The following is a 144179-nucleotide window of genomic DNA, read 5'->3' on the forward strand; positions in this document are numbered from 1 at the left end:
TTTTTAATATTTATATTATGGAGTATTACATGTAATTAATACTAATATTATTGAAGCGTTATTTTTCCGATGATATGGGTTTGCTTCAGAAAATAAATATCATTTACTACAAAAATTTATTGAATTTGATTTTGTTATTAAAATTATTAATTACTCTAATAATGAATTGCATATTTATTCACTATACAAATCATGAGCAAACAGTAAGGCACAGTAACAAGACCTCCTCTCATTTCTTATGTAAGGGTTCACAAAATGTTTATAGCGTAAAAAAAAACGACATTAGTGGTGGAAAATTCTTCCATAGCGAAAATATTCAGAGATACATAAAAAAAAAAGATTAAAAATCACTAGTCTGTATCCAAATAAGTTCGGTGATTTCTAGACCTAACAAATGATTATTCCTAAATGGGTACCACTCTACTGCTCTGTCAACCATGTCAATAACAACATTATAATTTAACAATGAAATGGCATCAGAACTTGAATAACCTCTAAAATGGTTGACTGACTGCAGTTCTTGACATTTTGAAAAAAATATCAAAATCTGTATTTACTCAACCAGCTTGTAGATGCAAAAAAGTCTACATGTTGGTCGAGTAATAAAAACGCTGACCTATGAAGATATTGGTATTTAAAAAAAAATAAAATAAAATAATGCAACCCAGGATTTTTTTAAATTAAAACAAAATGGTCCTAGAGACACATGCTGATGACTGACAGAACACATTCCTCTACCAAACTACAAACATCTTACCTAACTCTAGCCAAACTGCCAGTAAATATGTATTTATTTTTACAATGATTTCGTGAACATTTCTTCATACACCAGCATTCACATGATTCATGACTGAGTGCACAGATCTGCTATGTTCTACATCTCGAGGATGTGCCACAAAAGATAGTTTTGTTCATATATGTTAAACACTTGCTTTAAAACTTTGCACAAACACCCCAACTTTTTTTTCAAACTGGTCTCAATTTCACGATAATTCCTTAATAAAAACCCACGCAACCAGTTATTTTCTGTTTCCTCTAAGACTGTACAACATCGGTACATTAAAACTAAACATTACAATTTTAAGCCATTTTCACTTAATTTTTTGTGATGTATATAATAAACTTACTAATTATTACAGATTAAGCTAAGATTTGGGTATCTGAAAAGTAATACTAGTAACGCCAGTGTTTGGTTCAGTTGGGGTTAACTTCGAAGCAACTGTTATGAAGCCAAAGCATTTTATAAGTTATTGTATTATGCTGTACCAATGGCTTGCTTTTGTAAGAAGAAATTTGGAGTCTCATGGGAGGAAATTATTCCACCTCCATATGAGACCAGCTAATTCATCTTCAGCTGAAAATCCCTTATAAAGGTTTTAAAAGTCATAAGTATTAGATACGAATCGAATCAAGTTTTTCTTTTTCTTTTTTTTTCATAAGGGGTGCCATTGTTTCTAACTAAGCCATCAGTCAGTTTTCTTTCTTTAATGATAATAATTATCATTATTATAAGTAAAAGTAATACCATTATGTAAGTTAAAACAAGAATATGATACCTTGGAATTTACCATGATTGAACATTCTAAGATGTTCAATCATGGTAAATTCATCCACATAAAAACATCCACAATTCAAAATTGACACTTAAATTAATACTTAAAAAATTAAAATCCCTCATTAGAGAAAATAATTAATAATTCTACCTTCTTAAACCGTGATTAAAAACACTTGTGAGGGGATGTTAATGCTGAAGTATAGACTGATAAATTGGATATTTTTTTAAAGGCAAAAATCGAACTTCCCCAAAATAAGTGTAACTTAACTTCGAAAATACATTATACTTTGGCTAATATTACTAACGTTTGATACATGCAGTTGGTGTACAACCAGTTTGCCATATATTACTAAAATATTGCTAAGTTTGTTTTATTGGTACATATTTTATTATTATCTAATAATGTAATATCTAGAGTACATATTATCTTAGGTAGATATCTACTGCAGAAATTGTCACAAGAAATAGAATCTGAAAATGTTATCTGAAATTTCATTGCACATTACTACAATTCAGAAAAACATTAGAAAATTATATATAAAAATTCCGAAATCTCAAGCGATTCAATCAAATATTCCCAGTTAGCTTCTATTTTCAAATCCACCGACCGAAATGGAATGGGATTTACTGCACACAATGACCTAACACAAATCTTCCTTATAGCAACCAAAATACAAATAAACCCCTCCCCTCTCGTAACAGTCATGATCTTTACTTAACCATATTCCTTCCGACTCTGTTGTGGCAATTTTGAGCCTCCCAGTTTCCTTCCGACAAAATATATCCTTCCCGAAGCACTTTCAGCCTCTTACCTTTGACACTACAATTATGTCATGTGGAACGACCTCAGCGACTTGGAATCTTTCTTTCAGTGTCATTCTCCTGTTTCCATTCCTCAATCTGAATACTCAGTCCTCTAACCAATGATTTAACAACATCTTACCGAGATAATCAAAAAATAAATAAAATAAAATAAAATAAATAAAAATAAGCATTTCACAATCAACCTAAGAAGTGACTTACTGCTTCACTTTCATCTTACAATGAATAACGTGCAAGCCGAATGAATCACAAGCTACCTGAAATTCTTTAATTATTTTCGATTACTGGACTCACACAGTACCAGGGATATCAATACACTTCACGGCGTACATTTATCAGAGACCTCATCTTCATCGCAAACAATCAAAATGAAATCTTAGTTGTAATCAGCCTTCATGAATAAAAAACATTTACTGCATCACCTACTTAGATCACACACGCACACACACACATCACGCTCTCAGATACAATCAAAATGAAATCATAGTTGTAATCAGCCTTCATGAGTATCAGAATATATGTATATATATATGTATGTATGTATATGTGTATATATACTGTATATATACAAACATCATGGTATTGTATATACAATGCCATAATAAACCCGAAAATCAACTTATCAGCATATGGTAAGAAGCTACCTTTAATAATACTTAACGACAAGAAAATGAAAGTAATTCATAAAGCACAGAAAATACATACAATCTTTCAAGCGGAAAATTAAAAACCGCAAAAACTGCGGTTATGAGCACGCAAGCGAATGTTTAGAACTGACTATTCATTAGTCAAATTAAAGTCACAGATACTCAGGCATCTACCACACCAAAATATTTGATATATTCAGCTGTACACAACTGTACACCTGCTACACACACATGTGCTAACCAGTGTGAAGAATAGAATCTACGTAGAGCATCCCAGATATGCAAAATGGGATTAACATCAGAAGATCTGGATATGTGTGGAGTGATTGATCTTCAGAGAGTTGAAGCCTCCAGAAAAGCATAAAACAGGACTACATGGCGAGGCCTGGTGTGGCGCATAACCGAATATCGGAGTGGTCATACGACATCTGTGGATGCCCAGTGAACATAAGGATGGACCCGGCTGGCCAGTCCATACGTATGATAGCCTCTTCTTGAAGATATTCATTCAAGAGCTTCGTTCGACGAGGACAAACATTATCGTCTTGAAGATTAAATATCTTCCCTACTGCACCCACATACGGACCACCAGGACATCGTTTTGATAGGATGCGTCATTCATGATTCATCTAGGAAGTACATATAATTCGGTGTGTCCATCCAACAAACTGGCTCCCAGACCATAATACTACCTCCACCATAAGTGTCTCTTTCACTGTTATTAGAGGGACGATAATGTTTCCGATTTTCTCTCCAGATCAGAGCGCTCTTAGTATCGCCTTGTTGAGCACACCGGAACTCGTCTGTAAACAATATCGACTTCCATTGGTCTTGGACTTAGTTGATGGAGTCTGGTCAATTTCAAACGTTTTCTCATGTAGCGTGTGGATAGGGACACGCAGACTACAAGTTGCTTAGCATATAGACTCCTCGTGAAATCTTCTGCGCATAGTGGAAGCAAATGCCAATGTTCTTGTAACCGACGCGAGGTAACACTCCTATTTCCCGCATACCCTTCACTTCCAGGAGCTGTTTGGAATTGTTCCCACGGTCTGTGAACCACGGAATGACTTGCATGAAACCACATGACTACCTCCACATGACTTTTGACAGTCTCTAGTCTTTCGATAGCTTGCAACCTAAATTCATCTATTAAATGATGTCTTGCAGCCATATCCAACAAGTTTACTATCCAGCAATTCCTTGTTCGCACGCTATACCTGAAATGAAAAGCCACTTATGTCCTGGATTCTTTGCATATACTGCAAATTGTGACAATCATTTCTATACGATAACCAGACAGCGCCACTTCTCATCTTATCTGTATCTGCCCGTCTGTTTTGGGATGATAAATATGAAGATTTCAAAGTAAAGGACTGATGTGTGTGTGTGTGTGTGTGTGTGTGTGTGTGTGTGTGTGTGTGTGTGTGTGTGTGTGTGTGTGTGTGTGTGTGTGTGTTAACAATGACGTGTTATTAACAACAGTAATAACAAGAAAATAGAAAATCCACACAAAAATTAGGGTAGTATAGCAGACAATGAAATTAGATTAGCAATGGTTGATGACTAAAATCATTTGATATGAATGCCAGTGAGTATTTTACTCGCCTACTTTTATGGTACATAAATCCGAAATAATCTCTCAAGGTAAATAACAAACACCTACGGAAGATGAGATTTTTTCCTGATATGCAAAAATGTATGCGAGTAGGTTAATCGTGCTAGGAGTGAAAACGGGAAGGATATTAGTATATCCTTTCTCTTTTTCACGAAATAAGATTTCCCGTTATCACTTACATACGTGTCGCCATCTGGAGAATATTAACTGTACTACATTTTAAATTAAGTAATAAGCAGTAATAAGATTAATTCCGTAAATATGATCGAATCTTTTTCCAGTTTCAGTCAACTGGTGTTTATTTGTTATGTGTCATAATATTTTATAATGCAAATCACTTTTCTCGAATAAGTATTCCAAACATATCAATTTGCATTTCGCACGTTCCTAAATATAAAATTTAATGCTGCTATACAACTCATTATATTTTATATTCTAGCTTTTTTACTACAATTATACTGCATGGTAATATTTTATGCTGCATCATTTATATTTTATACTGTAATATTTATGCTTTAAGAGGTGTTCTTATACTGTAGCTCAATCATTAGCGACCGCACCCTCTATATGGAAAGACCTTGATTCGGATCCAGTCTAGGACGCGAATAACCTTTATAAGGACTTCTCAAAGAAAAATGAGTTAGTCAGTATCATGCGAAGGTGGTAGGATTTGTACTTTTGGAAACTCATTTGTTCTGTTTGATTGGTTTTTCATTCCAAAAAGCAGACAGACAAACAAACAAACCAGAATATACGTAGATGACAGACATACCAAGCTAATGGAAATAAGAACTAAGACTCCTCTTCTGATGGATTGGTTTCGAAAGTTCAGAGGTATACGATGTAGACCAACGAACAATCGTAAGAGGATGACGATGATGATAATGATTCCGTATGAGAAAGTAAAATGTAGCTACAGTATAAATTATTATTATTATCATCATCATCATAAACTAACTGTAGAGAATCCTCTAAACTACTATAGAGAATATTTCTTCTTTATGGTTAGTCTAATACGAGTCTACTATTTATAGTAGGCACGAGGAAAGAAAATCAGTTACTAGAAAACTGCTAATCCCTCCTGGCATTAAACTTCAGCATGTAACATGAAATCCTCCTTCCATATGCTTAGCTTCATGAATATTCAGATAATATTTACATCTTTTTCTATCTCCCTTCAAGTTATAAACTTTTCAACCATTTTATTTTTACACGCAATTGACGCTAGCATGTTCAGTAATTCTTAATTACATGTACTGATTTTGTTAACGTTTGCGTATGTTATCTGCATATACCGCGTTACAATAAAAAAATTTTTAAAAATACAGGAAATTTACGAATACGAAATGACATAATTTATATTACTACTATGGTAATTTTCAGTATTTTCAGTGGATTTCGTGACTCAGTATTAAATGAATTCTAAACATAGCCAAGCAATGGAAAAATTTGTAGTAGTCTGTACAAAGCACTGCTTTATTCACGGATATTAACCCCGTGCTTTAATTCCTGTGCATACATCTGTAGATGTATTTTCTGGACACAATCTTAAACTTTTACCACACCTGCACTCAACCAGGATTCAAGTTGTTATATAGTGATTTTGAATGCTACAAATGAGAATGTGTATTGGATGACCATTCTTATAAAAAGTTTTGAGTAAAAGAGATAAACAGGATAATTGCAATTTACTGACCAATTACGTCTTGTTATTTCTTTTACGTGAAAGGCTATAAACCGTTTGTAGTACCTGAGTATACCTTGCTTGGCTAAGGATTGGTAAATCCAGAAATCTGCTTTAAGGACCAAACACGGAACTTTGTCAAGCCAGTTGAGGTTTCCAACAGAAGGATGGCGGACTCACAAAATGAAAATATCCAATTTATCTCTAATACTAGGATTTTTTCATTTATTCTCTTTCTTGTGTGATTAAAATGCATGAATTATTTCATATATTACCAGATTAGTGATGAAATTGGCTTCTTCGATGATTAACTGTCTGTTTATTGAATTTATTGACTTGTAATATGAAGAATTAAAGCAGACAGTAAAGTGCAGAAACTGAGAAATATTATTCATATTCATCTCCATCTTCATGTGGTCAATCAGTTAATGTGTCTGTTCAGAAAAGTCAAATTTTCTGAAGCTAAGTCTGAATTCATTAGCAAAGCAATTTATTTACTTAATTATTTATTTCTTTTATTTATCTATTTAATTAATTAAATATATTTAATCATTTTTTAAAGTGCAGTTAAATTGCAGATGCTCTTCCCATACATAATTCTTCACGTTTGCATATTATTCCAGCAAATCCTAAGGTGAATTTTATTATTATTGTTAAGGATTAATTATGAGATCATATGCATATAATCATTTTAATAATTCCAAGCATTAAAGAAAAGCATTCGATAGCTAACTTACTTAATGACACCGCAAAAAGAGTAATCTGCCATCGAGGGCACATGGTACATGAATAAATGTGTAATCCGTTATACTACGTTACTTCAGATTGTATGATATATTGGGAATATGATAATGCTTACTGATTTCCGATCAATAGTTTTTGCAAAAAAAAAAAAAAAAAATAGTAATAATACATAAGCAGAAGGAGGAGATTTAAAAAAATCTTTAAATAGACTTGATACACTCAATTTTTCGATAAGGCATTGTTCAGGAGAGAAATTGAATTATCCTGTTATAATTTAATTACACAAATAGTCATTTTAATGTAGTGAACAAAAAAAACTGAACATATAATATAGTTCAGTTCACATTTTGGGAAAATTCATTACAATAGTAATCCTTAACGCAAAACAAAACCTTCTGTAAATAATCCTTTCCAAGTTCAGCCAGTAAACAGTTTGGCCACACAACGGTTTACCTGGTATAATAAACATTTCTGAAAAATGAAGAAATGTTAGAGGTGAGTAGGATTAAATTAGTAAATGAACAAATGCATTTAATCGTCATATTTTTAGTAATGTTCAATTAACGTAAAATTAATTTAGTTTAATTTTACGTTCAATTATATCTAGATGTATCCTTAATAATCGGATACTATCAAATGCATAATTTTATTACTAACATTGAGAGGTAATCAAAAATTTCAATCAAAAGAATGTGAGCATGTTAAGAGCGTGTATCTTTTCTAACTGAACACACACACACACATAGTTCCATAAAAGTTTATGTAAAGTGTAACTGAATCGAACAGGTTTAGTTTCAAATGGTTTGATAATTTATTACTTTTCCATATATTATGTAATTGAATCATCAATGACCGCCATCTCGTGGTCCCTAATCCTAACAATATATATATTTATTTTCTCTGAGGTAATGTGGACTGGGTTCCAGGGTCGATTTTCTTGAGTTTACGGGACGAAAAAGAGATCCACTAACTCGGGAACAAATCGAAAAAAAAGCTCAGAAAATATTCCTCTAATAGGCGACTAGATATGAACCTAGGTCTTCTTTCGTCTTGGAATGCAAAAGCCACTTCCACTGAGCTACAAGCTTATTTATATTTTTGTATTTTTATTTATTTTCGCATAAACTCTGCTCTGATGAGCAAATATGGAAAATTTTGAAGCCATTTCAAGGTAAACAATCGTCTCACACCAAACAAGAAAATTTATCTCCTGCCTAAGACAAATCATAAACACCAATGCACTATGTGGGATTGGGCCCCCTCAGTCTGTTCAGTTGAGATTGGATACGCTAATCACTCGACCAAGAAGGCCAACAAATCAATACGCTATCGAGTGATAGAGCAAGTTCCTTGCTCTTTTACTTGATGCCAGGCTAAAAACTGCTCCAAAAATGTTAATATGAATTTATTACTTGTAGCGTAAGTGATGCAAAAAAGAGTGAAAAAGTATTAAAGATTTAAGGGTATATGGTTGACCGAGTGGTTAGCATATCCGCTCTTCAGCCTGTGGGTTCGAATCCCGCCGTGGGCATGGATGTTTGCGATTGTCTGTGAAAATACTAGTGGTGGTGGTGGTCGGCGGTAGATGGCGTTGGTGCATATGACAGAGAGCTGGTGGAGACAGGAGTTGTAGAGTAGGTGTCCTCCTTCGATGAGTCTTTGGACTCCCTGGAGGTATTATGTAATAATATCAGGGGCGAATATTCCGGTTGTGCTAGGTGTGCGGTGCTCATTCACGAAATATCAGTATCACCCATATTATATTTTTGCATTTATTCCCGTTAAAAACTCCCCCAGTTGTTCGCAGAATTAAAATTGAACACAATATATTAATGCTTCGTTGTCCTCTTCAGGAGGGTAAATAAAGCATTAGTGCTTCATGAAGAGGTCACTTTTCGCCAGGGAAACATTGCGTCACATTCGCGTTAATAGCCCGGGTGCGCTTTCGAAATGCATACACCTTTGCGTCCTTTGAAAATATGTAAAGAGGGCGCAGCGGGTCAAATTCTTAGCGATGTAGTATTTTTAAACCGCTGAGAAGGCGAGACCTGGGTGAGCTAACATTTTGAGTGCACTCAGCACCTAGCGTATGTGATTGGTTATTGTGTCAACCAATCCAATTGAACTTTGTCACTTGTTGAGTTGAGCGCTTTTCGTATCGGATGTATATTACAAACAGTTGTTACGCATGTATTCTGGAATGAAAATTTGAAAGTGGATGTTAGGAGAAAAACGCAAATGTTTTTCCTTTTGCTTGTGCAATATAGCATCTGTTGAGGTTGCAAAGTTTTTTAACGGTATAGAGACATTTTTATTCTAGTCTTCGGAAACAACAGACAGTAAAAAAATATCTATTCCTGAATAAAAATGAATATTCTGTGTATTAAAGACTTTGTTGAGCTACAACAAAATATCCGCATATGTGAGACTGATGAGACAGAAGAACCGCTGAAACTAAAAAAAAAAAAAAAAAACTAATCAATTTAGGATTACCGAAATTGTGGGTAATTCCGATAACGATCGGATGTTATGTATACTGGGTCTCAGTAAACAAAAAAATTCTTGAAAAACGGAGCGAAATATACACAAACCAGAGAAATACACATAACATGGGCAACAAATGTTAGGAGATGATTTGCTGCTCCATCAAACCATATTTATTCCTGCAATACTCTCTCTCATAAGTTTTTTTATTTTTTAATTATGCCATCATAAATTCATGTTTAGAATTTATGGGATCGTGCTATTCGCTCCACCCAGCAACTTATAGCAGACACATATCACAAATGATAATTATTAATTATTCTTTACCATTAATGAAAGGTTTCTTTTCACACTTATTCTTTCCAATTCTAACATGTCTTATAAATGATGGTTCACATATTTTCATCTTTGAGTATTTCAAATATACCATTCTCCTTCATTGTTGTTTTCTAATCAATCCTAAAACAGGTTGTTCCCCCACTCTACGCAGAAGTATTCAAAGTTATCCTGCAATTAATTGTATTGGACCAATTAAGATGAGCGCTGATGCGCTATGCCCTCTCAAAACTTTCGTACATCGTTAAAATGCAATCACACGGTCATGGGCGTCCGCAGGTGGGGAAGGGACTTACCCCCGGGATCGATTAAAAAATTCCACAAATTATAATCGTAAAATTGATTGAGATATGTAATCTTACACCCTCCACCCTGGGAACGCTTTGTCTGTCTTAAAATTTTATTATGGGTTGGCCTATTTTGGCCCACGGGGGGGATAGCCATAGAACACGTTTTTATTGCAGCAATAAAAGAAGTTTTTATTGCTGCAATAAAAACTTCTTTTATTGCAGCAATAAAAGAAGTGTTTCTGTTTTTGGTTCATCTTTTTCTGATTTGTGAACAGTGACCAGTTAGTTTGTCCTCTGTGTGTAGTGAGTTACTGAGGGAAGTATGAATTGTAAATTCACAGCGAAACAAATTTAAACAGAAAAATACATTTTTAAAAGATCAGTGTATGTAATTTAATATTATTTTACTTGTTAGTTTTATATATATATAAAATATGCCAGTCAATTTCTTATATATGAAATTGTGCTTAAAACTATTGATTCTGAATACCTTTTTTTTTTTTCCCCAAGAATTAAAGCTCATTTTTAATGAGTTTTAATTCTTGTATATATCGATTTTATCGATGCAAAATGAAAATAATGTATTTATAGTTTACATCGACAAATAATTACATTAAAAAAAAGCTAAAAGACGTTATTGATGTAATTATTTAATTAAATCAATAATTATAAAAAATTATTGATGTAATTATTTGTCTCCAAGCTTCCCCCCCCCCCCCCCCACACACACACCTCCTGGAAAATTTTTTGCGGGCGCACGCCCATGCATACGGTCAAATTGACGTGAAATTTGTAGCGCTGGTTGCATAACCTACACAACGACAGCACACCCAACCGAAATGAGCACGCGACCCCACTGATATATATATAAACAAAGAAAGTGAAACCATTTATTTTTATAGTAAATATTTTATAAGAATATTAACGAACTTTAAATTATGTGGAATTGTATATAAGGTGTTACCAAACTCCGAGACTGTCCTTAAGAAACTGTTAAATGTTTGCACAGCTTTTATATGAATGTATTTAAATACGACGTAAATTATTTGTTCTATGATTATCGAATTGATAAGGAAGATCAAATAGTTTGCATCGAATTTGATTTAAAATTAGGTAAAATCCTGAGAAGCCAACTTTGAAATGCTCAAAAAATATTTGGAGATGAGGCACTGGGACTGACACAGACCTTCGAGTAGTTTCCTAAGTTAAATAGTCAATGAATGTCAGTTGAGAATTCGCTCCGATCTCTCGTCTTCGAGTTGGTCTAGCAAGAATGCGAAAATATGTAGAATTAATCATGAATATGGGCAAGAAACAGTGGACAAGTTAGGTCTGGTTTTATTCAACATACTAACATATATTACTTCTTCACAATAATGCCTTGGAACCAACTAAGTTGTCTACACGACGGTTTCAAGACAAAAATCAAAGCAATAGTCCTATGCTACCTACTCCAGAGATTCGGTTCGCGGTTACTTCTTTTTGTTATTCAAGATGAAATCATGGTTTATAATGCGAAGATCTGATGATGTCTCAGAGATACAGATAGTGCTAAGGGCGATCTAAAAGGTTTCTCAATGCAGTGTTTCAATCAGTGGCAGAAATACTGGGCTCAGTGCGAAAATTCGTAAAGAGATAACAGTGCACTACAACTAAGTTCAACCTAAACTTTGTTTAAATTTAAATTTAAATTTTAAAAAAAAAACAAGCATCACTTGAATGATATGCCACAGAGAAAATTTTGCCAGTCGTTGCTGGAAAAAAGTAACTACAAGAAATGCATTTCTTGATTTAACTCTTTGTATTAACTTAATTTCCCTGTAAACCCTTGATTATCTGCATGCCTAAAATTGAACTAAATTTCATTCAGGACATACATAAACAAGCAAAAGGTATCGCATAGGCTTACCTGATAAAGCACTTTAATTCTAAGAGAAGAGACAGTTAATTGTTTTCATTCAAATCATTCAATATTTAGCTTTACTCTTTAAATAAAATTCAGTTTCAAAATTAAAACTTACTCTGCATGCCACATACTTTGTGGTGCTGTCACCATTTCTCTGAAATAATGAGTAACATGTAATTTATCAATTTACAACCTTAGAAACATTTTGCGTGAATATCACTTGTAGAAGAGAAAATAAAATATCAAAAGTATTAGCAGACTGTAACAGTAATACATTGATGTATTACAATTATTGAAATGTGATATCAAAGGCAGTCTTATGTTATTAAAATGATAGAAAAATAGTTTACTAACTAAACTAAATATTTAGACTATTCATATGTGTTCTTTATATACTTAAATAAACATATAAACTTATTCTGATTGTAAGACCATCGGTTTAATACACATATGTACAAGAACGTCGACTAGTTTCACTAGCATACTGTCCGCGCGGTTAGCCTAGTGGCTATGCGCTTCGCAACCATATGCCTGGGGAAGGAGTGTCCTGGGTTCGATTCCCGTCGCCGAGGTGAGGAGCTTATGGATCTTCCTCAGCCATAGTCAAGTTAGCCGGTCTTAGGCGTGGACAGCAGGGTTTTCCCCCAGTTTATCTATGGTTTTTCATCTCGCAAGCAAAGCCACCCAGTGAACACATGGATCTACAGCCATAAATACTTAACCCCCAGTGAGGGGGCTCAACTCGCCCCAATAGGGACGGGGGAGAAAAGGGGAGGAAACTCCATATGAATAAATAAATAAATAAACCTGTCTGATGGTTGCTTTGTGTGCACTTGTCAGTGAACACATGGATCTACAGCCATAAATACTTAACCCCCAGTGAGGGGGCTCAACTCGCCCCAATAGGGACGGGGGAGAAAAGGGGAGGAAACTCCATATGAATAAATAAATAAATAAACCTGTCTGATGGTTGCAGTCAGTCTAAACACAACTCTAATGTTGTGAGGCTTCAACAACTCAAGAACATTATCAAAAACAGACATAATACCCAGTCTGGATGTGGTCTCCTTATTCAAGAACGTTCATATTGAGGAGGTCATAGACATTATAAAAGATCTCTTTCCTAGGGATATCACACAACTTTTCAAACACTGCCTGAATTCCAATTTCTTTAAAGTCAACAACATCGTTTATCGACAAGTGGAAGTTCTAGCCATGGGCAGTCCCCTGTCACCACCATGTGCGGACCTGTTCATGGAAAAATTAGAAAAGGAAATTCTAACCAACATTGTTCCAAAACCATCAGTCTGATTGAGATACGTAGATGATGTTTTTATCATTTGGAAAGAAAAAGTAGAAAGCTTTCAAAAGTAAGCTTTCTACTTTTTCCTAAATAAAATCAACTCGGTTCATAACAAAATCAAATTCACTTTAGAATTGGAAAACAATCAACAACTTCCTTTTTTAGATATACTGGTCAAAAGACAAGAGAATGATGATATTAAACTTACTATATATAGAAAACTAACAGATACTGGACGGTATCTGCATTTTACTTCCAATGATTATCGTACACAAAAATACAACATCATCCATATGTTACGAAATAGAGCCCAAAACATAGTCACAGACGAATAAGATATATGTATAGAACTTTCTCAAATATCGAAATCGCTTTCTCAAAATGGGTACCCACTAAAAATAATCAACAAATTGCTTTATAAAAATAACCTCCATCAACAAAGGATAGCAACTCAGTACGTTTCATCCGTTGTCATCCCCTATGTTGGTTCGGTATCCACTAAAATTGCTAGAATGTTGAACCCTTACAACATCAGAGTTGTTTTTAGACCGACTGCAACCATCAGACAGTTTTTAAGATCCCCTAAAGACAGCGTTCCTTTTTTTCAAATATGCAGGAGTTTATAGAATAGCATGCACTTGTGGACTTTCCTACATAGGCCAAACTTCAAGAAGCCTGGAAATTAGACAGAAAGAACATGTTGGAGATGTAAATCACAACAGGTCAGATACCTCAGGTTTAGCGCATCACTTCTCAACTTCTCAACTTCAACCACGCAGACTGGGAAACCAGCTCAATGCTATATATAGAAGACGATTACAGATGCCGAATTTTCAAAGAAGCAGCAATGGTCCTACGAACAGGTAATAACCTGAACAGAAATCAAGGAGCAGTATTGAAAGATACATGGAAAAATCTGATTAATTCATTAAGTATAGCAGAACTACAGTACGCCAAAAATTAAGTAACGTATATTCACAATAATGACGGAAGCATCTCGCTTCATGCATACTTTGTCACGAGAGTTGTCAAATTTGGTTGCCTAACCGTTGTTAACGGTTTACTGTATTCTTTCGTTTTTTTTGTATTTATTATTTTCATTCACCTTTTTAGTCTTGACAAAGCTAGACAGTATGCTAGTGAAACTAGTCGACGTTCTTGTGCATATGTGTATTAAACCGATGGTCTTACAATCAGAATAAGTTTTTAAGTTTATTTAAACTAAATATTCATACGCTAACATTTCGAGAGATGTCTCTATTATCTACACACCTGAAAGAAATACACACTAATAAAAGCAAATATAGAAAAGACCAATTAATTACACAAAGTAAGTCATCAGTTGATCACAGAGTTAAGTTCCTCATCAGAATCTTTTTTGATTATTGCTTTTGGATTGATGGGGAAATAAAGCAGCGAGAACTGACAGAAAAAGTTCCTTTATTCGTTGACTGGAATCGAACTTATAAGGGTCTTTCTAGTGTTATAGAACCATAAGCAAAAGAAATCACTTGTCAGAGGCACCCACCCATATATTTTCAAGTAGTCACTTTCCCGTGTACTGACTTGGTATTAACTTCGGTTTGCAAATGAGAATAACATTTTCAAACTGAACTGCCATTCAAAAAAAATCTGATATGGACAACCAAAACGTCGATTATCAAACTACGTTATGTTTGTAGTTAGCGTACGATGATTCAACATCCGTAAGACCAGGGACAGGTACGGCACCATCTTATGAAACCAATATGAAGGTGTTGTCTATTGCCTGTGTTTTCCTGGGTCGATTTCCTTGTTTCCAGATAGACAAACAAACTCGAGTTCGTGGGAGGAAAAACCCTTTGGCCTCCTTATGAGACCGGATAACTCACCTTCAAATGAAAAAATCTTGATAAATGTTCTTCACGTACTACACGGAATTAGAACCAGGTCTATCTAATGAAAGGACATCGTCAAAACCGACTAAGCTGCGGGGAGCTATGTGTGTGTGTAGTGTATATCTTTAACATGCCTAAGTGGTGTTAACTGTTAACCTCAGCTCGCAAATATTTAATTTAGTTTTTATTTCTTAGACTACTTGTCTTTACATTTAGTAAACTTAGGAGTGTGATTTTAAATTCTGGAAGTGATCCGATTGAGTATGAGATTGATAACCCACCACAACTTGCAAAACTGTGAGGATGGAAAGATTATATCTGCTCCTTTCTTCCTTTCCAGTTTCCTAAATGCTTGAATAAATGTTTATATTTGCGCAACTATACGGACATCTCAGTGTTTTACCTCGAATCCTCCTTGGTTTCATCTTTGGCTCCAAACTTCCTTAACAGACAAATCTGTCACTTTCATCTGCTGTCCTTAGCGCTCCTCAAATCCCAATACTACTTCCACCTCTTCAGCTATTTCTCTATAAAGCTTAAATTTTTTGCAACTCAAATTAGCGTCCCTTCTCTAGTTTCACTGATCAGAAAAGAAAAATGCTGAGGTATTTTCCATTAGTAACGACCTATCACAGATTGTTAATCTCCCTACCAGAATATCTGACAACCCCGTAAAACACACTTCGTCGCTTCTTAAAATACTTCTCTGTTATACTATGGATGTTAGTTCTCCTTTGTAGCTCGGATTACAACTTTATAAAAGTCTCCTTAACCATGAAACAACCTTCACCCAACAGCACCCAGTCTCGTTTCCTTTGGCATCACAAGGATGCAAAATACGAGGATCGCCTTGGCTTTTACTCCTCCTTCTGACAGTCCGTCTTCTGCTTCGATTCTCCAGATTCAAACACTTGCTAAGACCGACTAACAGAAATAATTCTCAAATGAACGCCTTCATCCCTCATTCTACCAAAAATCTTTCTCCATCATCCAAGCATTAATTCTCGATAACTATGCAACGTAGTAGAAGAAAACACTCGGCATACCATGAGTGGTCCAAAACAAAACTCCATCTGTTCACTCTACCTACATTGACGCTAGCAAAAGCTGTGAAAGATCCATCAATAAATACAAATCAGATTTTGAAAGGGTCAAATACTGCAAACTCGCCTCTTGTACAAATAGCAGCTGAGCCTTTTGATCCCTTGGTGTAACTTTCTTCCACCCATGTTTCCTCCACTCTCATATCCAGATAAAACCACCTCACCCAAAGACAAAACCGACTTACTGACATTACTCTTCTCTTTCAATTCCTTCACTGTCGAGTAGGGCAAAGTCTTCTCCCCCTACATTTGTGCCCCAGATCTAACACCTATTCTGTATCGCCTCTTCAATCTGTTCTATTCAACTGGCATCTACACTATAGCATTGAAAGAGATCATCCAGCCCACTCCAAAGAAAGGGGATAAAATTCAACTAACAACCTACTGCTCAAATGCTCTCTAAAATTATGGAGATGTCATTAACAGCCGACCTTTGCACCACCTGGAAACTTACAATATAATCAGTGACCAGCAATATGGATTCGGCCACTCTCCAGTTCGGCATCCCTCTACCTCTGGATTCAAGCAATGGAAAAATTTGAAAAACCTCAAGTAGCCCCTTTCGACATCTCGAAAGCATTTGATCAGGTTTAACATGGGAGCCTACTTATAAACTGTCATTCTATAGTATGCCTTCCCTCCTCTGCAATTGAATCACCAAATTTCTTACTGGTTACTCACTACGAGTTATGGTGTCCTCTACTCAGATTTCCCCACCCATGCTGTAATACTAGAGAGATCCTGTATTTTCAGGCACCCTCTTCCTCCTGTATATAAAAGACCTGCTCTCACAGACTTCAAATCCTATCCTTAGCTTCACAGACACTACACTCTATTCCTCCTTTTCATTTGACAAACCTTGCAATGCCCAATTGTTAAAACCTCCCAAGATCCAACATGATCAATGTCATAAACTGTGATCTCCTAGCTATATTTCAATGGGCTAAGGACAATCCTGTAGACTTCAGTGCCTACAAAACTTAGTCCTGGTCGATCTCTCGCAAGAAATGGCTCGCAATCTTTCCCAGTAACTTTCAATAACAAACTGATATCCAGATTTACCCTCCTTGGATTGATCTACATCTGCAACTTTTCCTGGCACAATCACATTTCGACCATGGCTCCTGCAGCTATTAAACACCTGTGTACGTTTTGGCTCAAGACACTACTTCTCACCTTTACAACTAACTCTATACAAATCCAAATTCCCCTATCCATGGAATATTGCTCATATATTTGGGATATTGCACCAAACTCCTCTCTATGATTGTCCGATGCTGTCCAGTAAAAGGCAGTCCGATGAATTAATGATCCCTCTCTCAATGATTCACTTCGATCCCTCTCTCTCTCTCTCTCTCTCTCTCTCTCTCTCTCTCTCTCTCTCTCTCCAGTTTTTTGTGATCTTTACACATTTCCATTACCTCTGTTATGAAACATAAATCCCACTGGGCTTATGTTAAATCATCAGTAATTACGCAACTATCGGTTGTGAATCCTGCGAACAATGCATCTGTTCAGTTGGAAAGTTCTCTTCAGAGAAAATTATTGGTGATTGAATTTGATGCCCCGATGTTATTAGTTTCTTATTGATTTCATGCCATTGGACAAAAGGCATTATTTAAGCGAATCCCGTATAGCACACGTGTATGATTACCGATTGCCATTCATGACTGAAACCAAATAATTCAACTATAACTGGTAATTAGTTTATGGAATTAACAACGCATATAAAGTATATTAATTAAAGGTAACTTTAATGAATAACTTCTATATTTCGGAAATGCCACATTGCCATCTTCGGGAACATAAAGATATGGTATGTGCACTCAGGAACTAAAACAAAACAAATGAGGAAGAAAGCAAGAAACTAATATTATTCCTAAAGTCCTAATGGTGCCCTCTTGCGGGCTAATTTGGTAGTCTTCGCAGTTGGGCTGAAGTTCTCATAATGAAAGTCTCCCAAATTTGGGGCAGTTTCATGCACCCAAATTTGTTGAGGTTAGGAACGTTTTTTTAGAGCTGCTGAAGATTCTTTGAATAATCTTTCGTATTTAAACTTGCTGCGATGGATTATTTTTGTTTTCTTCCAACGATTTTTTTTGTTGGGTATCTAAGGCATGGTCTGCCAGCCCAGAGCGGCTGTACTGGTGAAACCGGATGTAGTCTTGGTGTTCTGAAATCCTGATATTTGTTGTTCTGCCTGTTTGGCCAAAGTAGGACAATTTGCAGCTGCAAGGGACCTGGTATACACCAGGTAGGTCTAGGGGAAGTGGTTGGTCTTTGGTAGAGCGGATAAGGGATGCCAACTTTTTATATGGTCTGTAACAGGAAGTAAGGTCATATTTTTTGAGGATATTGGTTATTTTTTCAGAGGTGCCCTGGATGTAGGGGATGGTGATAGACTTGGTGTAATCTTTATTGTGGAGGGGGGAGGGGGGTTGTGGTTTACAGGTTTTAGTATTTTTTGGATTTTTTTGGGGCTATAGCCATTGGCTAAGAAAGTGTTGAGGATGTGGTTTAGTTCAATAGTCAGGGCCTTGTTATCTGAGCAGATTAATTTTGCCCTGTTATATAGTGTTTTTATCACCCCATATTGTTGTGAGGGGGGGGGGGGATTGCTGGTGAATGTATCTGCCAGTGTGGGTGGGTTTTCTGTAAACAGAGAAAACCAAAGATCCATCAAGCTGGCGGGTGATTAAAGTGTCTAGGAAGGGGAGGGTGTTGTTTTCCTCTTTTTCTAAGGTGAACTGGACTCTGGGATGTTGGTTGTTTAAGTGTGTTAGGAAGGAGTGGAGTGTGTCTGAGCCATGTGGCCAAATAGCAAACACATCATTCACATAACGAAGCCAAATAGTGGGTTTTTGTGGAGCGGAGTTTAAGGCTTTCTCTTCAAATGTCTCCATAAAGAAATTGGCCAAGGGTGGGGAAAGTGGTGAACCCATGGCTGTCCCCAACAAACTTAAACCTTATAACTCTAGACCCCCCCGATTATATGGACTCAGAAAAATACATAAACAAAATGTGCCATTGCGTCCTATAGTGGATGGCATTGATTCCCCCACATATAAATTAGCCAAACATTTAGCCAAAACGCTCACGCACTACACTGGCAACACACCATCACACATAAAAAACTCGGCTCACTTTAAAGCCAGTATAGAAAACCTCACACTCCAACACACTGACATAATGGTTTTTGACCAATTTCTTTATGGAGACACAATATGTCTCCATAAAGAAATTGGCCAAGGGTGGGGAAAGTGGTGAACCCATGGCTGTTCCCTCTATCTGTTTGTAGAACTTTCCTTGCCAAACGAAATAGCCTGAGTTCATTGTGAACTGAAATAGGGCTGAGATATCGGGAGGAAACTTGGCTTGGATGAGCTCAAGGGTTTCTTTGAGTGGGACATTAGTGAATAGAGAGGAGACGTCAAAACTGACCATTATGTCAGTGTGTTGGAGTGTGAGGTTTTCTATACTGGCTTTAAAGTGGTCCGAGTTTTTTATGTGGGATGGTGTGTTGCCAGTGTAGTGCGTGAGCGTTTTGGCTAAATGTTTGGCTAATTTATATGTGGGGGAATCAATGCCATCCACTATGGGACGCAATGGTACATTTTGTTTATGTATTTTTGGGAGTCCATATAATCGGGGGGGGGGGGTCTAGAGTTATAAGGTTTAAGTTTGTTGGGGACAGCCATGGGTTCACCACTTTCCCCACCCTTGGCCAATTTCTTTATGGAGACATTTGAAGAGAAAGCCTTAAACTTCGCCCCACAAAAACCCACTATTTGGCTTCGTTATGTGGATGATGTGTTTGCTATTTGGCCACATGGCTCAGACACACTCCACTCCTTCCTAACACACTTAAACAACCAACATCCCAGAGTCCAGTTCACCTTAGAAAAAGAGGAAAACAACACCCTCCCCTTCCTAGACACTTTAATCACCCGCTAGCTTGATGGATCTTTGGTTTTCTCTGTTTACAGAAAACCCACCCACACTGGCAGATACATTCACCAGCAATCCCCCCCTCACAACAATATGGGGTGATAAAAACACTATATAACAGGGCAAAATTAATCTGCTCAGATGACAAGGCCCTGACTATTGAACTAAACCACATCCTCAACACTTTCTTAGCCAATGGCTATAACCCCAAAAAAATCCAAAAAATACTAAAACCTGTAAACCACAACCCCCCCTCCCCCCCTCCACAATAAAGATTACACCAAGTCTATCACCATCCCCTACATCCAGGGCACCTCTGAAAAAATAACCAATATCCTCAAAAAATATGACCTTACTTCCTGTTACAGACCATATAAAACGTTGGCATCCCTTATCAGCTTTACCAAAGACCAACCACTTCCCCTAGACCTTCCTGGTGTATACCAGGTTCCTTGCAGCTGCAAATTGTCCTACTTTGGCCAAACAGGCAGAACAACAAATATCAGGATTTCAGAACACCAAGACTACATCCGGTTTCACCAGTACAGCCGCTCTGGGCTGGCAGACCATGCCTTAGATACCCACCATAAAATTCGTTGGAAGAAAACAAAAATAATCCATCGCAGCAAGTTTAAATACGAAAGATTATTCAAAGAATCTTCAGCAGCTCTAAAAAACGTTCCTAACCTCAACAAATTTGGGTGCATGAAACTGCCCCAAATTTGGGAGACTTTCATTATGAGAATTTCAGCCCAACTGCGAAGACTACCAAATTAGCCCGCAAGAGGGCACCATTAGGACTTTAGGAATAATATTAGTTTCTTGCTTTCTTCCTCATTTGCTTTGTGTTAGTTCCTGAGTGCACATACCATATCTTTATGTTCCCGAAGATGGCAATATGACATTGCCGAAATATAGAAGTTATTCATTAAAGTTACCTTTAATTAATATACTTTATATGCGTTGTTAATTCGGTGGATGATGTGTTTGCTAACCAACGTATAAGTTTTACTACTAGAATTAATTCAACTATCTTGTTACCATGAAGGATATAAATAATCTGACATGTAAAGAACATGAATATGATATAATATAATGAACACCCGCTATCTTAATGAGGAAAATAAAATTAAAGAAGGTATACTCACTTTCATTTTGTTAGCTTGTTCATAATAGCACTTCAGTATCTAAAACAGAAATATATACCTGTATAATACAAAACACACACACACACACACACACACACACACACACACACACACACACACACACACACACACACACACACACACACACACAATGTTGAAAACGTTAGTGACACCTAAGTACAGTAATGCATTTCCAAACCTTAATACAACGTTGATCAGCCTTTCTGTTAAACGGTGATAAAATGGACTCAAGTATTTTGGCATATTTCTGTATCAAAATATCTCTTAATTCCAGTAGTTAAGTTGAAAGCTTGCGAAACCCTACCCCAATTGTGGTTCTAACCATTCACTGGAAGCTGTTCTTTAGAGACCACTTTGAGATTCTTAACCAGTCTATGCTTCGAGTTCCGATTTCCTCAAACCTCATCTCCACACAGCTTGCAGTATAATATGGTGTTACCTTGCTGATATAACATTGAATCGTTTGCTAGAACTGCTAAAGTGTAGGTGTCATCACAGAACTGTGAATACATTAAATAAACTGTGGTGTTCATGTTTCATTTCATTTCAAAGGGACTGTAGTTCAACTGGACTGCAATATCAGTTAGAATACGTGATTGGACAGCAATCTTCTGTTTATTTACGGCGCTCTCTGCTGAGTATATCAAAGACCAAAAGAGTTTACAACGATATTTAAGCTATACAAGCAGCAGTCCTTCAAAGGAAATATACAACTATACGGATGTATTGTTCAAACACATTTACACAGCGGTGGTAAATCTGAACCTCTGCTTGAGATAATCCAGCAATACACAATGAGAGGAATGACCACCGTTTTCTTTATTCTCCTGTCTTTTTTTGTCAATTTGTCTGCCTGACTGGCCTTTTCTCCGTCCTATTTTGGACGGAGAAAAGGCCATCACTCCATCACTTTCAATGACGTCAGCTACAGTATGAAGTGATTAAAACGACTTTTGAGTTAAAAGTAAAGGTCTTTATTTTGACTCCATTTTTTTCAGTACGCAATATGAGTGCGTTAGGTATAATGATAAACACCAAACATTTTCTCTTTGAGGGTATACCTTCAAAACGGTTATTCCCCTAAGGCAGGCCTGGTTGACCAATTAGTTAACGTATCTGCTCTTCAACCAATGAGACGTAGAGGAATATAGAAAACATAAATGGGAAGCAGGTGAAGATTAATAAAGAAGATTCAATAGCATTTTTGAAGAGTTATAGATTGTTGTTGTTATTGGGGGAGGAGGAAAAATTTGCGTGGAAGGTTACTCCAGATAATAGAGTGGAATAAATGAGGAGGAGAAGCAGGTTGGGAGTGTTTGCAGTTGTACTGAAAAGGAATGTCAGGCAGGTGCTGCACTTGAAAGAAGAGAGAAGTTGATCTTTTAATGACATCACTTCCGAAACCTGCCAGATTAACATCACAAATACATGTGGTCGTAGTCCCAACTTCATCATCTCATCTGCAAAACAACACCTATTTTCAAACAGAAAAGATTTCAGCTTCTTCAATCATTAATCATCTCACCTTATTTTAGTATCAAATGTAGCATTTCGCTCTGATATACCACGTCAAAGAAGTTCAAATTAGAATTCTACCTTTGGATCATCTTTAGCTAAATAATATCTTTGTCGTATTCTATAAAAATTCATTCGTTTTCCGCTACCCAATCTGGACTTCTGAACTTTCTAATTTCCATTCTTTAACGGTTGACCTTCTCAATTACAACTTTCGTAATGGTGAAATCATCACCCTTGGATATTTTCATGTTCAAAAATCCGTCTAGCTTTTCTTTCCAACTGCACTATCCCAAGAAATATCGACGTTGAGGTATTTGACATCAACAATGAACTTACTCAAAGTTATCACGAACCTACCATAATACCAGGTAACTAATCACTTTCCAAACACTCTACATCACTTCCTCACTATTAATCATTCAAAGTACATTATGGATATTTTTTGTCCGGTATGCAATTCAGACATCAATCTAGAGTCGATTTCTTTTGTTATAAGAAAACACACAGTCACTCTCATCCATGTGTTGTCTGGCATTATAAGAATGCCAAGTGGGATGATCTTCAAAACATATATGATTCATTTCTTTGATTGGACTATTGTTTCAAGTTTATTAATATAAGTATTTCTTATTAAAGCGTCCCGTAAATAATTCTTATTGATGTGATAGCCTTATTTGTGATGCATGTGAATGTGCGTACAATGTTCGCAAATTATGTATTTAGATAATACTATTTGATTACTCATATTCAGATAAAAATATGAACATCAAAATTAAAAGTAGTATGCTAACGAATTAAAACAATTATCCAATACCTTCTTGGCGCATTTCCTTTCCAAATGTTCTGGAGTACATATATTATTCCAAATATCTTTTAATAAATGGCTTTTAGCATCTTCCATATGGATCCTTGAACAGTTTTGAATTAAATTAACATCCTGAAAGAGACTAAAGCTGGTCATCATGATTTATCTAAGCATTTGCGATTGCTTTGATTAGAAACATGGAAAAGTAATTTAAAGATTGCTTCATGATATTATATGATAATAGCAGATGTTTGTCTCATGAATTATAATGGGAGCCAATGAAAAGCGTGCTTTGATATAATTAAACAGATGTAAATAAATACAAATAAAACTATCGACCGTAGAACCCACATTATTTCAGACATTAAATACGAGTGTTACGGTTGGGAGCAAGAGATGGCGTAACTTGTTGAGCCGTTTCTCTTCACTGCGTACCGCTTAATTAGTGATAGCTTTGGGCCATCTGTCTCTGATTGGGTACCAGTGGAGATTGAACTGCCCACTCAGTCTCCAAAAGTTAGATAGGGCTAAATAGCCTCGCCTACTCCCGTATACGGGAATAAAAAGGCGTTAGCTGATTTTTTTTTTTTTTTTAATTTATGTATATGACAGAAATACACAAGCACTATGCAATATACAAGGTAGCTCAAGGGTTTAAGAAATGAATAGACGGATATTAACAAAAATGTGGAAGGATCAGGATTTGGCAAGAACTTGCAAAACACGGATTCTTGGATCCGGACACATCAGACTGCTAAAACTCCGAAACAATGCTGATGATAACAAGCACATTTACAATTACCAACCAACAGTCAGCGGTGCATTGAGCATGGATGTTTATGATTATCTTCAGACAGAAGATGAAAATCATCAACCTGTATGAGACCACCGTCCCACTGATTTCTGGCCTAAAGTAACTTTAAAAAAAAGTTCCATGTTTGGACTCTAGAGCCGGAGCGTTACCACTTTACGCTTGAACTCAGTCAATAATCTGCATAATGGCATCCCGGTTCCTAATTCTATCAATACATAATGCTATGTTCATATGATAACTTTGTACAGCATAGATATTTACCTTTAGACTTCGACTGAGTTGTTTTGAATTAATGCCAAAAGCAGCTAAAGGCTATGAAGCCAGTGCCTTAAGTCTACGAAATATATTCGTCCGGATTATTTTCTCGAAAAAATTCTTTGCTTTCTGATCATTCCAAAAGAGCATCGTCCAGTGAGCTACAGAAGTTCATCTTTAGACAAATATTGGTAACTTTAATAATGTACTGAATGTAGTGAATTTGAAAAAGTTAAATAATTGATATTCGCATTAGTTACTTACAATTTCCTTAAGAAAATGTTTTTGTTAAGTGGATGCTAGCAGCGTAAGTTACATAGAACCGGTTCAAGGTGAAGGGTATGCAGATGCGTAAGCATTTTTTAACATATCATGTGACATGGAAACATGAAGCTATCATACCATGATATATTTCCTCGTACATATATATATGTGATCGCACTACCATGAAAAGCGAGAACAGGCCAGAAAAATGCACAGCTGTGAACACTATGTATGGTTCCGGTCTGTGATTACCTATTTGCTTTCTCTTAACAGTTTTGTGGATTGAAAATGACAGTGAAATGTCAGACCGTGCGATTTTGATATTCTGGCCTGAAGTGCTCACGATGACTTGTAAAATTAATCTGTACTGTATAAACAGTGCAGATTAATTCTACTCTGTGCGAGGAGGTGCAAAGTAACAGGGCGAAAAAATCATTCATTCCTCTGATAGAGGTGTCACATAATAATAATAATAATAATAATAATAATAATAATAATAATAATAATAATAATAATAATAGTAAAATACGTGTGTATTTTAAGTGTAAAGCAATACAGATCTGGTCTCCTCGCATATTATGTTGTACTAGATTTCAATTTACTATTTAATTAATAGTTAACAGCTTTTACTATTTCAGTATGTAAAGTGAAGAGACCCTAGAGACCATGAAAGTGAATGTCATTTCTGTTTTTTTAATATTTTTTTTAAATTTTGGTCTCCTCCTTCTTCTCTAAAACGGAAATTGAAGAATGTTTAAAACATAGAATTTAAAACACGGAGTTTAAACACACATCTGCAAACACATAATAAAATATCTAGATTATTATCCATCATGAGACCAGTGCCTCATTATATCATCCTTTCTTACTAAGCTACCGGAAGTAAAGGCTAAATGAAATCAACTGCAGTACTAATAAACCTAAAAGTACATCATAATATTCTCGTTATCAGAATCCGGGTTTTCAACTACTACTTATGCAAGCATACGGCTAATCTGATAACCCAAGCAAACATGAATGATCTTGTAATAGATCTGTATCTTACCAAAACTTTGCAGTGTAGACAATAAATATTAATGCCCAGACTGCAAGGATAGAATCTCGCAATGAGCAGGAAAAGATGCTAGAAAAAATGCCTGTTTCCAATATTGAATAGTGCTTGTTTATATAATTTCTGTGGCGCAGTTGGAAGACAGAAGTGTCACAGTGCCTTTCGATTAGAAAAGACCTAACGAGAGGTTCTTTCGATTAGAAAAGACCTAATCATAGTCCATCGTTATATGGACTTTCTCAGTTAAAGATGATTTAACTAATCAGGAATATCGGGGTTTCCCTCCAGAAAACCAAGTAAATCGACTAGAGAACACACGTAATTACCGAAAATCCTAGTAGTGAGCAGTAGATGGAGTAGTGGGAAGTGTGCATTGTGCAGTTTGCAGATGGTGGATTAAGTAATGTAGGTAGTAGTTTGTTTGATGTAGAGTGCTCTACTGTGATGAGTCCATGGAATCCATGGAGGTGTTATGTAAAATAAAATAATAATAATAATAATAATAATAATAATAATGCCACCAAAAATTTAGATCGAAGGTCGAAGGCATATATTATCCACTCAAATCAGTCCAATAAGCATATATAGATTTGCATCTTAAATTCATTAAATACGATGAAAAGAGGTAGGCGTTTGTTGTGACCTCAGAATGAAAGCTCTTTTAATGAGCGTGTACTATGAAATGCTGAGAAAAAATCCTGTTCAGAGAAGTACGACAATCAGGCTAAAGACTGTCGTACTTCTCTGAACGACAATCAGGCTAAAGATTGCCTTTATGAGATTAAATAGTGGCCTGGTCAGCCGAATGTTCACCCATCGGGCTGCGTGTTCGAGTTCGAATTCCGCTGTAGGCATGGGTGTCTGCGATTGTCTTTAGGTGAAGATGAAGCAATTCCCTGGTGTGAGACCACCTCAACGCTTACTGAAGGCCTGATTAGCATGAAAAAGTTTGATGTTTGGTCTCTAGAGAAGAATTTCCAGACTATTTGAAAAATAAGTCAATAAAATATATTTAAAAAATCCTTTAGCCTGTCCACGGTACGAATGTATTATAAGTTTACAAACAAACCTTTCGTGAGTGGGAAACACATAAAAAGAAATTTAAAAATAAGGAGGGGGATTTTATAGAGTTCAAGGGCAGGTAAGAAAACCGTTTCATATCCTATCCTTGTAAAGCTATAAAATGTTATCTTGACCGCAGTCAGATGAAACTTTCGTTTAGCCTTTATTTTTATCTATTCATTTTTATCAATCCCACGAATAACGTTGTAAATCTATGGTACATTAATACTGACATTAATATCATTAGTACATTAATAGTGAGTTTTCGGATTAGTTAATCCAGAAACTCACTTCAAGAAACCAAAAATGTAACATTTTCGAGCCACTTCAGGCTCCAATAAGCAGCATGCTGGTCTCATACAGGAAGATCAAGTTCAGCTCACGTAAACCCATTCACAAACATTCATGCTCACAGTAAAAGTTGAACTTATTGCTTGTTGACTGAAGAGCGGATACGCTATCATCTCAACGAACTGGATCGATAAGTAAGACCGGTATTGATTTTTGATAGGAAAAATTCCCAAGAGTAAGCGATGTTAAAATTACAGGACAGCATTTTTATTAGTCCACATATTCGTACAATGGAAGAGCGATTCTTTCGATCTTAAATGATTCTGAAGAAATAGCATGGAAGATCTATTACTGCCAATTTATTAAGGTCTTTCAAATGCAACAACTGCAGAGATCATGTAGAAGTCATGCTACAGTCATTCATATTTAACACAGCAATGCTGTGCTTCTAGTTGAAATGTGGAGAAGACGTCATCGATCTCCCTGGTGCAGGCTTTTAGATTGGATGATGCGAAACAGCTTTCTTATTTCACACAATCCATTCCATCAAAAAAAAAAAAACATTCCCATTGAAAATTGAAAACGAAGGATAACAATATTTCTGAATGTACCCAACTTAAAAATTTCTGAAATTAGCTTCACATTAGATGTGGACCGCCAGCTCACTATACATTACCGCCGTTCCTCAACTTCACACCACCGCTCAGAAAAATTAGGAATCATTCATAGTCTTAAAATAGTCTTAAAAGTCTAAAAATCATGAAACGAAATATGGAGAACTGCAACTCCACTTCTCCAACTAGCTCTTAACGGATATCCTAGAAAGCTCCAATATACTATTCTGTGCGTAGTCGAATCCATGCGATATATGCACTATAGAGACTCAGTTTCAATCTATTACATCGTAGGTTTTCAAAAACCTATTCTTGCATACGTAATTTCCTCTGCTCTCCCAAAAACGCTAACACTCCTGCAAACATCCCGGAATTTACGGAATTCCTTGTTCCTGCCTTTCTTGCATAAGGCGACGTTTTCTAGAAGATTCGAGATAAGAAACTTCGCTGTTAATGGAAAAGAAAGATCAGGTTTAGCTCAACACTCTTCCCGTACACATCATGACATCGATTGCAACAAGAACTCTTCAACGATTTCCTCTCTCTTGAGATAAAGAAAACAATTCTGGTCATTTTTGTTCTCGCAGTTCTCAATGAGAACCAATGACTCACTCCACATTTCAACTAATCATCTCTGAAAACAATGCTGGAAAGTGGATAACTCGTGGAACCTTGCACTGTTTCAACGTGTTTCTATAAGCCCACCGAAACCTTAGAAAACTTTATGTAGATATACATAAACGTCACTTACGCAGAGTATACGCAAAATAACTTGCTCAACTATTTAAGAATACTGCCGGTCAATAATCGTCAATAGTGCTGATCACAATGGGAAAAACAAAGGATCTTTCGAAGTTCGAAATAATTAGGGCTTACTGTGGGTGTGAGTCTGGCTGAAGTCACAATTTTGAAAACAGCAGCGCTCACTGGTTTCTCAAAAGATGAGATCTCATGGTGTTCAATAAGTGGAAAAATAACACACATTTCTTGTCTAAGAGGCGTAATTGTTGTCCTGAGACAGTCTGTCAGGAACGAGATCTCAGTCGTTTGAGAAAGCTTTTATGGACAAACAGAAATTTTGGTGTGCAGTTGTTGACCGAAGCATTCCATGAAGACCGTTCCTGACCCATGTCTCATCGAACTATGTGCAGGAAATTGAAGAGAATCGGTATTGGCAGTCGCATTGTACACGGTATTAAATAAAAGTTTCTAATTCGGTGACTGGTATATATAGAACCGTTCCTGGAAGCTTTTCTTGTTCAATTATAGTTTACAATTGCTAGTCATTCATTTATGTTTATTTTAACTCTAAAGAAGTCACATGTTATTTGTAGTTAAACTAGTCGCTTTATTTTATCTTTGTTTCATAATGCATCTAATAGAAACCTTTTTTTTTCGGTAATGGAATTTTCATATATCAGATGAATTTCATCTCTTATTCCGTGTTTATTCTTCATGAATAAATGAGACCAAAAAGTTATCCTTCTTAATCTTAAAAAAAAAAAAAAAAAAAAAAAAAAGATTAGGAAGAATAACGAGAAAAACTCAAGCCTTTTCTAGAGGGCTGAAGATATTTAGACAGGTAGAATTTTATCATCCTTGAAGATTATTGCCAGTTTGATAAATAAATGAAAATTAAAAACAGTGATGCCAGTCAATTGTATATAGTGAAATGGAATTAAATTAATATGCGAACACATAATTTTGCTTCCTAAAAAATGAAAGGGTGGTAGGACAAATGTGAACTATTACTAAAATTTAGCAGGTAGAAGTCAATGAGAAATTAATTATTATTAAACTTTTGCTTCAAGTCAAAATAAAATTTAGAATATATTGAACCATTTTGATTTCTTGTCAGCAGTATAAGCGTCTTCTATTTTCTGAAAAAAATATTGTATTCTATAAATAAAATTCGGATCTCAAAATACAGTCATACCCCTACTTACGCGAATCCGGAGTTATGCGGTGTCTTATATGTACGTATTCCCGTCCCGCTTCACGTCTCACTACTAGTCGTATCTTACAAGCGGTGGCCGCATTCGCCAGTGTTGCACATGCTGTGAACAAACACTGACGTGTTTCGCGCGGTCTCCATTAATACACGATTTTTATAGTCTACAAACCTTGCGATTGTTTAATGTGATGTTCTTGATAAAAATTTTATCACATAAAAATAATAATGTCATCCAAAAGAAGCAAGTCCGATTCTTCTACTGCTAGCAAGAAAAGAAAAACATTGACTTTGGAAACAAAACTCAACATTATTAAAGATTTTGAAGGCGGAATGAAAATTTGTGAGCTAGCAAAGAAGTTCGATCTACAGGAATCCACAGTAAGAACAATCATAAAAGAAAGGTTTGCAGATTTTGGAGGACATAGATTCTAACGAGGAACGAATTGTAGCCACAAGGCAAGGAATAAAAAAATCATTAGCTTGCTATGAAGAAATTTTGCGTGACAAGAAAAAGACATTATGCCATCAGACGAATCTATTAGATTTTATGAAACCATCGACATCGAAATAACTTTCTTTTTTTATGTACGAAAAACTACAATTATGATTATATTTCTTAAAAAATATAGGTGTTTTTGTAACACTTTGGTCCCAATTGTATGTTTGTATATATAAATTCCATGCAAATTTATACTCCGAGTTACGCGAATTCGATTTACGCACTTTTTGTTGGTCCCACCTACCGCGTAACTTTGGGGTTTTACTGTATTACCTTAATTGGATAGACAGCTAGTCAATTATCAGCTATCTAGTCAGTGTTTCCGAATCGATTATGCCAAAACAATTGTCATCTTAAATTAAGGGGATAAAAATCCCTTATTGTTTTTCAGCCAGTATGCGAAACTCTAAGATCGAAAACTTCGATTTAAGCGTTTCATGCCGACGAACTATCGGCGAATCCAAGCGTAAGTGACCACTTGGTAGTACCACACCAAGGCAACTCGATGCAAAGGTGGAGCAAGCTCCCTCACTAATCTTGATATTTTCTCATAATGTAAAAGCACACACCCCCCCCCCTTAGGAGATGTAGTACTGCTTTACATTATGAGGAGAGGTCACTACCCAGACCGGTTTCAACCTTTTTTGAGGTCTCATCAGTGAGTAGCTAGACCTAGATGATATCAAAGTTTAAGTGAAAAGAACTTACATACCTTCGCTATACGAATGCCAGAAGGTCTCGCCAGAAAGGTTTTGATCTTAGAGTTTCGCATGCTTGCTGAAAAACAATAAGGGATTTTTATCCCCTTAATTTATTAACTTCGCCAGAAAAAAATAGCCGTTTGGCTTTTCATCTTAATTGAAAATTTGCCAAAAAATTTCGGCAAATTGAAAATTTTCCGCAAAATGTCCCTGCGTTCCTCCAAATGCCGTATGGAAGCGCTGATTTTTCACTATTTAATTGACACAAATATAAACTAAAATCAGTTGTAATAATGATTAATATCATAACTGAAAAAAAATGATTCAAATTAAATGAAATGAAATTATTATCATCTTACTTCGCTAGGTAGTTTCTGTACGCATCCTGTAATTTGTTTGTGATCTGTAAAATAAACAATGAATCCATAAATATATTGCCAATTTTATAAGCAAGTTTGCTATAAAAAATAAGAAGAGGTACTCTACCCAATTATTTTCTGGCAAATACTGAAATTGCAACACATTGTGTACATCGCGATAAGATTCGGAAATCTCCTATCCGATATGATATCTGAAAATCATAAGCCCTTTAATCGGATAGGAAATTTCCTAATCTTAATGCGTAATGGATGTTTGTAAATATCGTTAAAGGGCTTATGATTTTCAGTGTTCAGTGCGTGACTATCACTCTACTTATCGCACTGGAGACCTGAAGTGGGTTAAAAAAGTTCTCTTTAGTCTTTAGAGCATTTATAGATTAGATCTTACTTAATGTATGATATCTATAAATTTTTGGATGGCATTGACAATAAAAAAAAAGGGAATTATATGAACAGACATATTTAACCGTCATTATCCAGCATAGTTATCCCTGGAAGAAAACACATGCTTTTCTTTCATGTAATAACACATTAGATTACAGCAATCTGATGTTTCTCTACTGTGATCTCTATTTTAATATGCACAATACGTGTATGTCTCTAAAACAGCATACAAAACAAAACAGTTACTTTAGAAATGGTTGTGTATTCTTAACAAATCATATTCAGCTCTGAGAATAAGAGTTGAATAAGATTTGACGAGGATGAGAAAACAAAAGGTTTTCAGTTTGTTTCTACAATGTACTAATTACTTTTCAAAATAATTGCACGTACCTTTTGGATTCGTACAAATTTTATCAACGATGCAATCGCATATAGAATCTTTAACTTCTTCTTCTTCAGTTATAACGGTTAAAATTAGCAAAATGAAGCAGTAATACAATTTCATGTTGGATAACGAAAGCTTTTCGTTCAGAATCAGAACGTTGCTACGTTTTATTCCAGTCTTATATAAGAATTTTAGTTTGTGCAACATTGGTGCTTTAAGAGTGATTTTTTTTTATTACATTACCATTGCATTGATCTACAGCAAATGAGCAATCGGAACGTCAGACCTACGTATACGGCATGGATTTGTTTCTTTAAGTTAAGATGTTTTATATTATATAGATATTCTTTTTTTTTTTTTAAAAAAAAGTGAATAACAAAAGGGTACATGACAAACTATTTGCAGCTGTGTCTACAAACGAAAGTTTTTTGCATATGGCTTATGTTACAATCACTTTGGCGCAGTACATCTATTTCAAAACGCATTGGAATGTCTGGAATATTGATCGAGTCCATACAACACAAAGTAGAAAACTCGATCAATCATTATATGGAGCAATTTTCAAAATTTATCGTTTTTCATATGCAATCTCTGCTCACATTTAACCACCCCTGGCAAATTGACAATGCTTAAGCACACAGACACACACGTGGTCTACAAATTTACTTTTACGTGTAATAAAATCCATAGTTATTTGAAACATTCGCGATATAACACATTATTCAAAAAAAAAGTTTAAAAATCGTTTTGAAATTAACTGAAATTCAGAGATTTAACTGGAATTTTATTTATGACAAATAAATAAATCCTCTAACTGGGAATAGGCAGAACTCTTTAATTACTAACTTTTATTTTTTTCGAAATCGGTAAAGAGCCGGTTTATGTCCCTCGCCAGATTGAATTATGTTGTTCGAAAGCACCAGATCGGGGAGGCGGAAGCTTTATTAAGAAATTATATAACTGCTATTTTAATGAATGAAACATTTCAGAATTGCTGTATGCACAGATACACATATTGTTCGTGAAGACGTCATGAAATCTGAAACATTCGCAATTAGCAAAGCGGTAATCCAAGCTACTATTAAGAAAGTATCTCTAATAAACATTATTTTCGTATTATGTGATAGATTTAATGGTTAGATTTCTAAGAAAACAAGCTTAATTAATGCTATGATAAGCCGGATAATGCTTCTTATAAGTATGGTATCTCCCAATTTTTTGTGTTATGAGGCTAGTTTGTCTGTTTATTCGGTACGACATTTATACAACCTTCATATGAGATTAGCTAACTCATTCATTGAAAAGCCATTATAAAAGTTCTTACCGTAGACTGGATACGAACTCAGGTCTTTCCAACCAAAAGGATTCGTACTTTGGCAAATAAGCTACAGAGGTAAGTACTAAACACAAAGTATTTGCATTAGCAATGTTGCGACTGCTTTGAACTAATTTCAAATTTAAAGTAAACGGTCATCGTTGTTATTTTATCATACTTTTGCCCACAAAATAATTACACATTTAATTAACTTAATTAATTAATTTCTACTTGAGGTGGAGGTTATCTGTATCCATATTTAAAGGAAAACACACATCACGCAAAGCAGTTCTCAAAATGTAGAGAAAAGTACACCATATAATCAAACTTTATAAAGCGAACGAAATCTTTCAAATCTCAACAAAGCATATCAAACATGATCCTAAATCCGAAATACACTAATTGATCAAAAATATCCAGACAATCCCTCTCGTAGCACTAGATATATGGCTATATACATCACAACCATAACTTCATACAGGTATAAAACGAAGCAAGCGGTCTTGCATCTTTATAGAAAAACATTAACAGTAAAATGGGCCGTTCTGAACACCTTAGTGACTTCCGATGTTACATACCTTTGCAACATATCTCTCTCTCTCTCTCTCTCTCTCTCTCTCTCTCTCTCTCTCTCTCTCTCTCTCTCTCTCTCTCTCTCTCTTTCTCTCTCTATGTTCACTGGGCATCTATACATGCCGTATGATCACGCCGATGTTCGGTGATATGCCACACCAGGCCTCGCCATGTAGTCCTGTTGTTGCTTTTCTGGCGACCTCAACTCTCTGAAGATCAGTCACTCCACACACCCCATTCATCCATCTCATTGATGGTCTACCCCTTCCTCTTTTCCCAGGAACTTTACTTTCTATTACTGTTCTGAGAAATCCCCCTTCCATTCTTTCTGTGTGTCCAAAATATTTTAACTTTCTTCTGTCAATATCCTTAAGGAGCCTTAAAGTTCTACTGATCTTTTCTAACACCCATTCATTTGTACTCCTTTCAGTATATGATATCCACAAAGGTATGTAACATCGGAAGTCACTAAGGTGTTCAGAACGGCCCATTTTACTGTTAATGTTTGTCTATAAAGATGCAAGACCGCTTGCTTCGTTTTATACCTGTATGAGGTTATGGTTGTGATGTATATAGCCATATATCTAGTGCTACGAGAGGGATTGTCTGGATATTTTTGATCAATTAGTGTATTTCGGATTTAGGATCATGTTTGATATGCTTTGTTGAGATTTGAAAGATTTCGTTTGCTTTACACCACATCTCAAAAGCAGATATACGTTTCTTATCTGACTTCTTTAAGTTCCAAGTCTCACATCCATAAGTCGCTCTTGGAAAAACAACTGCATTCAAAATCTTCAACTTTGTTCCCATGGAGATAGATCCATCCTTCCAGATTGTAGACAAGTCTCTGACTGTTGCTTTAGCCATTCCTAACCTTTTTCTTACGTCTTCTGAACAGCAATTCTTCACATCAATAATGCATCCCAGGTACTCAAACTTGCTGACTTCCTCAATTCTTTCTCCATTAAGGTACACTTGTTTCTCAAGAGCTTCTCTGTTTGTATTTCCTTTTAAAACCCATAATCTTTGTCTTGCTAGGATTGAGTTGAAGTCTTCTGTTATTACTGATTTCTGTTATTACTGCAACAACTCAGTTCGGGAAATTTCTGCCCTGCTACAGCTTTCCCGATTAATTGTAAGAGATATTATTGTGAAGTGGAAATGCTTGGAGCAGCATAGCACAACCGCAACCTTGTAAGCTACATAAAATCACAGAGCAAGACGGCCGAGTGCCGAAGTGCGTAGGTCGAAAATAATGCCTGCTGTCGTTTGAAACACTCGCAACCAAGTTGAGAAATGCCTCTTCAAGCAATGCCAACATCATAACTGTTTGTTGGGAGCTGAAAAATATGGATTTTCCTTCATGGCAACAGTTCGGTGAATGTCCCTTTCATGTATCCACACACAACAATGTCCCGTCAGCAAATCGAGATCTCTGCAAGAATAGTTGGATAAGATGAGTGTTGAAGAACTTTACTGACCTTGAGACCCCTAATCTCAACCATAGTGAAAACCTCTGGTGTGAATTGGAACGCCAATTGCGATCTAGGCCGAATCGCTCGAAAACAGTGGTAGACCTCACTAATGCTCTTCTGGAAGAATGGAAGTAGGAAGTAAATTACAGCAGCAGCAGCATGCCAAAATCTAGTAGAAAGTCTTCACAGAAGATTGAAGGACATTATAGAAACAAAGTGTGTACCACCTCAATATTAATGCATTTCATATTACAGTGAAACTTGGAATAAGCAGGCGTCCAGATAGTTTTGATCAGATAGTGTAATAATTTCCAGAATAGTCGCGAAACTAAATATTTCGTGAGAAATAAAATGGAAGCATCCTTATAAAGTTGTCAGTCATAGTGTTCAGATATTCGCCTGGTGACTTGTTATTTAGATGTAGAGAACTGGGTGCATGTTAGTATTACACATTTATAACAAACACAGCTGGCAAGTTAAATTGAGGCAAGTTAGTGCGTAATTTATTTAACAATTATCAACGTTCTATAAAATTAATTCATAGTAACAAAATTATCCCAATTATCAAATGCAATGTGAAGTAAGGTACCTTTGTATACTCGTAACAACGTTTCGAATTCCATAATGCCAGAGTAGAAAAAAAAGATTATAGGTTCGATTCTAGTCACCAAATAGAGTAAATTTTTCTAGTCCTTGAAGCAATTATTTTCCGATTTATTCACTCATTTATGCAAGCAACTGGGATTTTTCACTAAGGAAACTTCGGTTTGCTAAGCATATAACTTATGAAGAAATGGCTACACAAATCATATTATTTCAGACAATAATAACGATTATGGTTTAGGAACAGGTGACAGCGAACTTTGTATGATATACTCGCCGACGTCTTCAAAATTTTCGGCAGCCAGGAACATGTCTATCAGTGAAAATTAAGGGGGGTGATCGGCTGCCAATCGATTTTCAAAAGTTACCTTAGGTCTAAAAAGAGTTCTGACTACTAGCTTTGAGGAGTAAAAGAACATTTAGAGGATTTGTTTTCATTTTATGATGTGAAGTATGATATGCAATTATTATTTGTGTGAGTATTGTTACTTCGGAATAAATATGAAATTCATTAATTGAGATTTTTAATTAAAAAAAAGAAAAATATAATGATTTTGGTTTGGATTTACTGCAAATATATTTTAAGAAAATATCAATAAATCTGACTAACAAAATTCATTATATTTTTCTTTTCTTTTTTATTAAACATCTCAGTTAATGAATGTCATATTTATCCCCAAGTGCTTTGAAAGTCATGTGAAAATAAACAGACTGGTTGGTAACAAACACGGTACATCTCAGTTCCTATTTAATGGTTTACAAACGGTGTATAGCGTAGAGAAAACAATATCAGCAGTGAAATATTCTTTCACTTAGAGAAAATATTCAAGGTATCAACAAAGATTGAATTTATCGAAATAAGGTAATCCCTAGGACTTACATAAGGAGGCTTCGAAATGGGCACCACTCTAAAATAGACAACTTCGAAATGGACAACTATGTCAGTAGCAACAGAACCATTTAATAATAAAAATAGCAATTTACTCAACTGTAAGAACTCAATAACTGCAATTTACAAGCTTATTTTATAAAATTTATAGAAGTAATGTTGTTCAATTCATGTCTACTGCAGAAAAGCTGACTGCTTATTCATTCACGTATTCATTCTTATTTGTCTGTTAAGTAAATATTTATTAATGAATGATCTTGTAACTTATTTGCTAATCTCCTACAGAATAAAAACGCTGGCTTTAGACGAAACGGGCGTTTTTTTTCCGAAAACCTTGGATTTTCCTCTAGAAAAAAAAAATAAAAAAGGTTAGATGGCCTTAACAGACAGGCCACTGACTGACAGACCAATTGACCATATTGACCTCATAACAATTGTAAACAAAGCCTCTTATCCTAACTCTGGTCCAGCTATCTGTAAATGTTTTCTTATTTTTATGACGATTCCATAGACATTTCCTGTCATACACTAGCAGTCCCATGATTCGGGATAACAATTCATGCCTGAAAGCACAGATCTGCTGTATTCGATATGTCGAGAATGCGCTACAAAAGATAGATTTGTTCATATATGTTAAATACACCTGCTTGGAACATTGTACAAACATCCGCAACTTGATTTTTCAAATTGGTCTCGATAGCATGATAGTTCTTTCATCAAAAATCACGCAACCAGTTTTTTTTTCCTCCAGGATTGTGCAACATTTGTAAATTACATCTACGAACAACTCTCAGAATAGAGAGCTCTTCTTAGATAGATAAAGTTTTAGAATAAAAACTTTAACGCAAAAAGAACTCAAATACCAGTATTAAACCATTTTTTATCATCCGAAACGTGACTGCTTGAAACACATATTGAAAAGTAGTTTTTTTTGTATTGAATAATAAATCTACGAATTATTATAAAATTTCCTGAGATAATGATTGTTTCCAAATAGTAATACTAATATCCATAGTGTTTGGTTTGGTTAGGGTTTTACGGCCAAAGCATATGACACCAGTTAACCACTGTCAGATTAAAATCCCTTCTAAAGGTTTTTCACGTCATAGATGGGATTCATTTGGAAAGTATCCAGATGAAGGATACCGTCGTTACCAACTGAGCCACCGGGAAGCTTTTCATGGGGGGGGGGGGGGTTATGCTCAAAATGAAGCATAATCAATTTAGGAAGAGTCTCATAAGATTCTTAGTGGTGATCCTGTGCAGATTATTATTATTATTGTTATTATTTTGACTTTGACCAAATTTTGAAGTGTTCAAAAGAGAACAGAGAGGACCGCGGTCAACAACGAGCGAAGAACAAAGGACTTCGCCATCTTTACAATCACGCTACAATTGCTCAAGGGAAGAAAGTTGAGTTATGAAGTGTATCAAATGCCTGGAGGATTTACGGTCCGATGGAAATCAAATAACCGTACGAAATGCAGTAGGATTCTACACTTAAAATGTGCTGGCTTTTCAGAAACAACCTGGCAATCTGGCAACGTAAACCCAATGCAACACGCGAGGAATGGGAATGCCAACTCTGCAGGAAGAACAAAGAAACACCTATGGCAGCCAGCCACCTACGACGCAGACGATTATACCGGAGGCAAAATCAGACGACGAACTGAACAGACAAAAAAATTCGGGTGAGTCCTATAATTTCAACTCTATAAATATACTAATAGAAAATGGTCTATAGACCATAAAAGCCAGCTTAGTAGATCTTGTGCAAGAACTTTTTGACAAACATAACGAACAAATAACAAACAAATCTAGCGAATATGAAGATTTGGTCAAACATAATAATTTAGCAGTGATAGAAGTGTTGCAAACGGTAAAAGACATCAAAATCAGCATTAATGCACTAAATGACAGGCAACACAATTTGATGAAAGAAACATCCGAACTCCGTCAAGAACTTCATTCTAAAACTAGAATATGAACGTTTAAATCAGCAACAACATAAAGAAGATCTTATCATAAACAGTCTTCCTGAAACAGCACCTACAGAAAACCTCAGAGACGTAGTTTTAAAATTAGGCCATACAATTGACATCCCTTACAGCTTAACGACATTCAGACTGTAAATCGAATTCCTAGGAGGAGCAAAAAACAAGGCTTGCCACGACCTGCACCAGTTCATAGTTCATGTTACAAGCAAGTCCATAAGCGACAATCTCATAAAAGCCAGCAGACAGAAAAAAATAGTTGCCAAGGACTTGATCGCACAGCAAGACGATACACCAATCTTCCTCTCCGAATATTTAACACCATTCAACCAGAATCTGTTGTACCAATCAAGAAAAGCAAAAACAGAAAAAAATTACCAATTTTTGTGGATCAGAGATGCCAAGATATTCTTGAGGAAGTCACAAACTTCAAAGCCGATACAAATTAAAATCTCAGAAGACATAGAAAGGCTGCCACAGTGAAAAAAAAAAGTCTTCTAATAAGTTCAAAAAAGAAGACCACTATAAAAATGAATGTGAGCCATCAAGGCAGATGCAGAAACACCAGAATATATCGGCAATATCACTTTGATCAAACCTTTCAGATCATATTTTACCTCCAAAACCTTAGCCTACTTCCAACAACATATATATATATATATATATATATATATATATATATATATATATATATATATATATATATATATATATATATATATATATATATATATATATTAATTATTTAATATTAAATATATATTATATATTAAATATTAAATATATATTATATATTAAATATTAATATATTAAATATATTAATTAATCCCTAATCCTTTAATGTAAAGACTTCTTAGAATAATAATAATATATAATAAAATCGATACAAAATGAATAACGGAAAAAACTCACGTACAAAGATTATAATTATAATTATAATTATAATTTAATTATAATTTAATATACTATTAAATAATCTTTGTACGTAAGTTTTTTCCATTATTAATTTTGTATCGATATGTCTACTCACGGTATACCTCTTTTAAAACTTATATAATAAAATATATAGGAAATTAAAGAGTAAAAAAATTATTATAAAAATATATTAAAAGCAAAAATTGTAAAACATAACATATTGTTATACTATAAATGCTGTTAAGAATGTGTAATCTCAATTGCAGACTATAAATTACCATCTATAGTAACTATTATTAACAGTATATAAAAAAAGGAAAATTTATATGAAATTCATTGTTAAAAAAAATAGTATCATCATTATTATTATTATTATTATTAGATGCATGCAAAAGTAAAACTATTTCATATAGTTTGAAAAGAATACAAGACCTTGGAATTTATCACAATGTACATCTGAACTGAATACTCTAGTACAGATCTTCAAAATGGACAGATAAAATCTATAGAACAAATTAAAATCTGTGATTAAAGAAAATAATTATAGAGCTAGAGAATAAAAACGTGTTAAAGGGAGATGTTATCGCTGTTGTATAGATTGATAAATTGGATATACTACAAACCTGTCAACAAAACCTCCAAATAGGAATTGACCAAGATCCAGAATCGAGCCAAACCAAGATCATGGAATTGCATTTTAAACCCAATGTCACTTGAAAGCTCAATTAACTGTTCTTTTTTTTCGATAATGAAAGGTCGTCTCGTGACTATAAGCCTGAAACAGATCTTGAACCCATAGAAATTTCTTATAAACGTTATTCGGAAATTATGTTTCAAAATTCTGTTTCAGAGTTTTGAGGTGGTCATAAACCATTTCCAGAAACTCAGAATCAAAAAGAGATCATTTTCCACTAAAAAGGATTCCAATATTGGAAACGTGCAAAATATCTGTTTTTACATGACTAATCACAACACCAGTTGTTTGTTTTTCTCGAATGCCTTTATTTTGTCGTAGGCATCAAGAACAGTTAAAGAATTTCGCTGAAGGAAGAGATTTAGTTCATTTAATTTCGAAAAAAATGTCTGAAAGATAGGATAGTGTTGATAACCATGCTTCGTCAATAAGGAGTGATGCAAAATTAGAATTACGTTCATTTAGAAACAATAAAATTCTGTGCCTTAATTGAAATAAGCTTCTTAGTACTTTTCCCCCGGAAATGCAGCGAATTTCAGAATGAAGCAAAAGGTTGTATATATTCGCTGTCCATTTCATCGCAGAGTACTGAAAATAACCTGTTATTTAATGGTCGATCCTTAATAAAATTACCTAGATTTATAGCGTTGTATAGCACAATTTTAAATTCTGGTGGCATTCCTTTGGAGGCCAACCTTTCCCTATATATGAAACAATATACCCGATTCATATCCGGAGCCACTTCCTTGACCAGAAACAACCACCAACTATGCCTGCCTGTAAGGGTGCGAGCTCCATCCGAACAGAAACCCATGCATTTTTCCCACTGGATCCCTTTGTATATTTTGTAATTATTGAGAGCGTGAAATATTTCTTCTCCAGTTGTTCGGGATGACAAAGTTCAATAAAACAGAATATCGTCATGAATGTTGTTATCATGCGCATATCTTATATAGCATATTAACTGCGCATCATCTGTAACATCAGTAGTCTCGTCTATTTGTAACGCATAATAAGGGCTCTTTTTAATTATAGTATTTCTTTTTAATTATATAATATTGTAGAATCTCAGTTAATCTCTTTCGATTAACTGAGATTCTACATCAACTGTCATATCATTAATTCTGCGGCCTACAGTGTCATTGAAAGAGGAGTCAAATCAACATCTTTTAGTAACTTGTTGCCAAATATAGCTGGAAGTAGCAAATTTTCCCCGATAGAATAAGGTTTCCCTGTTTCGCTATGCGCAAACTTAAGAGATAGGATGCTTCCAATGCCTTGCTATTAATCGAACCCATGGCAGAAACTACATCTTTCCCATGATTTAACATCGCTAAGTATCACTGAAACCGGCTTTTTTTTTTTCAATTTGCTTATTTTTCGCATCACAATGTTTAGTTCCTAAATGTCGTCGGAGTTTCGCAGGTTTCATGCACTCGTTCGACAACACTTCATAACACAAAACACATTGAGGTTTCTGTTCACTTTCATCTCCACACCAAGTAAACCCGAATTCCAAATATGAACTGTTGTATTTCCTACTGTATTTTTCTTTGAACTGCTTGTTTCTTCTACTTTAATAGTATCAGATTTACTTATGGTTACAACACCTGTGTCAAAATTAGGAGTAGCATCACCTGTTTAATTTGCTCTTCTTTTCAAAGTCCTAGTTCTAAGCCACATTTCCATTATTAAAAAACGTTTCCGAAAAATATATAAGTACTGGAGTTAACTCATGACACACTTTATCCAACTATCATTTAGCACTTTTGAGCCTTGGTTGAAGGAGGGAAACCATCAGTAATAAAAATCAATGGACAACAAGCAATTGGTTGAAATGTGGATAACACGTGTTCACTTCAAATCTGACAAAACAGCAAGGGAAGGCGGGAGCAATAAAATTAGATTGTTGTTCACTTCACCCCTCTTTTATTATTGGTCATTCTGCCTCTAAATTTGCAGTGACAGAATGACGAATAATAATAGAGTGGTGAAGTGAACAACAATCTAGTTTTATTGCTCCCGCTTTTGAACATTCTGACGCTATTTGTTGTTTTTTTTAAGTCTCCATTTGATTTCAATAATTTTTACTTACTTATTCAATTTTAATTTGTTTGGATAATTAAAAATATATGTATTTATTTATTACTATTATTACGGGAAACTCCAGGGAGTCATTAGACTCATCGAGGGAGGCCCCAAATCATATTCATCACAACTATCTGACATTCATACAGTATCTATCATACCTCGCCTTAAACTCATTCACTGTCACAGCATCCACTACAGACTCAGGGAGCGCATTCCACTCATTCACTACTCTAAAAGTAAAGAACCCAGCTCTAACACCTTTACTAACCACACTTTTGCCCAGTTTCCATGGATGTCCCCTAGTCCTCCCACAACCAGCCCTGTTCTCAAAAATATCTTCTGAATTAATTTTATAGAAACCCTTCAGTAATTTGAATGTCTCAATCATATCTCCCCTCCTCCGCCTATCAACCAATTTTTGCAACCCACAAATCCTCAACCTGTTCTCATACGGTTCATTCCACAGACCTGCTATCATCTTGGTCACTCGCCTCTGGATCCTCTCCACATCCTCCCCATCAAGAAGAAACCTAGGTGACCAAATCTGAGCACAGTAGTCTAGATGGGGTCTTATCAAGGCTCGATAGAGAGGAACAATAACCTGCTTGTCTCTGCTTGTCAACGTATTCTTCAGCAACCAAGTGATTTGATGAGCTGTTTTGGTCACTTTTGCAATGTGTCCCCTAAATTTCAATTTCTTATCCACCAACACTCCTAAATCTCGTGCCTCATCAATTTCCTGGAGCAGGGTTCCACCAATGCAGTAAACTGCATAACCTTACATTTTGCCACATTAAACTGACATCCATTCTCCTTAGCCCAGACCTCCAATCTATCCAAATCATCCTGCAAAATTTTGACGTCATCTGCATTCACTATTGCCCTACCCAACTTCGCATCATCCGCAAACAAATGAACTGTTTCTCTCAGATCATTTCCTATATCATTTATGAACAAATTAAACAGCAGTGGTCCAAGAACAGATCCTTGTGGCACACCACTAGTCACAGGCCGTCTTGTGGACTCTACTCCCGAGTAAACCACTCTCTGATATCTCTCCGTCAACCACCTTCCTATCCATCTCACCAACCCTATGTCCATTCCCATATGCTGCAATTTACTGATTAGAATTCCATGTGGAATCCTGTCAAAGGCCTTGGCAAGGTCCAGTAGAATCACCGTAAACCCATTACCCTTATCCAGTTCAGCCGTCACTGTGTTATAATACGTGAGCAAGTTACTGAGGCATGACCTACCCCTTCACAAAACCATGCTGTCCCCGATACAGTATCCCATTTTCTTCAATCCAATCTTGTATTTTCCTTTTGACTATTTTCTCTAAGACCTTGACAATGATTCCTGATATGCTAATCGGTCGGTAATTTACAACAGCAGTCTTGGAACCACCTTTATGCAGTGGAACTATTTTCCCCTCTTTCCACCCGCTCGGGACTAACCCAGACCCGAGACTCAAATTAAACAAAATGGTCAAGGGTACTGACAATTCTTTAGCTGCTTCTCGTACAACACGAGCTGGTATACCATCCAATCCCACAGATGTATTGACATTGAGGTTATGCAATAGACTACTCACCTCCACTTCATTAACCACAATTCCCGTATAATCTACTGGTTTATTCGTTTCTGCAATGTCACCACCTGGATGATATACTTTTGCAAAGTGCTCACTCAGTAACTCAACTATCTCAACTGATTCAGTTACCTCCCTACCATCGGCATTCTTTAAAATCAATCTGCCATGTACATTTTTCCTTTTACTTGCTACATATCTAAAAAACTGTTTAGGATTCTCTTTAGCCTGCTTGGCCAATGTTCTTTCGTAATCCTTTTTTGCTTTTCTTACCACGCTCGTCACCCTTCTGGCCTGCGCTTTATACCGTTCATGTGCCTGCCGGTCACCCTTCTCCTTAAATTCCCTCCATAGTTGTTTCTTTTTTTGCAACTCAAGCTTAATGGTGTTATTCATCCATTTAACCCCTACTTGATTTATTATTCGGACTCTAGGTATACAGTCAGCCATTGCTTCATGCAAGCACTTATTAACTACCTCCCATGCACTATCAACTTCTAGTCCTTGCAGTTGTACATGCCATGGCACTGAACCAATCAAACTCCTAAGCTTGTCATACTTTCCCGCCCGATAATTCCACATGTACCCTGTCTTAATTGAAAATTCTACACCTTTAGCCACCTCCCAAGTTAAGACCCTATGATCACTCTCACCGATTGGTGGCAATGTGATCATATTTGTTACAGCCAAATCCTCAGATGTAATTACTAGGTCAAGCACTCTCTGACCCCTAGTATTTTCCATTACATGCTGTCGCAGATAGTTATCCCTTAATAACCGCATAAAATCCAGTTCCTTCCTCCCGTGTGTCCTCTCCTCACTCCAATCAATGCGACCATAGTTGAAATCTCCCATAATAATCACCCTCCTTCCACCCATTTCTTCTATTTGCTTGTGCATACTGTCACCACCATCTTTTCCATCACCTGGTCTATAGCAGCACCCAATTGTATATTTAGTTCTGCTAGCCACAATCTCACACCAAATGGTCTCAAATGTGCTCTTTTCTCTATCCTGCAATTCAACTTCTATTCTCCTTGGCTGGAGCTCATCAGCTATCATCAACAATACTCCTCCCCCCATTTTATTCTCTCTGTCATTCCTGAACACACTATACCCATCACATTCAATCCCACTAGTTATATCATCTACAGTCAGCCATGTTTCACTAATACCTATAACCTGTGGTCTGGAAGTGCCAACCATGGCCAAAAACTCTTCCTTCTTGTTCCTAATACTCCTAGTATTAGTGTACATGAATTTAAGACCCCCATTAGCCCCAACCCTACCTTGATGCCTTATATTAACTATCCCACTCTGATTTGTTGTCCTTATTTGCTCTGGCATATTATATTCAATCTTACATTCAACTGCCTCCATAAGGACTGTATCTCTACCCCCCCCCTAACAAATCTAGTTTCCCTGAATTTGCACATCCACTACATTCAGCAACACTTTCTCAAGTCTTCTTACACCGTAACCATTCAAATGCAAGCCATCCATCTTATATAGATCCTTTCGCCCATCAAACTCACTCCACACATCCACAAATTCCACACCACTCGTCATACATAACCCACTTGGAAGCTTGTTATAGTTACCTGTAGTTCTGAATATACCCCTTTTTAAGAGAAAAATCCACAAATTTTGCAACCTCCCAAGTCAATACTACATGATCACTCTCACCATTTGGAGGTAACGAGGACACCTTTCTTATGCATATGCCCTCTGAACCTATAACCAGATTCAACACCCTCACAACATGAGTCCCTTCAGTTATGTGCTGTGCTGTTTCAAGTAATTATTTCTTAGAAGGTGTATGAATTATAATTCCTTTTGCAACGTGATAATTCCTCTTTCCAATCGATATCACCATAATTAAAATCCCCATAATAATCACTAATTTCCCTGCACTCATTACACTAGTTTGCTGATGCATGAATTCAACATCACCCCCTTGCCTATAGCAGCAAACCAACTTTCTATTTGATTGCGTTGGTCACTATTTCACACCAGACCGCCTCAAATGAACTATCATTCAAACGGCTGTCATCTTGATATACTACTTTTCTTGGCTGCAACTCATCAACTATCATCAACAATACTACTCCCCAGTTCTATCTTCTCTGTCCTCCCTGAAAATACTGTACCCATCACATTCAATTCCAGTAAACACATCTTCTACTGACAGCCAAGTTTCACTAATGCCTACAACTTTTGGTGAGATTGCTGACTAATGCCAAACATTCCTCTTTTTTATTTCATATTCTTCTTGAATTAGTGTACAAAAATTTCAGATTCCCTTTACTTCTTATACCAGCTTTAGAACTGTTATTCATTCTACTAATTTTGGTATTCACAATAGCCCCATGCCGATTCTTATCCACTCTATTTTTAAAATTATTCCATGAAAAAGGATCAACAAACACACATTCACTGCATAAGTTTCTCTGTCTTACACTCAACCTTTTCAAATCTAGTTTCCCAGCCCAATCACTTCTACTTGCTCACAAAACAGTAACTTCCTCAAACGCTTATGACCCTCAAATAGCTAACGAAATAGGCATGAAATTAGCTCCTTAATTTCAAATAGTGTAATATGCAAGTATATGTCTTTCCACGATTTACTAATATCGAAAAAAAAGTAACTCGAAAATCAAGCCCAAAAAAACAGGATAGTAAAGCAACAGATCAAATCAGAGCGACAGTAGTTGATGAATAAAACCAGCATATGATATGAATACCACCGAATATATTATTCGCTTCTTTGTGTAGTAAATCCGGAGTAATCTCTGTAGGTTAATAACAAACATCCATGGAAGATAGGTCTCTCTCTCTCTCTCTCTCTCTCTCTCTCTCTCTCTCTCTCTCTCTCTCTCTCTCTCTCTGTAGTATGCCAAAATTTGCTGATGGGTTAATTGTGCTTGAAGGGAAAGTGAAGGAATATTAGCTATGAATAGGAGATGTTTTCTTTGTATTATCCCATCTGTCTATTCCCTACACAAGTGTCGCCATCTCGAGAATGCTAAGCGTACTACATTTAAAAATTGATTATGCGTCTTCGGGAATTCATAAACACGACATAATGTTACTACTGATTGAAGTCAACTTTAATTGTTTACTTGTTAAACGATTTTGATAATTATTCATTTTGAAATCTATAAACATAAAATAATTCCAAAATTGCATATTAATTTGCATTTTGCAATTATTGTCAAAATAAAAAATAAAAATATGTTGTAGCTCATTATAGGTTTATAATATAGCTTTTATACTGCATTTTTAGACTGTAGCTTTTTATACTTTATTTATGTTTTTTAGATTTTTATAGATTTTTAGCTTTTTATACTTTATTTATGTTTTTTAGATTTTTGAATCTTATTTATATAGTAGTGTATTTTTACACTGCATATTTTATAATATATTCTTATAATCAATAAGTATTCTTATCAACCTTTGGGTGGAAAGACCTTGATTCGAATCTTGTCTAGAACGCAAATAACCTTTTAAGGGTCTCTGAATGGCATGGGAATTGGCTGGTCTAGTATTAGATTGGCAGTACTTTTCTCGGGAAACACGTTTGTTTGTCTGTCTTAAGTTTTTTTTATCCAGACAAACCAACAAGCTGCCCAGAGAATAGACGAAATTAACTGGGTTCGAAAGTCAGTAGGTATGATGTGGGCCTCACTGCAGTCGTAAATGGATGATAATAATGATGATAATAATCAAAATTAAGTGGATATTGAATACCACATTATTTCTTAGCCGAATAAGAAACTCAAAGATAGGAAACCTAATCTAAGCGTTTCATACCGAATATAGAAAACTATATAAAGTTCGGTGAGTCCAAGCGCAAGCCAACACCTGGTAGTGCAATGCTAGAGCAATTCGTAGAAGGTGGAGTAAGCTTCGATCACTGTCTTTAGTATTTACCAATAATGTAAAAAAACAGCTCCTAAGAGATGTGTTACTGTTTTACATTATGAGAGAAGGTCACTACCCAGACCAGTTTCGACCTTTGTATAGGTGAAGCCGGCTCTAAAAATTAGGCGATCCAGAAAGATCACCCATCTCAGTGTTGTTCCACTCGGTGACGGGCTCACCCCCACCATTAAGCAGAGCCATAATATCAGCGGTGACCCCACTCAGAGACAGGAAAAAACCTACCCCCATGCGGAGCCTCTAAAAGCCAACCCTCACCGGTTTCAACCTTTGTATAGGTGAGGCGGGCTCTAAAAATTAGGCGATCCCGAACGATCGCCCATCTCAGCGTTGTTCCACTCAGTGACGGGCTCACCCCCACCACTAAGCAGAGCCATAATCTCAGCGGTGGCCCCACTCAGAGACAAGCAAAAACCTATCCCCAAACAGAGCCTCTCAGAACCCAAGCCTAACCTGCACCAGTTTCAACCCTCTTTGGGGTCTCATCAGTAAGTAGGGAGACCTGGATGTAATACTAAAGTTTCAGTAGTCAGAGCTTATTTCTTTACTGTATGATTTTCCAAAAGGTACACAAATACAATTACTGAAATAAGAGCCAATAGGCTTCACTTCGGCGAAGTAAAATATTCAAAATTAAGGTGGATATTGAATACCGCATTATTTCTTAGCCGAATAAGAAACTCAAAGATAGGAAATCTAATCTAAGAGTTTCATGCCGAATATAGAAAACTATATAAAGTTCGGTGAGTCCAAGCGTAAGCCAACACCTGGTAGTGCAATGCTAGGGCAACTCGTAGTAAAGGCGGTGTAAGGAGTGATAATAATACTATATTAATATGTAGATACAGTATAAATTTATTTATTTGTTTGTTTGTTTGTTTGTTTGTTTGTTTGTTTATTATAGGTTTCTTTTGTACTTGATAGCTAACTATAAAGCAAATTTCTTCTTAATGGTCTAATATGAGTCTGATACTTCCCAATCATGTAGGAAGAAACATCAGTCAGTACAGAAAGCAAGGAATTTGGTAATCACTATTGGCGCTAAACTATCGCATGTAACGTGAAATCCTCTCCCACCCCTTATAGTTTGGTTTGTGAATATTTAGATACGTACTTTACTTTTTCTGTCTCTATTCTCATTCCCTTTTTATTCCCTTCTTCTTTAGTTTATCTTCATGCACAAATCAATGTCAGCATGTTTAATAATGTGAGCACTTATTTCATTCTTATTTTTCGATATTATTTGCACATACAATACGCTACAAAAATCATTAGTTTAGCGTGTTGGCAACCATTAAGAAGTCTGAAACAATCTACTGGTGTGTTTTTTTCTTTTTTGTTAAAAAAATCCTGTAGGTTGTCTTCCTCCAGGAATGCTCTTCCGGATGACAAAGATAAATGGGATGAGAGAAGAGAACGAACAATTCGCGGTGTTTTAGATCTGAATTCTACATGCTGACTAGCTGTTGATCACGATTTCTGGACTAATGGTGTACCATCCAACAGTACTCATGAAAATACCTGCAAAAAGGTATAAATAATAAGGAGAGCGTCAATGAGATAGGGAGCAAAGAAGTCAAAAATAGTCTCAATTCACGAGTCTATCGTTTGTTTGATTGTTTAGATAGCATCAAGAAATTTGAAGAAATTTTTAAATACAAATTCCAAATATGGGAACAGTGTTCTAAGTCTAGGAAAATTTTGAGATTGTTATAGGATTAGTAACTGCGCAAGTGCAAGGTCTTCAGCGAAAACGAACTGCCAAGTTGTTGGAGGTAAATGCAAACTATAGATGTGATGTGTTTCTGCCAAGATAGGTGTATGTCATCCACAAGTATTCTGCCTAAAAATTTGAGAATTGTAAAATATAAGGAGAGGCGCAGTGGGAGGAAGAGAAGGATTATCAGTATCATTAAGAGAAAGAAGATTGGAATGTTTTCGTGACACTGAAACTGATAAGGTTACCTAACTTTACTGCTGAATGGCAATAAAAATATCACACTAAATATAATCTTCTTAAAGATTGCAATGGCTCAAAGGAGGAAGAGGAGCAATTTTGTATACTCTCATTAGTAATAGCACTACCAATGAGAGTAAATGTAGACTGGCAAAGGAATTTACTGTTGACGACCTTCATCATATTTGAGAGAAGGGAGATGAGAGTGGTGGGAAGATAATTTGATAATGACAGACTTCTTTTTTTCCCCTTTTTTTTTAAATGAACTGAATGTAGACTTGCCTCTATGCTACTGTAAGGTAGATGGTGTTACATAAGCATGAACTATTGTACAAACAATAAAAGTTAGTTATTGGTTCTGTGGCGCAGATTGGGGAGATTGCAATGTGGCCTGAAGACTTGTTGATATTTAAGCTGGCTAGGTTTATTCTGATGCCTTTCGCCAGTCTTGAAAAAACAAGGAAGAATGTGATGAAGTGTTCTCAATATAGCAATAGGAGATTCACCTGATCTATGCGGAACTTAGAAGAGGAGAATAATATTCGGAATTCATTTTTTTTTCGTTGAATGAGTGATGTCACAATCTAATAAGTTGGAGGGGAAGAAACAGGTTCTATCTTTCCCATCCAAAGAAACTGTATCCAGTAGCCTTAGCGAGGGATCAAAATACTCATTTCTTTAAGCAAGGCATATACGTGTTTGCATTTCGCCCTTTGAAAGTCGGATTTATTTATTCATTTTTTGCAGTTGTTGCATGATACAGTGTTCAGGCTGAGTAAACCTAGAATTAAGTATTTGCAATAACCCACTCGTGGTATCTTCCTTGCACTTCATTGCCAGACTTGTTGGAAGAAAACAAAGGATTGGACAGTAGATAGGTATTTTGAATGAAATGTGAACGAAAGTATTCTTTCATCCAAGAATTAGTTCCATTGGTTAAAGTTTAGAACACTATCAAAATTAAAACATTCATTGGAGTACGTTTTTTCTTTAAGAGTCGGCATTGCATAGCATATTCAAATACCATAACCTATTACGTGTTCAACCTAAGCATATCAAACATCATGATTTGATATCAAACATAACAATAAAATAAAAAAACATGCCCGTATTCCAATCACGTTTCTTTAGAAGTGCGTGATAACCAAGTGATGACTTTCCATGTTAGTTTTGTATTTCTTGAAGTATAAATAATATTTTAAAAAATAGACTAATTAAATCCATAGTCTATTTTTCAATAGACTATGGATTTAAATCCTACGTAGTATGCATGTTAGCAAATGTATTCATGTAGAAGATCGATTCATCATCCAAAACGAGATCAGCACTCTATTTATTGGAAGCGTAAAGTGGCTTAAATTTTCAATGTTCGATTTTTCAATAGTAGGATTATAAAACCCTCAGCTCGTCCGTGGCACTGCAGTGCTCTGGATTTATTCACCTTTCGCGGATAAGGATTCATTAAAATAAAATAAAATAAACTCGTCTAGGACAAGAAAAACTTTATGAGGGCTTTTCAACTGCAAGTGAGTTGGATAGTCTCATATAGCATCAATGAACTGCAAAGCAAACAATCAAACTAGCCACAACACTCGAAATTAACAGACATAATACATAATACATAGCTTTAGCTGCCTCGTCCGTAATTTCAATAATAACAATAACACATCTTTTTCCTGTGTCTTCACTACACAACTGAGTAGCAACCTGAACTACAAACTGAACGCTGTGGATTTTCAAACGCTATGCAAATAACCATATCATATCGCACTCCAACTTAGAATCTGCCAATAAGACCAATGTCTCCCTCTTGAGATGTTCCAACACCTGCACCATCGTCAACACAAGATAAAGCAGGAACGATGGAGAATGAAACTTTGGCTTCAGACAGGGAATCGCCATCATCAGATGAAAGCATTTATGAAGTCATCTATAAACTCCATATGAGTGAACAGAAAGAATTAAACAATGTTGTTAGAGTTATGAATTTATTTATACCACAGTTTGAATCACTTCCATTTAGTCATTAACAACGGTTGGTCAGCTGATTGGTTTTTTTTTTTTTTACATTTTATAACTGATTAGATCCAAGAATGAAAACGAATTCCCACCTCATATTTTGAGACAAATAATGCAAGTTGTCATTGTAGTACCATAAAGAAAAGGTCATTTTCGGGAAATGGATGAGGCTCATAAACCAAAAGATCGAAAGAGAAGTTAGAAAATACGTCCAAATTAATGGAAATAAAAAATTATTATGAAAGGAATTTTGCAGAGATTTAAAAAGTAATTACATTATTGATGGGACATTAGGAGAAGGATGAAATGTTGCAACAAAAGATTATTATCTTTCTACACCAGAAAGAAAGAATATAAATTAAAAACCTCTCGTTGATCCCAAGGAAATATATCTGCTACAATCACATATTTCATTGGATCTAATGAAAAACCTTCTTCAAATAGTGGAAAAAAGTGAATCTGTATTACTTACCAAAATGTAAGATTTCCAAAAAAAAAATTCAGAAGCCAAACTTAAGGAAAGTATAATTGTTTGACAGCAAGTTATGGATGTACTAAAACATGAAGATTTCTAAAAGACGGTCACTAAATAGAATTAGATACCTGTAAAATACCACAAGATATGGGTGAGATTTACCATTTAAGATTTATTTCTTCATTCACAGTCACCTGGACTTTCCTGGCGCAGCGAATGTGACGAGCAACAGGGAGAACAGCTCCACCAGGGCATCATGGTAATAAGGTGGTGTTACCAGGAAAATTTAATTTTATGTTAATTATTCTTAAATAGTAATTTCATAGTTTCATGTAATTTCATCTGATGTTAGTTCTGATGGGAAGCTTCTGTTGGTTTCTTTAGAAAGAGTGACACCTAAAGCTTAAGGGTGCCTAAAGGTGCTTTTGAGGAAAAGTTCTTCTTCTTCTCATCCGTCTAAGACGGGTTGAGTCTTCTCTTGAGCAGGATCTTCCAGTCCTCTATTCCTTGCTGTTCGAAAAAGTTCCTTATATGTTCTGCATCCCGAGATGTTCTTTATTAATTTCAGCCAGGTAATTCTTGGTCTTTCAGATCTTCTTTTTTCAGTTGGAAAAGTGTTGATTAGGACGTTAGGAAGTCTGTCTGCATCCATGCGTACACTGTGTCCAAACCATCTCAGTTGTTGTTTTCTAATTTTTTCTATTATTGTCTTTTTATACAATAGTTCTTGTCTGACTGTGATGTTTGTTTTCTTTTCTATCAAACTTGTTCTATTTATTTTTCTTAAGCATTTCGTTTCAAATGAAAGCAGTTTTTTCTCCTCTCTTTTTTTAACTGCCCACGCTTCTGCTCCATAGATGACTGTGGGTATAATTATTGCTTCATATAATTTGATTTTGGCTTGTTTAGCTTGTTTGTTTTACAGATTTTCTGTAATTTTCCCATGATGGTCCATCCTATCGCTATTCTGTGTTTGATTGTTTTGAGTTCATCTATTGTTTCTGTTAGTTTTGATCCAAGGTATATGAAGTCTACTTGTTCTATTTGTTCTCCGTTTAGGGTGGATGAGATGGTAGTTCTGTTCCTCCCTATTTTCATCACTTTTGTCTTTTGTATATTTATTGTCATGTCATATGTTTTACAGGTTTCATTTAGCTTGTTGATCAACTTTTGTAGTTAATTTGGGGTTCTTGCAAGAAGGACGAGATCATTCGCATATTTGATATTATTTATGTTTAAACCGTTGACATTGATTCCAGGCTCATTGTCTATTGCTTTCTTTACAACTTCTCCTTGATGTATTTTGAATAGGCATGGGAATAATGGGCATCCTTGCATTACTCCTTTTTGGATCTCTATGGGTTCTGCTGTGAGTGTGTCCTTTTTAATTATTGCATTTGTCTTAGAGTAATATTTTATCAGAAGCTGTATTATATATTTGTCTATTGCTTTTTTTATGAGAATTTTAAGAAGGATTTCTCTGTTGATGTTATCGAAAGTTTGTTTAAAGTCCACAAAACAACAATATAGTTCTTTATGGTCTTCCCAGCTGAGCTCTGCTAGTTGGTGAAATGTGAAAATTTGGTCTATTGTTGAATAGTTTCCTCGGAAACCAGCTTGTTCTATGCCTATCATTTCTTCATAGGTGTTTTTTAATATATTTTGTATAATTCTTATGAATATTTTATAGGTGTGAGGGAGTAAATTGATTGGTCTGTAATTTCTGCAGTCTCTTTTGTCTCCTTTCTTGTATATTGGGATGATCTTTCCAGTTCTCCAGTCATCTGGGATCTCTTCTGTTTGTAGTATTTTATTGAATAGGGTTGTTAAATATTCTATTGATATGCTGCCTCCATATGACCACAGTTCAGTAGGGATAGAATCAATGCCTGGTGCTTTATTGTTTTTCATCTGTTTTATTGCGTGTCTAACTTCTTCTTGTAAAATTTTTGGGTGATCATTATTTTCTTCTATTGTTGGAATTGTAGTTTTGTTTCCTTGGTGGAAGATAGTCTTAAAATGGTTTGACCAGATTTTTCTTATATATTCAATATTCCCGGTTTCAGTCATCTTGTTGTTTATCATTGTTACTGCTTTTGCTGAGAATTCCTTTGTAATTTCTCATATAGTATCATGGAAGAATTTTAGGTTGTTTTGTTGGTGTGCTTCTTGGCATTTCTTAGCTTTTTCTTCTAACCATTTTTCTTTGACTTTTTTGCATAGGTTATCAACTTTATTTTTTAGTGCTCTGTATTTTCCTCTATTCTCTTCATTGTTTTGTTGGTTTACGAGTATCTTGGCCTCTCTTTACTCTTCTATGGTAGCTATGATTTCTTGGGTTATCCACTGTTTGTTTATTTTGGGTTTGGAACCTAGAGTGGCTTTTGCAATTGATAACACTGTTTCTTTTCCTTCTTCCCAGTATTTTCCGCTGTTCTGTAAGATGGAGGGTTTTAATTTCAAGCACATGTGTTCTAAAAATCGACTTCTGCTGGAGCTATCTTTTAGTTTTGATAGGTTGATGTTTTCTTCTTTTCTGATATTATTTTTCCTGTTGAATTTTATCTTCACTTTGGCAGTTAATATTTCGTGGTTCAGTGTTCAAAATCAAACTTCTTAATGTTCGTACATTATTTACTGATCTTTTCCATTGTTTGTTTATGATGATATAGTCTATGCAGTTCTTTATATTACCATCTGGGGATGTCCATGTATATTTATTAATAGGGCGTTGATAGCACAATGTGTTTGTAATCATTAGATCGTTTGCTTTACAGAAGTGAAGTAATTGTTCTCCTCTGTCGTTAAGCTCTCCGTATCCAAATTTCCCCATCACATCTTTTTTGTCTGCTGTGAACTGTCCTATTTTAGCATTAAAATCTCCCATCACTATCATGAGTTCTCTATTTTTGGGATTATCTATTTCCTGTTGTAGTTCTTCATAGAAATTTTCTATTTCTTCCTCTGAATGGTTACTGTCTGGTGCATATATTTAGATTATTTTAATTGTTTGACCTCTTTCTTTTGCTTGAAGTTTAGCTGTTATTATTCTAGGAGACACTGGGTTTATTTCAATTACTGAGTGTGTAAGTTTCTTTTCAATTAGTAATGCAACTCCTCTGTGTATGTTATCTTTTCTTCCTGAGAAGTACAGTCTTCCTTCTGGTAAATCCATGAATCCATCTCCGCACCAATGTGTCTCTGATAAACCTAAAACACTCCATTTCAGTCTTTTTAAATTTTCCTGGACTAATTGTAATTTTCCAGGTCGGTATAGTGATCTTATGTTGAGGATGGTTACATGTTTCACATCCTTGGCTGACCACATTGCTGATTTCTCACCTACTCTATGTGGTCTTTGAGTAGGCGCGTCGGTTGTCCCGTACGCAGTAGCATTATCTCGGTTTGTAGACTTTCTCCAGCTCATGAAAGTTACTGGCATAATAATGTAGCCAGCTTGCCATGCCTCTGCTACATCCTTTGGTCCACGGCTCTTTATTCTTTATTCAGAGCAACCCATTTGGGTTTCCCCCATCCGCCACACGGGGGACGCGCCTGGTAGGAGTGTGGTCTCCCCCAAGAGTACTTAATTAAGATGGTGTTGTAACAAGCAAAAGAACATGTGAAGGATCCGATTGTTTTGATTTTAGTTATAAAATTCTTCTTGATTTATTTTATTAGCATTACATGTAATCAGGTAACATTCTGCAAGACACAGAGTTTTGTTGAGAACTTCCTCTCTTTGTGGCATGTAAAAGAGCCTGTTATATGCTACAAAGTTTTGTTCGGGTCGTCTGACATAAGCAAAGCTTTTACTAATTAAATAAATGCTGTCACATAAATACAGTTATATTGGCAAAGGATATTAAATGAGAATTGAAACCACCACACTTGGTTTATGTGCATCCGAAGCACTGAATATGGAATTCTTCCTAAATGCTAGTATTAAGGGAGTCATATTGTTGTATTATCCATGTAAAAGAAAACAGGTGGAGTTGTTCGATCACAAAGTATTATAACTGTCACAACCATTATTCATTTTATTTCTCCAACCCAATATTTCGGATCATTGGTTGTATTTCTCACGATCAAAGCACCGGTGGGAGACTTTCCGATACTTCCAAAATGAAAGTGGTTCTTTGAACTTCATTTGTATTTGTGGCAATTACTTACATCAATGCCACCTGCCAGGATTCTCTGATCTCACCCAATAGGTATTGTTCTATTTCTAGCAATTTTCGGTATAATAAGTTCTATTAGCGTGTGATAACGTAAGCATCGCTAGGGGACCTTTTTTGGGCCTACATATCGAATATTATTCGGAAGGAGGATAACATTTTCAGCTTCATTTCTGCTAATGCATCGGTAACATCCCCACACCATCTGCTACTGATGGCTGAAATAAAAGTTCATTGTGTGGTACTGTTTCCCCAAAAAATTACTTTCTCGGGTCAAATTGTTGTGAGTCGTTTCAGCGGAACGGCCTTACATACGCCTGCTGACAATGGCTTTATAAAAATACAGGTCAAACGCACTTGAAAGAGAAGCAGGGTTTGAACGTCCCTGGGAAAACTACATGCTGTTTCTTATAATGTATTGCCTTTGTACGACTCAGAAACACTGCAGCTCTCCCGGTACCGCACTCAAGGTTCATCTTCGAAGTATCACACTAATGTAAATGTGGTTCCATCTTCTGACGTCAACGCAAGCCTACATACAAACAATACTCGCAGTGTCCATCAACATCACGCGCCAAAAACATGCACTTATGATCACAATGATGTTTTGTATTTGCATCTCAGTCATTTAGCCATTCTTAAGAATTTGTAGGAGAAATGAAAATGATGTGAGAGAAATAGATGTAATAAAGAAATATAACCAGGATCATATAAAATAATAAATATAGGAATTTGCATTGAAATGCAAGGCACTCAGCGAATGTGATACGTAAATAGAAGTATATTACCATTAGACGGTGAGACAAAGAATTTTTTCTTGTTGGCTGAAGAAAAATCGAGTTCATTATGTATGTATGTGTGTGTGTGTGTGTGTGTGTGTGTGTGTGTGTGACTCGAAAATTTCTTAGATTAATTTTTATTTTTCTTTATTAAAATTTATGTCAACAAATCAAGTTTCTGTATGTATACAGTATATCATCATATTCTTATTGTTAAGGTAAGGTTAAGGACATTCAATTAACAATAAAAAAAGTCATGATATCATCAAATGCCATTCTTTAATTTTATACACTTCGTAGTCATCACGGTACAGTAATCCCTCGATTAATGCTCCCCCGATTAGTGCGTCATTTTTTTCCGATACCCAGATTCGATTAGTGCGCCTATATACATCTTAAAAATAAATGTTACAGATTTCAAAATTTTTCGATCTATACATTTTTATGGCTAACTATTTTAAAAAATCACTCACCAGAATGAATAATTTAGTTACCTATTTAAAACATTTTACAAAGTTATTTTTAATGACATACTACGTTACTTCAATGTACACTATGTATACTATGTTCCAAAATTTTACCGCCAAAATTATGTCGTCTGCTATGGTACGCCCACAGATTCGAGACCCTTCGACACTCCTGCGCATGTCACAAAAAGGAGAATCCATTCCGATAGGATAATCAAGCCGTCTTCTGGATGAGTTGTTTATTATTACACGTCGGAAAATTAACTTCTCTTTTATGAGCACTGTAGTTTTTAAAGTGGTAACTATTTTGCTTGTATAACAGTTGGGAAATTTTATCTATAAAGCACGTGATTTGGCGTGTTAGCGACGATTCGTACGTCCTTCATTTCTTTCTTTCTCCCCCTTCAATGATAACGTCCAAGAGTTAATTAAATCTCATTCTGAAGAATGGAATGATTCCGACCTGCTAAATTTAGATGCAGCGGGAAGATCCCAAAGATATAAAGAAGAAAATTTAACACTGATAGTCAGCCAAAAGAGATTTCACAGAAACAATTTGAAAATATTTTTCGTACAATTGAATTTTTAAGCAGCAATGCTTAGTGGCTGACCCTGATGAAGAGAAAAGCAGTAAAATTTGCAGAAGAGTAGAAGAGGCAATAGGGCCATACCGTCGGTTGTATGAAAAAATAAATAAAATGCACGCCAAACTACGTTAGCTCAATTCTTTGTTAAGAAGTAGAAAAATAAAATTTATATTGTGAATATGTTTTATTGTCTTTCAGCTTCATGGTTTTCCTTTAACTAGGCCTTGAGACATACTTTAATTCTTTTATAAAAAAATTAAGGTTTAAAAAAGAAATTTGAGGAACAAATTATACTTTTTCCCATAGGTTATTATATTCGATTAGTGCGTTTTCGATTAATGCGCCTGTTTTAAAGAACGCATTAGGCGCACTAATCGAGGGATTGCTGTAAATCGAAAAATGTGCGAAAATGAGAAAAAAAGTTACTATTTATATGAGAAATATTAAAAAATAAAATAGAGGAACATCAATGTCATTCTCCCATGCTACTATTTCAAAGAGTTTAAGGATATTTTTATTTTTATTATTATTATTCACATCATTTATACACAGTCAAAATAAGATATCATATAAATAAAACTTTGACTGGTGATACATAACAATTCAGATTCTACCCAAGAATCTAAGAATAGTCCGTCAGGTAGTGTCGTAAAATATGGATTGTTGCAAGTAATGCTGTTTTTTTTTTCGGTCATATAGGGTCACTTCATTGATGTTTAATTGCTGTAAATAGTTGGATAGCTTCTTTGAAGTTGCACCAAGTGCACCGATAACTATTGGGATGACTTCGGTGTGAGTAGAAGCAGTGCCGGCGGAAGCGGGCATGCGGGGTCCGCTACGAAGGGGCCGCCGCCGCCGGGGCACGGTTCATAAGTTCATTTTTAAGAAATACAATTTTTATCATAAAAACAAAAAATTCTTAGAATGCTCAATATTAAAATAAATAAGGCCGGATATACCGAATAAAAATTTTAAAAAATTGTATATTGCGCCTCTTTGATCAGCCAGCTGTTTATAATTTTGCAGCGAGAGTAGGCTAAATGCTTGCCTGCAGAATGTTGTGTCTACTGCAGTCTATCTAAAGTGAAACGGTGAACGGTTTTTATGCGCAGAAACGAATTTTCGTACAAAACATTTGTTGCTAGTTAACTAGTCATATGATACGCATCTCAGTAGGCTACTCACAGTAGTAGCGCAGTGCGGACTGTTATTTCGTCTCTGTGTCGTGTTCTGTAATAATTTCTTGTGGGTATAATATAGAAATGGACTCAAAAATTAAAAAAAAAATTATCCGGTGTACAAAATCGTAAGCGTCATGCTGCGAAAGAAGCAGATATTAAGAAACAAACTGGAGCTCTTATAAAAATGGAAAACGGGGAGCTCGTGCGAAGAACATGTCTCATTTATTCCGAAACTTTAAATTCTGTTTTTTTGCTTTTGTTGCAAACTTTTCGCACCTACTGAATCAAGTCTATAGTCTTGTAGAAGGTTATAACGACTGGAGAAATATAAATACAACTTTGCATAGATATGAGACTAGTTTAACTCACATGAAAAATTTCTTAAAATGAAGGAACTTGATAAAAAATTAAAAAACAAAACTACTATTGATTACCAGACTCAAAGCATGTATGAAATGGAAAAGAAACATTGGACGAGTGTTTTAGAACGCTTGATTGAAATTATAAAATTCCTTGGGGCCAAAATTTAGCTTTTCGCGGATCATCTGATAAATTATATGAAAGGAATAACGGCAATTTTTTAAAATTAGTCGAACTGTTTGCAAAGTTTGATCCCGTTATGGAAAATCATGTTGAAAGGGCCCTACAACGAAACAAGAGTATACTATTTGAGAAAAGACAGTCAAAATGAAATATTGGAAACTTTAAGTAAAGCAATCAGCGATACAATTTTATTATCAATTCTAAAATCTAAATATTATTCCATAATTTTAGACTGCACACCTGATGCAAGTAAAACAGAACAAATGACCATTATTATTTGCTCTGTTTCCTGTGACAATGTGGAATTGAGAACTTTTTTAGGTTTTGCAGATGTATCAGATTCCACAGGACGTGGTTTATGTGCAACAATAATAGAACAACTGGAAAAATGGAACATTCCCATTGAAGACATGCGAGGTCAAGGGTATGACAATGGGGTAAATATGAAAGGGAAAAAATATGGGCTCCAAAATTTGCTTTTGAACAAAAATCCTCGAACTTTTTACGTGCCATGTGCTGCTCATCTAAATTTAATCATTAACGATACAGCGAAAGTGAATGCAGATACAATTAGTTTCTTTGCAATTATCCAAGAAATATACAATTTCTTTTCATTCCCTTACAAACGTTGGACAGTCGATCCTTTTAAAGTTTGCAAAAAATTTAACATTGAAACAGCCATCAGAAACGCGATGGGAAAGTTAAATTAATGCAATCTGCCCTCTACGATTATCAGTTAGGGGAAATTTACGATGCATGTTTTGAAATTTTAAATAATGAAAATTTTAATAAAGAAACTCAGCAAGAAGCACAAATATTATGTGCTAAAATAAAGGATTATATTTGCATATATTTGCTCTCTTATAACTTAGCATGATTTATTTAACATAATAAACCTTGTGAGTAAAGTGCTTCAAGACAAAACTATGAACATTACACTTGCTTTAGAATCTATCAAAAACTTAAAAATATTCTTACAAGAGCATCGATCAGATACAAATTTTAAAGAAGTTCTAAAAACGGCAAAAAAACTGAGTGAAGAGGTGGATGGAGAACAAGAATTTAAAACTGAAAACGAAACTTAAAACTGACGACGAAAGAAGACACGACAATTTGACTACAAGCATCATCACGAAACGGCACAATCGCCAGAAGATAAATTTAGAGTGAATGTGTTTTATACACTTCCAGACGTTGCAATGTGTTCGTTAATAGAACGTTTTGAACAACTAAAAACAGATTATGATAATTTCAATTTCTTCTATAGATTACTACAAATTAATAACGAAAATTTACTAAAAAATTGTGACGATTTAGAGATTCTCTTGAAGGACGGCGACAATAAAGTTCTAAATGCAATAGAACTAAAGTGTGTCCCAAAATTCACGCAAGATTTAAATTTAGCGCCATTTGTGCGGTAAAGTGTTGCAAACGAGAAAAAAAAAGACAGCGTGATAGCTGACAGTTCAGGGTTATTAAAAATGGAGCGCTACACTAAAGAACAACGCACTTTCATTGTTGAGTAATATTTTAAAAATAATGAAGGTTTAGCAGCTACAGTTCGCAATTTTCGTACAAAATATGGTCGGAATAGTGATTTAACTTCATCAACTGTGAAAAGATTAATTAAAAAATTCAAGGAAACTGGATCAATTAGTGATCTTATACACTCTGCCCGTCCTTCAATAAGTCGTTCAACAGAAAACATCGAAGCAGTTCGTGAGAGAGTGTTGCTGAGATTCCAGGAACATCAATTCGGCACCGTGGTCTTGAATTAGGCATTTCGAGAAGCTCTCTACAGCGAATTCTCATTGACCTTTGTAAGCATAAAGATTTGCATCTTTATGCTTACAAAGTTCAATTGACTCAAGAACTGAAGCCAACTGACCACACACACACACAGTGAAGAGAGTTCGTTGAATGGATTATGGAACAACAACAAGTGGATGCTTATTTTTCGAACAAAATCATCTTCAGCGATGAGGCTCATTTTAATCTTGATGGCTTCGTTAATCGACAAAATTGTCGTATTTGGAGTTCAGAAAATCCACGAGTGATTGTTGAGAAACAAATGCATCCACAACGTGTCACTGTTTGGTGCGAAGTTTGGGCTGGAGGCATCATCGGTCCATTCTTCTTCGAAAATGCGGCTGGTAAGGCAATAACAGTTAATGGCGCTCGCTATCGCGACATGATAATCCAGTTTTTTTGTGCCTAAATTGCAAGATATGGATGTGGACGACATGTGGTTTCAACAAGACGGTGCCACATTCCATACAGCCCAAGAAACAATTCAATTACTGCATGAGTCATTTCCTGGTCGTGTAATTTCCCGTTTTGTTGATCAGAATTGGCCGCTCAGATCATGTGACTTAACGCCGTTGGACTTTTTTCTTTGGAGTTTTTTAAAGTCTAAGGTTTATGCCAACAAGCCCACGACCACCCACGCCTTGAAGGAGGAAATTGAGTGCTGTATCAACGAAATTCAGCCACATTTATGCAAAACGGTCATGGAAAATTTCGACAAAAGAGTGCAGCGTATGTGCCAGCAAAGCCGTGGAGGCCATTTACCCGATATGCTATTCCATGCATAACCCTATACTGTATGCTTTATGAATCAATAAGAAATTACAATTTTTAATTAAAAACCTGTGTTTTCTATCAAAATTACTTCTTGCATGAATTTTGGAACACCCTGTATATGATGAGTTATGTGCTTTCAAGGATATAATTTCGGAAGGAAAATATTCGATATTCTTCATTTTATTGTGTCCAATAATTTATCTTTCCTTAACTTTTCAATTGCTTTAAGAATACCATTAACCTTTCCTGTTGTGTAGCGAGCGGTGAATGTTCCTTTTCCAAGCTGAAATTGATTAAAACCTACTTAAGAACAAGTATGTCAAAAAAAAGGGTTGTTAGTTTGGCGTTAATAGCTATTGAAAATGATATATGTGCGGAATTAGACGTTAAGACCATTATTTCTAATTTTGTGAATATGAAATCAAAAATCCTAAAATTTTAATAAAGAAAATTTCAAGTATATATATGTAATTTAATTTATTTTCTGTTATTCTGTAAAGATGTTATTTTTTGAATACTTATATTAAATGTTCTAATTATTTCTGAATTATTTTCTTATTTTCTCATCTATCTTGAATTTCTTTTATTTTCTAAAAGATAGTTCCACTTATAAAAATTATTAACATTTTTTTACAAGTTACTAAGAATTTAGTAACGTGGAAAATGCAAGAATTTTTTAAACTTTAGTTCAAATAAATTTTAACTTTAATTATAATTCATTTTAATTTTGTTAGCGATTTGGATCGGTGAGAAGGCTATAATCCCTGTATCATTATATTCAACGATTAAAGTGAAGTGGCTTTATCAAAATTTGCTTTAACTTTTGAGAATTTAAGAAATTTCAAATAATATAAATTTTTATAATCGTAAAATAACCACACACGCTCGGATCGTTACAGGGGCACTTAGATAGAAATTGCATGCGGGCAACAAAGACCTTAGCGCCGGTTCTGAGTAGAAGGGTAACCACTTCTGACAAGATCAAGATCAAGATAAAATAAGGAATCGTGACGTGATTGGTTGTTGAGATGATGATGTCATTGTGTGTGTGTGTGACGTCATGAGTTTGGAATGTTAGGAATTTTTCTTGGGGACCATCTGTGTGTGTGACGTTTGTTTTGTTCACGTATGGAATTATGGGTGATGATTACAGATAAGTTTCGTGTCGTGATTGGTGGGACACTTTGAACGAGATCAAGATAAGATAAGGGATCGTGTTGTGAATGTTTGTTATTATCAGATGTAGATAAGTAACGTCATTTGTTAGTTGTAAATAAGTGACGTAATTTTTATTTGTAAATAAGTGACGTTATTGTTTTGAATGGAAAAGGAAGATATTAGGGGATAAGGATTCGTGTCGTGATTGGTGGGATACTATGAACAAAATAGGGGTATGGTGAATGGGGGAAGCAACGTCAGTGTCTTGGATGTGTATTGTTATGAGTTGTAGATAAGTAAATGTTTTGCGTATGGCATTATGGGTTATGGATAATGATAAGATAAATTTTGGAATGTTTCGAATTTCGTTTCCCCCACCCCCCTTCTGTCAGGGACATCACATGGTGTGTTGGGTTCGTGTAAGCGTTGTGGGTGATATTTAGAGATAAGAAATTGTGACGTTATGTGTTTAGAAATTTCTGGGGAACATATGTCTCTCTGTGATATCACATGGGGAAGGCTTGGTATGAGAATGTTAAGAACTCAGACCCAGGGAGTGTTGTCATTTGTAGTTGCCTTTGTCCTCATTTGTAGTTGCCTACAGTAGGATAAAGTTATATGAAGTCAAGGAACCTTTGCAAAGATGGCTTTTATACACAGATACCGATTCTGTCATTTTCAGTGAAAAACCTGGTGATCACTCACCGTCCACTGGGGAGCTAGGCAATGAACTCGACGGTGACTTTGTAGTTGAGTTTGTTACCACAGGCCTCAAATCTTATTCCTACAGAACGTGGGGAGTAAGATTGTGACCAAATGCAAAGGCATAACTTTAAATTCTCACGCTGCCACCGATATTAATCTGGAATCTATGATAGCAGCAGTAAGGGTTGAGCCACAAAACATCCAAATTCCTGTACCATTTTCTGTCCATAGAGACAAATGGAGCTGCCAAATCAAAACAACCTCCGTAACAAAAAGATTTGAATACACCTTTGCGAAGCGCATAGTGTCAACAGACACATGTACTTTTCCCCTATGGGTAATTTAAAGGATAATTCCTTACACACACACACACACATATCCCATAAGCAAAAGATGCCATCTATGCGACAGAAAACTAAACAACATTCTACCTGGTAGGTAAAAATCCATGATTGTTTCCCAACACGATAATTTGCAGTGTCGCCCTTCTCTTGTGCAGCTTCCACATCACTGTTATTGTTACTATTATTCCACAATAGCTTTTTTTTTCTTAGAATTTAAAAAGAAAAAAATTCGTCTTGGTATGATTAAATGGTGACTGTGATAAAAAAAAATCTTGATGGGGAGAATTTTTTGATATTAAAACAAGTATCTATCTGTTTTTACATGATCTCTGATTATATAAATAATCACAATCTAATTAAATTAAGGGGATATTAGATCCCACATTGTTTTAAAACCGAATAAGAAACTCAAAGATTGGAATCAGAGAGTTTCATGACGAATGTGGGATCTAATATCCCCTTAATTTAATTAATGTTTATATCGCCGAAATGAAGCCTGTTGGCTCTTTATATTTAAGTAATCACAATCTATTGTGTTATCATTTTCACTATGTTCATACATCTACTTACATGCATTATTTCCGGGGCTACATAATCAGGAAAAACAACATTCGTGTTGTCTCTCATAGAACATTGTAATCAACTAATCAAACCACCACCGGAACGAATCGTTTACTGTTACAATGAAAATCAGGATAAATTTAAAAAATTTACCAACATGGAATTCGTGAATGGTTTGAAGTTACCTGAATTTAATTCAAATGTGAGAAATTTACTCATAATCGATTATTTGGTTCACCAGGCTAAGGACAGCACGGAAATAGCTGATGTTTTCATAAAAGGTTCACATCACCGTAACCTCAGTGTCATTCTACTGACACAAAATTTATTCTGTAAAGGAATACATTTTCAGACAATTTCTCTCAATAGCCATTATGTTATTGCTTTTAAAAATCCCCGAGACTCTTTACAGTTTTCTCATTTAGCTTCCCACGTATTTCCAGGACAAACGAATAATAGTTCAGATTTATAAAGATGCAACACGGGAACCCCACTCATATTTCGTTTTAGACTTCGGACAGGAAACACCTGATATTTTACGCTTAAGGTCACGGATTTTGCCAGGAGAAGAACCCAATACAGTGTTTATCCCTGAATGGCTGATAGATTCAAACGCTATGAATATCTCACCAAGTACTTATCTCATTCCTCTCCCAAACAAGCAAATGATGCTTTAAAACACTGCACTTCCAGCCAAATCACCACACTCTGTGAAATCTGCAAAAATGTTTTATCTGGAAATATTTCACTTAAACATAACTAGAAGTCACGCCTACGAAGAAAAAAAAAATTATAAGATCACTAAGTAACAAATCGCTTCCCTTCATTACTAGACGAAAACTGGTTTTACAGCACGTGAGATCACTGTTCCCATTATTAGGCAGTATCATTGTTCCTTTATTGAGTTCACTTATTAGGAAATGAATCATATGTTTAAAACATTTACACTCCTCCGATCACCTGAGGAGTGTAAACTGTACACACTAGATGATGAAATGAGTGCCATTTTAAAAATAAGAAATGAACATGCAGATGAAGAAGTAAATGCATATTTAAATGTTCTGCAAAAGTATTTAGGTTTGAAAAACCAATGGTCTCACACAGAAGGAGAGCAACAGGAACATAGACTGTCACATCCAGAACGTACACTGAACAAACCGAATACCCAGAACCATTCCCGTCAATCATCAACATCAGCCAGTCCCAGTGAGGAAAATGCTTCCAGTCCACTCCCTGTCTGCAGGAGAGCTCGAAGAACCAATAGCAACTTCATCTTTTTATCTCCCTGAAAGCTGCGGGAATAAGAAACTGGTGTGAAAAAAATAGTAAGTGAAAAAAAAATGTAATTATTTTTTATTCTCAGTAAATGATCTGTAACAGATTAAGTTACTACAATATCATTTAACCACAAATCCTTAGAATAACATTCGCTAATAATATTTTGCATAGAAAGACCACGATATCTCAATATTAAAAAATATACACAATGCAAACCACATGCGACAGAATCATTAGCTTGTACAGGCACACTATTATAATGCCATATATTAGTGTTGATATTCAGAAAGTTAACAATATCGCTTTGTTAACTTCGCTCGGTGGACGACCGAAGTTATCGAAAAAAATCACCGTTTTTGTCTTTGATATAGATAGCTTGCCAATGTTGTTCTGCCACCCAAGTCGGATCTGTGTTCACAACGAACATCGACTGTCGTTGTCTGATCGGATGTTCTGGCAATTCATCACGAGCACAAACTCCTAAACCCACTTTTCTTGTGGTGGGTTCTAACTCTAGTATGCTTACCAATTGTTCAGTGTTCATAGTCCAGTAACACAGAACGATCCTTTGTTGCGGATAACGTACACTCAAATTCTGCATGAAGAACCAGTGTGATGTTTTCAGGAAGAGGTTGAACAAATTTAACTTCGAGTCGTACACTTTCTCTTCTTAACAGGCTGACATGGGGGGCAACTGCATTTTGATCTGGCGATAAGTCAAATCCATAGAGAACGTTTCCCTTTATGTATTCCTCATAAGAAATGTAATTACCACGGTCTCTGTTCCATTTGCCTAGTGATGTGAACAGAGACATGTGACATCTACTGTAATGCCTTTCTTTGAAGTTGGGAGTAAAAGCTCGCGAGTGATACTGAATACCGTCAGCTGTCACTACAAGAAAATTCAGATTGAAATGATAAAAATTAAATGGATTTCTGTTGAAAGTGCCATTAAATCCATCACTAGCAACCAATCCAATAATTAATCTAGATGGTATTTCATCTAGATACAGACTGTCTCGTGTGGCATCTGACATACCCTTGGGAATCGAAAAATAAGACACTTGCACTCGGTTGATGGGATATATCATGTTTGACTTGTCTAACACAGACAGGTGAGCCAGTTGAATCTTTGGGTTTATTTTGACTTTGCAGACAAAAGGTATAGCCTCTTCAATTGGCACTTTAGCCTTAGCATCAGCATTTGCAGGCAGTAAACAAAATTCGGGAGAACTGCGAACCATACGAATGTGTATTCGCCCAAGCATCTCGTTCACTTTTCAATTGGTTAATTCGAGCTTGTCGTCTATGCATCCCACATTCAGTTTTGGTAAACATATCACTAACATTAGCCACATCATCTTTAACAAATAGTTCATTTCTCAGTTGACTGTTAGAATGAAAAAAATTATTCACAGCACCAACTGAAGAATCTTCTATAGATTTACCATCACTGTCAGTGATGCGCACACGAACGCGTAGGTATGGTTTTCCCAAATCCAAGTATTCTTCAGATGTATCTGGTATGTAAAATTCCACAGGACCTCCACTGTCAGCACTGGATATTGGTTGGTAGGTGACATAAGAACTTCTTTCCACACACATGTTGACACGAAGGTGGGAAAAAAGATCTAACTCTGACATCATATCCTCAGTAAAAGATGTCATCTTGCTTGCGCTTTTTAGTATTCGTTTTTTTCTTCTTGCTTCCTTGACCTCTCGGAAGTAATGGGCTCTGAGCATTTTCAGCAATGGTTTTCCCAGCTTCTGATGCTCTGTTTATAAAGGCTCGACGTGCAGGTACCCCTTCCAATACATCTCCTATCATATGCTGACCGGCTTTTAAGGCTTGACGACCGACAAATTGATCTGCAGGTTTTAAAAGTGGACTTAGAAAGGAGAAGGCACTTCTGAAAATGCTACCTAATCCGTACCCACGCTGTATTGGGGGTCCCGTAAACATTTGAGTCCCACCTGCCTGCAGTGTGTAATATCTGAGATAATCAGTCATCTTTCACTTGTCGGAAGTGTAATTTAACTATTTTCTTACCACCACGAAAGTGGAACAACTCGCCGCTGTCAGAACGAATTTCAATGCTAATTGACTGAAATGTTTGTTTTCGTAACGGATAATAATCAGGGTGAGCAAAAACGAAGGAACACTTGGTGCTACACAGAACAACTCGTAACAATGGTGCACATGTATCACCAACTATCTGTTCTTGGATTAAATCAGAATAAACAAAATATGCGGCTACACCCCTCTTTATATCAACTGGATATTTCCCTGTTATTGTACCTTTCAGTTTAACACCAATCTGGTTAAAACCCAGTAGAAGCCCCAACCCTGGGGCCTCCTTGGGAAACAACAGGTTGTAATCTTTTCGGACTGTCAGAGAAATGGTGTTGTTTGGATTCTTTTTTGCAGTAATCACAGAACTCACATCAAACACTGCTTGAAGCAGTTCAGAGGGTGAATTGTAACTGCCATGGGGAATCTTGTACACTTTTGTAAAATCCTTCTTTTAGACTTTTCGAAAACTTTATTTCCTGTCATGTTGTTGTTGTCGATAGTGTTGACACCTCCTCCTCCTCCAACTGCACGTATCATATGAAACTCATCGTAACCAGAATCGATGTTATTAAATTCTCCCGGAAGATGAATTTCAGCAAGAGCAACTTCCCATTTACCTTTAAGTCTGATCTCATCTGGTAATTCCACTTGAAATTTCGTTTGCGTGTTAGTAGGAAACATTTTTTTTAATTTCGTTACTGAGAAGGGTTAGGTAAAACATCTTCGCTACGAATCCAAGAATTATACAATGAGGAATAACCGAGCCACTTAACAAAATACTGAAGCTTTCCTTTCTGTTTGCGTTGTTTAAGTACTTGTTCGATTAGATACACATCTTCCGGAAGTTCATTTGGTATATTAGCCTTTTGCAGTTGAGGTTCATAGAAAGTTCCCTCCACTATCTCTCCGTCCCGAACGGGAACTCTATATACTACAGGGTTTCTATTAATAACCTGAGCAATAGTGAACAATTCTAGTGTCCATTTACCCCAAAACCCTTTTCTAAATTTGTGGGTATCATCACTTAAAACCACACTATCACCTACTTGAAATTTTGGTTTGGTAGTCTCCTCTTGGGTTCCGTAGAAATATTTCCAAACACGATTCTCGTTGTGAAGGTTAACTTCCGAAGGAGCGGTGTGGTGTGAGGTTATAAGTATGTACAAGGGTCGGCAAAACATTCGTATAATTTTTACTTTTAGTATACGTCATCCATTTGTAGATCTTTGTTTTCAATGTTCTGATAAATCTTTCTGCAATGGGTGCTTTCATTTCGCTCCTGGTCGCGTAGAAATGAATATTATGGTTCTTAAACAATGCACCAACTTTCTGGTTGCAAAACTCTTTTCCTTGATCAGTATTTATGTAACATGGCACTTCTTCTTTAAAAATAGACTCAAAAGCATTAACAACATCGTCTGCTGATTTATTCTTCAGTGTTCGAACTCACTCAAATCGGGAAAAACAATCAATGCATATAAGGAGGAAACACCTCCCCCCCCCATTCTCTTTTGAATGGGATGACACATCAGCCAAATCACATTGAAAAGTGTGTAAAAGTGTCGGGACTTTGATTTGATTGCGTTTAAACTTTCTTCTAATGGGTTTGTCTCACATAAGTAGGCTGTGTTGCTAACCAACTTTTCACGGTTTCATGTGGCAAATTTGTATGTTTCTGTAACGCTTTGATACTTCCAAAACTAACTACTGTATTAGGATTATAGTAATCTGCTAACTTTTCCATTATTAACAATAAGTTTTTTTTTTTCTTTGCAGGTGAAAATCAAGAACCATCGCAAAAGTGGCAGATACTTGCTTTTATAGCGGTGATGCTAATATTAGTGTATGTAGAAATTGCCATACTCATCTGGGAAGCAGTATCAAAATCACCCAATCGTACATGTCTCATCAAAGAAATGTTACGAATTTGTTGTTTTAAGGATACTTGCGACATAAGACTGAATGATATAATCACGTAATCACAAGAAAGATATTTATTTAACCAAATATTTCGGTCTGGAAATAGCAGACCATCGTCGGCAGTATTCTAGCTTGTATATTTTTTTAAACTGTTCTTGTAATACCACCGACGATGGTCTGCTATTTCCAGACCGAAATATTTGGTTAAATAAATATCTTTCTTGTGATTACGTGATTATATCATTCAAAGAAATGTTACGACAAGATAAACACCACTTGCATTGGTGATATCTGTAAATTCCTATTTCTGCATATTACAATGTAAATAATATCTGTGAAATAAAATGTGTAAACTTAAATGAACAAACTGTTTCGTTGATGTGTTATGCATATTTAAGTAAGATCACTTTTGATATCACAGTAAATTCACACACAATTTATTTATTTATTTACTGACGTTTATGATCTTAAATTTACACAAATCAGAATATTAGGATGAATTACGAATAAAATACGAATTCGAATATGAATATAGAATAAAATATGGATCAGCTATGAAAAAACAAAAGTGTGTGTTTGAGTGACACCAGCATATAATTAAATTATTCAGAAAAGCCTAATCACTACCGCCACTAGACTCTACTACTGTGGGAATTCTTAGACTCTACTCTAAGAATTCCTGTAGTCTTTAACAGGAAAGAAATACCCCAATCTGTATTGGAAAATTAGTATAGCCATCTATAGACAACCAAAGACAAAACATAACGACAATGTCGGATGTGTGTCATCACCCTGGGAAAATTCCAAGATATCTTACCTCAAAAACATCGACAACAATTCCATAGGCAAACCAAAACACCATGTGATATCACAGAGAGACATATGTTCCCCAGAAATTTCCAAACACATAACGTCACGATTTCTTATCTCTAAATATCACCCACAATGCTAAGGAGAACCCAACACACCACGTGATATTCCTGACAGAAAGGGGGCCCCCAGCGAAATTCCAAACATTCCAAAATTTATCTTATCATTATCCATAACCCATAATGCCATACGCAAACCATTTACTTATCTATAACTCATAACAATACACATCCAAGACAGTGACGTTGCTTCCCCCATTCACCATACCTCTATTTTGTTCATAGTATCCCACCAATCACGACACGAATCCTTATCCCCTAATATCTTCCTTTTCCATTCAAAACAATAACGTCACTTATTTACAACTAACAAATGACGTCACTTATCTACATCTGATAATAACAAACATTCACGACACGATCCCTTATCTTATCTTGATCTCGTTCAAAGTGCCCCACCAATCACGACACGAATCTTATCTCTAATCATCGCCCATAATTCCATACGCGAAGAAAACGAACAACGTGACGTCACACACACACAGATGGTCCCCAGAAAATTTCCTAACATTCCAAACTCATGACGTCATCATCTCAACAACCAATCACGTCACGATTCCTTATCTTATCTTATCTTGATCTTGTCAGAAGTGGCTACCCTTCTACTGGTGTGTTTAAGCCACAGTCGGCCAGCTTCGATTGCCAGATCTGGATATTTAGTTATTTTGTCCAGTTCTTTGTTGCTAATGTTGTTATCACTGGGTACTGCGATATCGATAATCCAAACCTGTCGATGTTCGATAATTGTGATGTCAGGTCTATTGTGTTTCAAATGCCGATCAGTTTGTATTCGAAAGTCCAAGAGAATTTTTGCTGTTTCGTTTTCCAGTACAGTCTCTATTTTATGCTGTCACCAGTTATCAGAAGTTTGGAAAGCCATATTTTTTGCATACATGCCAACATGCCATACATTATTATTATTATTTTGTTGATGTTGCTAACAGATTTTTTTTTTCCTGACTCAGAATTCATCTGAAATGTCTAACAAATTTCATCAAAAAACAACAAAGAAAGAAAAGAAAAAATACTGTTTCTGTGCATGTCAGATGACTGACTGCTGCATTACAGTGATGTTCCAGGACTAAAGTGCTAGAGTGTCGTTATTGGCATACAGAGACCTCTCGTCATTCGAAGCTACACATAGTATGACATGCAAGTTTACCACAAAAATGGCCAATTTATTATTAAAGCACTGTAAGCCTCCAGACTAAATAACATCGAATTCACGAGGTTCCGAAAGCACTCCACCACAGATATGGTATCTCAGACAGACATGATGAATTCTTAAGGTTTCGTTAGATTAGTTTGTAGTGGGTCTCTTTCTAAAACATTTCATTCCACAGCATCCAAGATCTAATGGTTTGGGGGACTAATCAATTCAAGCACCCTGAATAACATGTGCCAGTAACCATGAATTTCATTAGATAAAATCTCAATGGTATCCTACCAGAAATATCCATCACTTTCAATGTTAATGATTCATATGACTGTGCATACTTAGTTCGCAACAGTACTCACACCGCATGATTTAGTTAGTCCTTGTTCTTCTTGCATCAAGGAGACCAAGAAAACCTGTTCAAGTATGCCCCAGACCATCACTCTAACGCCATCTTTTACATTAGTGTGATCAAGCATAATTAGTCCATATGTGCTGTTGTTACTATTATCCTTCGGCAACATGAAACCTCGATTTATCACTCCATGTTGCCTTTCTCTGGTGTCGAGTACCGATGTTTCTTTATTCCCATTGTCCTAACTGTTTTTGTTGGATAGACATGGTACCTTTCAGTGGCGTCGTGTGATCATTTTGGTTGGGTGTGCTGTCGTGCTTTCCAGGAGGGGGAATTCTTGGGAAAAAAAAGTATTCAGAATTAATAGTTTTTAGCACAATTTCATATATAAAAAATTGAACAGCATATTTTATTAAAAATCAACTAATTAATTAATCCCAAATTAAATTATTTCAGTTTAAAAGCAAAATATCATAAAACTAACAAGTAAAATAATATTAAATTAGATACACTTACCTTTTAAAAATGTTTTTTTTTTTTGTTGTTGTTGTTTAAATTTGTTTCACTATAAATTTACAATTCACACTTCACTCTGTAACTTACTAGAAAGAGGGCAAACTAATCACTGTTCACAAATCAGAAAAAGATGAATCAAAAACAGGAACACGTGTTTTATTACTGCAATAAAAATGTGTTCTATGGCTACCCCGCAACTCATAGGCCAACCCATAATAAACTTTTGAGACAGACAAAGCGTTCCCAGGGTCGAGGGTGTAAGATTACATATCTCAATCAATTTTACGATTATAATTTGTGGAATTTTTTAATCCCCCCACCCCACCTGCGGACGCCCATGACCGTGTGATTGCATTTTATCGATGTACGAAAGTTTTGAGAGGGCATAGCGCATCAACGCTCATCTTAATTGGTCCAATGCAATTGATTGCAGGATAACTTTGAATACTTCTGCGTAGAGTGTGGGAACAATTTTAGGATTGATTAGAAAACAACAATGAAGGAGAAGGCTATATTTGGTTGGTATATTTGAAATACTCAAAGATGAAAATATGTGAACCATCATTTATAAGACATGCGAGAATAGGAAAGAATAAGTGTGAGTAGAAACACTTTCATTAATGGTAAACGAATAATTAATAATTATCATTTGTGATATGTGTGTCCTATAAGTTGCTGGGTAGAGCGAATAGCACGATCCTATAAAGTCTAGACATGAATAAGTGAATTTTTGATGGCATAATTAAAAAATAAAAAAACTTATGAGTGAGAGTATTGCAGGAATAAATATGGTTCGATGGAGCATCAAATCATCTCGTAAAATTTGTTGTCCATCTTATGTGTATTTCTCTGGTTTGTGTATATTTCGCTCCGTTTTCCAAGAACTGTATATTGTTTACTGAGACGCAGTATACATAACATCCGTCATTATCGGAATCATCCACACTTTCTGGAATTCCTAAATTCATTAGTTTATTTATTTATTTATTTAGTATCAGCGGTTCTGCTGTCTTATCAATCTCACATATGCTGTATTTTGTTGTAGATCAACAACGTCTTATAATACACAGAATATTCATTTTTATTGAGGAATGGATATTTTTTACTCTCTGTTGTTTCCGAAGACTACAATAATTTTGTCTCTATACCGTTAAAAAAAACTTTGCAACCTCAACAGATGCTATACTGCACAAGCAAAAGAAAAAACAATTAGCATTTTTCTCCTAACATTCACTTTCAAATTTTCAATTCCAGAAAACATGTGTAACAGCTGTTTGTAATATAGCCATCGGATATAGTAATCTCTCAACTCATGACAACATTCAATTGGATTGGTTGAAATAATAACCAATCACAGCCGCTAGGTGCAGAGGGAGCTCAAAATTTAAACTCACCTAGTCACGCCTTCTCAGCGGTTTAAAGATAATACAACACTAAGAATTTGATATGCTGCGCCCTTTTTACATCTTTTCGAATGGCTCAAAGGTGTATGCATTTTGAAAGCACACTGGGGCTATTAACGCGAATGTGACGCAATGTTTACGCCGCGAAAAGCGCCTTCTTCATGAAGCACTAATACTTTATTAACCTCGTGAACAGGACAATGAAGCATTAGTAGAGTATAGTGTGTTCAATTTTAGGAATCGCGCGCGAAGTCTGCAAACAACTGGCTGAGTCTTTAACGGGAATAAATGCAAAAATATAATATCGGTGATACTGATATTTTGTGGATGAGCATCGCACACCTACCACACCCGGAATATTCGCCCCTGGTACTTTTAATACTGACTGCTGTTATACTTCTTACACCCTATTTGAAACAGTATTCGCGGTATACATAGTATGCTTAGATATAGTCTCTCGAGGGCACTATTGCATTGCCACACAATCATTTGTCCAACTTTAGCACGTTTAATGTGCTTTACGATTTGATTAATCTTTCATCTGCCGTTTTGCATCGATCAGATATTTTTGATCTTGTGTCTGACATTTCCTAAAACAGCTTTTCTTTCATGGTCAATAGCCTTTTACGGCCAAGTAACTTGGCGTCTTAGAAAACCTGCTAACTGCTTATGACAAGGCGATTAATCATATCTACACTGTATGCTATGTCTATAAATTGCATGCGTTCATTTGGCCGGTTTGCTGTTTACGGGATGAAAAACCCACGTTTCCGGGAAGGGAAACCTTGCTACTCGTATCTCCTTATGAGACCGGCTAAATCACTTTCAGTTGAAAAGTCTTATAAAAGTTCCTAGACGGGATTCGAACCTAGGTTTTTCAGACTGAAGAGCATCTTCAATACCAACTGAGCTACGGAGGATCTTTTTGCCTGATGCTGACGACGTTTCTACTTATCACATCATTCTGCACAGGAGATAAGCATATCGCCCTACTTTAATCCCATTATCACATCATCATGCTTCGACCTTTGCTTTTATCGCGCGCGCGCACACACGCACACACACACACACACGCACGCACGCACGCGCACACACAGTGTCTGCCACATATCGTTAGTCATATGCGACCAGTAAATTCCAATTAACGTAGGGATGATGCTGATATTCACCAGCATATCAGAATTCTCTCTATGCTATTAGTGTATAAAGCTTATTTCTATCTACAATTGCTATGGACAAAAAAAAAAAAAAAACTTTTGTGGAATAATAATCGGACTTCATATATTATATGAAGTCCGATTATTATATGAAGTCCGATTATTAATAATATATTATATTATTAAAGTCACAGTATATATGTATATGCAAACAAAAAATGTTAAATGCCAGAAAATAATAACATGTATTCCATCCTTTGGCGTAATAAATGCTTCTTTATGTTGTGAAAAACTATTTGCTAATTTTAAGTGGAACGTTCCCGATATACTCTACACCACTTCTCCTTTAAACAACAGTAAGTTCCATTAACGAAGACGTATCAATTTTGTTTCTTCTCGCAGATCCTGTATCGGATTTGAGTCGAAGCACCGTGCCAGCCATAACGTAACGAAGTGATTCTCTTTAAAACCACATGTTTACAATTATTGTTTTGTGACATGGAGCATTGTCGTGTTTAGATGTTAAAACTATTGATTTAAAACTCTCTATACAAATCTTGGTATTAAAAAAAAAAAATGAAATGAAAATCACTTTGAATGAAATTGTTTTCAGTTGATCAGGAAATAATATTTCACAATTAGCTGATTGCAAAGAAAAGGAAGGATCACCTACATATTTTTGTGATACGCCTGACTTCACAACAACTAGAGAGAGAGAGAGAGAGAGAGAGAGAGAGAGAGAGATTAAACAAACTTAGGAGAAAATTAGAACAGAGAAAAATAGATGGTTCTTGGAATTAAAATTCAGTATATATAAGACATTACTTGACACCCTATTGTAGAAACGTACTGAATCTTGCTAGGAAGCTATGTTTTAGTTTTGTGAGATGAAACACTAGTGTTTAAAAATTCAAAAATATTTCCAAAAAAAATAGACATATTGCGTATTTCTAAAAAAAATTCTAATATTTCTAAAAATGTCTATTTTTTTTAGAAATATTTCTAAAAAAATAGACATATGGCAACATATGTCTATTTTTTTAGAAATATAAAAATCATCTGAAAAGCTGTGAAAATATTTTTTCTTCTCATGTTCAGTATAGCATTACTAATCTGATATTTGAATAATGATTTTACTTATATCTCAGAAGATCAAATGAACATCACTCAGTTTAATTCATTTGAAAACTAGAAAATTAAATGCATGCATGCAAATAATTACACTATACTAAATATATTAATATTTACAGTAGCTTACTAAATACAGGTAGTTCTTGACTTCACGAGGTAATTCGTTCCTCGCTTGTAAAGCGAGAATTTATTTCCCATAGACGTAATGTTAAAAACAGGGGTCACGTTCTTAAAATGGAATTTGACAAAGTAACCGTAAATAAAGGTCAAGAAAACAATAGTTGAATAGTTTAAAGTATTAAACTATTGCTAACTGTTTAAATAAAGTAACATTTAAAGTATAGTTTGAATATGTACAATAGTACATACACACAAGTGAAGTGCTTCAATAATATCTCGTACAAAGAAAGATCTTTAGCAGTTAATTCCTACACATAATAGTACTAGTAAACTTTAACATTAATCAAACTACAATTTCAGTGGAAGATATTAAGCTCTAAATACCAAATCTATACAGTCTCGCATTAGATAACATTTATGATACAGGAAACATATTTACTTCAGCAACTATTTTCAGCAACTACTACCTTACGCAATGGGAAAAAAAAACAACTACACATACAGCAACAAAATATCATACCTCATATTGCCTAAAGTGATCAAAATTATGCCCTTTCCCAACAATGAACAAAATAACAGACTACAGAGGGTTTAGGCTTGCTAGTTGACTACAATACTGTATGTGATGCCACACTCGCGTTAATTGTACACAAAAAACTGTACACATTATTCTTTAAAAATCATCTACAAATCATACTCTGATATGGTATATATTACTATAGCTCTCCGCCACAACAGGCAGGTAGGATATACAACAAACGACTAAGCTAAATCATATGCTAAAACAAGTAGGTACTTCTATTACCCAGAACTATCGAACAAATTTCCATACGATATGAACCACTTGACCTCGTTTGAGAAGACACTAAAGCATGCCTTTTCATCCCTGCTAAGTAGCTGGTAATAATACTGGGTAGCTAGGTCGTCAATGAGGTTGTCCTTTGGTTGGAAAGACCATGGTTCGAAATCTCATCTGAGACACAAAGAATCTTTATATGAGCTTTAAACTAAAGTTGAGTTAGCTGGTCTAATAAGGAGATAGATGAAAATGTTATTCTTCCTAGAAATTTGTGTTTTGCTTTCATCCCAAAAAACAGACAAAACAGCCAGAGAATTCACGCAATTCTGATAAAATTACATTACAATTAATAGCAATATATTGGTTCAATAATATAGCGTCTCATCTATGCGTATAGGACTCAAGGCCGTGTATCATCAGTCACTGAAGAAATACTGAATACATAAATAATAGCTGATGATAATAATAATAATGTCCCATTTTATTAAATTAACCATATAATACAAAGACTGTTTTCATGTACATTAAGCGTCTTCATTGATTTTCAAAAAATAGTGTATCAAGAGGCAAAATCAAAAAATGAAACTTAATTAAAAAAAAAATATATATATATATATATATAATGTTGAAATACTGAATTGCGTATAACTTATTTGTAATTAAATGGGTATTGATTCTAAAAACATCCGCTGAAAATTGTACATAGCAACACCGCATTCGCCAAATGTGAAACCATCAATTATAAACTACTACTACTATTCAAATTTGTAACCATTATTAATGATAATTGCATTTCAACATTTATATTGAAATGCATGTTACCCTTATATAAACTAAACATACAGGCAAATGGGTCAGATAACACACAAAATTAACAGACAGAAATACTATTAGTGGATGAGAGACAGCGTCGTGTGCAATAAAACAGTGAATTCGAAAAATACATGCCGTATATAACTCATATTAACTACTTGGATTGTTAAATACAGCAACAGTAAACATAAATAAAATTAAATATATGTGTAAACATGAATGTATTTTTGTGTCTGAATTTTATCAACAAGGAATGATATTATTTAATTGTACACATGCAAATACCTTACATGGGAATAAATCATCGTCACTTATAGTTCCGTTTATTTTTTATGCGAATCCCACCCACAGGTTGGAAACCTATAGCACACTAGAATTAGTATTCCAAATGATATAACTCAGAGACCCTCAAAAGGTGTACCCCTAAGTTTTGGATGCTATGTTACTGTAGATAAAAGAAAATTTATATAATTTTTCAATATAAACTGTGTTTACCCAGCATGTATAATAGTCCCGAAAATATCGTCCTCTGTATATATTGTTTATTTTGCACTTTGTGCTCTCTCAAAAATGAATGGAGAAGTCCGGGCTACACTAATATTTTTGTCTTTCATTTATTTTTCTCTACTAATTATGCAGAGAGTTTTATGTAAAGACGTAATTGTTTGTTTCTTCTACCATGAAGGGGGGAAAAATAACGAGATTAATCATACGGTGGGGATAAATTTTTCACCCTTCCATATGATTAATCTCGATATCATGTTTGAAACGATGATGAAACAAACAAAAAAAAGCCAACGACGTATGATAACAAGAATAATGTCACTGAATTTAATATGAATGAAAATATGCTAAATATTACAGATCATCAAGCTAAGAATTTTAGTTACCAAAAAATCTTTAATGAGGAAGAATAAAATGTTTTTTTTTTATATATATAAGTTTTCTTAAATCGTGATAAAATGAATAATTAGAAGTATTTTGATAATAAATAAATATCAGAATTACTGAAAATAAGAGCCAACAGGCTTTAATTTTGAATAAATATCAGAATATATTTCATGTTGGAAGAATTAAAGTTTGTGCGATATGTCATATCTGTAGTGAGGATGAAATGTAAAGAATTGCATCTTTAAATTCTTCTCTCCCATTCCCGCAACACCACAGGTCCTCACGTACTGCAAAATCCTTTTTGAATGTTAACAATGGTATCAAATGTTAAATCGCAGCGTTCTGTTGCTCTTCTACAATAAAAGGCTTGTGCGCAATCTTCACACAAGTGCTGGCTTCCCTGGAATGTTTTCCTGCTGTCCTAGATATTAGTCAGCTGGTTTGAACACCGAACAACATTTCCGTATGACACCTGCAGACATCAGTGGATGTCACTGTTTTACTCGGCAATGAACAGAGCACAGTGCATTCCGGATACCAGCGCAAGCAGAGAGAGAGAGAGAGAGAGAGAATTTGTACATCATCTCAGTGTTGTTCACGAGACAGTGAACGTGATCGGCCTTATGGCCCTCCTGGAAATGTTCGGTGACATTTACAGAAGGAGTGGCTTATGACGTTTCTTGGACGTGAGCCGAAGTCCACTGCAATCTACAGCAGCTGGTGTTTTCCTACACGTGCGTAGTCTCAAGGACAGCCATGAACACTAAGATATGGATAAACAAGTCAAGGCCAATGATTGTTAGTTTCCAAGACCTAGTTAACGTCTCAGTCATATTCAATGAAAAAAAAAAAAAATTATCAGCGCATAAGGCGTAATCACCGCATAACACTCGGTTAAGCGTAAAAAACACTCAGTTACGAAATTTTATTAAAAAAATCTACACTCTCAAAGAGACTCAAAGAAGTTGCCCATCCTACTTACTGATCAAAAGTTTGGAGACTCTTCCCTATAGGGAGAGTGTTGCCCTACTTTTTTTTTTCAAACATTAGGGAAAGGAACACCAACTAAACCTTATCAAGGCTGTGCAAAAATTTCAGAACAGTTTTGGCAAAAGGTGGAGGGGAGCCGTACTTACACATTTCCCGAGGCGCTAGAGTGCTCAGGGCGTTGTTTGGGGTCCTTAAATTGGCCCTAAGTTTTCGGGGACCCCAAGCTAGAGCCTCGTGTGCCTGTGCCTAAGTACGGCCCTAAGGGAGAGAAAACACTCTTGGATTCATTATTTTTTTTATTGAAAGATGATCTACTATTTCTCAATTAAAGGTGATTATTATTGCTGATATCGGTCTCATATGAGTAAACTTTACTCGCAAATATGTGACAACAATGAGATAAGCATCAGTTAAATTAGAAGAAATCAATAACCAATGAGTTTTGTTTAACATTCGTTCGAGTGTTGAATCATCACACACTTTTCATAGCTACTACGTTTTTCATCTTTTTCACTTCATATAAATAGATATTTTAAACCGACTTCTCGGTATATTATCGAGCGTTACATAAAAATCGTTAGCGAGTTGTAGAATGACATCCCTCTTATCTTGATTCGCAAGACTAATCGCTGAAATCCCCAAAATTGTTCAGATTAAAGGAAATTTACTGAACTTATAAAAAAAAATCGCCATAAGGAACCATACTAGAAATTCTTTAGCAACTGTAGATTTATAGATTTTTCTTAATCATAAATAAACCTTTTAGAATTCTTCTACTACAATTGATAAACATGGATGGCATGAAAATTACAGAGAGAGAGAGAGGGGGGGGGGGACTAACTGTCCGCCGTTTAGCACACCGATCTATGATTAGTATAAAATAACGAAAAAATGGACGGTACTTACCAGAACATTGAAATTTTGGATAAATCGAGAAGTGGAATGTCCAATATGGGAGTAGCAAACATTTACAATGTGAACGAATCAACCTTTGAGTGCATACGGAAGAAGGAAAAAACAATTCTTGATACTTATGATACGTGATACGTGTTTCTTGATTCCTTATGATTCTTGATACGTGTTTCTGAGTTTCGGCTACCTTTTCCCTTTTCTAGGAATCAAAACATTTTTTCACATGTTCCAGGAATTCTTGGGACTATATAATTTCGCTAATGGAAATGATTTTTAATTATATTTGTTATTGGGCATTAGCGCGTGTGCCGTTATAGCAATATTTTCTTTAATTATTCCAAATTTCTGCATTTCTGAGTTCACATTATTTTGAACATCATTTGACCAAAATTTTCATGAGTATGCGAAGTAATCCTATTTTAGTTTATTTTATTCTATTCTATTTTTTTTCTTTTTTTTTTCTTTTTTTTTTTGCGTTATCTGAATGAACAATAATAATGAAATATCTTTTATTTCCAATATCCAAAAAGGACAGCAGCACTAGGGAAAAAAAAAAAAAAAAAAAAACGGCGATCCGATTCTATTGAATATTAGGGAATCTACAAAACCTCTACCACAATAAAAGCTGTTATAGAGAACACTCAAAAATGAACTGAAAAAGTTAAACACAGCTACTACCATCGATGATGTTAATGAAATCTTAACAAAACCTCTATTGAATTGTGCACTGAAATAGGAGGTATAAAAAGGCCAAAGAGAGGAAAAACTAAGACACGAAACCTTAGATCTGATGAAGAAAAGAAGAGATATGAAAAGAGATTTGAATGACACCAATAAAATAGAATATTCGGAAATTTGTAAAACTATACGCAAAAGGATGAAAAATGAAATTAGATCCTATAATACTAGGAAAATGAAAGAAACAATAGAAAACAATAGTAATATGATGGTCCTAAGACGAACATTATCGGTGGGAACAAAGGAAATAGCTGCTGTAAGAGGAAAAATTTTGAACTTATAAGAAATAGAGATGCAATAATCAAAAGAATTCAAGAATTTTATGCTGAACTCAATGAAGACAAGGACCGAGACATCTAAGAATCAACTATGGATAAAAACTCGTGGGGAACAGTGGTGGCCGGTGAAAATTTTAAGTGTGGGCGCTGCATATACAAAAAAAAAAAAAAAAAAAAACTTTTTTTCCCTAATCAGTAACGAATTTATTAATAAATAAATTTACATATTAAAAATTGCTTCATTAAAAATATTTCATCCTGACCACGAACAAACACCAACAATAATAAAAGTTTCGTATCAATAGCAATGACAAGCGCAAACGAATATCGGCGTTAGATCGCAGTGCATTTGTTTCGTGTAACGATAATTGAAAAACTATAATTCTTTTCATATTTTCAACAGTGACACTCGTCATAATTCAGCCTTGTATCTATAATAAATAAATAATTATATGTTATTTTAACAAAATAAAATAAGATTTACAAAAAAAAGTTCACCACGAACACGCACCCATAATAAACGTTTCATATCTCACAGAAATAAGGCGCGTAAGCATACTAAAATTACACTGCCGTTTGAGCAGCGTGGGAATGACGTAACGTGCAATGACAAGCGCAAACGAATATCGACGTTAGATGGCGGTGCATTTGTTTTTTTATTAATCTAAAACGTTAATCGAACAATTCCAATTATTAACTATTCGGTCAATGTCAAAACATAAGCTCTAACCTTTAGCATGTTGTACTGCATTTATATAATGTTGTAAGCATTGTTATTATTCATAAACACAAACAATTTTTTTTTTCATTTTTTCCTTGGGGGAGCTACAGTGTCGCAATGCTTATGTATGGGATGCCACTCGTGAGGAAGAATACGATGCCCCCTGAGATCTTACAAGGTGAAGTGGAAATGGCATTGCGGGAAATGAAGAATGGAAAGCCCCCAGAAGAAAATGGAATTATGGTAGACTTCTTAAAAGTGGGAGAAAGCCCTGTCATCAAACAGCTGACTAAACTCTTTAATAAATGCCTAAAACCGAGAAAAATTTCGAAAAAATTGGAACAATTCACTTCTAATATTAATTTTTAAAAAGGGCAAAAGACAAGAAACCTTACATCTGATGAAGAAAAGAAGAGATATGATAAGAGATTTGAATGAGACCAATAAAATATTAAAAATTACAAACCTATAAGCCTACTCCCCACCATATATAAAGTCTTCACATAAATTATAAATAATAGAATAAAATCTAAACTTGAGGGAATGCAATCCTGTGAATAAGCTGGATTTAGGAAGAATTGCAGTACTTTGGATATTCACACATTAAGACAGTTCATTGAAAAATGAACTGAATACAATAAACTCTTGTCTGGCCTATATAGACTACGAAAAAGCATTTGATTCAGTTAAAACATCTGCAATACAAAAAGCTCTTGAAATCCAGGAAACTGAGAAACCACATATTGAAACACTAAAATATATTTACAATAATGCAACTTCAGTAATTAAATTATATAAAAACAGTGAAAAGTTTCCAATTCAAAAAGGCATCCAGCTAAATGATAATGTATCTCCCAAACTATTTACAGCTGCATTAGAAGAAGCCTTGATTGGGAAACAAAAAGAATAAACATAAATCGAGAAAGGCTGCATCATCTGAAATTTGCAGATGATGTTGTCCTAATAACAGATAATCTTGAAGATCTGGAAGAAAGGCCAAATCAGCTAAATGAAGCCTCCAGAGTAATTGGATTAAAAATAAATAGAGAAAAAACAAAAATAATGATGAATAAATACATAAACCAAAGAACTCTCAAAGTTGAAAAACCATGAAACAGAACAAGTTACCTCATATGTATATTTGGGCCAATTGTTATCCTTTGAGGATTGCTAAAGAAAAGAGATCGAACAAAGAATTCACCTTGGATGGATGGCTTATGGGAAAATGAGGGACATATTCAGAAGTGACATCCCTACTGAGTCTAAAAGGGAAAGCTTTCAACCAGTGCATACTTCCTGTCCTAGCATAAGGGGGAGAAACATGGACTTTAACAGAAGCCCTAAACAAAAAGTTGAGAACAACACAACATCGCAGACAGAGAAGTATGATAAAAAATATCATTAAGAGATAGGAAGACAAATACCTGGATAAGATCACAAACAGGTGTCACGGATATTCCATATTGCCTGATGCAATGACGAGAGATGGACTAGAAAAACAACAGAGTTGAGGCCAATGGATGGAACTAGACAAAGAGGAAGACCGAGAAGAAGGTAGAGGGATGAACTGGAACAATTTGCAGGAGTGATATGGATGGGAGAGGCAGAAAACCGAGTGGTTTGGAAAACCATGGGGAGACCTTCGTCCAGCGGTGGACAGAACCAAACGATCGAAGAAGAAGAATGGTCCATTTATCCAAAAGGACAGAAGCACTAGAAAAAAAAACGCTGATCCCATTCTATTAAATACCTCAATTATTGATATTTTCTCTTTTTTTTATGTTCGAAGAAATCAAAACTTAACTCTTTGGTAATACATGATTCTGCTCTGAAATTGATTTGCATATAAAATAACAATTGGCAGTTGTTTGACTTGAGATTCCATCTTCTGAGAGCTAATCTAGGTACAGAATCAAGTGTTCGATCCCTTACACAAAATTTGCTTTAGACAATCATTGCACTGAGTCGCTTCCTCATTTCTACAATTCTTAGGTGTAGAACTTCGGATTGATTTAGTTTCATTTTGAAGCTGAAACGATACTCGATTTCAAGTATCACTATATATATAATTAACCTTCTATTGCCCATTGTAACTCTGAAATTACAAACCAGTTTTGTCATTATTTTATTGCTATTATAGATGTTATTCCTCTGTGACCAATGTGACTTGTAAGTTCTAGTATGGCCTACTTGATGCATGTGTGGCAATACTAAAAAGCACATATTTATACCACCAGAGGTCTGTATGTACAGGACTGCTGCCACATTGCTCCAGTTGTTTAGTCTTTGTTTTATACTATTTTACAGCTTTATTTTTCATGTTTGTAACAAATAAAATATATAAAATCAACTGTAAGTATAATTCTTGAATATGACATGAATATTGTTTTAGGAAAGTTATTATTACTGTTTTATGAATGAAATTATGTTTGTGACTTTCAAGTATCACTGGGCACTAACAGAACCATAACCATACTTTATGCTACAGAGTCATAAAGTCATACTTTCCATCCAATGTAGAATGTCACGAGCCTACATAAGGTTCCCCGTACAAAAAAATAATAATTTTCTTGTTCGGAAACTCCGAATTTTCTTTCCACCGAGTTAGTAGACGGCAGACAGAGGGATGATGGGACATATTTACTAGATGAGTGTTGGAAAGATTTTCTGAAAAGCAGAAAGGGGAAAAGGGACAAGAACATGAAGCCGATCTATGGAAGCTGTGCAATGGAATGATAAGCAGGGGTGTTAAGTAACTGTTTTGCTTGAAAAGGGATGGGTGATTGGAATTGAAAACAATGCACTGCATGAGAATGTGGCGAGATTGCAGCAGTTAGCTATTTCTGTAACATAGAGCAAACTTGATGAGACTTTTGTACCATGGCGATTTCAAGAATAATAATAATAATAATAATAATAATAATAATAATAATAATAATAATAATAATAATAATAATAATAATAATCACAAACTGGCCTACTCGGGTTTTTAAATCGCCCAGGAAAACACACCCAGCTGACTGGCAAAAAATGCAATATAACCAATAACTTCATATTGGTTTCATAAAACGGTGCCGTACCAGACCGTATGGGCCTCAGAGCAGTTGTGTTGTCATACGCTAACTATTGTAATTTATTTTTTGTTTAGTTTCCTTATTATCATGAAAAAGTATATTGTGACTAATTCAGAATATTAATATTTTATTATTTTAATAAAAAAAAGGAGCACTCCTAAACGAAAGTAGGCTATATTAGCCATTAAAATAGTAGTTTCTTTGAGGAGTAACATGGGAATTTTTCCAGAAATAATACCTTAATATTTTATAACTTATAAAAAAACTGATTTGCTAAAATTCTTAAAAACTGACTCATGACTGATATTGTGCATGTATAGTAACCTCTTCATTCAATGACCAGCTCTGTGCGGAATATTTCTGGAGATCTTAGAAGTGTACGGATAGAATAGTGTGTGGTCTGTGTGATCTATGCGCTTACAAAGTATAAACCGGTTTAAGAAACAGGGCTCTCTGAGATAATTTTAAGCATCTTAAGTCAAGTGCGAAACATGTCAACTGTCACAAAAGAGAACTAAAGCTAAAATGTGCTATTATGAATGTGCATGAGCTTGGTGATGAATATGCATATTGTTGTTGTTGTTGTTGTTGTTGTTGTTGTTGTATTCGTTTAACATAGTTAACTGAATATAATAATATTCAGTCAGATAATGAAAACTAGCAAATAAGTCTGGAGTTGAGGTGGTCTTATATCTGAGAAGTTCAACTTTTTCAGATGTTTCATAAATGTTTTTGGTATTGTCTCTAATGCTCCTATGATAACTGAAACTGGTGTTGTTGCTTTCTTGTTCCCAAGTCGTTGAATTTTAATCTCCATAATTTTAAAGTCCTATAATATCTTGGCATTTTCTTTTCAATACCTTTTTCAACTGTGTGTGTATGCCCAAGGATTTGTCAAGTTCGAAAAACATATTTCCTACCAAAAATTCAGTGTACAGCTTTTACTGCCATATCATGCCTTTGTTTCTAGTCTATATGTGCAATCTCGCTGCAAAAACTAATTAGATGATCCACTGTCTCTTCTTTATCTCTGCACAGTCGGCATTTGCTATCATTACAGATCTTTTAATCTTTACCTTTATTGCATTCGTTTGTAGTGCTTGTTCTTGAGCAGCAAGTATCAGATCTTCTGTCTCTTTTTTGACGTGGCCTTGCTCAATATTTGAAAGATATTGATCATGGAGTGCTTTATTTTCCCAACCTTCTGATGTTTTTGCCATTTTTTTCTCCTTGTACTGCTTACTTTTTTAATCTACTACATTCACTACTTTTTACTTCCGTTAGTATCTAGCATCCTTTCTGTACTTTCCTTGATTAATCATTCAATGCTCACTTTTCTTCTTTTGTTGATTGCTTGACTTGTACAAGGCCACGCCCTTCACTTTTTTTGGTTATGTATAACTATCCACATTACTGGTGGATGCAAAACACGACGATTCACTGTCATTAATTTTCATGTTTTACGATGAGTGCATCCAAAATGGCTTGTGTCCAGTCAATTATTCCAGCCGTTATCTGATTACAGAGATGGCCCATGTTGTACTGAATGCTGTTACAGTTTTCTCCATTCAGTGTTTCAAATGTAAAACTTCCCTATTTTAAGATATTCAGATATTATTATTATTATTATTATTAGGTTATTCATATAATGGATACACAGTCAAAACATGATATCATCCAAACAATAATTTGACTGGTGATATAGAGCAATTCAGATTCTACCCAAGAATCTAAGAATAGTCTGTCAGATAGCATCGTAAATTCTGGACTGTTCCAAGTAATGCTTTTTTTTCTTTTTCTTTTTTTTTTTTTTGTTGTTATTGTTGTTGTAGATCATATAGGAGTCACTTCTTTGATGTTTAATTGCTGTAAATAGTTCGATAGCTTTTTTTGAAATTGCACCAAGTGCACCGATAACTATTGGAATGACTTTTGTGTGTTTAAGCCACAGCCGGCCAACTTCTATTGCCAGATCTCGATATTTAATATTTTTATCAATTATTTGTTGTTAATGTTGTTATCACTGGGTAAAACGATGTCAATAATTGTGAAGTCAGATCCATTGTGTCACAAATGCCGATCAGTTTGTATTCGAAACTCCCAGAGAATTTTTGCTGTTTCGTTTTCCAGTACTGTCTCTATTTTATGCTGTTATCAGTTATCAGAAGTAGGAAAGCCATATTTTTTGTATACAATTTTTTTGCGTGCCAGTGAATTATTCTGGCCACTTGATCATGACTGTATTTATAATCAGTTTGAGCTATCTTCCTGCTGAGATGAGACTGTAGAACATCTAGTCTTTCTGATCGCATAATCTGCATTTGCTGTTATTATTGATGTTCAAAATTTTTACTTTGATTGCATTTGTTTGTACCGTCTGTTTTGAGCGAGTAGAAGAAATCCTGATTCTTTTTTAATATATTCATATTGTAGTCATTGCCATGTCTTCGTCACATCAATTTTTTCCTCAGGATCTCGAAATAAGTCTGGACGGGGTCTGCTGGATTTGTAATCGGATTTGTTTCTTATTGTTTCTAGAAGGCCTTCTAGTGAAATTGATTGAAGCATTTGCTCAGTGCTATTGTCGATGTAGTAATCTTTTCAAACTAATTTCCTCTTCTTCCACAGTCTTTCTCACTTGCAGCAGACCCCGTCCACCTATTCTTCTTGGTAGGTACAACCGTTCAACATCACTTCGTGGATGTAATACATGATGCATAGTCATTAATTTTCTAGTTTTGCGATCCAATTTGTCCAGGTCGTTTTTTGTCCAATCTATTATGCCAGCTGTGTATTTGGATCACTGGTATGGCCCATGAGTTCATTGCTCTAATTGTGTTCAATCCATTAATTTTTTTTTTCAGAATATTCTTGACTCTTTTGGTGTATTCCGCGGCTGCCTGTTGTTCATCTTTCGAGTGGAGAACATCACTGGCTTCTAGTATTTCTAGGTATTTATAGTGTCTTTAGCTGAAATTACTTTTATATATTTCTCCTAATCAAAATTAAAATTGCTAGCGTTATTAATTTTTCCTCGTTTAATGGATAAAATTGCACATTTATCCAAAACACATTCCATTTTGATGTCCTGACTGAAATTGCGAACCGTATTCAGTAATGAGTCTATTTGTTGTGCCAATTGAATCTAATTTTATGGTGATGTTATTAAAATACTCTTCGCAAATAATAATGTTATTTTACTTTTCGAAAATCCTTTACCCTATTGGTAATTAGGATTAGGAACAACATTTGTTTGTAGTATACCTTTCGTCTTTTCTCTATCAAACTGCAGACACAGCATTCCGCTTTCGAGATGATAAATGGTTGAGATCGAGTAGTTTCGGATTTCCAAACAGTTCAAACCTGAAAGAACGCTGCCTTTTCAGTAGTACTTCGTTTTTCCGAAATCCAAGAGATCCAGTCTGTCTGCAGTAGACCAGATGCAGTCTCAACAAACTTATGTGTACGTGTCAATTTTTTGCATCGTCTTCACCAATCTTGTACATTGCTTTGAACTGAACTGCCCATTTGCTTGTTATCAACTTCACTTCAAAATCCCTTGCTTCCTCTACCAATGGGGTATAACTAACTATCCAAATCTACAATGTCATGGTTCTCCAACTAACGGACTGTGTGTTTAGATCTCACAGCAGGTGGATGTTTGTGAATGTCGTCTGATAAAACAGATGATTTTCATCAGCCGGTATAAGACTACCACCCAGTTTATTAGAGACTTCAAGTCACTTGAAAATGTTCCATATTTGGGAACTAGAAGGAATTCATTTTCAATACTTATCTCTAATACAGTACTTAATGTGCTAGAGATTACTGACCTTTCGTAGAAGTGACACTAAAAAATTAAATAAACAAAAATAAAAATAAAAATGACTCCGGTATGGTTCCTGAATATAGAACACAGTCTTATACTATACGTTCCTAAAATGAGAAGCCTTATATTAAGAAATATTCCGCATTTGTCCTTAATGTGGGATTATTCATGTCATCCCGAGAAGCTACGGTTAGCATCATTGATTCTCGATAAAAAGTTCAATATCTATAGCTCCATCCATATACTCTATCATTAACATGTATATTAAATGATAATAGTCCGAAGACAGATGCTTGTGTAATCCCACTCGTCATCTTTTACTCTTGGACAGATTCTCAGTCAACTCTTCATCTATCAGAGAGCTCTTCTATATAATCCAGTAATCGATTCCAACTCTATTTGCCGTAATTTACATGTTAATTTCCCATATGACTGCTGCCAGTCAAATGCCTTTGCAATATATGCATTTCACTGTCCACCTCCTTCGTCACTATATAAAATGTAATTGGATTACCACAAACCATAAGTCGGTGCTTTGCTTATAGAAAATTACTTTCGTCTACCAGATCCACTCTTATTTCTAACCCTTTCTCCATAACCTTAACTACCACTCGGTAACGTAAACTAGTCTGTAATTTGATGCTTCTGCTTTGTTTCCACTCTTGTCACGGTGCTACCTTACTCCCTTTCCACTCCTTTGAATTCATTCTGGCTGCATTCCGCTATTTAAATAGCAAACTTAACAGCATTGCTAATTCGTTAATATATTCCTTTAAATTTCGAGGTGATATTTCATCTATTCAAAGCTCGTTATTCACCTCGAGAAGGCTTGTTATTCCAAACACCTATAGTTGATTAAACATCACTCTTTCAATTCATCTTCAAAATATTAGAAAAACAAAATTTAAAAATTTTGGTAAGTAAGAATATCATCACTAAGATAAACTACAAAGAAAAAGTTCAGTATGGATTGAAGATATTCAGGTAGGAATAAATCCCAAATCTCCCAAGTTAAAAAAAATGCTACTGCTCATCATGATTATTAGTTTGTTCTTTATTATTAAGTTATAAGTGATTTTTATACATTTATCTACATCCGTGCTTCATATCCAGTTATCTATCGTCAGCATGGATCATTTCAAATTTAGATTTTATATTTATTTACGATTATGACATAATCAATCAAATAAAACATTTCTTGTGTTATTCATATAACTTGAGGATAAAGCTTAATCAACAAGCTACTTGCTTTTTTAAACCCTCTTTGTTTATTTTTCATCCTGGATCAGCCTATTGCTAGACGAAGGTCCCCCTCCCACCCACCAAAAAAATTCACTTTTCAGCTTTTCTCAGCCGCTGAACTCCAGCAATCTACATCTTGCCATCCCTCCATCAGTCATCTTTTTTTTCCTATGGAGACCTATTACACAGTGATTCTAGGACAGGCTGTGGTTCAAATGGAATCAAATGCTTTTTTTTTTTAAAGTCTACTAAGAACAAATAGAAAGAGATTTATGATATTCATTTGTCTTTTCTATAATTTGCTCCTGCAATTTCCTACACTCGAGCTGATTCATTATTCTGACATTTATGTCTTTTGTAAATGTTATTGTACACCACTGCATGTAGTAAACTGACAGCTGTATAATTTTTGATATAATCCTTTTCACTTTTCTCTTTTTAAAGCAAATCATGAAGAGCTTTGCCAGGTAATCAACCATTATCTTTCCGTTAAATTTCAACAATTTTACTTGAATCCCATATTCCCCAGGAGTTCCATGCTTCGCTGTTTTCAAAGACTGCCTAAACCTCTTCTTTCGTGACAATTTGGCTCATCCAATTCTCTACTTTTCTTCTTCAATGTGTTTGCCTCTAAATTCTAAAGTTTGTCACTGTAATATCTTTCATAAGACATTGTCTGTCTATTATTTCATTTCTATCTTTAATTATTTTATCATACTTTCCGTTTAGATGGAAAAGCTCCTGTGGTAACTTTCATATTTTATAATTTTCAATAATTTATTTTATAATGCTAGTAAAAGAACTGATTATTTCATGGATCATTCTCTTGTTTTTATTGTTTTATATGCTTTTGGGTATTCTTCTGAATTTTTATAGTAGTATCGTTTAATGCATTTTCTTAATAACTCCAAAATTTCTTTTTTTTTCTTAATAAGTTTTAAAGTTTCTTTTTTTTTTATTAATGAGTTTTAAGGATTTTTTTCACTTCTTGCATAAGAAGTAATCATTTCATTTAAGTTTTTCTCCCTCTTTTGTCTCTCATTTTCAAAGCAACTTTATATCCGCTTTGAAAACCAGAGACAATTAGTTTTATTTCTTTCCCATATTCATTAATCATAATTGTAGAGCTCTTCATTCCACGATCACATCCCTGTATTAAAATTGTTTAAATCTGTTACTTCATTTACCATATATCTTCTGTTTGTTATTATAATATCTATTTCATTAGTCTGGCATTAGTCTGGTCATTTCTTTTTTGTTAAAGAATAAATCAGTAACAAAGATTCTGTTCTCTTTAGTAAATTTCAGCAATCTTTCTTCTCTCTCGAATTCTTATTCCCCATTGAACCTTTCTATTGAATTTAGCTCATTATTGTTTACTCCTGTTTTACAATTATAACATCATTTACAGCTAATTAGAATCACAATTATGATAAAACAATACTTTATTTTATGTTTAACTAATTAATTAATTTACGGAATATATTACTACGCCCAACATCAAAGCAAACTGATAATATTTTTATTCGCGGATAGATTTTTATCGATAGAAATAATGTGGCCTTTCTGTGGCTATACTCTAGATTAGGGGTTCTCAACCTGTGGTAAAAAATTTTAGTTGATTAAATTGATTAATTTCTGAGAACTGAGTGACGAAGCGCGGCGCTGTAGTCCATGTCTATATACGTTTGTTAAATTGTTTTTGTCACTCTTTGTGTTTATCGTAATTTATGAATACAAAATTTAATATGTATATACATATATTTTAGTTTATTCCCATTGTTATACTATAACTATAGCCTCATCTATCTGTACAAGGGGTACGCCAGTGATATACACAAATCCAGGGGGTATTTGAAGCATAAAAGGTGTTGAGAACCAACCACTGCTAGATTATCATATCGCTATATCCATTATTTATGTACTAGTTATTTAATTTTTTTTTCACGCAAACCAGTAGCATGTATTTTGAACTAGATCCCAACCGTTTTATGAAGGGGGGGGGCATTATTTATCCCTAACAACGATGGATAGAAAGAATCAGAGAATAGTGGTACGGATACTATCAGTACTAATGCTAAATGTGTTAAATCACAAAAACCTAAAATGAAAACGGTCGAAGTGAAGTGTCTAACTTCTACCAGTGTACAATATATTAACTTATTCGGAGGGAGGGAAATGCGTTCCTTCTTCCCTGGATTGAAATGTTTAACTTTTCTATATTGGAAATCTGGAGACTCTCTGCCAACAGTAAAAACTTAACTAATACAAATAATAATAATGAATATTTAAAATATAGAAGCTGATCATTGTGTTATAATTTCAATCTATATAACAAATGTGCTGGTCTTTTTTTTTTTTTTTTAAACTGTAAACAATTTTATTATTATTATTATTATTATTATTATTATTATTATTATTATTTTGAAAATCATTTCTAGATTAATTTTACTTTAAATGTAGGAAAACGTGAACGGATCAAGCTTTAGTTTAAATCCCCCCCCACACACACACACACAAAAATAAAAAATAAATAAATAAAAGCCATATGCCACAGTAAATGGCGTAACTGGAGATTTTAGGAGGGTAAGGGAAAGGAAATGAGATTCTAGAGAGGACTGAGAAATGCTTATTACAATTTTAAAACATTTCTTGTTAAAATCTATATGCAATTCAAAAATTTTATTTGTATTGCATATAAATCGGTTTAATATTTGCTATTTACTTACATATTCACGATGTTCACTCTGATTCCTTGCGAAGAGGTCATTCCTACTGCTAACCTCATCTGGAAATCTCCTTGGCTGGAGAAAAACACCTGTTTAGTTATTATTAATTTCAATATAATTTCCTAGTGCAGATTTGCTTAAAAGTTAGAATTCGCTTTACGTCATCTCTTCTGAAAGCCGCAACTGATTTGTAATCTAGATATTAGATTTTTCAAATAAAGTTATTCTATTCCCTCGATGAGTCTTTGGACTCCCTGGAGGTGTCGAATAATAATAATAATAATTATTATTATTATTATATATTAGCACCATTTCTAAACACCACTGAATTCAATCACGGAAGTGGAGATCATGATTGCATAATATGCATAAAGTAGAAAAAAAAATTCTCTAAACGTTTCTCAGACACTCCTCCAACACATGCCACAAGTCGCGTGTCTGTAACCTCCAAACGTTTGACGTCATCGGCCGCCACGTGAGCTTCAACTTAGTACGCGTGAGAGCACGTTCTCAAGCAAGCTGATTGAGAGTTAACGGACAGTTGGCCTAACGGACAGCAACAAGTAAGTGTTAGCCCTATGAGACGAACACTATGATCGCGAAAGTTATGTTCAAAACTTTGTGAAAGTAAAACGGAATTTAAGACAGTTAATAAACAAAGAAGATCAGAACTTTTCTTAACTTTGTAGTTAGAAAGCTTTTATCGTCATGAAAATGGATAATAACTGGGAAGAGGCGCTTCCTCAAAAGCTCAAAATAGAAAGGTATTTCAGTTTGTCATTTTATTAAAAGTGTAAGGTTTTCAGAAGTGAACAGGATTTTGGATTTTTAATGCTTACTATGATAAGATATGTATATATCCGAAGTAGGGTTGTCGCTTTTTCTGATTATCATCTTGACAATTTTGGATGAATAGATAAATAATAATAAAAGGGAATAAAATATTTCACTGAAATACAGGTAATGCAATATACACAATTAATTCAAAGTTCTATGTCTTTTGGTTGTTGAATTTAGAAAGCGTTAGTTTTTACCGTCATAATAAGAAGCTATTCTTATTACTAATTATATAATAATGATATTATTATTAATATAATTATATTAATAATAATTAAAGTGTATAATGAAATCTGCTAAATGATTTCGCTCATCTTTTCAAATGCTGACCATCTCCTAAAATACTTTGGTTTTCTAGCGGGAAAAAAGTTCACTTTCATATTTGCACAATATGTAGGAGGCAATAAAATGATTATACTGGAAAAGCATTGAATAAAAAATAGTAACATTTTAAAACTACGAAATATCTTCACTATGATTTTTTATCATCGTACTATTGCTTCAAATAGCAAATAAGCATTCTAAATATGGCAGTGACAAACACAGTTGAATAAGGAAAGGAATTTTAACTTCTTTTCTACTCTTTTTTTTATTTTTTATTTTTAATCTTCCACTTTCCCTTTCCATGGAGAAATTCGGATTCGAAAGCAATTTTTTAAAAAGATATAAATCATTATTTAATTTGCATTCTTTATTAATAATAAAATAATTTCAACGACTGAAGGGTTTGTAATTTAATGCGAAGTGCGAAGACAATTCTGAAACCGAAGAGAAGCAACTCTAATATTAGGACTCAAGTATTTAGGTATATTATGGTTACTTTTATTTTTAAACGTTTTTTAAATCTTTAGCTAATTCAAAAAAGTTTCTTTTTTATTCTTTTCTTTTCAAAATTTTTCTTTCAAAAATTAACTTTTCAAAAAAAGTTTCTTTTTTATCGGAAAAGAAACTCTAAGAGTTTCTTTTCCGATAAAAAAGAAAAGAAAAAAAAAGAAAGAAAAACCGAAGAAGAACATTAATATACTATCGTACGCGATATATAATGCGATAGATTATTTATTAATCCCAGTTTGTCTCCAAAATCATGAGATCAGACTAAACTAAAAGTTATCCAGATATTTATAGAGCTTTCAATCAGTATAATATAATATTCACTTAGCGTGCGTATTCAGGAAACAAATAATGATCCAATTAATCACTGAAGCATAATTAACAACACGCAGGCGACAGAAAATTTTTCATTTGCATATATCATAAGCTAGCTCATTTGTCTTCAGAATAAAATTCAACGTTCGGCCTTTTCAAAAGATTTGAAATATGTTTAATTTCTGATGTTATGGTTTAATTAAATGAAAACAGCACAAAATAAAAGAATTAAACGGAGGCTTAATGGTTCGAATATTTCATCTCTGTGACAGAGACATCATCCAGGATAGAGTAGGGAAATTGTAATGACGCGCGCACCACACACACACACACTAAGCTTAAAATCCTAAAATCGACACGCACTGTAGGCGCTGGTAGGTAGCTATGGCTGTTGGGAGGGGCTCTAAGAGTTGTTTTCCCCAAATATTGGGAAATGTCATACACTATAGTTTGTGAATGTATATGGTTGTGTGAAATTTCCCAAGATCTGAGAAACAGTAAGGCGCACAGCCTTGGTTATTGGGAGAATTATTACTATCTAAAATCTTCCACATATTTTTGTATATTCTTTTTGTGTTCTACAATTCTTATATTGTATCCCAAATGATGTCTCTGATGTCTGACAAAGATGAAATATTCAAACCATTAAACCTGGAGGTAATTCTAATGTGTTCTTTTCATTCCACTAAATCCCACATTCCACATAAGCTTCAAACAGCACATAATCCTAAATACATATTCAGTTTCCTTGAACACTTGGTGACAAATTTTAACAAATGGAATGCAATGTATTATTAATCATCCAAGCACAGTCTTCTTCTGTTTTCTATGTAACTGGCAAGGTTCATTTTTCAAAGATAGAATCTATTTTTACAAAGTAGTCTCATCTCAGCCATGTTCATCTTTCATGGCGATAGGCTTTCAAATTTTCTACTTTTGACATCTTCTCATACACTGGTCACATACTCATTTTTTTTTTCTTTTTCTTTATCATAGTAATTATGTTTCCTTCTTCCAATAGCGTCATTTTCCTTATAAAAATGCCACGCACAACAGATTTCGGAATCTGGAGAGAATTGGTATTGCTGATATGCCGATTTCTTTTTTCTAAGGCATCCTCTGCGATCACAGAGGACGCCTTAGAAAACACTCAAATTTCACCGTTTTATGTGACTTCCTAGGTATTTAAATTCACACAGTTCATGATTAAAATACCACCGGATATAATTCTTAAATTACCTTTTTGATTAATTAATGTAGGGTGCAGCTATCTGAAGACTTCAAATATATGTATAGTCGCCGCGATCAGAAATGACCGTTTCCATTTATACGTTTTAAATGTTTCAACAAGAAAATTATTGATTTAAAGGTTCCTCGCGTTCATAGACATACTTCGAATCAAGGACATTACAGCCGAAAGGTAAATGTCGCGACCGTACTAAGCTTTTTAACAAAATGCTCTCAATTTTATCTTGTCTCTTCTTTTGCAATCGCATTAGTTTTCATATAACATATGCGGTTTCTAATAAATGAATTGTGAACAACATGAATCAGGCCTTAGTCCTCTACATTCCCAAATGAATCGAGCGAAATAAATTCACCAAAGACATGCTTATTAGAAAGACAAGCACAATCCATTTACCATAACCACTCAAGAGATTTATACCCGAATGAAACAGTTATTACAGTCGATAAATCAAACCTTTGATCATTTTACAAAACTGTTAAAACTGTTGTCACAGATAACAACAGATTTACATTAAAATTTGATCTCGTTTTTTGATATTTTATTCGATCTCTATGGGTTTTATTTTCAGTTTTTCTAAGAAAGCTCATTTCTGTGACTTGGAATTAATTGTGTTGTTTCGTAGAAAGAGACCATGATTTTCACTGTAAATGAAAGAACGTTTATTAATACAGACAGACAGAGCTGCTTGTTTATTTTAACACTTCTTTCTTTGAATCTCTTACCTCGGTTCTAGTCATTCTGGAAAAGTTTCCCGTAGAGGCGATGCGTTCGTTGAGTTTCTGACCTTTTTTCTTTCACTAATGACTTTTCCAAGGACCAAGAACCAATTGTAGACCAAATGATGTCTAATGTCCCAGGCAGAAAAATCTCGAGCGTCCCATCTATGCCTGTGGCTCAAGCTCTGTGTTTGTGGTTGCATTTGCTGTTCTGAATTCTTTTGATTCTGAATTGGCCGTTTGAACATACTTCGTGCATATTTTATAAAATCTTCGAATGCTGCATTTGGGATAAAATCTATATTGTGCTTAATCTAGTTGTCACAGTTCAATTTAATTCTTTTTTTTTTATCGAGGACTAATCTTTTTATTTTATCTTATTATTATTTTTCATTATTTTATTTTAAAATCTTATTTTTATTAGTGTTGTTATTATTATTAACTTGAATCATTTTATAAGTTGTTTTGGCTACCACATCTAGAATCATTACTAGTTCTCAGTCTCTTATTGGAAAGTAAGTGAAACTGACCTCACTATAAAGATAAACAAAACTCGATAAGAATGCCTAACGATGGTCTTTATTGTTTCATATACAGGCACACTCGAGAAACTTGAAGAGGTTAGCTATCGAAATTTAACTGCTTTGTTATAATCTAAACCAACCACGAACCAATCTCCACACTCCTAGCGCATAAAAAAATAATACTAAAATAAAAATGAAAATCTTTTGAGTATATATCAGTAACTACAATCAGTAAGTTTGCCCATTTCTACATCCTTAACTCCAGGGTAAAAGTTTTAAAATAAAACAAAGAAGTAAAAAGAATTCTTCTCAGTCAAATATTTAGCCTCAATATGAATTCAGATACAACAACAACGGTAGTTTGTTAAAACTTGAAATATTAAATATCCATTAGTTTTTGTAATGTACGGTAGTGCATTTCATCACTGCAATAGAGATGATATATCTTCGTGTAGTCTAGAACATTACCTTCAATTTTTTTATATTTAAAGGGTTCTCACTTTCGAATGTCTAAACAGTCGAAAATCTGCACTGTAATTATTATCATCTGTATGATTTTATTTTACTTCTGCACAACCATGTACAATGTATAATGCTTCACTTTGGCGTGATAATAAAAGTTCTCAGATATGAGATCAGCTTATTCTGTAGGTTGAGCTTATATGCATAACTGATAATTGGTTACTCTGTTAAAATTTATAACAGAATCAGATGAAGAAACGCGCTTGGCTGGCATTCAATACGCTCTGGGACCTCTATGCAGTATTTTCAAACAAAAATAGTAAAAAAGCACCCTGCATAAAGTTATTATAGAGAGTCATTTATCTTAAATAGAAACTACGTATGGTAGCTAATAAAAATGACTGGTGGCTAATGAATAATGTATAGTGACTAAGGAATAATGAAAAATTAAATATTATTTGCTTTTTATTAGGAACCTCAATTTCTCAACTGCTCCAAATGATGATGATGAACTCGGTTATTCAAGGAAAAAAACATTACGGGTAAGTTTCCTTAACAACAGCAAAACTAAATTTCCATCAACTTAAAAGTTTTCTTACATTTTTTCAGACTTTAGGTTTCACCATAAACTCATGATGATATGAAGGAAATTTGGATTACGCTATCATTAGATTTTAGAAGATGGGTAGTGGCTATAAAACAAACTGAGGTGGAGCTGATAAGGTGAGACCCAGTTTTTTGTTTAGACAATAAACTGAATATGTGACTGAGCCTGCCCGATCTGGAATTGGAAACATTTATTGTTACTGTTTTACTTGAAGCCTGTAGATATGAATGGCATTCTCAATCACTCTGAGACAGAGGGCTAGGGAATTTTTCCCTTATAAATTAAACAGGTGATGATGTTGTTGGAATACGTTGTTGTGGGTCTTTCAAGTTTCTTTTGCTGTGTCACTATAGTTTGTACACCTTTATCATTTACGTGGCTTTGATGACTACAGTAATAGTTCTATGCGTTCAATATATTTGATGGTGTGAACTTCAGGAATAAGCTTTATATACCATTCAGTGTATTCTTGATATTTTAAAATAAAGTGAATTGTATTATCGAAAGTTAAAGAATCGAGAGAGAGAGAGAGAGAGAGAGAGATTATCCAGAGAGAGAGAGAGAGAGAGAGATTATCCAGAGAGAGAGAGAGAGAGAGAGAGAGAGAGATTATCCAGGGAGAGAGAGAGAGAGAGATTGACAATTAACTTCTGTCTTAGAAAATGGAGAGCTTATACGTGGAATCGATGCTTCTTCATAGCATCGATTTATCTACTGTAATTATTATTCATCAGAAATTTCTATTATTTTTTCGGGTATGCAATTTCATCTTAATTTCAAAAATTGGGTATATTTATTATAATCACATTAAAGAAAAGAACAGAACAAAATATATACAGGATGATCGCATTATGTTCCTGTTACCCAAAATAATTAATTCAGCTTTTCTATCTGAATTCTTATGGGTAATAGTGCATATGCCATATTATTAACCTTTTAAAGAGCACATACCAAGTAATCCGCCAAACTTCAGAAGTTGATTTTGTAAGTAAGCAAAAAAGGCTAACATCAAAGTGGGTTCTATTCTAATTGAGCAAAAAAATCCAGTTGCTAGCCTGGTTGGCGCAGTATAACGTCTATGCTCTTCAATCCACAATCCGTAGAATCCAGCCATTGTGGTATGAATGTATGTGAGTCCTTACATGGTACACAGTGTTTGTTGTCCTTTTTGGGAATAATATCCAGCTTATCGGAGGCCTAAAGTGACTGGTAAGAGTACTATGTTTAGCTGCCACAGGGTTCCCGAATGACCTCCTCATTAGTACACCCACGGTACTATTTCTATCTTATATGAAAGAAATTTGTAAATCTATCGTATCTTTAGTACAATGAGTGGGCTAAGGATTACATTATCCCGGAACCCTACTCTAGCGGCTAAACATAGTATTTTTACCAGTCACTTCAGGCCTCCAGTAAGCAGGATATTATTCCCAAACCAGCAACAAACACTATAACCACGTAAGGACTTTCACAAACATGCATGCCACAATGGCTCGATTTTCCAAGGATTGTGAATTGAAGAACGTAGACGTTATCTACTGGACCAACCAGACCGGCAACTGGATTACTTTAGACAATATAAATAAATTATGCATTTCTTTAATTAAGGAAAAAAATATTTCAGTACTGTTTTTTTTTCTTTATATATATAATGGAAACAGAAGACAGGCAATGGATTAGGTTCATCATAGTGATATACTTTTTATTTATAAACCATCTTAATATCTTTGCAACAAGTGTACACTTTTTGTTTCTTAAAACCTTTACCTAATATAATATATCGATCGTGTTCAGTGGTCATACTTGAAGCATATATATATATATATATATATATATATATATAAAGCAAGAATGGGGAAAAAGCGACCAGCCTAAACGCTTGAAAACAGCATTTCCGGATTCTTGTACTCATTCTATGGTCCTTCAAGGAAGTTTCATTTGCAGACGTCCTCGAAGCCGTCTGGAGTACATCGCAAGGCCAGGAGTCACGTTCTTTAACTAACACGTGACTTTCTCTGTAAGAGGACACGTTATCTAGATTTCAGCTTTTCAGATAATCCAGCTCTCCCATTTCGTCGGTTATTGCGCAATGGCAATCACGCCAACACTAGTTTTGCCTACTGGCTAGTACATGTTTTTACAAATTCTTGAACACTTGGAATAAGAAGAGGGCTATTCAAGAAACTGGCCTCTATCCAAACACATGAGGGTACTTTAATAATAGAGCGATGACAATTTTAGAATCTAGTGGCGTATTTTCTGGAAGGTATGCGCACATGTTGTTCTAAACAAAAGAAAATGAAACGTTAACATGTTACAAAAATTATGCACACATCGACAGAATTGTATTGTAATAATGAACTCTTCACTGACACATGTTAGTGTGTTTGTCGGTAACTTCTCGGATTAACTAAGATTTAGTAAGCAAGTGGGGAAGAACGGAAGACAGATATTTGTAATAGTTCCGTATAAACATCATTTGTAAATGTCCCATCCATGACCGATGTGCATTTCTGTAATCTGTGCAGATTTATATAAGCAAAAGCTTTCACCTTTGCATAAAAAAAAAGGTGTCAGTACAGAAAGTATCACACCATGGTCCCAGTTTGACAGCGGATTTGGAATATGATAAAGATAATTATAATCTTCCATATTTATTTATTTATGGTGAATATGATTGATCTCTCCTTGCCAAATCGCATCTTACAAATACATTCGATGTGAAGAATTTACACACACACAGTAATTTGACACAGAGTCAAAGATAGTAATCAGTTTTAGATCAGTTTTAACCTTTTAAAACTGATGCAAAACTCGAAGACATTGAAATAAGTACCACATAGAAAGCTCCCAACAATTGTGAAGACTGCTATTGGAAAATTTGGAAAGTTTTCATTTAATGTTAATAAAATAATGATATTTAAATCTCAATATGCTATGAATTAATTATGCATTGTCATCAGCTATTCATTGATGGAAAAAGAAAACCAATGTAATGTAATTTATATGCATTATCTGTTATAACACGATTAGTTTAAAAAAAAAGCTAAACTTAAAAAAAGCAGATATTTTGATAATGGAGCCGTCAAAATAAGATTTAAATTAAATGAGATTTATTATGTTAAAAAGGATTATTAATTTGATATATTTGCACGTGTATCTTTTTGAAGGTAATGATGATTTCGTACTTGATAGAGGACTTGCTTGAACGGAAATGATATATAATTTGGAGAAGTGTTTGAAGATGAATAAAAACCAAGAACCGAGCTTATATATCATTCTCAAACAGCCACAAAAAAAAGTGAATAAAAACAATAACGAAAAAAATGAATTAAGCAAACCACGAATTTAAAATTTTAAATAACTGAAAATTACAGAATATAAAAGGAACCAACAATCTTTAGTATATCATGATGTGTCTTAAGTTTACGGTGAATTGAGATGGCTTCGGCTGGCGTTATTATCCGTTCATTTTCTCTAAATAGTTGTTGTTTATAAAATTAAATAGGTGAACAATGTGTTAACTTTTATAGCGCCAAAACATTGGTTATCTCCTACATTATGCTATGTCAAGTAACTATAGCTATGAGGTGAGTAATATATTATATCTGTTCTCTAGAATGTGTTCTCTGGTCGATTTGCTTGTTTTGAAGAAAGAAAAATCCCTATTACCTCTGAATGAAATCAGCTAGATCGCCTTTAGTGGAAAAATCGTCATGGATAGTTCTCGCATCTTAAATGGAATTCGAACCCCCGCCCCTACCCCAATCTTTAAAATCAAAGGACGTGTCGTTTCTCCGACTGTGCTATGGACATGCCTGGGATGCTGCAATCCAGCAGTGTAGTATACATACCACAAATTAGTCTGTGTGGAGGAAGGGATTAATGTGGAGGGAGAGGGGGGGGGGGAGAAGGAAAGCTAGGATGTCGTCTTACTCACTATTGCAGAAATGTAATAAAATAGGATAAAGGATTCAGCAATGGGAAAAAGAATGAATAATCATATTTGATGGCCTTAAAATTGTAAGAGATAGTCCTTTCTTGTATGCATTTTTGATATATATCTCAGTTATTAGTTTTAACATCAATACCTTGCTAGACATAAGGATTATTCTAATTTTAATAATTAGTAGAATGTCGTCCGAATTATCAGTACAGATATGATATTTTCAATGGTATTTTTTTCCCTTGGTTCAGAACGATAAGTGAATATTAAATAATTGAAGTAACTTTACCATATATTAAACACACAGACATTATGCACACTGCCTCTCCGGAGCAATGCGTATTCTGATGAAATGAGGATCACCAAAACGGTTACGTGTTTCCTTTGAAGTCTTAGGTATAGCATAAGAAAAATGAACTCTTTTATAAAGGGTTTATTGCTGGGCCAAGAAGCGAAGCTAATAACAGCATCCTGCAAGAATTATAAAAAACTCAGTAAATCAAAGAACTTTCATAAAAGTGAAAGTTGTTTGAAGAGCAGATTAGAAGAACAGACATCTACTTCTGTTAGGATTTAAAAGCTGGGGCAGAGATAAAATATACAGGAGAAACTCATAAAACTTTCTTAGAGCAATTCATTGATCCATTCAGTTCGAGACTGAGATTTACGCGAAGGAAAGTATGAAATGCACGATTCTATAGTTGTTATCCCATTCATAAACCCATTTACTTAAAGAGGAGATAGTAACAACGATTCTAGATCTCAGCAGCAAAAACATGAGTGGCCTGTTGAGAGTTGGTGACAAAAGCACCATGGTCAGTTCAGTCCACATTTATACTTTTCTTTTTCACATTGAGATCTAGGTTTGGAGATAACCAGCCAACCAAAGTTTGGAGATAACCTTCATGCCCTAGAGTTCAGTGGATTGAGTCCAGTCATATTTCTGGGCTGAAAACAAACTGTGCATTGCACATAAACACTATTTCGTATCGGGCACTTCATATAAATTACATTTACATCCTGGTACTTCGGCTTTCCAGATCCAGTAGTATCTATCCATATCTTGAGCCACTAATGCACCACTGCATTCCTTCAGTGGAAAATGCAGCTAACCGCTGCATTTGTCAAGCAATTAACAAACCTGTTTGTCTGTTAATGGCTGCAATCACTATACATACATACCGGCCACTGAATGAAAACTTCTGTTTAATACAGTAGTTTCCACATAGGTATGCGACTGTCAATACCGATCCCCCCCCTTCAATTCTCTGAGCATAATTTGGTAAGATATGGATCGGGAACAGCCTTTATTGAACGCTTCGGTCAGTTGCTGTACACAAGAATGTTCTGTTTGTCCACACATGCCTTAGACGACGGCAATCTTGTTCCTAACAGACTGTCTTAGGATCACAGTTACACCTCTTAGAAAATCGATGTACGTTAATTTTCCACTGATTACACACCTGGGATGTCTCATCTTTTGAGAAAACAGTCAGCTCTGCCGTTTTCAAAATCGTGGCTCCAGCCAGACGGACACACACACACACACACACACACACACACACACACACACACACACACACACACACACACACACAATAAGCCCTTTTTCGAACTCCGAAAGATCCTTTGTGTTTTTTCATTGTGATCAATTCTGTTGACGATTACTGACAAGCAACATTATTAAATAGTTGCCTAGCACACGTGATGACGTACGTGACCCAGTATTTTGGATATACACTGCGTAAGTGACGTTTACGTACATCTGCATAACGGTTTCTAATTCGTGGCCTGTATGTGTGTATATATATCAAAGGTACTGTACTTAGCCACCCTCTCAGAGCTATAGTTTTCTGATAGCGAGAGCCCATCTAGCTCTCACTATCATCTCCTGTTCGAAATCACTCCATCACAAACCTCTCCCCTTACCACTCATATTTGAGTGATAATATATATACTGTCTCCTTCGGCTAGAATAGTACATTCTGTAGCTTACGTCTTGGTAGTTTTTTGAAATGTCTCTAATATTTTGGCCACTGAGTATATTATTGAAATCGGCAGCACTGAATAAATAATCGATGTCTATAAAATAAACGAAATTCCACAACGATGTCTCCCCTCTACTAAGTAATCCGCTTGTTATTTTACTCATACACAAATAATAGAATTTTTTTTCCTCCCGAAATTCGTGTTGTTTCATCCCGCAGAACAACCAAACCGTTTGTGAATACGCATAATTAATACACATTACATTGGATTCGTAGCCTTAGTTGCTTCAATCGTAGTTCCAGCCAAACCAATCCATAGACAGTTTCACTTGGTTTTTTAACGAAAAGTACAGAGGAATGATTTTTCTAAGTCCTAATCAGAAGATTACATGAACATATTAAATAGAAATATATATTTTAAAAAAATCATTTAATAACATCTTTTAATTTCCCAAAGCAATTAGCCGAAAATATTTTAGTCCTAACCTTTTTTTTTTTTTAAATCGGTATGCAACCGGTCTCGATTGCTGACCATGGCGTGTAGATAACAAGTGATGTTTCCTAATCCTAATTTGACTTATTTGTATGTGTTAGTGTATTTTTATGTTGTTCGCTGTGCTGTTTTATACACTAAGGTTCCTCCTGGAGAAAAACTCGACTTATCTGGGTTAGAGATCAATTACCTCTGAGATCTGCTGAAAAACACCTAGAAAAGAAAAAAAAAACTGTTCTCCTAGGCGATAACTGGAATCGAACCTACAATGGATCTTCTTCTTTCGCAAACTTATTATCGGAAGTTACCCAATGGCTGCTCAAGCCCATACTGTAGTGGATGCCTACAGTGTATACCTACCTAGTGGATACCTACCTACAGTGGACACTACTTATTGCCAGTTTCCACTGGATAAGTAGTATCCACTGTAGGTAAAAAACTTATTGCCAGTGTCCACTGGCGATAAGTTTTCTTATTGCCAGTGGACAATAAGTAGAAACACTGGCAATAAGTTTTCTCCCCTCATTGCACACATCTGTTTTCATCAAAGTGTTAAAATTTTCAAGGCAACAAATATTCTCTCTTTCTTCTTCTGTTTAATAAAGTTGTAGAGTAGGTGCCCTCCTCCAGGGAGTCTAAGGGCTCATCAAAGGAGGGCGCCTACTCTACAACTCGGTCTCCACCACTCACAATCCACCAACTGACTACACCAACGCCATCTACCGCCGACCACTACCACTTCCACAAACATCCATGCCCACAGCAGGATTCGAGCCCGCAGCCTTTTGGCTGGAGAGCCAAACTGGCCGTTAACCACTCGGCCAGTCAGGCTGGCAGTAATATGGCAATTATTATTGCCATAAATATTAATATAGCCAAAGAAGTGCATTATTATATTTGACTTGTATGCGTTTTAACTTATTTTTGCATGAAGGAGGTTGCGCATGCGAAACAGTTCAAGATTATCAAAAGATAATCTTGAACTGTTTCGCATGCAAAATATATTTTCCAGGATGTCGTGAGTTATCATAAAATCATTTTATCAATTATCATCTCCCAGTTAACGTGAATACTTCATGAATCGTCCATTTTATGCTAAACCTGCAAAAAATAGTAAACCAACCTTTGTATTCTCACTATTTAAGGATTGCATGGACCTCAACTCCAAATTACGAGCTAATGCATCGGAAAACGTCTTGAACAAACACGTGTTTCCAGTCTTCACGCCATTTTCGAAAAATATTTAAAATTTCTTTTTGAAACCGACATACTATGTCTGCTTTTTTTATTAGTAGTAGTATTCGACACGATGACCACATTTTGTATTCTCCAATTCACGGAGAGTTCACTAAAGTTGACTGAGCACTAAGATGAACAGTAAACTTGAATGGTAAAGAATGCGAAACACTATTTTTTTGTAAACAGCTCTGTTTAGCTGTTTGTGCAGAAAAGCAGTGATTGCTTTAAATATGTGGTAAAAACTATTATCCCCGCTCTGTATCTCGATTTATTTTAGCTGTATATCTTTCCATAAATTCTACAGCAAGTCTGTTTAGAAATTTCTATTTAGAAACGTTAGTTTAGAAGTTATTCTTGAAAATGAATTTGTAATATACAATTTCATGTCATAATATAACTAATAATAATAATAACCACACACTTCACAATGGATCTGTGAGTCCTCACAAAGGGGTCGTAATGTCTCAAAAATTTCTGTGGGAAATTTTCCGATAACAGAATGATCTCCTGTTTCTCGAAGAGTGTTTTTTTGATGAAACTGTAATTGCAAAGCACACAGCATGCAATTGGCAATTTTTGTAAGATAATTCCTAGTCCACACGCACACACATAAGAGGAAAACCTGTAATACATCACTGCCGTGTGTACGCATATCAGGGTTCCCTTTTTTCTTAACGACATGGGAACATCAGTGTCGTTTGGGAAAGAAGGAACATTGATACTTTTTAACCAATTGAAGATCGTTCTTAGGAACAATTGTGGAACAGACTATTTCAAATTATATAGGTAACTGATATGAAAGAGAGGTTGGTGTTCGTCATGATTGAAGCTGGAGAGAACAGGCATTGACTAGTTGTTTATATGTTTAGAGTGTCAAGTGGAGAAATGACAGCATTCAGTTAAGTTAAACCGCTGGCGTGAAAATACTATGGAAAAGGCACAAAGTGAAACAGTATGTCTATGAAAAGTAACCGGAGTGAGTCTCTCTCTCTCTCTCTCTTTAATTAACCAGAGTGCCTCTTATAGCATCAGGCATTTTTAGGAAGATTTTTGGTGCATCCCCCCAGATATTGGAACATATACTAAAAGAAGGTAGATTTGGATTTATATGGTGTTGGAAGTTGTAAAGTAATAAGTACGTCTTGAGCAGAAAAGGATACCTAGTTTTTTAGAGGTTAAAGAGGATATGAATGTGGCGTGTTATTCCAGGAAAGACCAGATGTATAAGTCCAAGGAGAGATATCTGATCTCATGATCAGATTTCACCATTATTAAAGAAGGGAGGTTGAGTACTGTTTCTTCTGTAAAATGATACAGGGCTGTTTTGCTAGTATTGAAGTTGACAATGTTATTCTCATCCTGTGAAATATGGCAAGGAAATCAGTGTTACTAGCATCCTTAATAAAGCTTTTGTTGCCTCGATATGAGTAAATGCAAAGTTTTTCAGAACAAAAAAAAAAAAGAGGGATGGAGTGTATTATTGTCATAAGCAAAAATATTGATAGGATATGAGTTCAGCGGGAGAAGGTATTTGTGAATAAGAAAAAGACTGGACGAAAGTACACCGCTCCAGGATATTCTGGAATTGGTCTTATGAAAAGTTAAAGAAAAGAATCCTTTCTCCATGACGGAAGTTAGCAGTTCAATTGCTAACTTCCGTCATGGAGAATAATAATAATACATAGAATAATATGATGACAATTTCATACATAGGCTTTGTGCTGGGCGCTCTATCAAATGTCATAGAAATGTTTAGAGGAAATTTTTAGTGAATATCTCAAATTTACCAAACTTTTTTTCGTAACTTCTGTCCATAAATGAGTGATGTTGGCAAGGAGATCTGCTGTGAATTAAGATTGACGGAATCCATATTGGCAGTCACTGATTCACTGGTGAATTTTTTTTTCAGATAATAAAAAACGTTGCTTGCGTCTTCTGATGACTTTCTCATTTATTTTTCGATAAAATGATGGTGAGAACAACGGGAGTTTGAAGGCTGAGTTTTATTTCATTTCTGTGGATATAATGTTCTTTCCATGCTATATTATTATTATTACGTGACACCTACAAAGATTCATCAGTGGAGGGCACCTACTCTACAACTCTCCTTCTCCACCACTCAATCAACGAACCGCAACTACCATCACCATCTACACTAACGCCATCTACTGCCCACCACCATCACTAGTATTTTCAGACTCACGGACATCCATGCCCACGGCAGGATTCGAAAATCCACAACCCTTTGATTGGAGAACGGATACGCTAACCACTTGGCCAACCAGGCCGGCAGTATGGCATAGATGTCAGATGAGTGTGAAAGACTGTAAAGACGATAGAAGATAGGTGTTAATTCTGGAGTACTAGTTTTAGTTTTAGGATCATTTGGGCGGATACCATTAGAACCAGAAGACTCGTGAGTATCCAAGGTTCAGAATTCTTCTGATGTCTTTCTGATGAAAGACCGGAGAAACGTGCACTGAGATGCTCTTGGATCAGAGCAGTTTGAGGAGCAAAATTATGCCAAGGGCTTGGCCTTCTCTTTGAATGATGTTACAATAATAATATCCGAATTTATGAGAGAAATGGAAACGTGAATGGGCAGAAGTTAATTCAGTGGACTTGACAAGGAACCAGAAGTCTCGACTTCCATTTAAGCATGATGACGGATTTTTACACTGGCCTATAAAGTGCGATTTGGATTTGATTATGGTCATTTTTACACTGCGTGCTGCAGTGTAAACTGAATGTGAAACTATAGTTTTGGTTTCAGGCCACTTGCATATCATGTCGTATGCTGACTTATTTCTTTGTTGCCCTGGAACACTTGTTTGAAAACTAATAACAAAGTTTTTTTTCAGCGTAATGGGGAGGGTTGAAGAAAATTCCGCTGCAGGTGCTGCAGCGGAATAATTGAAATAATTGCTTTTATCAATAGAGCAAAAGCAATAGTCATCCCAAAGAAAGGTGGAGTAGAAATCATGCATCCCATTGCTGCAGTGCTAAAGGAAATGAGACCAAGAGTTGTTTCATTTTCTATAGACAGTAGAAAATGAAACTTGGATCAAGCTGTAGCCCAAGGGGAAATAGGGCTTCCAAGAGAAGCGCTGGTCTCCTTCCAGTATATCTGGAAGGAGACCTAGTTAAGAAAAGATAAAGGTTATTGGGAAAGTGGAGAGGATTAGCAGGGGATTCTTGCAGGTAGATGGGCAATTTTTGAACGATCATCACTGGCAGTAGGTATCTGATCTCTTCCAGCTTGAGCAATGGAAATGAAGAAGAGAAGTAAATTTTAGTTGTTAAAGTTGAAGTGCTTCAAGAACGATTATCTCATTGTATTTGGTCTGCAGAAAATCAAGCTTCAAACACAAATAATAAAAATGTCAGACTGATTATTAGAATTTGGAGAGCAATGAAAACAACAAATAAATGAGGTTTAATGGACAAGAAAATTTAAAATAAGAGCAGATCGAAAAGAGAGGATTCAAGGTTTGGCAATCTCTGGCGCGGGATGTCAGATCTGACAAATGCAACAGGTTCCATGTTTGGTGCAGAAGTTCATGCTTTATTCCCCTTTTGTTGATGTACTAGGAATGGGTGAGACTTAGGGTCTCTATACTTGGTTTAGGTGTTCATAAGGTTTGCCCTTGAGATTGTCGTTCACACTACACTGCTTATCAGTAACGCAAGTAATAACTCTGAAATAAGCTGACCTAGCTGATTCCATTGTTCCATCATCTGCAAAAGATTTTCGTAATAACTGCTACAAATTTAACGCAAAGAACTGGTGGTCAGCGGGAAATTTAATAATCATATTTAGTAAATTCTGCATTGTGGGTGAATACTTTGCATTCTCTTCAGCATTTGTTCTGAATTATAGTCAATCAAACCATCCATGCGCATCTGTAAAGCTCTTTCTAAGTAAGGTTCCTAATACAGTACAAGAGAAATGTATTAGGAATCTTGAAAATAATAATTAAATAAATAAGTAGAAGATTATTTTGCTGTATGCTGAAGTGGCATAAACCAGTTATTCTTGTCTACCGGGAAATCCTAGTGTATTATCGTATTACATGTCTACCGAAGGGATTACCGTGAGGAAAAGAAATGAAACTCGCTTTTCGTTTATAAAATCATTACTTGCTCTGCCTGAGGTGTAGCTTTTATAGCTGTTTTTATTTATTTATTTATTTATTTATTTATTTTAGTTGCCTTTCGAAAAATGCGATGTTTCTTCTAATTTCTAGAAACTAGAAATTAGTTTCTAGAAATTTCCAGAGACTAGACACTCTAGTCTTTTTTTCATGGAATGCATCCATCCATTTCTCATCCAAAGTGTTGAGTCCCCTGATTGGGGGGGGGGGGGATTTAGGCAGTTTTAATGCAGCCGATGGGGCCATTCCTCTGCTGCATCCCTCTGGGGATAAGTATTTTATGTCTCTAGAACTGTGTGTGTGTGGAGGGAGGGGTGTTAACCGGACCGGTTTGCCTGTTCTGAGAGACGAAAAACCTGAGTTTCCGGGAGAAAAACCCCCTTTATCTCCGTTTGAGACCAGTTCATTTACCATTTGACTGAAAAGGCCTGATCACTTCGTAGACGACGAAGCTGGGTATCTTCAACAAAAGGGCTCGTCTATACCAACTGGATCTATGGAAGCTGTCTTCACTGAATTCGTTAAAGTACTGGTCATGTTCTTCCAGTTTTCCTTTCAATCTGAAATATTTCAGCTGCAAAATGTGTCGAAAATATATATAGCAATCATTCCACACTGGTTGTATGGAATTTAATATAAGTTAAAATTCAGCATACACTTAAGACGTCCACAAAGTTTGTTTTCCATTGTATTTGTATCACTTTCATTTGGCAGAGAGTTTGAAACGATTCGAACTGTTTTTAAACCTGCTAGGATGAATTTTAATGAAAATCGTAACCTAAAATGTATATATATATATATATATATATATATATATATATATATATATATATATATATATATATATATATATATATATATATATATATATTATTATTATTATTATTATTATTTTATTATTATGCAAATATACATATGCCAAGAACGACTGTACGTTCTTCAATTGTTTTGATAATGAATGATGCCACTATACAAGAATATAGTATTCCTGAGACAAAATCCAACTTTATGCATTCTCTTACTTGTTATATACTCGTAAAAAAGTGAATTCTAATTTCGTGTCTGATATTTATTATATGTTATAGTTATCTGCTGGTTAGAATTCAGGTATGTTCACTTTTGGGGATTTTGATTTAGTTGTAATTATTACTCGAATCATGTATGTTGGACCAGTATATCTATTAATTGCGTGCCTTTACCCACCACTTTCAGTTATTTCTTCCTAGCCGTGTAAGAGTTAGGCAATGCTAGACAATGAAAATGAAGAAAAGTTTACTTGTTCTGATATTTATAGAAACGCTAAGAGCTACTAAATGATTCGATTCACTATCAGATAATTTGTACTTGGATATCAATGTACTTCTTTTTGAATGTAAAAGTGCACAATTTTTACACAATTTTATGTTTCTTATAGGAAATCATTCATTTTTCTGCCCATGACATTTGAAGCCATTTCATATTAAAAAAATGAATAGATTTTACAATATTTACAAACTATGTATAGCAATCTCATTCAAAAATATTGCAAAACTTATATATTGATATAGCAATCACAGGTTATCATCTGAAAGGTTATGACTTCTTAAGTTATGACAAATAGGGGAACCTCGATGTTTTGAAATATAAAAATTACAAGTTGAAACCACACATATTGCTTGATAAAACTATGGTGATCCGCAGTGACTCTTATTACTTATTTCCTAGCTCATCGATTTGAGATTTGTTTGTTCTTCAGTCCAGGTTCTGCCATTTAGATATTTATAAATATTCATGGTTGGGTCGATTGCTTTTCCAAAAAACGACGTTCTTGCTCTAGATTCAACAACTTCTTATCACCGATAATATCTTTACTTCTGGTGAGTGGCTGATCCATAAATAATCTTTTTACCGCCAATGAAATACAAGAGAGCGGGATTGATCCCACGAACTTAGGCTAGTTGTAGTGAATATTCAAGATTAAAAGGTAAAGAGACGATGCCAGTTCCTTTTACGCCCATAGAGATATAGATTCGCAATTTGGAGGCCCTGATGCAGTCGAAGCATTAGTTCAGCATCTTAGAAAGACTGTCCCGCGTTGACAGAAATGGTTTGGAAATTATTGATAACCTTGAGCCAGATTAAGTGACTGCAAACATTTAGAGCTAAATAGTTTTGCCTACTACCTTTCGAGAATAAAAGGCGTTTGCGTTTATTTTATTTTATTGATATTTAACTCAAATAAATGTACAGTATATGAAATTGAAATTTGTTTTATTATCATCATCATTATCGTCATTAGTATTATTATTACCCAGTCTAGCCATAAATAGTGTTACAACTTGAACAGTGTATAGACTTTTGATCTCTCAAATCATTTATAGCTTTCAGCACATACAAACCACATTAGCAGAACAAAATGTTCAAATGTCCCCCTTTTCTTTTCATGCATGCCCGAGTCTGTGAGGCCGCATATCAATGGCGGCACACACGCACAACATCCAACAGGAACGCTGTCGCTGCTCGCTCCAAATCCACCTCCAGGCCGGCGATGTTGGAGTGTCGTGTCTTGCACGTTACACCCCCCCCCCTCAAGTTCCACAATTTGAAGTCCAAGGGATTCAGATTGGGACTTTCAGACGGCCAATCAGATAGTGATATGTGGTTGCGCACGTTCACCTCCAACCACTGTTGTGTGATTCTCGCCTTGCGTGCAAGACCTGAATCTGGATGGAAGGTCCACTGCCTACTGTGAAACAAGGTGTTGTTTCACAGTAGGCAGACAACTTTGGTGGAGGTTTTGATCCCTTTCTTGCAGAAATGCAACTTTATTAATCCCTAATATGTCACTCCTCCCCTCCCCCATCACTGATGCAGGATGATGACCTCTCTGAATCCTGGGTACTATGCGACCATCCGGGGCATGCTTGCATATCGCCGGAGAAGTGCCTTTGATTTTATCACCCTCTGCATCATACGGTGTTAGGAAGTGTTTAGTAGAACGACGATTGGCTCTCATTCCCAGGTCATCAGTTAGTACACATGACATTGTTCTCTGCAAAACGTTTATCTCTCGCGACATCACTTTCTGCATGATCAGAGGATTATGGAGGCTTGCCTTTACAGCCCTCACAAGCTGTGGTGTCCTAACGCAGTATGGTTGACTTTTTCTTTGGCGGTCAGATACGTATTCCTTATCGCTATAACCATTAGTAGTCTGATACACAAACATTCTACTGATCCCGAGTGTTTTTAGCATGCTGAAAATAATATGTAGCTGCATTCCAACCTTGTGAAGTGCTATTACAGCTACACGGTTCTCATAATCTCCCCACTGCATGTTAACCTATACAGCTAGACAACTCTCTCTCTCTACTGATAAACACGCGAATGTTGGCTGCGCACAGCACCACTAACGGAACCAGGCTTACTCAATTCTGTGGGCAGAGCAGGGATGTGAAGAGTTGTAACAGTATTTATGGCAAGACTGTATTATTACAGCAACTCTCCTGGAGTCAAAGACTCATCGAGGTAGAAGTAAAAATTACATTATATTACCTTGTAATGTGAAATAAGCGTACATATATCAGAAAAGTCCAGAGACTTACAAAAAATCTCTCCTGCCTGTAACATATCTATCATACTGAAGCCTACACTCATTCACAACATAGACAATGCATTCCACTCACCCACCACTCTCCACATAAAAAAAAAATACTTCTAACCATCTTATTCTCCACTTCCTTGTGCGATTTCCAGGGATGGCCTCTAATTCTTGCCCCTTATTTTCCACTATCCGAAAAATCTCTCTTGTATGCAACCGGTAAATTCCATGACATCAATCTATCCCTATAGCTTACATTTCAAAGTCCTGAAATCATTTTTGTCAACAGTCTCTTCACCCTCTCTCCAAAGTATTTTCATCCCCTCTAAACTCCGGTGACCAGATTGAGCACAGTGGTCTAGATGTGGCTTGATCAGGCCTTATACAATAGAATCACTACCATTTTACGTCTGCTGATTATTGTTCGTCTTAATATTGCAACAATCCCCTGAGTTATCTTAATCACCTTTGCAACATACTCTTTAAATTTCAAATGTCGATCCACCATAAACCCAACATTTCATGCTTCCTCAGTTTCCTCCAGTATATCCACATATGGAGTATGCAGTATCCCATTTGCTAATTCCAAACTTCAAAACTTTACATTTATGAACATTAAACTGTTTGCGAACTCATTATGCACATGTTTCTAGTTTATTCAGATCCTTCTGAAGAGCCACTACTCTCAATAACCATCCTCTGCTTCACGTCATCCACAAACAATTGAATATCTCCTTGAATTTCAGTGACAATATCATTGATATAAAGGTTGAAACGTAGTGGTCCCAGCACAGAGACTGTGGAACTCCATTGGTAATTTTCCTTTTCCCTGAAATTGTCCCTCCATACACAACCCTTTGATATCTCTCAGACAACCAATTGTCATTCCACTCTACCAGCTTAATATCTAAACCCATATGCTGCAGATTAAATATCACTTTATCATGTGGTACCCTTCAAATGCCTTTTTCAAAATTAAAAAAAAAAATACAGTGTATACATTTCCCTCATCAACCATTCTTGTTACTTTATCATGACACAATAAAGCTCCTTAACAAATCCGTGCTGATCTTCACAAATAATATTATTTTCATCTGCCTAGTTTTGTATACGAGTTGTTACCAATTTTTCTAATACCTTAACAACCACAGAAGTAACAGAAACTGGTCTATAATTTGATGCCTCCATTCTCCCACTGCCCTTATGCAGTGTCATTATGGTATCCTCCCTCTACCCTCTTGCAACTAGAAACCTCCCTCAGGGAGTTTTCTAGTTGCAAGGCATTCATTAAATAGCGAAGTCAAGGGAGTTGTAAGTTCTTTAGCGCCCTCCCTTAAGACTCGTGAAATTTCATCCAATCCCACAGCCTTGCTGACATCCAGAGTACTTATTAAATCCAAAAGTTTTGAACTTATGCCAAAGATCATGGAGAGGGTTGATGAAATAGAAGTGAAGTAAATACATCAAATTCACTTCTAACCTGTCAACCCTCTCCAATGTTTGACATACGACTCACTCCCCCCCTCCCCAAGAATGAAACACTAATAAAGTAATCATTAAACAGCTCTACAATATCATTCACTTTGGTCGTTGCTTCACCTTTTCCATCTAGCAAGACCATTCGTCCACAGAACGAAAAAATTTCTTAGGGTTGTCCCTTGAATGTAGTGCTAACCTCTTATATTCAAATTTTCCCTTCCCGACCATACTAGTCACCTTTCTTGTTTGAACTTTGTATTCCTCGTGCAACTGTGCACCACCTCTCATTCTATAATTTCTAGAACCTTTTTTTTATCAGCAATTCTTTCTTAATATCATTAGTCATCCAATTTACCCAAAATTCTTAATTTTTTTCCCCTCGTGGTATACACTTTGAGCCTCCGTAGCTCAGTCGTTATAGACGAAGCCCTTTTGTTGGAAAGACGCGGGTTCGATTCTCATCAGTGACGTGAGGAAGCTTTATCTGGTCTCTTTCGACGAAAGAGATCAGATAAAGTTAGTTAGCCGGTCTCATACGGAGGCAGGGTTTTTTTTCACTAGGAAACTAGAGTCTTTCTTCCCCCAGAACAGTCAAACTGGTCTCGTGAACACACGCATCTACAGACATAGGACACACCGGGAGGCATAGGGAACCACTTTATCCTCGAGACTGGTACGGTTGCAAGAATAAGAAACCTCGACACTATAAAAGGGAAGAGGAGGATTAAGAACGAAAGAAAGGTATACACTTTGGCACTGCTTTTAGCAAATGGGCCTTAACTAGCTTTCATGCACCATTGAGCTCTTTACCCTCTGGCTCTCGATTCATGACACAGCCCCAAATTGGTTTCTAAGACTGTTAAAAATTGCCTAATTGTGGAATTCTAATAATTCCACATCAATTCCTTTCTGTTTAAGACTTTCGCGCTTGTGCACTCTCCAGATCAATACCACATACTCACTTTCACCAAGCAGAGGCAAGTATAACATTTCAGTCACTTTCAAATCCTCTTACGCTATAATCAAATCCAAAACTCTTGATCTGCGCGTTCCCTCCAACACATTCTTGAGGGACAACTGTCTAAGACATTTGTCCCTCAAGAATTCCAAAAATTGACTTTCCTTATTACTATAGGCTACTTCCTCTCTCTGATCTATATTCCCATAATTAAAATCATCCATAATGATCATTTGCTTTCCGCTCACCAAGCCAATTTGTCTGAACATTTTCTGTTCATTCCCTCTACATTCCCTGGTGTACAGCAACATCCAACTATATATCTGGTCCTGCCAGATATATAGTTGGATGTTGCTGTACACCAGGCTGTTGTTGCTGCCAACCTCTAATTCACACCATACACCTTCAAAACCGTACATATTATAACCCTTCTGGCTCTCTATCTGCGGAGGGGGGGGGGGTGCATGACATCTGCTACCATAAGCAATACTTTGCCACTCTTTCTCACACCCATCCTGCTTACAATTAATATATTCTTCTACCTCTATTCCTGTTAAGACCCCATCCTCTGTTAACCATGTTTCACTAATGTTTTTGAAAGAAATTGAACTTTGTATTCCTCATGCAACTGTGTACCGCCTCTAATGCTATACTTTTCAATAACTTTTTTTAATCTGCAATTCATTCTTAATATCATTGGTCATCCAATCATTTTAGGGGAAACTGAATCAATGTTCTAATAATTCATTCCCTTTAATCCTAATGCTCTTGGAATTAGTATATAGAAAAGGGAAGTTCTCTGTCCTCTCTGTATATATGCCAGCTAAGTCATTACTGCTGGCCCCATATCCATTATTGTCTGCAATCTCCAATGTTTATCTTATCTCCTGAAACATCTTCCCGAAATAAGGGTGTACTTCCTGCTTTTAACCCTCTCAATTGTAGTTTCACTGTTCAAACACTTCCACTTACTCAGAGAACAGCAACCTCTCCAAAAGCTTATGTCTCTCCCCATTCAGATACAACCCATCTTTTGCATAGTGTTCTTTTACCATCAAATGCACTTCAAATATCAGCATATTCTAGATTTATCTTCCTACACATATTTGCAATTATATCTTTCATTGTCACTATGCTCTGCTTTGCATTGTCAAAGTGAGGAAGTACACTCACTACCTTACTCCCCCCCCTCACACTTTTCTGCTACACAATCTCCAACATTGCTCTCAAATGCTGTGCCACTCGATTAACGCTGCTTCTCAAGTCAGTACCAACAATTACTATAATCTCATCTACATTCTGCCCTCTCTTCATCGCTAAGGTCATATTCTCTATTGTTTCACCAGGAACACTCTTTGAACATGTTACTCTGCACACCCTGAATCATTGAATCACCATATATTATACCTGTCATGGCTTCATTGCTTGCAATGGCGTCCTTCACTCTATCTTTTCTCGTATGCTCTTGTATTACTCTCACACATTCATTTCTTTTGCACTTTCACGGCATCCTCTCAGCACCTCTCTTTCTATTCTTTAATTTTCTCGACTTGCTGTCACTTCAGCTCTCTCCCTTTCTCTCTCACATTCATCCGACTCTCTCCCCCACTCATTCTTGTTCTTGTTGCATCAGTTAAACTATTCTCAAGAGTCCTGTTTTATTCATTATCCTCCATTCAGCTCTCATACATTCAGATTCCTTTCTGACTATCTCCATTTCTCTCTCTCTCTCTCTCATGTCCTTGCATAACAATGACTGAGATAATGGAGAGTTATGTGATGAAAACTGTGATCTTTGTTCTCCTGTGATCGGCATTGCCTCCTCATTAATATCCTGGAGCACACTTTTCGTGATCTGGTCTATAGGTCTTACCTTCACCTCTTTATTACATTTTATTGAATATTAATTTAAAATAATTATTTACTCTTACAGTAAATGAATTAAGAACATATTCATGAAAACAACTATCTGGTGCAGTATATTAAAAATGAAATAAAAAAAAGGCATGATTAGGCATTCAACCTGGTAGTTTTTGTTTTCCATTTTTGGTGGAATCTACTGAATCAGGTGTGCCGACAGAAGACAGATGCGAAGAGAAACCTGGTGCAGAAAGGTGTAAAGGAAGCGAAAGCTTCTACTCAACATGAAGAACATTCATAACTATGAAGTCAAAAGATTCGCGAGAGGTACCAATGTCGCGCGCGCACACACAGTGTGGAAGATCAAAATATTTCAGACCATATATTTCTGTGATCGAGTAGTTAAAAAATAGCCAGTTCAGGTATGAGACATTGTTATTTTACCCGTTGACCAATGCTCGCGAAAATTTGCTGATATTATTGCAAAGACGATTTAAAAAATGACGGTGATGATCGGACTTAACCGATTTCTTCTGGAAATATCAATGGTGTATATTATCCTTGTTGACGAATTTTTTAAACAAAGATTTGAGTAATTTTAAGTAAATTCATCAAAAAAAAAAAAGGTCAAATAAGTTGGGAAAATCTTTTTAGTGCCCAGTAATGTCATGAAAACTAATAACGCATATCTAATTTTTAAATGTGGCAAGAAACGAAAACCTGAAAGGAGTCCATCGAGGGAGTGTATTCTACTCTACTGCACACAACTCACTGTCTCCACTATTTACTTAATCCAGCAACTACATACGACGCCATCTACCGCTCTCCAGCAACTATTATTGTCTGGCTGATTTGCCTATATGTGGTATGAAAATACCCGAGTTTCTGAGAGAGAAAAAAAAAAAAAATCCCTACTTCAGATCGCTTAATAAATCTTCAATCGAAAAAAACCCATACAGATCGAACTCTAATCCTTTCTAGTTTAAGGGCACAATGTACCGTTGTTTTCCAAATGCGCTACGTAAGCGCTTTAAAACTTGTTTTTAAACTATACAAAAGTATAGATTTCGAACACAAATGTTGAATTGGTAAAGAAAATAAAAACGGGAAAGATGTTTGTGTCGTTTGCGCAAAAAATCGAATAACAGTGTCTCATAATTTATACTTTAGAGCAGTAGTTCCCAACTTATTTTAAACGCGAATCCTTTTCACTTTGCTAAAAAAAAATTGGAACCCTGACAATTTTCATGATTATAAATAAAACAACAAATCAAAAATAACTTATTGAAAATACAAAAAAAAAAAAAAACATCCAGATTAATAATGGAAAAGCAAGTATTATTAATTCAAACTGGTAAGTAATGTGAAGGTTAAACTTTTTTTCTTTTAATATTCTTTCAAAATTTGGTTTGTAGACAGCTGAGTTCTAATATGAGGAGTGGCATCCAACTTACCTCTGTATTTTGTTTTTGTTAGTATAGAGCGAAAATCTGCTTTCACACAAATGTGTGGTACCTAAACGGTAACAAACAACGATTTGCCTTTTTGAATAAATTTGGATATGCTTCTTTTAAGTCACACCAAAACTCATTTAATGAAACGTCATTAAATTTAACTTTTATTTGGCTGTTTGATGTCAGGTCTATGAAATTTTCATATTCTGAAGTAGAAAGTTCCTCTGGCTTTTCTTTAATATTGAAAGGATTGAAAACTCAATTGTTATTGTCATATTTTTAGCAGAGGAAAATATTCTTTTAATGTCATATTTATTGATTTTAGATGACAAATAAATTCTTTTTGAATTTCCTCGTCAATTTCACAGTTCGATTCCTGTAAAAAGTTATTTAAAGTCGGAAATGGACCCATTCATACGATGTACAACTGCGCCCCGCCTCATTACACATAAGTTCATCAAGGGATATCCCTGAACTAGTGGTGGGAGAATCGAATGCAAGTATTCGATTCTCCCACCACCCACTTCACTGAACGTATTTCATTGAAAATTTTGAAACTTTATTTAAATATAAACTTTTCATACATATTTTAAACTGATTTTATTGCTCATAAACTAATTTTATTGCAGAACCCCACATTTTATCAGTGGATTTTATCAGTATCATTTTACCTAGGGTTCCACAGAACAAGTTGGGACCCTCTGTTTGAGAGGATCCTCAACACAGTTACACGAAACAGAATCGCCGAATTGTTCGGTTTGTTTGATAATGTTTTGAAAAGTCGTTTAAATAAATTTAAGAATACTTGGAAAACAACAAGAAAAAACTGAATCAGTCTGGACCGAAATTCAAAATGAATTAATATCATTACTGACTCAAAAAATTAGTAGTCAAATAGTAATAAATTAAAAGAAACGAAGCAGATGATTTTTGATAAGTTAAAGGAATGTTTTTAATAATTGAACTTAGTAGCAACATCATAAAAAATCATAATAAACAGCAAAAATTTAAGAAATCTCTTAATGTCTTTTATTTCCCCACAAGGATTAGGCATGGCCGTTTAGCTGTATCTAATTTCTAAAGGGCACACTACACTACACACAACTATCACCACCCTTTTGTCCCTCACACTAACACAATATATTATTGTGTGAAATAATCTAGGTTTTATGGTCGATCTTGAATTTACAGGATATGACAGAGTTTCTGGGAGAAAAAAAAAACCCACTCACCCGTGCTAGAGATCGACTAACTTGGGAACCAGTCAAAGAAAAGCTTAGAAAAAGTTCCTCTAATCAGTGACACTAGAGAATGGAACTTTGAATGGTCTTTCTTTGGGCGTTCCAGCGCTTTAGATGCAAACGGCATTTACACAGGGATACACATTATAATTACAGTATATTGTGTTGATATTCTTCCCATAAAAAGTTTTATATTATTTTAAACTTTTGTGTTAAAATAAACTACCTTAGCCATAAAACATTTTTAAAAAATGCACATTTCCTTGAATTTGGTGATGAAAAAACAGTGCTTGCTTAGGGAAAACATACGTGCCATTGGTGGCATACTTGAATCTTGGGTAGAACTCATTTGCCCTGTACACTAAGTAACATTTTGATAAAATCTGCAAAATTTCTTTATTTTATAAATAAGCATGAGCAGGTTAAATTACAAAAATGCATTAAACAAAAATATACCTGAAAATTATAAATGATACAATATACTACATATTGTGTGACATTGCCGTTTTAATTAAAAATATAATTTTTCAATATATATATTTTTGGAAAAAAAAAGTAATTCCCATAACTACATTATTTCTGTCAGTATGTGAAATTAAAAGGTGGCAAACTCTACGTGTCATATATAAAAAATTTGCAAATCTGAAATAATTACTTTATATTAACATTGCTGTGTTTGATAAAAATCCTTTGCCAGTCTCGTACTTGGGTAGACCTGCATTGAAATACGAAATATGGTACAATGCCAGTCCGATCCTGTGCTTGATGAATAAATGGTGATTAAATAAGAAAAAGTGGGCACTACTAAGGCAAGAAAGTTAAAGTAGTAAAATCATGAGAGATGCTATCATATGTAAGGAAAATTTTGACAGCATATCAAAGGAGCAAAAAAGTATAAGAGCGATCTACTCATATTCCTAAAAAGAGAAGAGACATACTGACCTGTTGACTGATTGTTCTCCTTTCGATCCTTTTTAAATGAGAAATACATTAATCCATTTTTTGATTGCTTGAAAGCACCATCGAATGAATCGTCATCCAGGTTTCTCTCACTCTCAGTCCACAGGGAAGGAAGAGCACCTTCCTAACTTACTGATCTTAACCTTTTCAGGACTTTGACCCTTGTCGGTTTGTTAGATTAGAACTTGTTCTAATCAGACAGAACTGCCTTTTTTTTTTTTTTTTGGTAATTAAATGGTCACAAGTGAGGCTACTCAGCATTAGTCATCAAGGATTACATTTCCATTTGAAGCTTTCTTACTATTGCAGAAGTACACAGGACTCTCACTTTCATCTAGACTTTTTCCTTTAAGGCCTGTACAGTATTATGGCAACTTCCATGCCGCTAAGTTTGTAGCATAAAGACTAGTCCTAATCACCTACAAGAGGATAACTTTCCCGCAATTTTTTTAAGGAATAAGCGAGAATAAGATGATATTTAGTGCAAGCAAGTAGGTTTTCTTTCCTCTCCAGGAAGAAACTCGTATCTTTAATCCCACAATTCAGTTAAAGCAAAGCAGAATACATGCAAGTACAGTGTACAGAAATAGATACTAGTTAGGGCAAGGAACATCGTTTTTTTGTCTGGCATGCACTTAATCTTTGTAATAAGGGAAGGCAGAGATGGATACCTACCGATTTTTAGTAAAAGGTGTAGCTAAGAGTATCACCGCATCCTCCTTTGGGGAATGAAATGGCATTAGAAGAGAATTTTATCCTCTATCTCTTTCATCAAATTGTATTCACAGTTTTAATTATGCCATTTCACTTTTTCATATGACAAATTGCAGGACACACCATCAAAACTTATAATTACCACCAGTGCCTTAAATAATACAGACAGAACAATTTGGCTAAATATTAACCTCTTCATCTATACCTTTGAACTGGTGTGTTTCATTTTACTGGATAACTGAACTGATGCCGATAGTTGATTATATACATATAATATACTGTTTAGAACATCTTTTCTGCTCAGTATTTTTTAGATATAAAAAAATAAATCTGCAAACGCCTTATGTTCCCTATAAGGAGTAGGTGAGCCTGTCTTAGCTCCAACTTTTGTAGACTGAGGAGGAAGTTCAATCTCCACCAGCAGCCAATCAGACAGCGATCCCAAGACTATAACTAAGTATAAACGACATCCGACAAAGAGAGGCAGACAAGTGCTGCCACCAAGTGGTCCCTAAAAGTACGTTATTTGTCTGAAATAGTGTGTGTTCTGCTGCCGATTTTTTAGATATTACAAACTACTGTACTGTACTTTCTGAATTCCTCACTCACACACACACACACACACACACAATCAATCAAACAAGACCTCATAAATATCTAAACCTGCTTCTAAAATGTGAATCTGTTTACAGGCTATATCCAACCCTCTCCTGGCAGTTTTAATCCCTCCAAAATCCAATATTACTCATTTCCTCACAAAAAAAAAGATTTCTCACCTGATTTCACATTACCCATTACTTATATTATTTTCCAAAAGGTTTCAGCTTTCTTGAATAAAGATAGCCACAAGCTTCGTTTATCATAAGCATATCTCAGCTGCCTACTGATGCTGCTAAGTCAACTGAGATAACTGTCTCAACATCCTGAAATGTCAGGAAATCCTTCTGTTTGACACATTACTTTGATGTCCTGAATCTGTAAAAATTCTGCGTTGAATAGATCATTCCAGTTGATTAATGATCTCTCTCTCTGTCTTTCTTTCAAACTCTACCAGTCTCACTGCACTCCTTGTTAGACTGACAATTGATGTTTTTTTCTTATGGCTCTTTTACAGATTTTCATGGATCTCATTCAGCTGAACTGACATGTGATTCTACCACTATCTTTAAAACTTGTTCAAACCACTGGAAGCATTTTCCATGCTGTCATCCATTTGCTAGGCTGAATGCTGCTTGCTCTCCAATCAACAGGCTAGGCTATGAGTTTGAATCCTGCCATTGGTATGGATGTTTGTGACTATTCTAAGGTGGGAGATGAATTTCATCATCCAATGAGAGACTTTTGCTCTGTTTATTGGGGCCTGAAGTGGCTTGAAAAGTCCCATGTTTGTCTCTAGAGCAGAGTTACTGGACCATGTACAAAAAAATAAATAAATAAATAAATAAAACTAAAAAATATGAAAAATATCTTTGGCATGCACAGTACTAATGTACTAGGTTTATATCCTTTTGTGGATGGGAATATCAGAAAAAAAGCAAACATAAAATTGATATATAAACTACTACAACTATTCATTCATCTTTTTTTTATAACAATACCACATGAGCAGTTGCAGAATCTACAGTTTATAGGCAAGAATTAAGGGTGAAGGAACCTGCTGAGATTTTTCTTGAAAAGCTACAAGTTGCAGTTATTGGGATCATTTTGTTTCAGAGAATAAAGGCAAATGGAATGAAGGAGGAAGAAAAGAAGTAAGTTTAATGGATTTATAGTTGAACAAAATTATGATGAATAGCCATCATAATTTTATTGTTCAACTACAAATCCATTAATGTGTTAATAGTTAATAACCCCAGTGGAAAGCACAGGAATAATGGATGATAGTTAAGTGGAATGCCCATGCCTGTAGAAATGACATAAGGAAAAAACTGTGAGTTAGCAGTTGAAGTGAGTTATCAGAAGAAGGATCATTAATCAGCCGAATAATGATCCTTCTTCTGAAAAGTATGAAAAATTTTTAGGGAGATTTTTAGTGCACTACGAACCCACAAACATGTGAATGGAATTCTGAAGTATGGGATGAATAAGAAACGTAATAGCAAAGTGATAAAAGACAGTATAATGTGATGTTGGCAAGGTAGTTGAAAGTGAGTAAAGGTGGACAACATAAAAGAAGTAATGAAAGATGAGGAGAATGACAAGGTAGTAATGAAAAAGAGAGAACGTGTTTATGTGAAATCTTTCACAGGGCAAAATGTGAGCTCAAATGATTGGAGAAATATACGATGAGTGATACATCAGAGAATTGAAAGAATGAAGACATGTAAGGGACAAGAAGGGAAGAGAAGGCAGAATATAAAAAGAATGAAAGAGGGAGGGATCACAAAAAATAATAGATCATTCATACCTATGAAAATAATCATGTCTTTTGCCTTTCCTCATTACATCCTCCCAACATGTTTAATATTTGCACCTTTGAATATGATTCTGTCAGGCTCTCATCTGGGACTTTTTTATATAATAACTCTGTGATAAAAGAAGTATCTAATGATAAAAGGAAGGTGAAAGAGATAATTATTTTAACAGGAATGAATTATCTGACAAGTGACAAGTATGGTATGATATTGTATGAGAAATAGTATGAAAGAAGCATAAGAGTAAAGATTGCAAGTCTGCTGCCATGGTATGATAGTGGCAAGTTGAGAATAAGGGTTAGGATCTCAAATGGTGTGCATGGGTTGAGTATATTTGATAGATAAAAGGACTTACAATATCAGTGATGAACAGTGCTTGAATGAATTTGGACTTAGGCATTTGGAGATAGCATTGTTCAATGAGAATTTGAAAGTACATAGTCTAGCACTATTAGGGGAAATGCATCCAACTGTATGTGCAAGTACCATTGAAACAAGTAAGTGTGCAAATGGATCAAAAAATGCTGAATATAATTTCTTGGATCTTAAATTTGAATATGATAGTTTCACAAGATGTAAGGGGACTTGTGGGCTCAAGTGGATTCTGCAGTTATTGTATACTAATACCAGAAGCATCTAGGAGACATTTTGGCATCAGGTAGCTCAACCTGGCTAATAGTTATAGACATTAGTGAGACTTAATTGATGGAGGATGACAGTTATTGAGGTTTTATCATATTTTCAAGGAGAAAAGAGAGAGAGCAAGATGGTTGCAAGAGTTTTGCTAATGACAACAAATCTGCAGCAAAAATAGTGGAATCAGCAAGAAAGCAGATAAGCAGAAGGCAATGCATTTAAGGCTATCTGATTTGACACTAAGTCCAACAGGATAAAATATGTAGTCAGCTGCACTATAGTCAAGAGACTACAGGGAGAATATGAACGCATACATTAGCAAATTAGCATGAGGACAAAGCAAATGATTATTATGGAGACTTCAACTGCAGGGACTGAAAGGAAAAAGGACGTCATTTATACAGCTACTAAGAGTAATGTTATTATTCAGTAAAGTTATTACTTAAGATGGGGGTGGGGGGGGGGAAGGACTCAAAATGTGAATGTACTAGATCTGGTGATAACATTCAAGGATTAGTCAATAATCAAGATAGCCACATTACTAGTGATTTGGGAGAGTAACTATGCACTCTTCATCTGGGATATTCCCAAACATGTGACATTTTCAGTTAAGAAGGGATATTATGTGAAACTACAAAGCAGGGGATTATGACAAGCTTAAGAGTCAGTGTGAAGAAGGGCTACAACATAAGAATCTGCAAGGGAGGATGATCAAGAGTTGTTTGAAGAAAAAAGCAGCCAGTATACCTGGGGTTAGAAGGATAAATGAGGTAGGAGTTAGATGGATGAAGACAAGTGTGAAAATACCCTATGTTGACAAAATTATTTCACCTAGTTGTGGTCAAAAAAATGTATTTTAATTACATTTCCAGTATTGACTGGGACCACCTTTGGCCTAAATGACAGCAGCTATCCTTCAGGGTATGCTTTCAACCAATTTCTTATATGTTGCAACAGAAACATTCTTCCATTCCTCATGCAGAGCTACCCCAATTGCTGATGATGGCCACTGTGGTTTGGAGTGAATTTGGCATTTTAATTCGTCCCAAAGATGTTCAATGGAGTTTTGGTCTGGACTCTGAGCTGGTCAGAATAACACTTCAACTTTGTTTTGTTGAAACCGGTCTCAGACACGCAGTACAGTATGGCATGGAGCATTGGTGTGCTGAAACATACAAGAGTCGCTGCCGAAGTACTTCCACAGCATCAGAAGAATGAAATTGTCCAGATAGCCATCAGACATCATGGTTTTGGGCATATCCACAAATGAGCCATGCCACATCCAACTGAAACATCCCCATACTATTACCGAGCCTTTTTATATTAATAAAAAGGTAATAATTTAAATTCTAAATAATTTAAATATTAATATTTTATTTTTAAAATTTTATTATAGAATATTTTGCAGCATGACTCATGAAAATAAACAGAAGCAGAAGTATATCGACGAACAGAAATTTTAAGGAAGAATGGGAAGAAGATTGCTTTTATTGAGAAAAATGATAAAGTTTTTTGCCTCATCTGTAGTTCAACAGTGACAATTTCAAAGTAAGGAATTTAAAACATCATTATGAAAAATTGCATCGAGAGTTTTTGTCTCAACATCCAGAAAAATCTGAAATACGAATTAAAAAGCTTAAATCGTTGAAATCTTCAGTTAATAACCAAATTAACTTCATGACAAAATTTACTGAAGAATCTAAAACTGTAATAGAGACTAGTTTTAGACCTTTGGGATGAGACTCTTAACAATTTCTGCTAGGTAACTAGGGCTCTGGCTGTAAAAAACTCTGGTCACCCCTGGTCTATGGGGACAGCATGGTTTTGTTATGGGTAAGTCTTGACTTAGTAATTTACTCATTATTTTTATAATAAAGTGACAGTTGAGCTAGATAAAAGAAATGAATACACAATGATACTGCCGCAAAGGCATCGACAGAATACCACACGATGTTGTCACATAAATGGAATATGAATACGGATGGATATGAAACTAGTGATATGGATAAGAGGATAGATAACGGAGAGATATCAAAGATTAGTGTATGGAAGAGTCACGAGTCTTTGGCCAAACAGTGAGTTTAATGAAAGGTATGATAGGCAGTGTGTGAATAATAGATATCATCAGAACCGGCACTAGGGTCTTTGCTGCCCGTATGCAATTTCTATCTAAGCGCCGCTGTAACGATCCGGACATGTGTGGTCCTTTTACGATAATAAAAATTTTAATTATTTGAAATTTCTTAAATAAATTTTGACAGAACAGCCACAAATTGGTGAGCTAAATGTAACGAACTAGGGGTGTTGACCAGGCAGGATAATACTTAAAAACCCAAATATTCAAAAAAATTCTCAAAAGTTAAAGCAAATTTTGATAAAGCCACTTCACTTTAATCATTGAATATAATGATACAGGGATTATAGCCTTCTCACCGACCTGAATCGCTAACAAAATTAAAATGAATTTTAATCAAAGTTAAAATTTATTTGAACTAAAGTTTAAAAAATTCTTGCATTTTACAAGTTACTAAATTCTTAATAACTTGTAAAAATTTTTTAATAATTTTTATAAGTGGAACTATCTTTTAGAAAATAAAAGAAATTCAAGATAGATGAGAAAATAAGAAAAGAATTCAGAAATAATTAGACCATTTAATATACGTATTCAAAAAATAACATCTTTACAGAATAACAGAAAATAAATTAAATTACATAAATATGCTTGAAATTTTCTTTATTATTTCATATTCACAAAATCAGAAATAATAGTCTTAATGTCTAATTACGCACATATATCATTTTCAATAGCTATTAACGCCAAACTAACAAGCCTTTATTGTGACATACTTGTTCTTAAGTAGGTTTTAATCACTTTCAACTTGGAAAAGGAATGTTCACCACTCGCTACACAACAGGAAAGGTTAATAGTATTCTTAAAGCAATTGAAAAGTTAGGGAAAGATAAATTATTGGACACAATAAAATTAAGAATATCGAAAGGGTTTTGAATATTTAAATTATCCTTCCGAAAAATATCCTGGAAAGCACATAACTCGTCATATAGTTTTATTGCATTTAGAACTTTATTTTCCCCTCCTTCAAGAGAATCTCTAAATCGTCAGAATTGTTTCGTAAGTCTTTCTTATTAATTTGGAGTAATCTATACAAGAAATTGAAATTATCATATGTTTTAAAGTTCAAAACGTTCTATTAACGAACATATTGCAACGTCTAGAAGTGTATAAAACGCATTCACTCTAAATTTATCTTCTGGTGAGTGTGGCGTTTCATCGTGATGCTTGTAGTCAAATTGTCGTGTCTTCTTTCGTCATCGAACTTCCGTACCAGTTTTAAATTAAAACTGGCTCATCCACCTCTTCACTCAGTTCTTTTGCCTTTTTTAGAACGTCTTTAAAATTTGTATCTGATAAATGCTCTTGTAAGAATATTTTTAAGTTTTCGATAGATTCTTAAGCAAGTGTAATGTTCATATTTTTGTCTTGAAGCATTTTACTCACAGGGTTTATTCTGTTAAGTAAATCATGCCAAGTTATAAGAGAGCAAATAAATTTGTAGTCCTTTATTTTAGCACATAATGTTTGTGCTGTATCTTTATTAAAATTTTCATTATTTTATTTAAAATTTCAAAAAGTGCATCGTAAATTTCTCCTAACTGATATCATAGAAGGCAGATGGCATCAATTTTATTTTCCCATCGCGTTTCTGATGGCTGTTTCAATGTTAATTTTTTATGAACTTTAAAAGGATTGGCCAACGTTTGTAAGAGAATGAAAAGAAATTATATATTTCTTGAATAATTGCAAAGAAACTAATTGTATCAGCATTCACTTTGGCTGCACTGTTAATGATTAAATTTAGAGTATGAGCAGCACATGGCACGTAAAAAGCTTGAGGATTTTTGTTCAAAAGCAAATTTTGGAGCCCATATGTTTCCCTTTTATATTTGCCCCATTGTCATACCCTTGACCTCGCATGTCTTCAATAGGAATGTTCCATTTTTCCAGTTGTTCCCTTATTGTTGCACATAAATCACATCCTGTGGAATCTTACACGACACAGAGACGAAATAATAGTCCGCACTACGTTACTGTCAGTAGCCTACTGAGATGAGTACCACATGTTAACAAATGTTTCTGTGCATAAAAATCATTCACCGTTTCACTTTAGATAGACTGCAGTAGACATAACATTCTGCAGGCAAGCATTTAGCCTGCTCTCGCTGCAAAATTGTAAAGCCAGCTGATCAAAGAGGCGGCAATATACAATTTTTTTTTTAATTTTTATTCTGTGTATCCGGCCATATTTATTTTAATATTGATCATTCTAAGAATCTTTTGTTTTCGTGATAAAAACTATGTTTCTTAAAAATGAACTTATGAACAGTTCCCCAGCGGCGGCACCCCATTCTTAGCAGCATCTGCATGCTCTGCATGCCTGGTTCCGCCAGCCCTGGTTATCATGATAACTATTATTCACACCCCATTATAATTCTTCAGATTCCATCGAGATGTCCATGAAGAGTAGAGAAGATGTTGTGGCCTAACAAGAAGATTTGAATAAATTGAGTGATTGGGCACGGGAATGGGGATATGAGTTCAATGTTGCAAAATGTAAGGGTTTTAAATTTTGAAAAACAAAAATGGGATGCAGAATTTATGATTGGTGAGGATATATTGTCAGAGGTGGAGGAAATAAGAGATCTGGGGGTGATAGTGGATAAGGATCTGAAATTTAGGGGACACAGTCAAAATTGTGAAGATAACACAAAGAGTTCTGGGAATGATGTGGAGGACACTGACTTGTAGAAGTAGGGAGATTCTTGTTCCATTGTAGAAGGCTTTGATTAGGTCACACATGGACTATTGTGCCCAGATTTGGTCACCTGGTTTTCAGAAGGACGAAGAGATGTTACAAATGGTCCAGAGGCGACTGACTAAGGTAGTTTCTAACCTCTGGAATGTCGAGTATGAGGAAAGATCGAAAAGATACAAATTGCAAAGTCTTGTTGACAGGAGGAAGAGGGGAGAAATGATAGAAACCTACAAGTTAGTAAGGTGTTGTTATAGGATCAATGCTGGAGAGCTTCTACAGAAAATAGTGGGAGATCAGGGGAGAACCAAAGGTCATCCCTGGAAACCATAAAGAGGGTGTGAGTAGGGGAGTGAGAAGCAGGTTTTTTTAATAGAGTTGTGAATGATTGGAATGCCTTGCCTGAGAGTGTGGTGTCTACAGAGAATTTGAGTGTGTTTAAAGCAAGGTATGATGAGCTGTGTGTATGATAAAAGGACCTCCTAGATGAGTCTTCGACTCCATGGGATCTTGGGTAATAATAATAATAACAATAAAGAGCTCTGACCTAATTTCTTTATTATTAAAGATTGCCAAAGATCCAAAGACTTTCTATTATTTTAAACATTTTATTACATCATTTTAATGTATGTGTGTGCATTACTGAGATAGAAGGGGGGGGGGAAGAGCAAGAGGATTAATATAACTATGTGCATCTTTATACTTAAAATTTCAATAAATGCTATCTCTTACATTTAGCCTTTCAGAGTGATTTTAACAAGTTTTAATAGATTTATAAGAGTCATCTTTTTTATAAGTTTTTTAATTATTCACGTCATCTGTTAATAGGATCCAATGTCCCATCGAATCATTGAAAAAAGGAGACGAGACCGAATGAACAACTGTCTTGCAGATCTAAGTCGATTAATTCCTAGTGCTTATTTGAAAAAGGTACTGTTCAAAAATAATTAAAAAGTAATTAAAGTGGTCTTTCCCCCTCTTTATATATAATGTATACTTATGCAATTATTCAAAAATAAGTTATATGATTTAGTTTCTTCTTCGATCCATCCCATCCATCCCTCAGGATGGGTAGGGTCACTGGATTAGGATTCATGATGAATTAATGCAACCATCATGTGAGTCCTCTGCTGCGTCCTCTAAGGGCAAGAGAGAGATATTAAAGGGATAAAAAAATTAAAATGCCATTAAAATGAAAAGCTGTTTGGCTTTTCATTTTAATGGCAAGAGAGAGAATTAATATAACTATGTGCATCTTCATACTTGAAATTTCAATAAACACCTACATTGTTTCATTCAAAACACTCTCATTTAACTGTACAGCTGTGTGTGTGTGTGTGTGTGCACGCGCGCGTGTTCAGTGGGCCAGTTTGCCTGTTCTGAGGAACATAAAACTTGAGTTTCCAGGAGGAAAACCCTCTACCTCTGTATGAGACCAGCAAACTCACTATTTTGTTCCTCGAAACTGACAAACTTGATCAAAATGATATGATAAAGATTATAGACAGGATTCAAACCAAGGTCTTTCAAACCAATTGGCTCATCTTATACTAACTGATTTACAGAGGTTCAATTATCTGGCAGCGATGAATTTCTGATTACAGGAGGACTTTGCTATTTCAGTTAATTAAATAATTAAAAAGTTATATTTAACACACACATTAACCACCTTACCGGCCATTATGGATCAAATACGCATCCGCATACGCTTCGTATCCATCATATATTTCAATGTGTTATCAATGGTATTACAATTTTAATATGCACTTCGCATCCATGATAACCTGAACGTCTATAGACGTCTTGGCCGGTAGCGTGGTTAAACTGGAAAAAGAAAAAATTACATTATGTAGTTTAGCACCATTCTTAAATGATTCATACCTTCTTGTGACCTGCTGATCCTCTTAAGACCACTCTCTCTTTCATTAAAAGTCATGGAGAGGTTGTTTTATAATTATTTTAAATTTCACAATGATTTTACAATTTTACAATTAATTACACATGTATGTCCAACACAATTTTTGCTGACTTTTATATGAGACTCGTTTTTTATTAATTTGGGTGCACTGATTTCAAATATCAAACCCATTTTTCTCTATCACGTCAGGTTTTTCCTCCATGGCATTTTCTTTTTGCTAATTTGTAAGTTTTTGATAGTTTTAAGGAAGCAGTACTATTTAGAGGATCAAAAAAATCGATTTTTTAATATTATTTTCTGAAAGTATGTACTTTTAAAAATCTGTTCCTAACTTTTTATCAAGAAATTCAAAAAATTCCCAAAGCAGTGCACAGATCAGAATCGGAGCACTCACCGCTCTTGCTTGTTAGTAAACGAATAAATGCGTAAGAACCTCAACGGCACATACTGGCACTTTGAATGCAAGAGAGGCTGATAATTAGATACATAATTACTTAACAATATTCATTAAAAATTACAAAAATATTTATAAAAAAATAACAATTTTACTTACACGAGTTTCAGGGAATAAACTTTTGTTTGTAGCAATTTCTGCTGTGTGTTCTGTTTTGGCAATCCCTTTGAATACTCCAACGGTAGTCGGCCATCATGTGAGAATCCCATCTTCCTTGGTATCTTCCATAGTTTTTAAGTCTTGATGAAATCTTTCGCCTTGTTCATCGCTTACAGCACCTAATTCTCGGGAAATTTTTATCAAGATGACTTTATAGGAAATGAAGCTTTATGCTCATGTTGCAACCTAGGCGCTGGAAATTTTCAAGCATTGTTTCCACTAGATCTTTGTAATATTGCACGCTTTTTTGTTTCCAAGAAAATTATTCGCAACCATCGTAAATGAAGTCCAGGCCTCTTTCTCAATTTCGTTCATAGAGTTGATGAAATTTGGGTCTCTCATTAAAGTTCTAATTTGCGGTCCATCAAATACACCGGCTTTAATTTTTTCATATATGTATTGGAAACAGTCACCTTGTAAATCTAAAGCTTTAACATACTGCTTCATAAGACCTAGTTTGATGTGTAGAGGTGGAAAAATGATTTTTTCTCTGTCGATTAAAGGTTGATTTATAACATTCTGTTCTCCAACATTTAAGGATATTCTAAGAGGCCAATGTTTCTGACTCCAGTGTTGGTTTCTAGCTCGACTATCCCAGAAACATAGAAAACACGGAAACTTTGTATATCCTCTTTGAAAGCCAAGTAAAAAGTTCACCATTTTAAGATCCACACAGATGATCCAGTTATGGTCTGTATATTTTAATAACTTCAGAACCTTTTTAATATCCTCATATGTTTCCTTTAAGTGGACTGAATAGCCAATAGAAATTGAGCCATATACATTCCCATTGTGTAGTAATACACACTTGAGACTTCTGCTTGAACTGTCGATAAATAAACGCCACTCATTTGGATGATATTGTACAACACTCATTTCAGTTAGTAAACCTGACACATTGTTACAGTAAACAAACCCACACTCATGTTTAAAATGTTTTACAAGATTACTTTCCCTGCTACGATAAAAAGTTATCTTCGTATCTTGCTCCAGTAAGTTTTTTTCATTTAATCTTGAACCTAACAATTCCGATGATTCCTTTGATAGGCCCAAATCTCTTACTAAGTCATTCAATTCCGCTTGAGTAAAACGTTGCGGTCCAGAACTAGCAATTAAATTTTCATTATGTTAAAGATACCAAGCAATTTTAAACCTGGTTTTACTCCATTTTTTCCAAGTAAGCAAACAGACAAAATGTCAAGTTTGTGCCTGCAATTTATGCAAGACTAGCTGATCCCACAGGTAGTGCAAGACCAAGGCAACTCGTGGTAAAGGTGGAGCAAGCTCTGATCACTAATCTTAATATTTACCCTTAATGCCAAAACACATCTCCAAGAAGGGGATGTATGATATTTTGTATTAAAGGCAAGGGGCCACTACCCAGACCGGTTTCGACCTTTATTGAGGTCTCATCAGTGGGAGCCAGGCTAGAAATACCAAGATTTAGTAATGCAGAGCTTGTAAGTATTTTACCAAAACAAGTTACCATAAGGTGTTGTAACCTTATTAAATAAAAATCTCAGGAGGAGATATAGATGTAGAAAGTATTTTTAACTTGGGTATAGTTATGTTAAAGATACCAAGCAATTTTAAACCTGGTTTTACTCCATTTTTTCCAAGTAAGCAAACAGACAAAATGTCAAGTTTGTGCCTGCAATTTATGCAAGACTAGCTGATCCCACAGGTAGTGCAAGACGGGTAAATATTAAGATTAGTGATCAGATCTTGCTCCACCTTTACCACGAGTTGCCTTGGTCTTGCACTACCTGTGGGATCAGCTAGTCTTGCATAAATTGCAGGCACAAACTTGACATTTTGTCTGTTTGCTTACTTGGAAAAAATGGAGTAAAACCAGGTTTAAAATTGCTTGGTATCTTTAACATAACTATACCCAAGTGAAAAATACTTTCTACATAAATTTTCATTGTCTAAATCAACATCAGGGTCTTGCGCCTCAAGAACATCTGGCATATCCCGATCATGCTCCTTCTCAAGTAAAGGAAGGCCTTTATAAATTGGCACGGCTATTTCATTGGAATGAGCAACTGGCTGAATTGCTGAGTCGAGATTTGGATACACAATTTTTTTCTTATTCTTCTTATTATAACCAGAAGTCTGAACTAAACAAAAATAGCAATCATCTATGTGATTTTTCGGTTCACGCCAAATCACTGGAATGCCAAAAGCTAATTTTTGGCGTTTTCCCTTGCTTCACTGGCGTAAATTTTCTACACATGACTTACACACTTTATTTGGAGCCCATGAATTGTCCTGATCTGCAAGTTTTACGTCAAAGTATGCAAAGTACACTTTCTTAACGAAATCAGTGATATTTGTCCTTTGACTGGGAGCAGTAAAGCTGCCACAAATGTAGCAGAAGGAATCTACACTATTGACACAATTTCGCATAGTAGACATGATGTATTTTCTTCACTGCCGACTAACATGCAATTAACAAGACAAAAAAAAAACAGACTTTATTGAAACGTTATAAATGCTCATCATACTTTCACGATCAATTAACGATTGACTGATTTCGATCGTTCTTTGTCCACTATGACGCATATAGCATTCATTTGTTTTAGGCAGCTGTCATCACCTACTTTTCATCACCTAAATGTATTAGGTTGGTTATCGGCCTCTCTCGCATTCAAAGTGCCGGTATGTGCCGTTGCAGGTTCTTACGCATTTATTCGTTTACTAACAAGCGAGAGTGGTGAGCGCTCCGATTCTGATCTGCGCACCGCTTTGAATAATAGGCAATATCTTCGGGAATTTTTCGAATTTCTTGATAAAAAGTTAGGAACAGATTTTTAAAAGTACATACGTTCAGAAAATAATATTAAAAAATCAATTTTTTTTTGATCCTCTAAATAGTACTGCCTCCTTAAAACTATCAAAAACTTACAAATTAGTAAAAAGAAAATGCCATAGAGGAAAACCTGACGTGATAGAGAAAAATGGGTTTGATATTTGAAATCAGCGCACCAAAATCGGTAAAAAACGAGTGTCAGATCATAATCAGCAGAAAAAAATTATTTTTTGTTGTTGGCCAGTGTTATTATTATAACCAAACTTCCCTCATGTAATTAATTTCAATAGGGCCATATCAGTTGCCAGAAAATTAAACATTAGTTTAATTTTATTTCTTACTATAGAACATTATTTCCATTAAATCTGCATAATGGTCTCTAAAGCATTTAAACCTGCATATATGCTTGATGGTCCACTTGTTCTCATTCCCATTCCTTTTGCCTTTGAACAATCTCAGATGCATCCTTTTGGCATTGTCCTCTTAACAATTTGCATGTCTCAATCATATCACTCCATTTTCTTTTATTCATCAAGTTCTGTGTATTAATTCTTTCAACCTATCCTCTTAACTACTAATATTCAAATCTGACTATAACAATTCTATACCGATGAGTCTTTTGACTCCATGGAGGTCTGAATAATAATAATAATAATAATAATAATAATAATAATATCATCCCCCGCCTTCCTCCTATTCACGAAGCTCTGCAACTTACATTCCCTCAATCTGTCCTCGTATTCCACATTCCAAAGACCACTGACCACTTTTGTGAATCTTCTCTGAACCCTTTCCAGCATATCCTCTTCTCCATGAAACCCAGTGACCAAATCTGTACACAATAATTCATATGAGGCCTGATCAAGGTCTTATACATTGGCATCATAACCTCTCTTTTTCTGCATGTCAGGGTCCTCCACATCATTGCCATTATCTGATGTGACGTCTTCATAACTTACACAATGTGGCCCCGTGATATCCAGATGACCAAATCTACACATAGTAGTTCAGATATAGTCTTACAAAAGGAGGTTATCTAATTTAATATATGAAATGTTGCCCTTAAAGTAATAGAATTGGCCTAAGCATTATGTAATTTAAAACTTTTCATTAAAATAATTTCCATTTTCTAAGTTCAATAGAGTAATTAAAAACAATATTATCATTACAAGTCTTAAAAAGAAATAAACAGAATAGATTTTAAAGATAAACTGTTGACTCGACTGTACAAACATTATTGAAGAAAATTTAAAGCAGTTTGAAAACAAAAACAAAACCTTGGAGTCTCAATGGCAAACTCTGAAGAAGACATTGATTGATTCAGCTAGAGAGATTATGTGGTGAAATTACCTGCAAGGATAGAAAAATAAGAACACTATGGTAGACACAAGAAGTTAAAGAAGCAGTCCTGGAAAGAAGAAAGCATACCAAAAGATCCTAGCAAATAACTTGGAAGATGTCCTAAAAGAATAAAGAGAAAAATATAAGAGAGCTAAGTTTTGTATAAAAGTAGCTAAACAAAAGTCATGGGAAAACTTTGGTTAGAATATAGAAGGAAAATACCATGAAGGCGGCAAAATGTTATGGAGAATACTAAAAAAACCTCTAGAAATGGAGGAAAGAGTACTGTAAAAGGAATCAAAGATGATAAAGGTAACATGAAAACTGAAGATAAGGATATCCAATATGTCTGGAGTAATTACTTTGAAAGACTGCTAAATGAAACAGGCAGTGACAAAACTGAGAACTGTAGTAAAAATTTTTCAAGAGTATATATATGTGAATACTTGAGATAGAAAAATCATTAAAAAACTTGAAATGTGGAAAGGTAGCTGGAGTAGATGATGATATTATTATTATTATTATTAACATCTGACCTCCATGGAGTCAGAGACTCATCATGAGAGGTACACATTATTGTTCACAATTCTCATTGGAAGTGGAATGCATTGCCCGAGTGTGTTTACATTCACAACACACTCAGGCAATGCATTCCACTCACCAACCTCTCTCCATTCAAAGAACCTTCTCCTCACTCCTCTGCTCATCCTCTTTATACAGTTTCCAATGATAGTCTCTTGTTCTACTCCCCCCCCTCCCATTCTATGAAAAATCTCTTCCATGATAACCTGATAACAACCCTTGACTAGCTTATAATGTTTCAATCATATCACCCTCACACTCAACTCCTCACCCTCTTGCTCACAGCTTCCATCCCTGGAAGTTACGAAAGGAAGCTGTGAGCAAGAGGATGAGGAGTGGTTTCTTTGCGTGGAGGGTGGTTGAACTGTGAAATTCATTGCCTGATAGAGAGACCAGTGAGAGCAAGAACGGTCAATGAGTTTAAGGAGTGCTATGATAGACTTTGTGTTTCCTAGGAAGGACCTCCCATGATGAGTCTTTTGACACCACAGAGGCCTGAATAATAATAATAATAATAATATCATCCCCCCCCTTCCTCCTATTCATGAGGCTCTGCAACTTACATTCTCTCTATCTGTCCTCGTATTCCACATTCCAAAGATCACTGACCACCTTTGTGAATCATCTCTGGACACTTTCCAGCATAATCTTTATCCCCATGAAACCCAGCAACCAAATCTGTACACAATAATTCATATGAGACCTGATCAAGGCCTTATACAGTGGCATCATAATCTCTCTTTTTCTGCACGTCAGGGTCCTCCATATCAGTGCCATTATCTGATGTGATGTCTTCACAACTTGCACAATGTGGCCCCTGAATTTCAGGTCCTTATCCACCACCACCACTGCTAGATCTCTCATCTCCTCTACTTCCTTTAAAGTTTCCCCATCATTGCAACATTGAACTGCAGTTGTTCCACTTACCTGCCCATTCATGCAATCTATTCAAGTCCTCTTGAATAGATTGCTATTCAAGAGGACTTGCAATGCAGAGCAAAGCAGACCATAACTGCTTTGCTCTGCATTGCAATCCCCAGTTTTGCATCATCTGCAAAAAGCTGCATATCACTAGTTAAGCCAATCCCAGGATCGTTAACATAGAAATTGAACAAGAATGGCCATAAAATTTACCCCTGCAGCACATCAGTAGTGATCTTCCTCTTTTAGGATACTGCAACCACATATACAACTTTCTGATACCTATCTAACAGCCAGTCACTAATCCAACTCAGAAGTCTGTTATCCAATCCCATCTGTTTCAATTTATTTATCAGCTTGTCATGTGGCAGTCAGTCAAAAGCCTCTGCAAAATCTAAGTACACCACTGTATATGTCTCCCCTATCCAAGCCTTGTAATAGCTTAACACTTTTTACTTCTGTATTTTTCATCCACTTTCTTCTCGACATCCAGAGAGCTAATGGGTCAGGCTAGTATATATACCTTACTGAAGTGAACATTTAACAACTCAGTTATTTCTAGTGGATTTGTCACTTTCTTGCCATCCACATTCACTAAGGATATTCTTCCATGATCACTCTTCATTTTAGTTACTACCTAGCAATAAAATATTCTTGAATGTGAGAATCACAGAGGAATTTTTTTTTTTTTTTTTTTTTTGTAGTCAAGATTTATGTAAGCATACTTAAGAGGCTAATAAGAATAATTTTGGAAAATAAACTTGGACAACTCTGGGTTCAGACCAATTAGGGATTATCAGGATCACGTTTCTGCTTTAAGAGAAATAGTTGAGAAATCATGGAAATATTGGCAGTATGTAACAAAGGGCACACAAAGATTAAAGGTCTTGGTTTGATCATCTCATTAGAGGATGCTATTATAAATTAGGTGTCAAATCTCCCTGCAGTTGTTGAAAGTGACAATGAAGTGATTACCAACAATGTGACGACTTCCTGTCAGGAAAGGGTATATGTGGAACCAAGGCTGGCGATATGAGAATCTCAGGAGACAGCTTGTAGAATGGAATGAGGAGTTGGATGGTAAAGAGATCAATGCTACTTCGATGATACTCAAGAACTATCTAGTGGAATCAATGTCTAAATGTATTCCAAAGGTCAGAAGGTTAAATAAGGTAGGTGTGAAATGGGTGAATGAAAAGATTAAGCATGTGATACAGAGGAAAAAGGCATTATGGAGGCATCATAAGAGGAGTGGTAATAATCAATTCCATGAGGATGACAAAGAACAGGCAAAGAGGTTGACTTGGCCGGTAAGGGCAGCAAAAGTGAAGTATGAGTAGCAGTTAGCTAATGAAGTCAAAAAAACCTAGGGAGTTCTTTCAATATGTAGCCAGCAAAAATAAGATGATTATGGTAGGATGGCAGTGATTGGAGAAAATGGTATAAGGACAACTGCTGTAGAGGATATAGTTGAGATTTTTAATGAGCAGTTCATAAAGGTCTTTCATCCTTGTGAATGTGACATCATGGAGATTTTCAGAGCAGTGGATGAGCAGGAGGAGAGACAGACTGTGAATGAGGAAGAGGTATATGGAGAATTAAGCAACCTTGATATTAATAAGACTGTGGGACTTGATGATATATCACCATGTATTTTGAAGGAATGTGCCAGGGAGTTGACATCTGCCTTGATATATTTGTTTAATATGAGTCTTACAGTGTGTCAAGTTCCAAAGGAGTGGAAGGAAGGCAACATCATTGCCAGAATTCAAGTATCAAATTATAGACCAATCTGTATTGAAGGTATTGTGGTTAAAGTGTTGGAAAGACTGGTGAGAATCAGGATCAAGAATTGGGTTGAAAACAATGGTATTATCTTTGATGGACAGCACAGATTTGCTAAAGGAAGGTCATGTTTTAGTAATCTACTTACTTATAATAAGGCGACAGTAGCATTGGACGTGAGAGATGAATACATAGTAGTATACTTAGACTTTGAAAAGGCTTTTGATGAATTATCACATGATAAATAAATAGTCAAACTAGAATGGATGGGGGTTGGATATTAGACTAGTCCATTGGATTGAAGATTGACTGTCTGATAGATATCGACAAGTTGGTTGTGTATGGTGAAGCAATATCCCAGAAGAGGAAAGTGTGCCTCGGGGATCTGTTTTTAGAGCCATTGCAGTTTAATCTGTATGTTAATGATATTAAGGAATATTTGAGTGGAGATATACAACTGTCTGCAGATGATGCAAAATCAAGATAAACTATGAGAAGTAAAGTGGATTTTATGGCCTTACAAGAAGACTTGAAGAGATTGAGTGAATGGGCACAGGAGTGGGGATGCCAATTCTGGTGAAATGTAAGGTTTTAAAATTTGAAAAACAAAGATGGATGTAGAATTTATCTTGGTAGAGATATATTGTTGGAGCTGGAGGAAATAAGAGATCTTGGAGTGATAGTGAATAGAAGTCTAAAATTTAGAGTACATATTGCCAAAATTGTGAGGACAACACAATGAATTCTGGCAATGATGTGGAGGACACGGTGATCATGAAGTGATCACCTGGGTGGTGGCCCGCCATATTAAGCATATCCTCTGTAAGAAAAGGATATATATGATACTAGAGATAGAAGAGATGAAAGATCTGGGAGTGGTGGTGGAAGGGACCTGAAAGTTAGGGGGTCATATTGCACAAGTTGTGAAGTCATTGGATTATGGCAGTGATTTGGTGGACTTTGACATTCAGAAAAAATGAGATGTAAAAATAGTTCCATTGTATAAGCCCTTGGTCAGATCTTAATGGGGATTATTACTGTGTACAGATTTGTCATCTGATTTTCATGGGGATGAAAATATAATGGAAAGGATCCAGAGAAGATCGACTAAGGTGGAGGTATAAGAAAGATTGATGAAGCATCATTTTCAGAGACCTGTGAGAAGGAGAAGGAAGGATTGACTGACATATAAGTTGGTAAGGAGTTGTTACCAAGTCAATGTAGAAGAAATTTTTCATATACCCTCCTTTTACAGTTTATATCCCTGGAAAATGTATAAGGATAGTATATGAGCAAGAGAGTAAGAAGCAATTTATTTGTATGGAGAGCAGTTGGTGAGTGAAATGGCTTATCTATGAATATTATGAATGTTGACTGAATTTAAAGCACAGTTTTTAATAGCTGCTGTGTGTGTGGCACTGAGTACCTCAGTACCTCCCATAATGAGTCTTTTGATTCCATGGAGACCTGTTAATAATAATCACTTATACTGTTTCATAATGGAAAGAAACAAATACCTGGTATAAATATTATTATTATGGACCTCCATGGAGTCACAAGAGTCATTGTGGGAGGACTGCC

General features: G+C 35.3%; 1 long non-coding RNA gene across 1 annotated transcript; it reads right to left on the reverse strand.

The window, feature by feature from the left end:
• Positions 1-7399: 7399 nt before the first annotated feature.
• On the reverse strand, positions 7400-82559 carry LOC150109258 (uncharacterized). Its single transcript, XR_016549640.1, has 6 exons — positions 82524-82559; positions 31674-31717; positions 23819-23941; positions 21466-21504; positions 12202-12240; positions 7400-7541 (listed from the first exon to the last, which is right to left on the reverse strand). It is a non-coding gene; the product is annotated as an uncharacterized LOC150109258 (long non-coding RNA).
• Positions 82560-144179: the final 61620 nt, after the last annotated feature.

This window comes from Typopeltis vanoorti, chromosome 2 (assembly GCF_054136105.1).
Source record: "Typopeltis vanoorti isolate ZY-2024b chromosome 2, IOZ_Tvanoo_1.0, whole genome shotgun sequence".
In the NCBI taxonomy this organism is placed as follows: Eukaryota; Metazoa; Arthropoda; class Arachnida; order Uropygi; family Thelyphonidae; genus Typopeltis; species Typopeltis vanoorti.